The sequence below is a fragment of the Achroia grisella genome, unplaced genomic scaffold, assembly GCF_030625045.1.
Source record: "Achroia grisella isolate CSIRO2021 unplaced genomic scaffold, CSIRO_AGI_Agris_v1 utg807, whole genome shotgun sequence".
In the NCBI taxonomy this organism is placed as follows: Eukaryota; Metazoa; Arthropoda; class Insecta; order Lepidoptera; family Pyralidae; genus Achroia; species Achroia grisella.
In genome coordinates this window covers 1,880,449-2,024,627 of record NW_026713028.1, presented here as the reverse complement: position 1 = coordinate 2,024,627, position 144,179 = coordinate 1,880,449, and the positions used below count along the sequence as shown (strand labels likewise).

Here is a 144,179-nt window from a genome sequence, read left to right as displayed (position 1 = left end):
CAACTAATGTTTTGTCACGTAACTTCAGTTAATGGCGGCCTGCTATATGATATCAGATGCTGGTTGTTTAGGTTTGGGAAACGCTGTATAAAGTTACCACCACAGTCATTTATTTAATTGGAACATGTATAGAAAAGAAAAATACAAATATACAATATCTTGTTATTATTATAACCGTAAAAGTTTTTGAGTACGGACTACGGATGGATAGATGGCTGGATGGATGTTTGTTACTATTTCACGGAAAAAGTACTGAACGGATTTTGATGAAACCTTGCAGTATTATGGGTTATACAACAGAATAGAATAACACATAGGCTATAACTTTCATGCGTTAAAACCGCTGGCACATATATATATAGGTATATATACATAGACACAATAGACTAATTCTCTAATCAATAAATCAAAAACAATAAAATTAACTCTATTATGTGCATTATTCGAATATAGACACAGAGCATAAATAAATAATTAACTTTATTATTATTCTTATCTTATAACATGTTACCTAATAGACGACTAATGGAAAGATTGAAATACGTTTATTTGAATAAATATATATAGTTATATAAACAAATATTAGTTACCATTTTTATCTACTATGACCTCTTTTTCTAACCTATAAATTTAATTGTAAAAAAGAACCAAAACACTGTAATATTTAAGGAGTTTGTTATAGATTTTAGTTTCTATGAATACGAGGGTAGATTTCTAATGAAGATCTTTGACGAGCGATACTTAAGGAATGCATTAATTAAAGTTAGAGTAGACCCCGCCTTCAAGCCAATGCGCCATAGATCCCTTCAGTGTTACCTATAGGGTGCAACCCCTGGGATGATGGATCCGATAGATTGAGAAAGCAGGGGGATTCAGCAGTTAACGTATATCTTACTGTGTGTTTATTATATAATTTTATAATAATAATTTTATTTATTTCTTTTCACAAACAATAGCAACAAATACATGTAGTGTTTCAAGATAATAAGTTTATTATCCAAATTACTATATGACTATAGCTATACGGATATACTATATATATATATATATAGATTGTATATATAGTTTGTATCGGTCTGGGTGTTTTCTATGTATAATATGTATTTAAAAAAAATCTATGTATATGTATCAGTTATCTTAAAAATGTAAAGTAATAATAAAATTATTTAAAAGTTGATTGTATCACGGTCTTGCTGTTTTCTATGTGATAATATGTATTTTAAAAAAAATGTAATGACTATTCAAAAGTGCTTATATAAGTTTATTTGAATAAATGATTTTCTATTTATCTAGTACCCATAACACAAGCTTTAGCTAGCTTAACTTGGGTCTAGATGGCGCTGTGTGAATTGTCCTGAGATTATTATTATTATGATATTTTTGTATTCTTTGGTATTATGGTGTATGTATTGACATAAAATTACTTTTACAATCAACTGTTGTGAGAGACTGGTATCTAAAATAGATATAACCCGTAATACCGATCACCAGAATATTATTATGTATATTATAAATAGGTGTTTATTAACTTTCGTGATTTAAACTAAATTCGTACATTGTTATTCATAAAAAATCTAATTAATTTAGTTCAGTTTTAAAGGGTTACTGAGTAACTAAAATGAATAGACGCGTGTGAGATTTTTAAATAGAAAAGATGTTATTAGTTTTTTTAATCTCATACATATTTATTGACTTTAGTGTACATGTACACGTAATTATAAAAACAAATATTTCATTTTTATTCAATACATAATATAATATAAAATACAATTTTAGATTTTAATAGTCACGGTTGTCGATATATCTACTGCTAATAATACTAAACTGTTAATTTAAAATTATCAATAATGACTATTATTTTAATTGTAATTCGTTGTAAATGTCATTTGTCTTCTAAAATATGGCATACTTACCTACAATCATATTATTTTAGAACATAATTACTCAAATATAGAATTAAGATAATATAACTGTTATTTAACTTGAATAAAACTTTAAGAACACAACGAAAAAATACTTTTATTACAGTAACACACAAAAACGAACAATCGAATTTTAAAAATACAAAACAAAAATTTAAGACCAATACTGCACAGAGTATAACATAAAAAAACAGATAAATAAGATAAAGCTATCTGCCACTGTATAAATACTATAGATTAAAAATGAATGACACAATATTTAATAAACAATATACAACAATAACACTTTGGTTGGGCAATAGAAATAGAAATAATCTTTACTCATATAAAATTAATATGAGCACTTTGAATATACATATATTTTTTATTCTACTATTCATTTGGAACACAGACTCACCAGAATAAGAATGAGCAACAAACTTACTTTCAATTAATGTTAAGTGCATGATAATACATAACATCCTCAAATAGGTACTTAAATTTATATTATCTACCTACTTAGATGTATAGTGTATTCTCTAAACAACTAAAATCTTCCAAAGCTCACATAAATACAAACAAACACATCTCACAGAGAACTAAGGGGACAAATGACCCAATTTCCTTGAGTGTTCTAGCGACCATTGGATAACCTTCATTCGCCCGTGAAGGGTCCCCGCGACCCTACCACGCAAATCCGACTAGGCCAACAGTTTTGCTCAAACCGTTAGCTTAAGTTGGCCTACTTGTGAAAAAATGCGGAAAATCGCTCTTGACTTACTGAAATGCTTTTGTGAAGTAAACTTATTAGGTGAACACTAAACGGGACTAACATTCCCTTTATGGTATAGGTAAAATGTTAGCCGAAATTGAGGGGTTATCTATTTTGCATTTAATTTTGGTAGCAGCGTGAGAGAAGAGAACAGTCATTTTTATTAAAATAAACTTAACATATGTACAAATTGTTTAATAGTCAAATTTTTATATTCTACCATTCATTCAGAAAAACAAGCACGAAACTAACTTTAAATAAATATAATGGTACAGCATTACATTTTAAGGATTTCGTGTGAATACAAACTGCTTAAATGAATGAAATAATTAATACAGATACAAACTGAGAGGAGATTGTTGGTAATGGGGTCGAAACCAATGGCTTTCCTAATAATGTAATTTCCGAGAATAACTAACTAGCAAGAAACTTTAATGTTATCCTAAAACAAATACATTAAAAAGATTACATACGGTACTATAAGTACATTAAATATATATTTAAAAGAAATTAAATTAAATTTATTAAACGTTATCTAAATGGGCGTCACATTATTTTACAACTATACTGACTGATATATTTTGCCACTTAATGGCAAATATTAATTTTGAACAAATTTCAATTATTTGTAGCATAAGTATTTGGCACGTATATGAAAATCAAATGTACCATAACAGCATTTTCCATTAGTAAAAGAAATCCTTTATCTATAAAACTCTCATCAACTCTCTTTCTCTCAACTCGTATCTTTAATTTCAATATAAAATTATTAAATGGTAATTAAATCGCAATTGTATATATACAAGTATTCAAGACCCTACGTAAACGAAACCTCTAATCATAGTTACTACATACTAAAGTGTGATAAGCAGTATATTTGCGAATGTTAATTAATTTACAGACTATATGAGAACTTTTAATGCTTCACCTGTATGAAGGTTATTAATTTAATTCAGTCGGGTTCAATCTGACCGCAGTACCTTCTCGGGTCAAGGGTCTCGAGCCCTAAAGAATGGCAGCAATCTTGTGGTAATTCTACCCCGCCACCCGACGCCCAAAAACTATCACCCTTCTATGGACAGCGTGGGAGACACAATAATACCCAAGTAATTCTATCAGGGTTGCCAGACTTACAAGGATCGTTGTATCAGTACGAAATTTTTAATCTTTGGTACGAGGTACTAGAATATCTATACAAAATATTGTACGAGATTTTAACCTCCGGTAATTTATGAGAGAATAATCCCGTCCAAAAAATAACAAGTATTGAGGTTTGATCAAATTACTCTAACCTAATAAAAGTTCTTGCTGTGATATAAATCCATGACTATATAAAAATGTATGGTTAATTTGAAGTAGGCATACATACTAAAAAGTCTATGTAACGTCGCAATAACTATCACGAGATTCTAGAGTACATGGGTATGAAGAGTATTTTAAGGGAGAGAGTTTTAAGGGTTGGCAACCCTGTACTCTAATTGCGCATCTACGTGTCTGTATATTTGTAAATAAGATTCTACAAATTGTTGATTATTCAATTTGTATTAAAGATGAAAGATATAGTTATTTAGATACAATTTTTTTCCAAAGACGTAAGAATAAAAAAATGTTATATAGTTTAAATAACGAACATTACCGCATCACATACAACAAAAAATTTTTTTATTAATCTATATAACATTTTATTATTATTACGTCTTTAGAAGAAGACGGCAGCTTTATATTTGATTAATTCTAATTTTCTCTCCTACAATCCAGAAATTAATATATATACAACAATAAAAAAGAATTAATCAAATAGGTTCAACCGTTCTGTACTGATACGCTTATTAAGTGTAGATTTATTACGGAAACATATTTTAAATAGTTTTTTATTAAAAAAAATAATACATCCTTCTAAATGTGTGTCCTAGAGAAGCGTCCATTGGTTAATTTTTACGCACATAAAATTAATTTATACAATAATAATTATGATTGATAAATACCTGTACTGTAGTACTTGTGGACACAGCTACAACGTTGTAAAACAGACTCGCATATGGTTAATTTAGCTTATAATTGTAGTACGTATTTAATACATAATATTTGCTATTGGAACAACAAACTAGTTCCCATGTTGAGTCCATACAACCCATTATATTCTGAGTTCGCGGTTAGCGTATAGCCAAGCAAACTATTACTTTCGAACTTTCCCTTAGGCTCGCTACACACAGTGTAATATTAAGTCTGCCTTATTATAACTGATAGAATAGCGAATCATTAACATTATCCATGTTATTAAGTCTGATTACCATTCTCATTTCTTTGTATTTGACGGCCAAGTTGTTACTGTTCAACAAACTATCTTAATTTATTTATTTCATCACAAATCTAAACGTAAAATATATGACAGCAACAATATTATTACAAAAATTGTAAGAAACTGGATCCTAACCTAGATCGAAGATTTGTATCTTAGGTCCCCATTTGAGATACATTTGTATTGAGTTTGGTTTGTATTGCTCTGAGTTATATACTATACTGAGAATATTAGTGATTGCACATTTACATACAACTGACCTATACAGTAAAGCTTGTACGATTACAAGCTTAGTTTGGAACCAGATGACGTTGTATATGTCATTTGTGTAAGATTATTTATTGATTTTAATACGGCAATAGTAACCTATCGTAAAATATACATATCTACGAGTTATAATAGGACACGAGTTCCAGATAGAAGTTTGTTTATCTATTGCCTGTTTTTTCCACTGCAAGAAAAGTTGCGATTGCGGTGGGTTGTTGGTTTTTTCATGAAAATACATACATATATAATTACTACATTAGAATATAAATATTAATACATTATATTATAAAGATTATTTATTATATTTAGTTCGTTTTATCTCTATTTATACCTTTCATCCAAAAGCCAATAACTTTACTACTAAGCTAATGCATTAGATGTTTATATAGATTTGTCAATGTCAACAATATTCCACCATCATTTCTTAGTGATTACATAATAAAATTAAATGCCTTCACCGAAAACATTTAGCCCACATAAAATTAAATAGGTAATCCAACAGAACGGACGTTTTAAAACGTCCTCCAAGTAAACGTACCGAATTCAAAACAATTTACGGGGCGCACTTCAATTTAAAGTTGTAAAGAGGCACCTCATCAGCAACTGAGAAGGACACCGTGGACAAAGACCGCTCCGAGACCGAAACGGCCCGAATTTAAATCCTACCCGCAGCTGCTGACTAGAACGGACCTTAGAAACAAACAAATCGTCCCTCCCACAGACCCCCACTCCCCCACGCGGCCCCCGGGGGGCGAACACGAATGGCCGCCTTATACGACCACATCTTACAGGCCCCAATTCCTACTTCCTTTCCATTACACAGCCAGCGCTGACTAAACATAATCGTCGAACTTCCTTACGACTCTACCCTTCCGGGAAACTGCTCATGACGTTCCACTGGACAATAACAAACTTTAAAGTCAACACATAGGGTCGAGTTCGGTTTACTATACCAATAATCAACTATCGATACCGACTGGTCGAATTTAAAACTAACATGAATAGATTCAACGTCGAATTTCGTTCGGCGACGGCGAGATATCCAATTTTCCTCGAACGACCGCTGAAGCACCCGAGTTAAGAACGTGGACATGCAAGTTACGCTGTTAACGGCGTACATTTGAATAGCTGTCGCAGTAGAAACTTATTTGGTGGACTGTTACGTGTTCTTATACAAAAGATGGAGGCAGCGGGGGGAGGGTCATGATAAATGGCATGATATTAATACTCGGGTCGGTGATATAGTATAGTTTTATGATCTTAGTTGGGACGCAATATAAATCTGCTTTTCCGGCCGAGTGCTCTTGTATAGTATTATTTTAGTTTAGTGTTGCTACTTGAATTCTAATAGATTTATATATGCAGACAATGAAACACTCGACGGTTTCAGCAAACAATTCTCAGTGGGAAACTCCACACTCGACAAACTACACTAGTCTGTACACGACTTCAACATAAAAATGTGTTCATATATGAAACAAAAGACAAATTAGTAATATTTCTATTATGGTGGCAATTAATATGAATAGTAAAAATAAATAGTAATTTTCAAAACTTCAAAAGAAATTCTAAATATTAATACGAACGAATCTGTTAGGTAGTTAGAAATCGCCGAGACAGACAAACGAAAAGAGCGTCTGTTTTTAATATTAATTATAGACAACTAGCTGTTATGCCTAATATATCCTTAATAATCCCTAGTACAAAATATTTTCACGTTAAATATCATTGATATCAATTCTATCATTCAGCCGTTTAAATATTTATTAGTGAAAAGATATTAAACAGCAGACTGAAAAAGATATTATACTGACACATTTTCGCATTTATAATACAAGTTATTTCCTGCGGCTATGGGTCTCATTTTTTAGATATAAGATGCCTACGTGCGTTTTCAAGATAAATTCCATCTTAACGTCAAAATCCATTCAAGCATTTAACAGACAGACAGAGTAGTTTGTGTAATAATTCTTTATTGATTAAATGTATTTTATTTACTGGCTGTGCCCTCGGTTTCACCCGCGTTAAATTTACATTAAAGTTACGCGTAAAGTTTCATTAAAATCACTAGTTTTTGCGTGAAAGAGTAACAACCATCCATACTCACAAACTTCCGCGTTTATAATATTAGTAAGATACCTACCTAAGTGTTCGAAATATCACATTCCTTCATCCGCGCAATTTTCGTAAAAAGAGGTCCAAAATTTTGATTCACGTATTAATGAGGCTATAAAAAAATATAAATAAAGAAGTTCAATCTTCTACATTATTTAATAATAGTATGAGTTGTGTGTATATATGTACTCCTTACATACAATTCGTATTAACTTGACGGCGCCGTAGTATATTATTAGAGCCGGCAATAATCCAGTGAACAGTTTGGCATGCCTTATCTTTTACAGCTGAATAATATTCATAAAGCGGCGTCCACGTCGCTGGCAAGATTTTATTGCAGCGCCGTATAAACTAGTGAGCAGGGGTTCAACACATTCGGCTACTATCTTAATCGCTTTTAAAGTTGACAAATAAATATAAGTTACTTCCAAATATTATTTACATTTGAGAGAGTTTGCATAAATTATCTTAGTGTAGTAAATATATTTTATAATCCGGATGTTATGTAATTACTTTATGTAAAGCCGAAATCTTATTTTATTCTGACTTTATTATTAGGTTGTTTTCGAAAGGTAACAACAACATCTTAAATATAGCAATGATTTCGTATATTATTCGTTATTTCGTAGATTTTCTATACATTTTTATTAATATACAAATTGACTGAAAGTTATGAGCACCCAGACTTAAGTATAGGACTTAGTCTGGGTGCTCATAACTTGACAAATATTAATATATCTATTCATATATCACTTTAAATATGAAAATTTGCAAGAACTAAATGAAAACTTAAGGTAATGGTAGTACCAAAAATGTTGCGGACCCCTAGTATTGATCGTAGACACAGAGGAAGAACGTAGTACGCTTTCTACTCAGCGATTAAGTGTAATTGCTCTAAAATTTATCACTTACTGGTCCACAGATGTATAGGTGTACGTGTAAGTAAGTACACCCACTGGAATTTATGTTGCGTACTTCTGTCACCTAACACTATACTAGAAATAAGGAATTTCTAGTAGTATTAGATATCACAAAACTGTTTTACGAATATACTAGCTTTCCGCTCCGGCTTCGCAAGGGTAAACATGTTTTATACATATAAATCTTCCCCTTGAATCTATTACTAAAAACTTAATTAAAATTCGTTGTGAAGGTTAAAAGATATAAACGCATTAACGACTTTATTTCTTACTATGTACCTAAAGATAATGTTTTCGAGATGTTTTATTATGGATAATGAAGGAATTGTGCACCCTGGGCTAAAAGTATACGCTGGCTATGTCCGTGTAGAATATATATATAAATAGTAATATTATATATACAATTTTTTTTTATGATTGTTTTAAGTTCGTTTGCCCTAAATAGACTTGCACCTAGTAATCCTGGTATGGACCCTATACCAGGGTAGTTAACCTTAAGATAGTTATATTATGTTATCTGTGATATGGTTAAACTAAATGGTTAAAACTATGAAATAAAACGCTATAAAAATAAAATAAAACTTATAAAATTATACTTTATTCCTACATCCAGTTCTCATGTCTCTACAAAGTATAAAAATAAATATATATTATAGTATTGTAATAATATTACCCCTTTTTTAACCCGGCACAACCCGTTACTGGTCCAAGTGACCCGCCGGTCGCGGATACGACCCGCTCGACCTCTAACCTCTACGGTCAGATCATTCCAATTATGCGTTACTTTTCTCACGATATCAACCATAGAAAAAAATAAAACGTGAAATAAAATGTAATATTAACTGATAAAAAAAAACAGTATTGATATAAAAAAATTGCTAGCATTTACCCGCGACTTCAACTGCTTTTTTGAGATAAGGTATAGAATATATCCCTACAGCTATCCAAGGAATGCCGGAATAACATCGATCTTCACAATTGATTTTGTTAAGATTCGTTCAATAGACTAGTCGTAATATTATAAACGCGTTAAGTACGCATATATTTATTTTATTAATATTTCAAATTACATTAAAATCTCTTTTGACATTTAGTCTTGAAAAAGTATTAAGCAGACAAAAAGACATTCTTTCACATTTATAACGTTAGTATGGACAGTAGTAAGTTTAATAAAATTGCTAAACATAAATCTTTGTTACATTTAACAAATTACTTTAAAACACATATAGGTACTTAATGTCGACCATAATCCTAAAATAATAAATCGAGTTAAGATTTGCCGCCACCTCGTATGTCGTCTATTTAATTTAATGAAGTACATTACATTCATAATAATAATTTGAGATTTAATATTAAAAAACAAAAGAATAATAGAATATAATAGAACATTCTTTATTCAAATAAACTTACATTTAGCACTTTTGAATAGCCATACTTATTTTTTTAATCAACTCTATTTTATTAATCAACTCTTATTCGGAAAACTGTTCTGTTTCAAATTAAGAACGAGCAAGAATTGTTTTCAACTTATGCAATTTATGTATAACCTCATTAAAAAAAAAAAACTTAGTAAAATTTCGTTATATCCTTTAATTCCGTGTACATAATATTTTTATTATTTATACTTTCAAACAAGTTCTAAAACCGTTTTTACTAAGTATTTAGTAAAAACGGTTGTACAGATGCATCTTAACCAGTTCGTCTGACCGTTAAGTTGTTTTACAACTATGAAGATGTATTAAAAATATGTGTGACCTCAGGTCACCAAACACAACGATGTATTGTGTACACTTTCTCACGAAAGATACAGCATCCCTTTTTAGGGTTGCCCGTGTAATAACAGTATTCAAAGGAAATTTAAGATAATATTTTATTATTTTTAGGTGTGATAGAATGTTTTTTTTTTTTGTAAATACATAATAATTCAAATTCGAAGATCATTTATTGATATAGAACATTTTAGCCGCTTATGAACGTCACATTGTTTATATTATAATTTTTCCCTATCGTAATATCTCATATATACAAAAAACACCAAGACCAATACAATCAATCATTTTCATGAACACAAACGTTAGCATCATGTAAGAAATCGAATCTATGTATATGTGTGTTATATAATTTAATACCTTAAGTATACTGTGTTCCTATATAAAATAGTCAAATTACTGAATATGGAACCGATTAATTTTCGTATATTTTATAAGAATGAGAAGTCCTTCTAATTCTTATAAAATTCTAGTGACTAACCTAATATTGCAAGCTGTCATCTGACAGACTGTACTATGTTTACCATCCCTGTTGTATTAAAAAAAACCTCATTAAAACAACATAGTGTATACTACTGAATTGCTAATATATGAAATGATATTTCCACGAAACACAAATGAGCTTGGGTATATCAACAAAACTATTGGTAACTTTGATAAGTTATGGCCTAATCTATAATTTATTACCCTACATGAGCCTATAATCTGTATGTTGAATATTCTACATATGTACAACATAAATTGTTAACATACATATAATTATAATACATGCGCAATATATTATAATGTAGGTAAGCCGCAGCGATAAGACAAAAGGGAGGTAGGGGGTTGAAACAAAATGTTCACGGGGGGTTGAGCCGTACGTGAAGACAGTGTGTGAAGACGTCCCCGCGCGTATATAGAGCTGTAATAACCGTCTTTGAATAAAATAAAGTATTATATATCTATCTTCGCTCGGCTGTACATGTATTAGACATGTAAATCTGTTCAGATAAACAGTGCAATAAAATCCGTTGCGTAGTTTAAAAGATCTAAGCGATCAGACAGCGGTAGCGACTTCATTTTATGTATGTATATCCTATTACATTTAAAAACAGGAAAGTCAGAATAAGTAGATAGATGTTTGCTACTCTTTAAAAAAAACACTAGCTAGATTGTATTGAAATTTTATACACAGTTTAATACACTTTTTATGGGAATACACGCAGGCACAGTGTATAAAAGCTAGTATATATATTTTGAACTGTCTCATACATACTCAATACTCATTCCAACACTACACATGCATAAAACATTATATATCCGTAATACACTCACACTTATCCTCACACTCATTCTGTTCATTAGAAAAAAAATAATGTTAATATTCCAAAACAGAGATATAAACATAATCGACCCAATCTGTTACAGCAATGAATATCTATTACACAAAGTACAATTTGTGTACTGAGAGCTAACTCACTTTAGCACTCCTAAATCTTAGGGTTCTACATGCTATTAATTATGTAAATGCTACTTAATTATTATCTTATCTGTGCTTTTATTATTACACTAATTTTGACTTTCTTTGTTACAGGTTGGAAGATGAAGGTAATAGAAAACATTTCAGCATCTCAAATTTTAATACATCGGAAGAACTGAAAATAATCATGATGGATACCTATTATTATTACAGTCAGAAGATTAAACTAACGATAGACGCCTTTTAACTTCGCATCTAAGATTTCATTTCAAATGAAGTTATGAAGATTTGAACTATCTGTCATTGAAATTCGAAGATTCACTGCCGCAGCATCTTTCAGTACCACATATAAAATTATAACAAGAAATTTAAACCGCTATGATAATAAAAAAACAGAAAAATTATCAAATGTGATTAAAAAAATTTAATATAATTGGAAGCGGTATTAGCAGCTCTATGGAATACCCTCGGGGTCCGTACGGGCAGAGTCCGGGCGACTTTCGTGAGGGTGAAAACAGTTTGAAAGTCGGGTCGGTATTGATCGAGTGTCTTGCGTCCCCCTCCGCGCCCGGCACCCCCCGCGCGTCCACCACTCGCCCCCTGGTAAGGAGCGCCCAATTCTGAGGATCTACTCGTCTTTAATATATCTACCATTACATATTATACATACAATATGTTGTATAATATGTATGAAGTTTTATACTGGATGATTTTTTATTCATATAATTGGAATCAAAAAGAAACGTTGACTGAGTTCCTACTTCAAAAATGTTTCCATATAAAAAGTCGTCTCGTATGAAACAAACAATTACTTGTGTGTTTAATATATTTTAATATGTACTTTTGCTCTACACTTGCTTTGTGCGAATTCTCTAACAAAAATAGTTATTTGAGTTAATAATGTAATAAGCAATTATCTCGGATAACAGTGTAAAATAAGAGTTTTGTCGAACTATAACTATGTTATAATGATTTTTAATCTGTCTTTGCTTATCTATCTTCCCCCACTATATCTGTAGATAATAACATAAACAAGTTTATCCCCACATAGAGGTAGATAGATAGATATAATGATTAATATTCATTCATCTGGCGACAAAAACAGCTTCAACGAAATCTAAATCGTTCGAATAAATTTCTTATATTCTATTTATATTCTTTTCAATTCATTTCTGTTCAATCAAATTGATACTAAGTGATATTGAGTGCTTATTTATTTAACTTTAGCGACTTTAGAAACATTATTTAATGCATCGTACCAAATTTTAAGCTTCATCATGCATTACATTTTTTTAAAATTAACTTTCTAAGATGTAATCCTTTATTATTTACATTATAGCCCTTAAAATCTTACATTTAACATGACGTGAAAGGGCCCAAAATGAAATTCTACATCCGTTAAAGCAAAATTATATCTATATACATAAACAGCACTACTGAACTGACTCTATGGTCTAGATTCCTTTGCCTGTCTATATGGTAAATATGAAAAAAAAACAACGAGCTCTATATATACTAAAAGAGATTTATGAATAAATTATATTATATTATAACCAATTTTGAAAAGCACTGTTCAAGGAAACCGCGATATCCAAATACCAGAAATAACTATATTATGTCGGTCGTTAGGCACTCGTATAATAAAAATAATAACATAATTATTAAAATATAGAATTCAAAATAGGTATCTGCTTTATTATTATTTGGAATCGATTATTCTGGAAATTATTTTAAAAACCTATGTCCAAATTTAACTGTAAATTTAATAATAATTAAAACTTCTTCTTTTTAGAAATAATTTAAAAGCGTTCAACATACTCATTCTAAAGTTTTGATTACACTGACAAATTTACATTAATCAGCGATAAAGTTACTGTATAGTATGTGGGGTCAAAAAGAAAAAACATTTAAAACACTAGTCCAAAATAATAAATTGTTCTTATTAAGTCATTACCTAATGATATTTGTATACTCACAGTAATTCAACTTCCCCAAATTCCTTCGCGTTTCCCTAAAAATCATGGTTTGAAAAAATCCCCACCCATAAAGAAATATTTGTACTAGTACCTATCATTAAAATAACCATTGCCCGTTTTTTTTAGCTTACTCTTGTATTTTTGTTTTTTTATTCTGCAAGTCCGCATTGATATATAAAGATGTATAAATTTTATTATGTTCTTAAAAATGTATAAAACAAAGCATGCAACTTCATAAAGGTATTAAATACTAAATCTATTTTTGATCATATATCTAATAATTTGTATATCTGGCGTAATATATATGTAGCATAGTAGATGCCACATGAACGTAATTAGAATGAACTTAAACTCTACACGGTTAGATAAAAAAATTACTTTATGTATGCGGCAGATAACTAGTTCATTATTTAAACAGTACATAGAATTGTCTTCTGGTAAAAATTATAAATTAAGACTATATAATTTTTTTAACAGTTAAATTATAGAATTTTCTCATCTTTTATGGTTTAAAGAAAATACTATAAGTGAGTAGATACATATATATGTGGCGCAATATAAGCGCGTGGAAGGTAAAAATTTTTTACTCTATTTTCAGAGAAAACAGAATTCACTATTACTTGTTTTTTAAATACCTAACAGTTATACCTCAATTTTCTCCGATCGGGAAAAACGTCAACGAATAGATATATGAATATCATAGTTTTACCTACCCTCATCATTAGAATTGTATTTAATTCAATACAAAAAAATAATACACTTCAAAAGTTATAAAGTACCTATACATATATTTATTACTTTTGTCATCGATTAGTATGGACAGTATTTAGATATTCTAATTGTACAAAAGAAAAAACACTAAGTGTTAAGTATAATCTGTGTAGGACAATTCGATGATTTTACTGACTTAGTCACGATTTATGTTATATGTATATATTCAAAGCTTAATCTCACCTAAGTCATAAGGTGAATATGCATGCCACATAATGATAGCACTACAGACGTCACGATCTCATTCAACAACAGCTATACTACTTAATACGGCTGGTAGTACGTTAAAATAAATGAACTACTCACCAATCCTTAGCGATATACAGCAATAGAAAAACAATACAGAATAGAATTGAATAGAAAATCATTTATTGAAATAAACTTAATTTTGAGCACTTTTGAATAGCCGACAATTTTTTTTTAATCTACCGTTTATTCGGAAAGCTGTCTCATCACAAGAAGAATAAGCAAGAAACTTGTGTGTTACACAGAAAAAATATTATATCAAAAATTGGATTTAAAAAACATGATTCGTAATAGAAAAAGAACTATAAAAGGAAATCTGTCGCTAACACCAGTCTTACGTTATCATTGCAGAGGACTAAGATGTCATATCTCTTATCCTTTTCACATTTCACAGTCATCCATAATATATAGTGTAATATAATGTGATATAGTGTAATAACTCCCTCATGCCAAAAATTCCTCGACCTCGCTCATGACATTAGGTAGTATAGTCTCGGAGCCAGCCACCCGATACTTTCGCCCGTTCTCGTCTTACGCACTCCACTTGATTAATGTGTGTGCTAACGTTAATCACCACTCGAGATAACTCTGATAACCGCTCGTTTGTCGGCATAACACGCCATTATAAGGACAAGAAAATTCATTACATTTCTCTCTTCTCGTTTATGGTATAGAATTTCGAGATGAAATTTTCCGAAGCTATAATCCATTTTCTTAGATACCTACTCCTGATAGTAATTATTTATAAACATTCGATTATTGTTATTTTAGAACTCTATTTATATTATGACATAAACATAACTTTACTCTAGTATAACTCTATATATATACTATTAACTCATGGTTGATTAGTAAAACAATAAAAATAATAACCAGAGCATAAGTTTGTACCGTAAACAGAAAAAAGAAGTAGATGATCTGTGGTAGCATACGCATCGAATTTGCGACCATCGGGAGCAAGGAGGCGTGCTAAACCGTTAAACCATAAATGAAATGCAACGCAAAAAGGTTTTGCAAACAAAATATCTCTTCCTCTTAAATATTTATATCTTAAATATTTCATCCTTTGGAAAGTATACACTTTATCCTGAGGACCTCAAATCATCGCTCCTAAGTCATAACCTTAAATTATTGTCCCTGACGCGTCTAAGTAGCGAACATTGAAAAAAGGCGAGCACAATAGATCTATATAGGTCGCAGTGCTAGGTCAAAACATCTGATGCCCAAACTCAATAAAAAAAACCATTAGACCACCGAGGCCGTCAGTAAACAACGCCTCAAGCTATTAAATCCGCCATATTACGTTTAACCTTTTCTATTACGTGCGTTAAAGTTGAATAAATAAATAAATATGTCGATAATTTAATGAAATTACCGGATATTAAAAAAAATATTGGTTGTAGTTTGTTATTGTAAAAATTACTAAATGTATGGAAGTCACTAAAATATATTTTTTTACTGTCGTTGTACTATAGATGTATAGTAATGCAAACACTAGTATACCTACGTAAATTTTGAATATATGCTCTGAAAAATTTATATAAAACCTAAAAACAAATATTCTAAAATAAAATCGTACAATTAAACAAATCGGTATCGCAGGTACAGCACTACCCCGCTGGCAACATTATTTGAAAATTTAACATTTCCACCTGTCAATTTGGTTTACGGGATTAAAAAACGGACTATAGATACCACTTGCTATAAGATTAAATATATAACTTATATATAACCTTGTTTGCTATCTTTTCTTACTTACTTACTTTCTGCATTACATGATACACATTTTTACTAAAAATTAAATCGTATATCAAAAGTTATTCTTGAAATCGTAATTGTCAACAGATCTCCCTCCCTCGATTTAATATTAATCTTAAGTGTCTATATGTGTATTGTCCTACTAACTAATATTAATAATACTTATTTCACACAACACCCTTTAGTCCCAAGCTAAGCTTGTGTTTTGAGTAGTAGCCAACTAATATAAAACTTGAGCTATTTATTTGTAATACATACATAATATACATACAAAACACCCAGACCGATAGAAACAACCATACCCATCAATACAAAGTGTTCAAACCGTGCGAGAAATCGTTCCCCTAAAGTTTGTCCTATTAATAATGAAAACCTTACTAATTATAGTTTGTTATCACTCAGGTCTTTATTTATAATGTATCAATCTCAATCTGAATGAAATTGTCAAACCTTAAGCAAATTAAAAAAGCTACATAATTCTACTCTAACTATGACGTTGCCGAAATCACTGAACAAAATTAGTGGCAACTATTTAAAATTAAGAATTATCCTAATTTTTAAAGACATGACTGTATGGTTATAATCCCTTTACCTTTTCAATTAGATAAACAGTACATAAGAAAACAAATATGGCATGATATTGGCGAGTAAGCAAAATTAAAAATTAAAATATCTTTCTCTGACATACTATAAATAATATCGCTATAATAACTATTTAATTATATTTGTTGCAAACTCTTTGCTCGTTCTTTTTGTTCCAATTTTTAATGTATTTTCTTTACAGTTTTTAGAACTGTCTTTTTTGCACTGTTACTGTTTCTACCTTCATTATTTATTATTAACTATTTACCATTTTCTATCCATTGCCTGATTAATATCTCGCATACAGTTCATTCATTCTATCGCCCACAATATTTTTTATAGATGTTGTCATAAAACACGCGACTGAGTAATTAGACACCTACAATTATAATTAACTTACACACCCTTCTAAGTAATTATATCAAATTATTCTGAGAGACAGCGGGAGGCTCTTCCCATGTAGCGAGCCTGCCGTGATTTCAAATTATAAGCGAAATATCAAATTCTTTCACATCTCTATAATTTCAACTGTTTTGAATTCCTCTGGTCTTTAGTTCTTTAGTAGTGAGGATATTTATTTTTATACACTTACAAATCAATTATTATTATGTGTTTACACTGTTTTATATTTCAGAACTTTTGTTTAATGAAGGTAAAAAAATAGTGAAGTTACTCAGTTCGAATGATTTTATTTATGTGTCTTACCTCAAAATTTTGTCTTAAAATAAATAGCTTTTGGTATTCATTATTTGAAATAAAAATAAATAGTCCCTATTTTCAAATGAGTGATATAGAAATATAAAAATTAATTTGTATTTTAAAATGAAACCAGCTGAAATATAATATGGGTTTCATTGGCAATTATGGTCCTAGAATAGACCAATCAACTTTAAAAAATACACACTTAACATGAAAATTATAAATTAAAAACTGTTTTATAACAATCAAATTATAAAAAATCTCCAATAAATTGTAGCTAAGAACCTCGATCAGTTCAGCTTTCAAACAAAAGAATCCGCATTGTAATCGGTCCAATCATTTAGAAGCTACGATGCCACAGACATACACATAGATGTTTCAACTTATAAACATCGTTATTGCGTCGCCGGTTAATAATAAATATACATCTATTATATCTAAAACTGTATATATAATTAAATACGTAGTGAACATGATAGTGCGCGCCAAACCTTACAATCCTGTAATTAACAATTCGAAACCTCGCGTTCCGTACCCTTTTTGCGAGGCTTCACATCCAAATAGTCGCCAAACGGTTCCATTACACCGAATAATTAATGGACATCCTACAAAGTGGGCATTAAGACGGGGGGTTGGATCGATAGGGTGTCCACACTTAAGGCTCCTTGCGGGTGGCTCGAGTTTCGTGGCCGCGTTTGCGAGGGAGTTTCTTCTTTCGTTCCTTAACCCCCCGTTACCCGTCCCTCGGTTTACCAACCAGTTAATACTGAACTTCGGCATTTTATTACGCGTCCTCGATATCGTCTAATTGTAAACACCCGCGGGGAGGGGGAGAGTTCAACAATGATTGGTTGTGTTTCTATCTTCTGCCGTTCCTTAGTGGGTTGAGTTGGGTCGGGGTCTGCTGTGTGTGTGTGTGTGGGTTTCTCAACTTTAAGACTGTTAGTGGGGTCGCAATCAGAGATACGTAGATACCTACAGCTTTTCATTAGAGTTGATGGCTATCGTTGCGTGTTTTGTTTGATTGCGGCCATCCGTTTGTTTTGTTCCGTGGTTTTGTCCCCACTATTGGTAATTAATACACAGTTGTCCATTTCGTTACTTATTGCAATATCTTATTTAGCAATGAAAAATTTTTATGAATTAAAAATATATATTCATTTTGAACGTGTAAATTTAATAAATACAAAAAGCGACATAATGTAAAGAAATGTACCTTAATATGAAGATCATAAGGTAATCGATATGTACTTATTTACAAATCAAACAAAATTATATTAAATTTCTTATTCACAATTTTATAAATGTGTCATTCAATGAATTATGGTAAGTATAATAGTCTCAATGTTCTAAATATCTTCCTTTATCTTACCATCAACTGATGAATTATTATGATACCAGAAGTTAAAGCAACCTACGAAGAGTACCACAACATCGTAACAAATTAGTAATATAACTGGGTCTCTTTTATCTGCATTTAGCCTCTCCTCTCGGCCGTTGTACGTGTATAACAAATCAGTACTAAATTAATAATTGCCAGTGTAAATCTCGTTTCTTTAATAACGTATCTTTGGACTCTTTTATCCGCATTTAGCCTCCCCTCTGGGCCGTCTTACGTGTATTATAAATTAGTGCTAAATTAATAATTGCCAGTGTAAATCTCGTTTCTTTAATAACGTATCTTTGGACTCTTTTATCCGCATTTAGCCTCCCCTCTGGGCCGTCTTACGTGTATAATAAATTAGTACTAAATTAATAATTGCTAGTGTAAATGTCGTTTCTTTATTACGTATCTTTGGACTCTTTTATCAGCATTTAGCCTCTCCTCTCGTTTCTTTAATAAATTAGTAAATTAATAATTGGAAATCTCTTTTATGTTTTATCCGCATTTAGCCTCCCCTCTGGGCCGTCTTACGTGTATAATAAATTAGTACTAAATTAATAATTGCCAGTGTAAATCTCGTTTCTTTAATAACGTATCTTTGGACTGTTTTATCCGCATTTAGCCTCCCCTCTGGGCCGTCTTACGTGTATAATAAATTAGTACTAAATTAATAATTGCCAGTGTAAATCTCGTTTCTTTAATAACGTATCTTTGGACTCTTTTATCCGCATTTAGCCTCCCCTCTGGGCCGTCTTACGTGTATTATAAATTAGTGCTAAATTAATAATTGCCAATTAAATCTCGTTTCTTTAATGAAATCTCGTTTCTTTAATAACGTATCTTTGGACTCTTTTATCCGCATTTAGCCTCCCCTCTGGGCCGTCTTACGTGTATAATAAATTAGTACTAAATTAATAATTGCCAGTGTAAATCTCGTTTCTTTAATAACGTATCGTTGGACTCTTTTATACGCATTTAGCCTCCCGTCTGGGCCGTCTTACCTGTATAACAAATTAGTACTAAATTAATAATAGCTAGTGTAAATCTCGTTTCTTTAATAACATATCATTGGACTCTTTTATCCACATTTAGCCTCTCCTCTCGGCCGTTGTACGTGTATAACAAATTAGTACTAAATTAATAATTGCCAGTGTAAATCTTGTTTCTTTAGTAACGTATCTTTGGACTCTTTTATCCGCATTTAGCCTCCCCTCTGGGCCGTCTTACGTGTATAATAAATTAGTACTAAATTAATAATTGCCAGTGTAAATCTCGTTTCTTTAAAAACGTATCTTTGGACTCTTTTATCCGCATTTAGCCTCCCCTCTGGGCCGTCTTACGTGTATAATAAATTAGTACTAAATTAATAATTGCTAGTGTAAATGTCGTTTCTTTATTACGTATCTTTGGACTCTTTTATCTGCATTTAGCCTCTCCTCTCGGCCGTTGTACGTGTATAAAAAATCAGTACTAAATTAATAATTGCCAGTGTAAATCTCGTTTCTTTAAAAACGTATCTTTGGACTCTTTTATCCGCATTTAGCCTCCCCGCTGGGCCGTCTTACGTGTATAATAAATTAGTACTAAATTAATAATTGCCAATGTAAATCTCGTGTCTTTAATAACGTATCTTTGGACTCTTTTATCCGAATTTAGTTTCTCTGTGCCGTGGTATGTATGTAATAAATTAGTACTAAATTAATAATTGTTAGTGTAAATCTCGTTTCTTTAATAACATATATTTGGACTCTTTTATCTGCAATTAGTATCTTCTCTGGGTCGTACGTGTATAACAAATTAATAATTGCTTGTATAAATCTCGTTTCTTTAATAAAATATCCTTAAGAAACATGTCACAACATGTATTTTAGTGTATACAGTAGCTAAGTACGCTGTCGTTTACTGGTTAATTCATTAAAATTCCGTTCTCGTCCATTGCACTTCTTTAATTCCGCGCCTAGACATGTAAAATGCGACACGTGATCCGGACACTGGTTTAAAAGCGAATGAAATTATTAAAATACAGCAGACAGATGCAATTATGCAATTAGCTCAGTCTACGGCGGTGCACTTTTTGAAGCAAGTTTATTCACAAAAGGAGGTTTTATTATCGACCTTATTTTAAAGGGTTTCCGTAACAAGAACTCTAGTTCAGATTAAAAAAAAAAAATTCTTACCATGTTCGGTCTCGAATGCGTTACTTTGAATGAAATTGCGCGCCAAATCTTGAAATTTTTTTTTATTATAAAAAACATATTTCGGTCTCTATTAGTGTTTACGTTAGATACATGACTTTTTTTTCTATAAAAGTTTACGTTCTGGTTTCGTTCGCAAATATATTAATTTTAACGAAATTACGCGCCAAGATCGATATTTAATATTCTAAAAATTTACAATCGGAACTCTTTTACAAAAAAGTTTCTAATCAGATTTGCATCACAAAATATTTTTATTGTGAAACTATGATACCAATATTTTTAAAACAGCATATTTACAGGCAAATTTATAATTACATACTCAAGTGCAAACAAACTCAAGTGTAACCCAAATTACAAAGCAAAACTATCCGATTTCTTCTTATTTAAATTTACATAAATTCAATTTTGATTTTATTCTACTAAGGGCGGTACCGATTCTTATAAAACGTAGTATTAATTGATATGTTTAATTTTTATAACGTAATAAGATGCGATATAGGTTCCATGGCATGAGATATACTGAAACATGAAGCAATAGTATGCAGAATTTTATTTGTTTAATTTCTAGATAATTTCAATGAACACGAGCGCCAAATTCGATATTTAGGTAATTGTTAAAAAGTTTTAATTTCGATCAGTATTAACTTATATAAATTTCCTATTGGATTTAATTTATACAAGTACATTAAGCTATGAATGGTTTGTAACTTTATATAATACCTACACCTATACAATTTAATATTTTTCAAAAATAGTTAGAACGTACTCTATAATAAGATATAGCTCTGATCTAATTATTTATACCATGAATTATGTAAATAAATAGTTGTCCATTGTCATTTAGAACATAATAAATGAAAATATCCTAATTCATTATTTCGGTGAGCAATTAAACAAATTTCGGAATAGGAATAAATAATTAGTAGTATATATGTCTTCTAAAAAAAATTGACAAGTTAAAAATAGTCCTTAAGTAGAAACATGCGCTTTGGACCCATAACCTATTAGATAATGAGGCTATAATTGAATAAAATACCTACTAATATACTAATGTCATATCCTAAAATCTATAGCAAAGTGTGATACTGTTAACACAAATAACTCCAACGTTATATGAAAAACCAAAAATAAATCTCCCTTGCGACAAGTTTACAAGTACAAAAAATACAGACGCTCTAACTGACTCACTCACACATGCGACATTCGAGCACTTTAAGTTAGTAGATGTTTAGAAGTATGGAAAAATAATATACTTAAGTATAATATTTAGAAACGTATATGTATGCGTTCCTTCTAACACAGGGTTGATACTTGAATCTGAAAAAAAAAACAAAATTATTCTATTTTTAAATCAACCAATAAATTTAATGTGTAGGTATTCACAGAAGTTGTATGAAATCTTTAATTACAGAAGTGTTAATTTAGTTTACTATTATTTATACTATTGTTTATTTAAAAAACAAACGTTTGATATATCTCAAATTCAATTCAGGCAGATGTAGTTGAGATGATATTGTATTCTTTTTTCTTGGCTTGATTTTCGAACCTAATTTTCAGAATGCAACTGTCAAAACAATATTATATAATATATAAACTTTCCCCAAAATAATTTTACTTACTTTAATAAGAAATTTTGGTTAGTTATAAAAAAACATGCTACTTTGTTCTTATGTTTTTAATTATTATTGATTAGGACCAGGTAACCTGCAAATAATAACTAAAGTAATATTTTAAAAAGTAAATTTTATTAAAACATGTTTTTTTAACATGAAAAAATCTTCTATAAGACAATCTCCCCTGCCAGAAGAATGGCGAAGGAAGATTCTTACTCACTAAAAATTCACATGGTATTCGAGCCACCGATACCGGACTCACGCAGATACACAACTCAACACAATGTTAAATGAACAAAGTTTATATATTTTTTCGTTAAAACTACTCTTTTAGGTACCTAAACACACATACACACAGACACACACACACTTGAATTATAAACTGATTAAAAACTTATGTAATATGTATTAACAATTGGAGTATTTCCCTATCCAGCTGCTATATTTTTACCGTCTTAGTTATTAAGTCCGTTAAACCTATTTGACAATTGTAAGTACTTACAACAAAACAGTACTGTTTTGTCCTATCCTGTTATTGTAATTTCGTCACTTGAGAAAAGGGGTTGTTATACAACACTGTTCATTCATTCATAATTTAGGAGCCCGAGGTTGTCGGAGCTCTTGCCACTTCCCACGATCTTCCGTCATGTTCTTTAAATGTTAATACGACTCCACTCCATTTTTATTCTTAATTTGGTTGATTTAACCGTGTCATAATCTTTGCCTCCCCATGTTTTTTTTATAAATAGAGTACCTACTATAGCTAAACTAAATTTGTCATAGGTTTTAGGTATAAGTGAATTAGTGATTTCATATTTAGTGTTTACTAGTGGTCGCCCAATGGTCATAATTCGACCACAATTAATTTAAATTGTAAGTTTTAAAAATATTAAGGTTCTATTTTCCAAGACTTCTATATGTGTCTGTGTCAAATACATAGTAGAGTGTGTATGTTATTTTTATTAGTTTAATATATTTCTTGTACATAACAAAAACAAAATTGCGTTCTGCACTCCTTCCCTATCTGAAGTTTTTGCTTTACCTATTAATATAATGATTATTTTATTATAGGTATGAAGTTCATTTCAAGTATATCTATATAAATTTGTACATAACTTTTTGCAACTTAAAGAAAACATTTTTACTTAACACTATAAAAAAATTATAATCCGCGACCACAGTGCACAGCCCTATACTTTTAAATTTTATACCTCGAATGCTAAAGCAAGCAGAAAAAGATTTTAATAAAATTGTCTTCCCTCTCGGGCGATAATGTTCTCGCGTAACTTTATTTTTCACTTAGTTCTAACTAGCGACTCTACCCGACTTTGCACGTATACACTGTATTTGACGGAGGCAATAATTATATGCTTACATGAATTATATATACATATTACTTTAACAGAAGAAATTTCCAAAATGACATTGCTCTTGTTTGCCATTCCACTTGCATAAACAGAAAAAAAAGTTTTATTTTTTAATTTTTACAAGCGACATAAATACCTACTCAAACAAACAAATATATCCTCTTTATTGTATTAGCATAGACAAATTGTTCATTATAACCGGTAGAGGAATAGAGTAAGTCATTAAGCATAAAGTCCAGCCCATAGACAAAACGCGTAAATAAATAAAATAATAGGTATCTGTGCCATTGACTACCTGCCCCGCGACTTTGATTGCATCGTATTTGTTATATTTGTAGTTTAAAATATTTAGAAGAAATATGAGTCAATTTACTGAAATATATCAAAAAGGGAAGAAATAAAAATATACTAGAAGAGATCTCCAAAATAAAATTTAAACATAAATTTACCATGTTTTTATTAAGTATAACCACGAAAAATATAGGCGAAGACTATCGTATCGTCAACCAATAGAATGATCTCTATAATGCAACAGTAAAAATCGCAATAAAATTGGTAAAGTTGAGTGTGAGAAAACCGTGCGCAAACTATTTTATTACTTTATTTATTTATTTATCCTGCGCAAAAATAATGTACATACAGATTCTCTATCCATTGGGTAGAAACAGAAAGCAACTAAAAACTATTTTATTACTTTAGTAATACAATTAGGTACTAAACTAACACACGTATTTTATTGAATAATATTAATGTATTGACACGGCTCGTCAAAATAAAATCGAAATTATTAGTATGAAGACAGGGATAAAAAAATAAATGACTCCATAATTCAATTTCTAGTACATTCTACGTAATCTATTCGAAAAGGCGTTAGCAAAGCATTTGTATAAATTAATTACGATTGTATGCCCGACTATAGGTAGCGGAGTATTGCACCAAACAATTGACAGGCGTGCCCCAAATTCCCCAACCGCCGCACTTCTAATAAAGAAATACCAAATTGTCGCAAGCAGTGACGCAACGCTATGAAAATCTCCAAGTGCCCCGCGCGAAATCGTAAACGGACGAGCGGGTTGAATACAAAACAGCGGCCCCCACTCACCCCACACTTGCCCCTCCAACTTGCCCCACCCCACCCATCTTTAGGCCCTTCTTCCTTAATGTGTAACAAAGACACCCCTCTTACGCTTCAATGTATTTGTGTAGTTTTACCAACACGCTTGTGTGCGTTTAGTTTCGTCACTATATACGGTGTAGGCATGTGTGCGTAATAGTTCATAGTTTCAAATATTTCATATTAAATTTCAGGCCTCTATCAATATAAAGTTGAGCGTGTTGGGTTATCTTTTGTGTAGATACAATAGTGTAATAAAACTATTTTAGAGCGATTTCTCTTCGACGATTTATACTGAATCATTAATTCGTGGGAACTAGATATAAGTAGGTACGTATCTACTTATTTTTTCGATAGGTATAAGTGAAAAATTTAAAGCGAAACATAAGTGTAAATAGCGTAGTGATTATTTGCTTAATATCTAGAATAACAAACATAATAAAGAAAATAATTCCAATTTTAAATTCTATTTAGTGCTTAGATAGGTAAACTCGTACGGTATCCAATAAGAAAAAGCTTTCACACAAATTGGCGGGAAACAGTTGCTTAATGGCGGCAAGAAAAGCCAAAGTGGTATCGCGGCGCCACTTTGTGTAGAAAAGTGTGAAAAGTTTTTCAACACCCCACTTTCGCCCACACTTGCTTTACTCGCCTCCCGCGCTCGCGTCTCGACGATTTAAATATAGAATGCATATTTTCATTTTTTAATCTTACAAGTTCGTCCTCGCTTCCTATTAGCATAATATCTAAATTTAAAAATAAAATATCTTTTATTATACTGTAATAGAAGTGAATATTCCTTTCTGAGTTGACAGTCTCATTTCTTTTGGATATTACTTCCATTTGTACTATCATTTTAATTATAATGTATATTTTTTAAATTTTATTACAAATTTTACTATCAAATAAGATAATATTAGAAATTTTTCATATATTTAATTATTTCCATCAAATAACTAGCGACCTAAATTTGCTAGTACTGTATATCAAAATTTATGAAAAATACATATATGTGCCTTGTTAATAGCTCATAATAATGTACATTATTATACGATATTAGTACATTTCTATAACATATTTATTGAAATAATTATATTCTTTTTGAGTTCAGACTTTCGTGATTGTGCGTGGGTTTTAATATATACAAAGACTTTCTTATTTAAACTGTTATATTCTATTATTAGAAAAGATTACGAGCTGTTACTGAACTGACTCAACAGAAAAACATCATAGACAGCGTAACCCAAAGACAATAGACATTACGTATTTATCTATTTTAGGGCTTTGAATTATTAGTGCGACGTATAGTCTGTGGTGTACATATCTGTAAAAAGAGAAAATCAGATCTCAAAAGCCTATATAACTTGGTATATAAATTTGCCTTCGTGAATAAAAGCAAATACTCTCTATGTACGTATCTACGGAAATATATAAAAAAATTATGCATCTATTGTTACATAAAAAAAATTAATTAGTCGTTTATTCAGCGTTATTGTTATTCTAATTGAACCTTTTGGCTTTGGATTGTGTATACTAAAGGTGTTCGCGAAATACCAGCCCGAGGGTTCCTCTCTGATTTATGTCCATCTTCCGTCGTCCTGCATCATTATGCTAATATGCTAATACGCTTCTATTAAAAGGGATACCTAATGTTAATTTTCATTCATACGTACAGCTACATGAATAAAATAATATGTACTATTATAATATTTTTTTACAATTTCATTTGAAAAGAATCGGACCATAGTAACCGTCTTGTAAATTCAATTCAACTGAAAGGACAGCAGATTTGATTTAACATAAGAGTCTGAAATAGACATAATTATAATATAACATATAAAATAAACTTGTGAAAATAAGGGTTACATTTGAAAATTAGTTTCTATATATGGAAAGATAAAAACTTACTAAGGCGTTATAAGAAAATATATTGGTATTCTAATACCTAATTTGTGACTTATAATAATATTTAATGAAACTACTGTTGTAACGTACAGAGATAATTATTTTTTTTTTGCTTAAATACCTATTTACTGTTAGAAAAAGTAAGATCGTATAAATTGAATTAAATAGAAAATTTTAATATTACTACTTGACTAATTTAGTTACAACATCACAATTTAAGTTATAAAGTCAAGTGAAACATTATACATATTAAAAGTAAAGACACATGAAGGGCTGTACAGTCAAATGACCAATCATAGAAAAGATAGATAGAAAATAAATAAGTCAACCAAATTCGAAACAAAACAGAAATTACATCTAGAATCATTCTCATTTCTATGATTGTTTGACAATATTTGCCAAATAAATATACTTTTTTTTTAATGGAATAACAATCATTTTTTGCGACCCTTAATAATTTATCTAAATTACAATTTTTATTAACTACACACTACCAAATATACCATAGTACAAAATTAATTTCTTAATCATCAGCTAGGGCGACGTTAGTCGTGTGGAATACAATGTATACTGAGTCACAGATAATTTAAATATTTAGCTAGATGAAAATACTTTTAAACGAACGATTTATAAATTTTCTGTCATCAACAAACGAAGAGAAAAATCAATTCTGTCTTCTTTATAGATTATAATATACTTAGTATAGACTAAATATATTACTCTGAAATTTCATTGATATAAAAATATATCATTATTTCAATAGTTTACCTTAATTAAGAAACGAATTAATAATTCTTTCTACAAATACTTAAAACACAACTGTAGACTACTTTTTTTCTATCAATTTAACCCGCTAAACGTTGACTAATACGGTCTAATTTATAATAAGGGACCAGTAACCACATTAGTGTTTAGCAGGTCATGGCTGCCCAGATAAAGCCTAAAATGCTACCATAATGAAAAGCCGGTGTTCAACTTATTTGCAACACAAAATGAACCTTATGCACTTAAATTTAAAAGTATATCTATCCTTTATGGACGAATGACGTAAATTTGTCGAGGTATTTTGGACAGGTCCGTTCGGTAATTTTCTTTAGAACGCTCCGATGGCGCGAAAAATTGCGTTTTTCAAAGGAATAGCTGTTCGCAGAGCTATGGAAGATTGACTGCCACCTCTTGAAATAAACTCGAAAACAACTGGGTAATGCTAATTGGTTCAAAGTTAAATGTTACTCTAAATGTTAGAGAAGTTCCTGTCGGAATATCTAAGTGATATTCTTGCGAGCATTATAAAACTTAATTAATTAAGTAACAACTTTAAAGAAAAAAATATATTGAAATTTAGTATTGATTCTACTGTATCTATCTGCAACAAACACTCTACTCAATCAAGCTATCGCTTTGTGTTTAAAAGACGATTTCATTATTTCAAATATCAAAAGGATAACAAGTGTAACGACTGATATTAAAACAGAATATAAATAAATTGTTCATGCAATAAACATATAAATTGTACATACATATGTCACCATCTAACGTTGAGTAGTGAGAGACTTTTAACTATAACTACGTGACAATAGATGTCGTAACAAAAAAGTTAGTACCAAAACTGATCACATGAAGCGCTAGTGAGCTCGCACTAGCGACATCTGTTATTGGGTAGAAACCACTACACCTTGTAGAAATTTATTTAAATAAAAATGCAATAAGTATTACAAATGTTACCAAGCGCAAACCCATTAATAAATAAAAAAAATTAATGAAACGTAAAAATGCATTTAACTAAATCGCTGTTAAAATTAATCCAAAAAGCCTATCTATCCAAATACCCATAAACAAGGTAATACATGTCCCATTTTTTTAAAAAAGGTTACTAATAATAAAAATGTAAATTATATTAATCTTTTTTTTTAATAATGCTTTATTCATGACCATGAATACAAGTCCTTCAGTCGAATACATTTTTATAATAATGCCTAAGTGTTGCCTCATACTTAAATAGGTTATTTTAATTTAGAATATAAATCAACCAAGTAAACTGAATTTTATAATCCCTAGCTAACAGTTTACAGTATGTTTCGACTAAGCAAAAGGAACTAAAGATAGATGCGTTCAATTTACTAGTTTCATGTATATGCTACATGGTACAAACCTGTTGAATGAATCCTGACTTTTTTAGTTTTATCTACGACTTTACACTTATAATATACCTAGTTAAATTTAATTCTACGGTTTTATTATTTTTTTAAATAAATACAACTATTTATATAGACACATATAGATAGTTATATTTCCTATTGTCAAATTAAATAACGTTAAGTTTTATAAAAAGTATAATATTATACTTTTACCTCGTTTCAATAGACAAAAATGGAGTATAATGACTGATTTCAATGACAAACAGACGGACACAGCTGCCGGACCGGTCCGCGTAGCACGTCCGAGGGAGATCTCGGTGAACAAGTTTCAAATAAATCGATTAAATAATAATTCTAATATTACGAGTAGTATGCCGCGGATTTACATACGTTAATTTAGTTAAAAGACTTAAGAAAAGATATACAGTATATAAATAACTTATGGAAGATTAGAGCCTCCTGGAACTGTAATTTTATGCTTAAAAGAGACTTCAATAACTAGATAGAATTAAGCAGAAATTTGTGTCTCTTAAAACATTTTCTGAATTTTGAATCTATCTGAAATTACAGATTATAAGATTATAAGCCTGACATCTTTGTTCTAAGGAATGACAACCCATGAGTGCTATCACGGGTGGACCATGATAAAGTGATGTTTGGATGCTGTTCATGTATATAGGTGACGGTTACTTTAATGCCGTTCCAATAGAACTTAAATTGAAAAATTTAATTTAGATTATGTTTTGTACAATTGCAATAATTTAGAAGAAAATTATACATTGGAGTTAAATAATCTAGAATTTACATTTAAATCTTCTCAATTAAAAATGTCTACTGAACTAGGATATGATTAAAAATTTATAATAAACATTACAAAATAATGTAAGTACTATAATATATTATTAATAACCTACTGTCGCGACAGTTTCGAAAAAAGTTTTGAGGATAATAAATTTCTACGACTGTACATGTACTCTAATTTAAGTCGAAAATTTATTAGAGACACTAAATACATACTATAATATAATACCGGCACATGTCTTTCTGTGCATATCTACGACATTGTTATGTGGCAAAATTCGAACTTGTTTTAAAAAAACTTTTTATTATAATATATATTAGAATCTTGAATGGTACATAATAATTAATTTGTTCTACGTTTCAATCGTACTTTTATATGGATGAAATATGAGGAAGGAAAACATCAGATAACTTAGTTACTACGATATAATATTTTTATATAATTTGTATATAGACAAAAGATCGGTTCTAGTTAGACATTGGAAAACATTAGTCAATGGAAATTTGTAGAGATCAACTTTAAAATACATTACTTAATAAGGGTCTTATGTATACAAAGTTATATTAATATAAAATTTATGCCTATTATATAACAACATCCAAATTCTCAATCTGACAGACAACGCTAAGAACGAGCACTAAATAATAATAAAGAAAGCACTAATAAAGAATCACGGTATTGAACAAAGAAGTTAGTGTATGAATATATTCATTATGATTATTAAATTAAATTCTGCTTCAAATATCTAACCCCATTTGTCACCTTTCTGCCCTTGTCCTATGATGTAAATATGTTTACATAAATCCTCACAATATTACACACCAGCTATTCATGACTTCGTCTATTTTTTTAAATAAATGACCGTCCACTTGATAGAGTCGTTTTAGATTTTCACGTCAAATATAATTCATAAAAAAACTATCCGAAATGCTAATAAAATATGTAATATTATCTTATCTGTCTAAAATAACCGTATTGAACTATGTAATGCCACACACGAGCCAACTTGGGTCCAGTTGCATATTTCATCTAATAATATTGTTGAACAGGTAAATTGGCAAATAAGTAAAAAAAACCTTTTTATTGTTATTACAACCTAAAACTTTTATTATTGTTATTAGTATTATCGCATTCTTTTAAAAATTATAGTTAGTATTTCATTTCACTAGGCTCACTCGTAATTATGAAAAAAAAATTACGACACTCAATGTCTATTGTAAAAACACGTTTCTCTATAATATTTATTTTATTTAGTAATATAATGACTGTCTGTTGCCAAGTCAGAGATAAAAAAAAATCGTTCAGATGTTTTGTAGTACAAAATTAACAAACGGACATATAAATTGACAGAGTCTCGCATTCATATTATTAGTATTTTCAAAGTATACATAATCTGCCACCTGCCGTCAACCCTCTGGGAATATCTCACTCAATTGAATTTCTTTTATATTAAAAGTAGTAAAACAAGCTCCAATACGCGGTGTATCTAAGCCCTATCTGAGCCGTATTGGTACATCATATCTATCTATCTATACCAATCTAAATGTTGCACCGAACCAAGTAACAGAGTTGTTTTAACACGAACGTATCTAAAATATTGACACCCACAAAAGGACAAACACACTGACAACGAAGAAAACAATAAAAATATACCAGTAGAGTACATGTATCGACAAAACTCTTATAAAATCCATATAATTATTTATAAGCACTTTAGTTTTAAGTATTTCTTCATTTTGTTTGTATCAAATGCAAAATTGTGATAAACTGTAATCTAATTGCAGGCTAATTGTATTTATTTAAGGCTCAATACTGATTTTTTGTTTCGCTAATATTTCATGTAATGGATAAAATAAATGGTTTGGAATAAAATTGTGTTGTAATTTTTGAGATCTATATACCGAACTGGACGGTAGGGAAAAAAATAAAATTATAATGTAAAAATTTGACGTTCATAAGCGGCTAAAATGTCCTACATGAATAAATGATTTTTGAATTTGAATTTGAATTTGAATTTGAATTGAGAATGAATGATTTCAGTGGAAAATAGTGTCTCACTATCAACTGTAACCGTGATCAGCATCAACAACATCGCTGAATGTACTCTTCATGGTTTTCCAAACACTCCATTCCTGGAAACTAGAAAAGAGATATAAAACAAACCTACTAACTTAGTAATTTACTACTGTGTCTATCTTCAAACAAAAACAGAAATAGAGCACCGTCTCCAGCAGAGTAAGTACAAAAACATTGACATCATATCCAACCATAGAATAATTGCAACAAACTTAAAATGAAACAAATACGGTAGTATAATAAATTCAATTCAATTAATCATTCACACAAACTGTCGACACTTACAGACATCATGCTAATTAATGTTAACAGTTATCATGTGAAGCCCATGGACTTATGGGTTGCCATTTGGGATGACAAAGATGCGTCCCTACCCTGTAATTTCACTGCCGTATCTCACCAAAACATATCCTGCGAGGCAAACTGCTTGGCGACTAAAATAGGTGAGACAGATATACTGACGCGAACAACTTTCGTCAAAGTATCCCTAAATGTAGTGTTAAATTTCGAACGTCATTTTCGATGGCAGTTGATAAATAATATAATTTTCTTAAAAAAAGGACGTTAATAACTCAAGAAAAACGGGACCAATCTGTAAGTATACTCGAAAGAAAGAAAATGTATTTGAAATGCATTTTTATTTAATCTGTTTATAAGAGATTCAGAACCTCCTCCCCCTTTTTTGGAGTCGGTTACAAACGTATAACACTTCTCCTATGGACGGTACCTGTTGAGCGCGCGCTATCTTTTTATTCCTCACTCACGGCTTGCGCACCAAAAATCAAATAAATCAAAATAACCGATCGGCGAACAAAAGCTCATTCACATTTTTAAACCGGTTTTACTCTTTTTAATACGGTATGAAACCGCGGCACAGCATCCGCGGCATCTGTACACGCTTTGTGCTATATTCAAAAGACAATATTGATAACCGGTTTCGATTATGTTCTTAAACGCTATTTAGGTCAGCAACGGACATTTTCGCTCCAAATTTTTAGTTTCCATTTGAGTTTTGATAGTGATGGTTTGAAATTGTGTTCATAGTTTACTAAAGTAGAATTAATACAAGGTATTTTAATATGTAGGTGAGTAAATATTGAATAATTTATACATATACCTACTTCTTTATCAGTTTTTTTTTAAAGAAATCCGTGGTTAAGCAATTTAGGACACCGCCTTACTTTGGCTGGTATCGGATTCGATTCCTCGCACGGTACAAACATTTATATTCACAAGTATGATTATTTGTATTGGTCTGGGTGTTGATAATATGTATTTACAAAAGGTATATAAATATTTATATTCGACATCACAGAAGACCGAAGAGCTGGCAGCTACCTTGGACAAAGAATTAGTCTAGCTATTCAAAGAGGGAACGCTGCCAGTATCTTCGGAACGTTGCCTAAAGGGACCCTTTTAATAATATATTTTAGTCATTATATAATATTTTTTAAGCTTTTTAATTTTAGGTTCTTGGTTGTACAATTAGGTTATGTAAAAAAAGGCTTTACGTAGATTACTAACATATAGGTTTCAGGTAGCTTACACATAGCGTACATTTATTATTTTGTCAAGAATTGTCAAACTAGCTATTAACCAGTGTTGTATAATTGAGTAGTTTATAGTTTTTCAGTACACATAATATGTGTTTGCAGGAGTATGATTATTTGAATTGCTCTGGGTGTTTTCTTATAATATGTATGTAGATACCTATTTACATTTTATACTTTCTAATAGAATGAACGGGAAAGTTTGTGCATGTGGATGGATGGATGTTTGTTACTCTTTCGTGCAAAAACTACTGAATGGATTTTGATAAAGCTTTACAGTATAAGCTATATTAGCTTATACATGAGAATAATACATTGTTTGTAACTTAAAAAGATAAGTAAATTGGGCGAAATATAAAATATAAATATCTAGTACATGTGATGCATACGAAGGTACGCGAGTAGGTTAGTGGTATATAAGTATTTGTATCAGTTTTTAGTACACATAACACGTGATCTGCTTAGCTTGTAACTAGATGGCGCTATATGTATTGTCCAGAGTTATTGTTATTAATGTAAAGGCATGTAATGCAATTACTAAATTTACTTTCATATAAAAGTAGGGTAAACAGCACTAATATTTATATCTCATACCTACATCTAATATACGGAAGGAGAAATAATTGGTAGTATTAGACAGTAAACTTGTAGTCCCATGGTTAGCTATCTACTATGTCTAGTGGTCAATTCCTAGTGAATACATCACGAATTTTTCTTCACTGGTAACCCGCTACCGTACGCTGTTAGTGCTGGATGGAAACCATCGTGGTCAATTTCTGGCGAATTTTTCTCCACTGGTAACCCACTAGCGTACGCATTTAGCGCTCGAGTGCATACCATTCTATCGTCGATTAAAAAAAATATTTAAAATTCGAATAGGTACACAATCATCTGGGTATTGAATAACTACATACAGCCATTGGAGTATTGATTTTAACATCCCCTTTTTCCTATTATTATTTTTTTACATAACAAAGAAGAAACTAAGGAGGAGTTTTGCAAGGGCCGCGCGCCCCCTCGCCGTTGCGTATGTGTGTGTATATGTACGATAGTGTAAAATTACGTTTGTGTGCAACTCGGAGACGATCGACGGTCTCCGAGTGAAATAAGGGGAGTGATTTGTAGTTAGTACGCGTAGTCTTAAGCCGATCTTTTAGTAACAATTTTTATAATAAAAATCACGGGATATTACTACGTTTTATACCACGTTATATTATTAAGGTCTCGATATTTCGGCAGTGTTTCAACCGTCATCATCAAGGATAAACTTTAATAGAAGTATGTAGAAGGTAAATACAATATTTTTTGAGCAGACAGATTCGTCTACCTTCACACATCTTCGTTTGTTACTACTATTGAAATAAATAATTAAACCAGTCCCCACAAGCAGCACCCGTGCACGAGTATGACGAATTAGACAGCCATCATTGCCCGGCCCACCACGCCGCCACAACTGAGATGTTTCTATCATGTCCTAGAGAGTGAAAGGAGATTGACAGTAATGTAAATTGTTGGTTCATTGCTAGTAATGAACCATGGGAGGACGACTTCGACGTGACCTCCATGGAATTCGCTACATTGCTCTGAAATACCTGGCTTCATGCTCATCCAATGTTACCCCACCCTCGTTTACCGTCAGCACAATTACCGTTAACATTATTCCATATTCATCCCTTTAAAAAAATATCACAAGTAATTCAGGAGGCAGCGTTAGGTTAGGCACCGTGCCACGTTAAATTGACATACCCAGTCAAAATGTGCGGCCATGTCATATATGGCGATTACCACATCGATAATTGACAATGGCTTTGAGGACCTAGAGATAATAGTCGAGATAGAATTGTTATTATATTTAGTTGGATATTATTATTTATCATCATCACTACATAGTACAAAACAAAGTTGCTGTCGCTGTCTGTTCGTCATAATGCATACATTTTTTAAGCATTAAATCTTACTACGCAACGGATTTTGAAGCGGTTTTTTATTAATATATAGAGTGATTCAAGAGGATGATTTATATATATAATACATGTACACTCATGCGAAGCCGGGGCGAGTAGCTAGTCTATTTATATAAGTTTATTGCACATATTAACACCATACCGTATTGCGGTGTGTCACGTATACTTTTAAATTATTTATTTTTTGTTACAAGATTTGGGTTATTTATCGTTGATTCATCATATCAGCTATTTTATACCTATAGCATTATGACCTTCGGAAATCTATAGTGCACGTTTAGGTTTCGCTACTTCGGGTGTAAGTAGCGAAACCTACTACCAGGAACAAAAATTATACGTCTAATAGAAATAATCTTTATTCAAATAAACTTAATATAAACACTTTTAATTAGTCATATTTTTTTATTCTACATATCACTCATTCGTAACACAGACTCATCACTAAAAGAATGAGCAAGAAACTTACGAGTTGCTCTTTTAAATAAATGTTGTTCAAAATTACAATTTTAAGAGTTTTGTGAATACATATTGCCAAATAGCAAAGTTGATATAAATAAATAGTTACTTGTGTAACAAAATGAATCTGTCATAGTTACCAGACTAGACCTATCCCTACAAGCAGCACCCGTTCACGAGTATAATGGTAATAAATATATATACATACAGATATTTGTAGTAATAAAAAACACAATTTATATACTGTTTTAAACAGTTGTTTACAATTGTATAGACTACAAAAACGTACCTAATATTTACTATATCATAGTTTTAATATTCCATTTCGTTAAGATTCCGTGACTAGACACAGCGCGGAAATATCGTGAGCTCATAATTGTACTTGTTAAATATAATCTACAATATAATGTGTACAATTTTTTTAGTTTATAACACCCAATAGCCATATTATTTGCTTTTGCCTCCTGTTAAAACATATCCACGGCACTTAACCTGTACATACTCATAGACTTGTTACAGGCTCCATAAACACAAACTTGCACATCGATAGCATTCACGAAGTCTCCACCTAACGAACTGGAAAATAACTCTTTAACTTCAAGTGGAAGTGTACGAGCATACATTTTCAGATGAGTTGTCCTCTTAACCGATTATGGGCACTCATACATTTAGTTTAAATATTTTTTTACTTTCGAATACTGAATTGTGAAATTGTGATTTTATAGTTTTGATTTTTTTGCCACAGCTCAACTTTGTAGAAAGTTGACTGAGTACTTCTGTGTTATCCATTTTAATCAGTCACAAAACATCTTTACCATTGGAAGTTGAAATATGGGACTGAAAGTACATGGTACTGAGGCATAACGTAGTACTCTGGAAAGACGACACATGACGAGATGTCCCTGATACTGTTCATATATAATACATTTTTTTTTAACTATTCTCGTATTGTTGGCTGCAGCTGGCCTTTACAGCTTCATCGATAGATGGCAAGTGCAGATGGCACTCCAAATCCGCGGAAGGACTTATGGAGCAGCTGCAGTCAACTCCTGCTTGACGGATACGACTTTAGTCTGAGGTCACCGTTAGATGTTCGAACCATCGTAACTTCGATCCCTGTTTGAATTGGACGGAATGAAGGTATACATAGGCAATGGTTATCATTTGTGGGCTGTTCGCTAATTTCTCATTCCTGTCAAAAATGAAATATTCATATTGTCACCACCTAAGGGACACAATTACCTAAGTACTCCAAAGTAATTCTATCAGCACTACTTACAATTCATTAAGGCCAGTAAGAAAATTTAAAATTTTATACTAAGCACTGCACAAACCGCCACCCGACACCCCTCCTCGACACGACTCCTTATGTTTTACTACTGTCGTTTAGTGCCTATATAAGATCCATACTATAATATACATTTCGTCAGTTCACTCTTACCTTTAATAAACATCATCTCAACCTATGAAATCTTATTAACCGCAACATTAATATTAATCCTAAATTATTTAGTTACATAATTTTAATACATGTAATACGTAAGCTATTATAATATAATAGTAGTTATTAGCTTATCTACGTATTTTGTATTATGTATGTATGTAAGTACGGTGAAGCTGCAAAGGCCAGCTGCGGCCAACAGCATTAGAGTAGTATGAAAAAAAAACATAGTATTAGCTTGATGTTGTATTTTCTACTAGTAAACCGTAGATGGTACAGAAATTAATAGAGAAAATAACTTAACTAAGAGAAAAACTACTTTTTGATCTGTGATTTATCTAATTTCCTTAGTTCTCTATTACCGCGTACACAAGTATCAAGAAGCTTGAACCGCTCTATAAGAAAGAAGGGGCCGAAGAAAGCATCTCTTAGCCTCTCCCCTCCTTGCACACACACACAAACCAATCGTTTGTTTGTGTTTAAAAAATATTTGACACAAAAATATACATGTAGATTGAGCTATTGATAGATTCATTAGACGCATTTCTTTGATACGGCCTAGCTTTTAGCGAACGAAGCTTACCATCTTACATTTACAGTTTGCATTGAAAATAACAAACGACTTTAAACCTTAATATTATGCTAGTAATTCATATGAAAAATTTACAGGACTGAATAATTATGTGTGCGTAGATGTAATTGCGTCTTGGTCGGATTTTTTACCCCTTTTTGCAAGGGCTGGTAACCCCAGTCAGTGATTTCGTTTGATGTGCACACGTCTTGTAAGATGAATGGAGGGTGCAATGAATTTTTGAATATTGTATACCTACGTATAAAACTGCTTCTATATGCAAAAGATAGATGTATTTATGGAAGTAAGTTGAAATAGAAGGGTTTTAAGCAATTTAACTTAAAAAAATTGTTAATGTTACGACTTGTATGAAACACCTTTCCTAGAAATTATTTACTTTTTAAACGTCAATATAGGAATAAACTGAAGACCTTATTGATGAAAATGTAAAAGTAATAGACATTCTCAGTGTAATTAACACCACAGAATAACTTACGATTCCCTTGTTTATTTCTCTGATGCGTTGCACTTTTTAATTCCTATAATAATAACCCAGAAAAAATCACACAGAGCTATTTAGTCCCAAATTAGCAGAGCTTGTGTTATAGGGTCTAAATAACTGATATAAATACATAGGTATGTTTTTACGTACATGGAAAACACCCAGACTAATAGATAAAATCGTACTCATGAACACATTTGCATCGTGTCGGGAATAGAACCCTCGACCATAGGAAAGTCAATCGTTGTTGGTTGTACTAGCCGTCCGAAGCCGTCAGTTATGCCTAAGTTATTTTTAAGTAACTGGATAATAACAAACCTCCTCCTTTTTTGGAATTGGTTAAAAAATGGATTAATTTAGATTATTCTTTTTACAGTCAATTGAATTTACTGATTGTTAGTGAGTGACATAATTAATCATATAATTGGTAGACAGTAAATTAATCCTGAGAGATCACGAACATATCTGGCCAAAACGTGGCCATCTTAAATGTTGAGTTCATCGACTGTTAGAGGCATTGTCAACATCGACTGTTGACAATGCCTCTAACTCCCCCATCCGGCGTAATAGTCGTAACAAAATCTTAAAATTATTTATTTCAACTACATAATATCGAAAGTTTCAGACCATTACTCTTTGTTAACAATGTCTCTATTGTATAAATAAACGTATAAAACTATAATAAAGGGTGTATCCATAACAGATCGATTTCAATATTTGAATTTGATAAACCACAGCCCTTTGGAATGTGGGGGAGAACTCATAGTTTAGACAGATAAATCAAAATATATCCCTACACTCCTGTGTACATAACTGTCCTTATTTGTAATGCATTGAACATTCTTTATAATGGTTTTATAAGTGATTTATTTTCGACATTATGAATAAATAAAAAAATGCTATTGCGATTTTATTAATGTAGAATGGATTCGACGCTCACTAAGAGAAACTTTTGATTCCTCACTGGAGTTAGCTCAGGGAAGCACCTTATTCATCCATTGAATAAACATTTGTTATTTAACTTTTATTTGTATAAGACTTGTTATTATACGCCAATTTCATTGTTTCTTTAGCATAATACAATATATAATATATAAATATCTATTAATATAGAAAGATCCTTTCAGACGGTTAGTTGTAAAAAAGTAACAAACAAATTGATACAAAGTCTTGGACATCTATACATGTAAATAAAATTGCACTGTCTGTTTGTAATAACTGTTTTTTACTACATGCATATGAATATAAATACGGTACCTACATCAAAGTAACATTTTTACAATTTTTGTCTGTCTGTCGGTCTGTTTGTTCCGGCTAATCTCTGAAATGGCTGGACCGATTTTGACGGGACTATTTTTGGCAAGTAGCTGATGTAATAAGGAGTAACTTAGGCTACTTTTATTTTAGAAAAATAAAGTTAAATTCCACGCGGACGAAGTGGCGGGAATAGTTAGTTTAAAATATTAGTATTTATTTTTCTATTATTACATAATTTGAGAGCGTTTAACCGCATCACTTAACATCTCACCTCAAGTTAAGTGATGTGATACAGTCTAAGCACTCTAACTCGCGTCTAAATACATGCAAGCTCAAATATTATGGATAATATTAAAGTATAAACATCAAGTAACTTATTATAACCAGAATTAAACGTTCCGTTATACAACTATTACCTACCATTATTGCAGTATAAACGTGCATCTACATTGAGAACTATGTCTCGACATGAGCACCCTATTCACGTATCAGCGGATTTATGAAACGATGCGTATAATGAATCTATCTGCCGCAGTCTGCTATTGAAGTCGCCCCCGTCTGCGACCTGCTGAGACGCTCTACTTAAACACTGGACAGCAGCGAACGACAGGTGGCGCAAGCGATGTGAGGTAGCAGATTAGATTTAGTTATAAGAGGTAGGTATAATAATAGAGGTTATATATCAGTTTTCGTCTGGTGAAACGATTAAACTCATATGCGACAAACGGTATTCGAATGTATAGTCACTAGCACTTGATATTTGAATGTTAAGATTACATATTATATATTATACATATAATAATAAGTAGAGTAATTGTACAAAGTCTAGAAACTATATGTTGCTTGTTTTTTCTCGCGAACAATGTGTACATATCTAGAGTTTGTCTGTATATCTATGTATGCTATCAGACCCGGACACGCGTTGCTGTGGCTAAGGATCTTGAATAAAATAATATTGCGACTATAAATTGAGATGTAAGCTATCCTATCTTTCAATTTGGATCAAATTGCACACAATGTGCAAATCAAATTTGCAATTATTTCAGTAGTTTAGGAGTCCATTGCGGACAGACAATGTGATACGTATTTTTTATATATTTAGATATATAAAACTAACGTTAAAAGTAGTCTATACGCTCCATAATTCGAAATGCCTTCCTAATCATACGTTAAGTAGTATAGATGTGAAAATATAACAAACATGGAAACTCGCTCTCCCACTTACAATATTAGTTCGAATTCTTAACATACTAGTCAGCCTACTTAATATCATGTATATTTAGAGTTTCTATTGTATTATTAATAACAGGGTGCAAAATTTAATAAAAATATCGCGACATTCTCTTATAACTTACAGCACCACCACTCTGTGTCCAGTCCACCTACTTGGCAACTGATAAGTGTACGACTGTTTGCGTGGGTTGAAACAACGTGATCCTATATATAATACGATATACTTACCTTTATGTTTATATATATATATATTATTATTATATATATATATATATATATATATATTATTATTATTATTGACTTCTGCAACACATTTTTTTTTTCATTATTACACGACCTAAGTATTTTTAGAATGTGCATTCATATTAAACCTACCTACTTTAAACTTAAAACTCTCTACTCTCTAAAAATATTACGCAGAATTATCTTGTATTGGTTATTATACTATATTGACATCTCAGGATAATTCACACAGTGCCATCTGGTCCCAACCTAAGCCGAGCTTGTGTTATGGTACATTGTATTAAAAAAATATGGCTACTTTTTTTAAATACATATTATATATAGAAAACACTCAGATCGATATAAACATACTCATCAATACAAACGTTTGTACTAATTGGAAGTATGGCGGTGTGCTAAACCACTAGAACTAAACATAAGTTCAAATCTGATTAAGACTAGGAAAATCTTCGTAAGACGATTTATATTTCTGACTTGTGTAGAAAACACAGATAAAAAAAACAAATAACCTACCTATGGAATTTATCTATTTATTAAAATCATTAGGATAACTATTTATCTAATAAGCAGGAAATCTTGTTAGATAAGTCGATATGAGATTTATCTAACAAGATTTCCTGCTTCATCTCGACTTGGGAGAGTTCAGACGAACTGAAATTACAGGTGAAGCGTAGTTTCCTGCGGAAGCGCGCCAACCCTCGGGCCGCGGGGCCCGCCCCCGCCCGCCGCACGGCGACTTACATTTATGTACCCTAATTGAAGGCCATCAGGTCTTATGCCTGATATTCTAGTTATATGAATGTGTGTGTATGTATATATATACATACATATATATGTGTGTGTGTAATAACAGGATGATTATTTTATAGAACTCCTTTTATTTATATTTACTATGATACATGAAAACCTAACTATATGGCAGTCTACGAGGAAGAGAGCGATGCCCATCCTTTTTCCATTCATTCCTTTCTCCATCCATTCACTCTTTCGTTTCTATCCATTTGCTCCTCTGTTTCCATTCATTCATACTCATTCGTTCCCATTCGTTCATAGCATTTCAAATCCTACAACTGGCCATCCTGCATTGGAGCCTGACCTCAGGGTCCGTCTTTCACTCTACAATTCTTCTAAACACACTCTTTACATACACACCTACTACACACTAAAGCAAAATATAGAATGAAAATACAACTAAACACCTTAAATTAAAACATGACCCTTCTTATAACATAGTTACACAACTTTAACATATTACACAGTACAAAAAATAATAATAATACACAAAGAAAAAAAAAATACAACTGGTACAGTACCTATACTCCTATAATCAAATACAATATAAACTAAGTACTAAAATAACAATCAAATAATCCTTTATCTTCACCATAAGCTAATATATTGCCTCACAAGGTCAGCCATCAACTTAATTTGAAAATTACAATAATTTGGTAAGTAAATGAGTTTCAAGAACTAACCTCTGGCCACCTCTTCATATAGTCTGCTGAAGTGGACGTCCTCATAGGTCCCTCAGAAGCAATATCGACCTTCAGTACATCATAGCGGTCTCTGCCATTGACTTTAACAACTTTATAAGGTCCTAAATACCTTTGCTTTAATTTCATATTAGTAAAATTGTTTCTCTTGATTACTACATAGTCACCAATATTATGTTTAAGGCTTTCCTTGCGTTTTTTGTTATAATTTCGCCGATTTTCATCTTGTACTTTTAAAATTTGTATCTTAGCCTGTTCTCTCGTTTCTTCTAGTAATAAACTAAAAATATTTAAATCCTCTTTTTGTTTCATTTTTACACCCACCATTAACTCATAAGGACTGGTTCCTATACTTCTTTGATAAGTACTATTTAGAGCCCTTTGAACTCTACTCACATGCTTATACCACTGACTTTTATCCTCTATGCACAGTTTGGTTAAAAGTTTAATTAAGACTGACACCAAAGTACGATGAATCCTTTCTACCTGCCCATTTCCTCTGGGTACTCCAGTGGTGATAACAATATGTTGGATATTCTCATCTTTACAATAGTCATCAAACTCCTTGCTAGTAAAAGCCGTTCCTCTATCTGATATAATTCGTTCTGTGTTTCCAAAAGTCTGCTGATGAATAAGTAACTTACTTAATGTCTCCTTAGTAGTAGTTGTCTTCACTGGAAAGAGCCAAACAAACTTTGTAAATGCGTCTACAATTGTTAAAATATAATTATACAATTTTGAAGTCTCTGAGAGTGGTCCTATGTGATCAATAGGCAATGTACTAAGTGGGATAATGCCCTTCTCTATGGAATTAAGAAAACCTTCTTGTTTTCCTTCTTTCTTCGTTGCCAACAAACATGGTACGACCAAGGAAGTTATCTATTTTAGAAGATAAATCTTTTATATAATAATCTACATTTAACATTTCTAACATCTTTTTCTTGCCAAATGACCATTCATGAATTGTTTTAATAATTTCCATTTCAATCCCTTGGGAATAAGTATTTGTCCTTGATCACCCTTTATATAATTCCATTCTGTTCATAATAATCTTTGTAATAATTATATCTGAAATTTTATACCCTCATCTAGTTCCTGTGCTCTCCTGATTTGATCATGTAACCCTCTGGTAACAACAGTAACATAAGGATTGCGGCTAAGAGCATCAACATGCCGCATCTGATTCCCTTTTCTATGCTCCACCTATAATCATACTCTTGTAATAACAATACCCATCTTGCAACTCTAGTTGATAAATCCTTCTTTTAATGTCATTTCAAATGCTAAGCAATCAGTAACAATCTTAAATTTTATGCCAAAAATATTTCCTGAATTTTTTAACACCCTCTATTATGGCAATGCCTCCAGCTCATAACTTGTGTATTTCTGCTCTGCATCTGAATTTTAAGTACACAGGGTGTAAACTCCCATCATTAGAATCCTTTTGAAATAATATTGCTGAATAAGCCATGATAGATGCATCTGTATGCAATTCGGTATCGAGTCCTGGGTTATATAATTTTAATACTGGATTTTCAGACAACAACTTCTTTAACAATTTGAATGCAATCTCCTGTTTTTCACTGAAAATAAAATCATTATTCTTCTTTAATAAGTCTGTTATATAGAAGCATACCCTTCAATAAATTTTCTAAAATAGGATGTCAATACAATGAAACTTTGAATCTGTTTTAATTTGTAATATTTAAAACTGCTTCAACTTTGTCTCTACACGTTTTATTTCTCCATTTTCAATTTCATAACCAAGATATTCCACCTTTTTAGTCAATAAGTCACTTTTTCTCCAATTTATATGTAATCCATATTCAGAAGCTAATTTTAAAACTCTCGTAATGTTATGGCTTCATCATATGTGTTTGATAATATTATTAAGTCGTCAATAAAAATTAATAGAAACCCCTTTGCTATAAGCTCTCTGAAAATAATAGTGATAAAACGTGTGAAATAATTCGGACATATGGACAAACCAAAAGGTGCTTTTAAACTCATATTGACCATTCTGTGTCACAAAAGATGTATACTTTGTACAGTTACTATTTATTTTGAGATTAAAAAAAGCGTCTTTGAGATCCAATTTACTAAAAATCGTGTATCCAGAAAGCTTATCTAAATGATCTTCAATGATTGGTAGAGGAAACTCATCCCTAACAATTTTTTATTTATTTTAATCAACACAGACTCTTATACTACCATCTTTTTTTGCTAACTAATACTAATGGGCTTGCATACTCTGAAAAGCTAGGAATAATACCATTTTGTAACCACTCACCAATTTGTTTATCAACTGCTTCTTGTTCCTTATAGGCTAGTCTACGCGGCCGCTGTGCCACCGGCACATCGTCGTTCAGGATAATCTGCATTTCAAATGGTGCCTCCTTGGTTTGTAAGGGCTTATATTGATCCACTATAAGCTGAGCTGTCTCCATAATCTGAGGATTTGGTACATAACTAACCGGTTTGTCATCTGTAAACAAACAATGCACATTCCTCGAAACTACATTTACCACACCTTTATCGAAAATAACTACCGCATTTTCCAAAAATGGTTGACCTAGGATCACTTTGTAAGGCATTGCATTTGTTGGTACAATATAAAACAATAATTCAAAATAACAATCATCAATTTTTAGTACTGTTTGAAATTTTCCTATAGAGTAAACAGTCGACAATCCCAGTCCGTGCAACACTATCTTTTCTTTATTATAGGCACTCACATTTAGTTCGAAAAATACATCTGCCGACACCAGATTTACGTCACTCCCCGAATCAATTAAACATTCGATTATTACGCCATTTATCTCCAATGTTTTGATTGAACTATTTCGCTTCGTATTCATGACGGTTTCAAATTGACAGTTCCCGAGCGAATGACATCTGTCACCACTGTCAACATTGCTGCCACTACGCACGTCGCCATTTTCTATGTTCGCGTCTATGTTCACACCGTTCACACACATTGATCGTCGTTCCGGTCGGTCTTCCGCTCCCGTCGTAGGTGAAGTGATTGAGATGCACTTATTATCATTCCCAATCGTATTTGAATTTCTTTCGACAAATGCAGCTCTGCAGTTCGACGAAATATGGCCGTATGAATGACATTTGTAACACTTAACTCCTTTCGAACATGTTGTCGCAATATGACCATTTTCACCACATTTGTAGCATTTTCTGCTGTCTCTGTAATGTTCTTTCGTTACTATGGGTTTTCTTTCCCTTGTAGTTACGTACATCTTTTTCTTCATGGATTCGTATATCACTAATTTTTCTTTTAACGAGGCATAGGTAGTGACCCCGTACAACATGACCTTGTTTATCTCATCATCTATAATACCGTCTGTTATGTACTGAATAACACAATAATCAGGTAACTTGCCGCGCTTGCCCAACTCCTTCATTATTAGCATATATTCATCATAACAACTTTCGTTTTTTCCTTTTTTCCTGTTGGATAAGATTTCGTGCAGCTCTTTCAAATTTATGCTATCAGGAAACTCCTTCATAATAGCACATTTTAAGTCGTCATAAGTTTTGAATGGTTTCTCCGACTTTAACCATAGTAATGCGTTTCCGGCTAACGATCTCCTCGCCAAAATTAATTGCTGTGTAGCACTCCAACCAAATATTTCCGCGTTCTCTTCTATCTCCTGCGCCCACCTCGCCGCCGTTATAGTCTTATCGGTCCCATTGAATACCGGTAAAGTTTCAACTGGATGCCACGCCGCCTCGCGAAATGCACGTTCCATCTTATTTTCGTCTTTAGACATTCTTTTTGTAATTTAATATAATCTTTAAATACGACGTGTCCACCTCGTCATTCGTATTCTTCGTCCGCGTCACCGTCTGTACCGCGCCGCAATTCGGGTACTTCCGTCTTCCATAAAAATCCGTTAACATCCAAGTAATCTTTGATCCTCTATCCCGGGCGAGCCCCCAAAATTGTGGGAATGAGGATTCGCGAATAACAGGATGATTATTTTATAGAACTCCTTTTATTTAAATTACAAAAAAAAACATTTACTATGATACATGAAACGACCTAACTATATGGCAGTCTACGAGGAAGAGAGCGATGCCCATCCTCTTTTTCCATTCATTCCTTTCTCCATCCATTCACTCTTTCGTTTCTATCCATTTGCTCCTCTGTTTCCATTCATTCATACTCATTCGTTCCCATTCGTTCATACCGCCAAGTTTCAAATCCTACATGTATGTTAATAATGGCTGTCAATAAATATTTTTCTTTCTTTCTTGGTTACGGCCACTGATTAGACTATTTGCTGTTTATAAATTTGCAATAGCATATGCTAATGGTCCCTAATTTGAATTTAAAATTAAACCATATTTTATAAACATAAAATAAGTTGAGTTGAGTTTATTGTTAGTTCTTCTTAGCTCGACCTGATAGAAGATTTTCACATACATCATTGACTCTTATAGAGTCGATGATAGACCTACATGAATAAAAATATTTTGATTTGATACTGACGATATATTTAAATTGAAGCCAATTCTTCCAGATATAATATCACCGGGGTAAATAATATTATAACATAGATCACTATTGAAATTCAGTTTCGCAATTAATGTAAATAGAGCCTATTAGACAAATCAGTCAAATATAAATATTTAAATAGTTTTCGATTTCGACAAGATTTAAACTGAAGACCTTTTTGGTTTAAGTTGGTAAGGGTAATGAGCGCATTAAAAAATTGTAACAAAGAGTTAAAAAAAAATGCAGAAAAATATAAATCTCTTATTTTAGGTAAGTAGAATATTTTGTGTAACAATAACAACATAGATTCAACAAGATTCGAACTCAAGACTTGTGCGACTAAAGTAATGGTAATAAAAGACACGGCACAAGTTAATGAAAATTTCACCCAAAAACATAAATCTCTTAAAGTGGCTCACATTTTCGCGGACGACGCCTCTCGATTGGCGCATTTCGAATATTCCGACTCTCATTTCAATGTACGGAGACCTTTATTTGGGTAAGTACGAAGTACGATCTTATGTGGCAGAAACATAGATCACCATTGAAATCCGGTTTCCCAATGAATATAGAATGAACTTGTAAGACAAATTAGTCCTCATGTACCGGGCACGACGGTCGACCATCGGAGACGATCACAGAGAACCCTTGAGAGTTGTACACCATTGTCATTTCAAATTATACATGGTTTATTCTTTCAACGGACTTCTTATTTTATATAAACGAACATAATTGAATAAATATTGTTTTTTTTTTTGTTATCTTTATTTATTTAGAAACTTAGTATCAAAATAGTCAGATTATTAGATCCGTCATAATAAGTATTACTATATTATCTGTGGTCACAGCTCCTAAATTTAATACATTACATTTATATTGCATCTAAACTACTCCAAAGACAAATATTCCTGATTTAAACTTTCATCCACAAATTTATAAATTAAGACAATATAGATTGAGGTTCCGATATTAAAAAAAATCTAGCACGTGGTAAAAATTTATGGTAACGAAACTGCAGTTTACAGTTACTATCATAGATAATTACAAAAATATTGCATTCAGCTTTTATATAAGATCCATAAACTCTAAATGAAATATTACAATGAAGTGTATTGTAAATTTGTAATATTTAATTTCGATGAATTAGAGTTTATAGATCCCAAGGTATCCCGTGGATTTAGGATGGAGATCGTACATATGCAAATATTATGTAAATCTTTCGGGAGATATAAATAGATCTCGTAATGTTATTAAAACCCTATTAAAATCATGGTTTAGAAGTAACCGGACAAATATACAGTAAAATCTTAATCTAATATATATAACTCAAAGGTGACTGACATAGTGATTTTCAGTGATTTGAAATTTGGCATGCAGGTAGATGTTATGACGTAGGTATCCGCTAAGAAAGGATTTTGATAGATTCTACCCTCAAGGGGATAAAATAGGGGGTGAAAGTTTGTATGAAACTTTGTCAATTTTAAACCGATCGGACTGAGACTTTGGATGCATAAAACTACTATGACGTAGGCATCCCCTAAGAAAGTATTTTGATAAATTCCACCCCTAAGGGGATAAGTTAACGCGAGCGAAGCCGTGAGAAAAGCTAGTATATATATAAAAGGAGACCCATACAGTTATGTATTATTTAAAAAAAAGTAACATTGTCCTCTCCTTTCTATTTCCTGTCTGAGATTCTCACTAATTATTATCAGAAGATCGTTGTAGGGTGAAATGACCGGCGCACCACGTGACCGTCCTTTTGTTATTCCATAAATTATTTATAGATAGAACTGTCAGCCGCCAACTACACACCTCACTCAATTAATACGCATCTAAAATAAAACTTACCACGAAACAAAACAGTCCATTTTCCTATAATTTTATTGTGTAACATAAAATTTGTATTTAGAATTAGTCGTTCGAGATGTATAGACAAATGTTGCCAGTATTATTTTATTTACATTCAGACGAGACTATTATATTTTTAATTTTGTATTTGTTGCAGGCCAGTAATATATGTATCTGCATGGTGACTAATACTGTGATAATGGAATTTAATGTAAATAATAATATAATAATACCCCTCAATTCTGTCAACGCATCCATCACATCTTGTTCCAAGGTAAGTTTGTGTTATGGGTACTAGACAACTGATATAAATTACATATTAAACAATAAAACACCCAGACCAATACATATTTTATACCGTCCGAGAAATAGAAGCCGCGACGGAAGTGAAGCGGTGTACTAGCCGCTAGACCCAGAGGCCGATTAATTAACTTCAAATATATTACTGAAGATCTATGTTATTGGCCATTGTATTTTTTTTTTAATGTATAGCAATATTCTAGCTTGTTAAACTAATTTCAAAATTACAATGAAATAAATTACATTGTTATGAATTTGTAGTTTACTATTTCTACTGTAACCTGCTTTTTCTCAAATGTTATAACAATAACGCTGGACTTACAAAATTATTACAGCCAAGTAATAATAAAAAGCCAACACAGCAACTTTAGCGAATCAACGAGTTTCGCTAAGAGGGGTCGCAAAAAAAAACACCCCAACCTCAAATTTGCGCAATGAAACGAAAGCTGAGCGATACAAATTCGCAAATCCAACGGTTATAAATAGCGACCCCATAATACTCCCCTTCGACGTTTGAAAGGAAAAATTCAAAATGGCCGACGTGCGTCTTGTCTTTATCTTTTTCTTATGTAAATGACGTCGTGAAATATTGGACGTTTAATGAGGTTAAGAACTTTCCCGCCAACAGCGGCGCCATAGCCCTCTGCATTGTCTTTTGCTTCTTTTATGACACGCTTTATTTTTTTTTATATTTGTAAAAATACGCGTGTGGAAAACTAAGCCGCCAAATGTAAAAAATTAAAAATATAAATTTGACGTGCCTTCATCTGGCTTAAAAAATCTGAATAGGTATCTGTGCATAAATTGACACTCCTATTAAAGAAAACTAATCTAAGTTACACTATAATATTTTAACTGTATAATTTACGATTTTTGTAACATAACCGATGTACAGTTATGACAAAAATTATGCTTATCTTAATACAGGATAGAATAAATTAAAATATATCTCATAATAAAAATGAACTCATACAGAAAATTAAAAGTAATTTATCACTTTATTTTTATAAAATCTTCTGAGTCACCAGTGCCCTCTTAAAAATAATAGGTAACGTAATAATCACTACTTTTATTTTAATTATTATACTTAGATTAACACAAAAAATATTAAATAATATATTTAATTGAATAATACAACTCTTACAAATAGTAATATTTTGGATAAAAGGAGTAAAAAAATAAGAATCACATACATGCTATGTAGAAACTGCATGCACCCACGTCTCTTGCCAAACCTCTGCCAAATTTATTGCCAACCGGAAGTCTTCGCTACTTCCCGCGTCACAATGGCTGGATCCGTTTCCGGCATACACTTGAAAGGGGAATACATTAAGAACTTCCTTAAACTTAATTAATTATCAAAAGTATACATACAACATTCTCATACTACAATGTCTGTTTACCGTTGTTTAGTATACAATAAGTAACTATAGAATACAAAAGAGGAGAATTGAATTAATAGTTATTTAAAAGAAAATGTAGTAAATATTACCATTTATGTATCACCTACAACGTTCAAGTTTATAATATTAAAAAAAAAAAAATATTTGGAAACATTTCGAAAAACATATTTTTTAGGAACATGAAGGTCTCTATGAATATTTAATCAATTACGAAAAAAAATACAACAAAATATATATATTATAATACATAAATTTTATATGATGTACCGCATTTAAAATACTTATTCCGCGGACATATGCAGAATCTGTGAATCATAAATTATTTTTCTTAATTCACAGATACCACATAATTATGTTATTTTGTTTTCTTATAATTCTGGATACTTCACACAGTGTTATCTAGTCCCAAGTTAATCAGAGCCTATGTCGTAGTAGTAGAAATGCTTTTAGATGCTTAGATCACTACAAATAATCATATTCATGAATACAAATGTTTGCATTGTGCGAGGAATTTAACCCGCGACCAGCGGAAGGAAAGCGATGTGATAAACCACTACACCATCGAGGCCGTCATCTGCAAGAAATATATATACATAAAAATGCCACAGTGTTTAGGAATATTTATTTAATGTGATGTTTATTCAAAAGTGCTTCAATGTGAGTTTATTTGAATAAATGATTTTCTATTCTTTCTATTATATTCTTCTTAACACTCGAAGAAGCTGCTCTGTGAAGCTTAAATCTATTACTACATTATTAAAAAAGACTTGTAAACATATAACAACCACAATGTTCAAAAGTATCTTTACATACAAAGATATTAAATTACAATCTCGAGAATTGATTCACTCTACCTCCTAGTCTGTGAATGTTATTATAATTATCACAATGATTAAATACCAAATAAGCTACCTCCAAGTATTACCTAAGGCAAATACTTCAAGTTTGCGATTTATATCGACACAAGCTTAGTTTGTTGAAACAATACCGCTTATGGCGGCGCATTGTCTGCTAAGACAAACTATAAATCTACTGTTTCAAACTATTGTAGATATTCAATAAATCGACAAGTTGCCAACTTGCCAAAGACCGGACTTACGGGCCAAGAAAGTATACAACTCGCTTACCGACCACTAGTTTTCATAGTGACGTTCACATCGCCTCGCAAATGTTATATCGATATTGAAAATATATTATTATTAGCTGACTCACGCAACTTCGTATGCATTACACTTACTTAACATTATTTTACCAAATATACATAATATCTTTTTAAATTATAGGCTATATGTTATTCTGATCAAATACGTGATATAGTAACAAACATCCATCCATACATCCATACTTATAAATTTTCGCGTTTATAATATTAGTAAGGTTCCTAACCTAACCTAATCTTAGTAATGTTATAAATGTATGCCTGATACTGCCGCAATATTTATGTAGTGCATCAGGCATGTTCATTTTTAAATGACTTTTATGCCATGGTTAGAAAAAAACAGTTTTTTTATGAGAATGCGCTATAGCCGCAACAAAATTCTGAAAACATTGATGAAAAAATGCAATTTACTAATGATATGACATTTTGTTTACTTGTTAAGCAGAGGTCTAATGATTTGTAACCACTGTAATTGTAGTATATTAGAAAAATTATAACAAATGAGCTGTAATAAAAATTATTATTATTAAGAACAGGTCACATCACTATAGAGCGTCGCGCACTTTGTTTGGGTCGAGTCTGGAGCGTTTAAGCTGAAACAGTAGCTCTCCTACCTGAGAAGGCACAACTTGTTCTGACCGATGGACGCTTTCAAAGTATAGATATGATAATGCCCACTTTTCATATAGATTACTGGTCTCTACCCGCGACTATGTTCGCGTGATCGTAATTTACAGGCCATAAAAAGCTACATATATTCTTTAGTAGATAAGGTTAGTAGTTGCTGTTTAGTATATAGTAGCCGGTCTACTATATACTAAACAGCACTATAGACATCTGTTTGTTACTGTTACCTATTATCCTGTAAATTAATTGCCTTCGCAACATTTTTTATCATTAAATAGCATTTGGTATTAAGAATATATGTAGCTTTTTATGGCCTGTAAATTACTATTAATAGTAGAAGTAATTTTTTATTACATATAATTTTAATTAAAATTAATAATTATGATATTATAATTAATTAATATTATTAATATTAAAACAAATAAATATAATTAGTCGAAATTGTTAAAATTTAAGTTGTTTAAATAAAGAATTTTCTATTCTCTATTCTATATTAATATATTATATAATATTGATATATAACTACAATATTTCAGTTTCAACTACATATTTCTACTTGTGGACCGTTATTCAGCACGCTAACATAAGCCAGGCCCCGCAGGCCCGTCCGCTGACCAGCCTAAACACCCAAGTATTAATAACTTTAAACTATTATAAAGTCTTCTCAACTTGCCTGCGATAACTTGTACAGGTGCCGCTCCACTCTATATGAACACCCGACGTTTCTTATTGGACTACATAACTCAATTATTGTGTTTCAAAGTGTAAGAACGTATAGTAACATTTTATATCAATCAATTGTTTTCGGTGTTGTGTCGTAGGAAAAATATTTTAGTAAATATAGGAAAACTTGCTGCTACAGAAGAACGCGAGGGGTCCTTTTGTCTCCTATTTTACACCCTTTTAGATGATGCTTTGCTATAAAATTAACTCCCCATGATAAAACTATCATTCATATTAAATTTCATTCATTTCTATTTGGTCGTAAAAGGATAATAAATAGACAACCAAACACAATATTTGTTGTCAATTTTATTTAAACAAAATGTACTATTACTATGTAACAATCTGTTATTACTAAGCCAATGGTTTTTGTTATAAGGTTATATTGTACTCTATATACCTACCTACCTACTGTACCTACTGTATATAACTCACATACATATATATAATTCATAAACCGGTGTTTCTTATTAAACAAGATATATTACTGAATATTTGCGACTGTAAACTTATATGAAACTATGAAAATATTTACTATAATTTTTATCTTTGATCGCATAAGCATCTCTTCCAGACAACCTTTGAGTAGAGAGAGAAGACCGAAAGTGATAGGTGACTCAAGAATGAACTAGAGAAATAAAAAAAGTCATGGTAATCTTAAATGCAATAGATATCTTTTTTTATACTACGATGATAGCAATAACGCATACGGCCCATCTGTTGGTAAACGGTTAGCTATATCTCAGAAGAAATTTAATCAAGAGACTACAGCATGGGAATTTTCAAGAAGGGTATATTAAGGTTTCTTAAAGGACGGCAACGCGCACGTGACACCCCTGGTGATTCAGTCGTCCAAAGGCTACGGTAACCGTTTACCATCAGATGAGCCTTATGCTTGTTTGCCATCTACATGGTATAAAAAATGGTTATTTGTAATCGTAGTTATATCTATATCAATTTTGAAATAATTGTATTGCTTCTGTTTTTATTACCAGAATTTATTTACAAATAATGATTATTTCCAGACATCCAATTTCCATTCAAACTGACCCAAGCGAATTTAACTATTGATATACTTGTACTAAAAGCTTTCCAGCCATCTTCTTGTTAGCGAAACTAAATAGGCAAATGAGCAATATTCCGGTCGAGAAGGGACATAGATTCCTAATCAAAGATGCGGGCTGAGAGAATCTTAGCAAATTATTAGGGGAACTTCCCTTGGGACGTTTAGGGTTGTCGAAACATGTATCTGTTCAAAAACTCTTAATATGTAATATTATGTTATCTGTGATTACAATAAAGATATATAATAATACATATAAAGTTTATTTTTCTATATTCTCTCATCAAAAATATAAAACTAAATTCTATCTATGTCACCTTACTGTCTCTACTGTCTCTACATATTTATACAATTATAAATTGTTTTACTACTTATTTCCACAACAGTATCCCGAAGGTATTTATTTATAAAAATAATAGAATTTCACGTTTTTTCTCAACGTTGTAAAAAAAACTTGTAGTAAAACCTCGTTTTGCACTATGTGTAGACCTTTGCCAAGCAGAAGAGGATACGCTACTATACATCCTATGTGATTGTATTCCACTAAAACGAAATATCTCCTTTGGAAAATATACACTTTATAAAGAGGCGATAGAAACCATCGCTCATAAAGAATATCCTTTAATTGGATGGCGAACTTTGAAAAGGGCGAGCACAATGGATCTATACAGGTCGCAGTGTTACAGGTCTTATCACCTAACATTATCCCAGAACCCGTAATAACAAAAAAATTAGATGCATAAATAAATAGTTGAATTATCAACATGATTGTACAACCCTTACCAAGGCGCTCGCCATAACGGCGTCTTGAGTGACCGCTAAATGTCCCTCAAAGGCTCGTACGCCTCTACTCTCTTGTATGCACAGAATCATACCCGCTGTCTACCCCACTAGTACGTAATGAATTGATTTAACCCTTTTATATGTAACTACATATTTAGTTTCTAATTAGAAGCCATCATCTCATTCCAATATTGTTAACTTTGATGATTGCAATAATATTACTATTCAGTCTTTATTGTGTTTGTAAGCGGCAGAATATTTAGTAAAATAAGTATATGGTAATAATCATTTAAAGGATAACTTATTTTTTCTCCCTGAATCAAATTAATATTACTTACCATAAAAAACTTTCTACAATGTCGTCTTTGCTTTATTTCCGACAACAATTCTAGCAACAGGTTTGGTTGATTTACTTAAAAAAAAAAGGTTAGGTATACCAGTTTTTTCTTTTTAATTGATGATATTGGAATAGTGTTACTCCTTGGATTCGAGGATATGCCTCTGACAGTGTACCCGTGAAGGATGATAAGATGAATATGAAGTCAAATCTGTAGCCCATCATAGTACAAGAAGTTTCAAGTGGAGACCTAGTGGAGGTCGACCTGTAATAAAAATTGCTAGGGATAGAGTCACTATACTCTATTACTTGGTACAATGTCTGACAACGTGTTACTACGGGGTTCACAATTTATCTTGGGTCGAAACTATATATACATATTTTTACTTTTCCGTAAAATGAAATTTGAACACGTAGTAAATTACAGTAAACTAATAATTTTATTATTTTTACATATTATAAATACCTTATAGACATACATAGGAATTAATATTATAATACTAATATATTGAAATTGTCACTGTGGTCACGGCACTGACTACAGCAATCTGCTGTAGCGCCAGTGAACCACCCCCTTCAGCCAGTACCTAATCCTTCTTCATGAAGGTGGATAGCATGTTGGTGAGAAACCAAACGCCTTCAAACTCGCGTTGTGATTCGACTCCAGGTCCGTCACCCTCAGTGTCAGGTTATTTCTGGTCCGTATATAGTCGACAATGTCCTGCTCCTACCTCACACTAGGCGACACCTAGTGTGAAGTAGCTAAACTTAATACGAAGTAGCGACATCTATAGTCTCATAGTTATACTAAACGCTTAACGCCATCTGTCGTAGAATGGATACTCGTATGATAAACTTTATGAATACCATAAATTACGAAATACGAAGTTTATACTTTTATTTTGTCTTAGATTAATATAAAATTACAAAATACATTATTATTTTAATGCATATGTAAACTTTTTAACATTACATTTCCTCTCACCTGTGATACTGGCATATAATATTCTAATTTAATAAAAAAACTTAATAAATTGATTTTGTGACGTTTTTAGATTTTTATATGATGTAGTATATTCAACAATTGTTATACATTATAATGATTAAACGAAGATTAATACGATTTGTAAGCGTTCAAACATTTTATTTATACAAATATAAATATCCCAACTAACGTTGTTCTCTCTGCCGGACTAGGCATTGCTTGCTTATTAATCAAAAATATATAAATTAATTAATATAATATAATGTCATACGAGAAATGACCCATTCATTGCCGGCCTCGATGGTCCAGCGGTTTAGCACACCGGTTTTCTTCCGATGGTCACCGGATCAATTCCTTGCATGGCACAAACATGAGTATGTTTGTTTGTATCGGTGTGGATATTTTCTATGTATATTATGTATGTATTCACAAAAAAATCTAATCTATTTATATCAGATGTCTAGTACCCATAACACAAGCTCTGCTTATCGTGGGACAAGATACCGTAATATTCACCTATTTATTCTACCTCGTAAGTAAATAACTATAATATATAATTTTGCCTAATTTACATAATATTTACATAATACATTACCCCTTTGTTTTAGATATCACTAAGCAAATTACTGACGTCACAACAACCGAATAGCATTCCACGAAGTTGTACAATAACATCGGTTAAAAATGTAACGTAAGTTTCCGTAACGTTAAAATCAACATCATTTTTCCATACCACAGATAATTACATAATACTACAGACATAATATTACATAATAAAATGTTATCTGTGTCCATACTAATAAATAAAACGGCTTCGGTGGTGTAGCGGTTTAACACACCGCCTTACTTCGCGATGGTCGCGGGTTCGATCTCGCACACGGTACCAATATTTTTATTCATATGTTTGTATTGGTATGGACGTTCTCTATTTGCATACTAGATGATAATAGAATGGTGCACTTGCCTGTGCTTACAGTATATATTGGCAGGGTACGAGTGGAGGATGATGAGTATGAGTTTAGGTCAATTAAACCATCCTAGCAATTTCACCAGAAACTTATCACGAAGGTTTCCAGGGGAAACCGCGTATATTGGATTTATATACTGAACTGGACGGTGGGAAAAAATTAAAAGTATAATGTAAATAAATTTACGTTCATAAGCGGCTAATATGTCCTACATGAATAAATTATTTTTGAATTTTGAATCTTTTTGAATTTTATAACCCTGTCATGTCAATATACCATACATTGCCAACTATGGGTCCCTTTCCCCCAAATTAATTAATATAGTTCAATGATTGAAACATTTAGTATAGGTACTTTTATTAGTTACGATTTTCAGATGTGTACGAGGATACCATTTGCCGTACCAAAAATACCTTCTGAAACACGCCATTCACACTAACATTCGATTGCAAGCTGTGGAGACTGTGAAGGCGCCCACATTTCCAGATTCGGTCACAACCGGCGATGTGAAGTAAGTTCTTAATTTCATTTCCATCAGGTGAAATATAAATAGGGTTACCATTCCACTTAAATAAAAAAAAATTAATACGTCTTTCTATCTTCTAGATTAATAAAAAAACAAGGCGACGCCGTGACTATGGACGAAGTTGTATTAGAAATAGAAACAGACAAGACCGCACTTCCGGTGATGTCGCCAGGCAGTGGAACAATAGTCAAGATGCTTGTAAAAGATGGAGATGCAGTTAAATCACAACAAGTACTTTTTGAGGTATTTAAAGTGTTTTCAATGAAATTGAAATTATATTTTGTCCTTGTGAATTAAATGACTATCAAAAACATAGTATGTGATCGTCCATAGTCTTGCTTTTATCTTACGCCACTACCCACCAACAGACCCAAATCTTCTGATCATCACCCATACAATTCTTTTAACAGAATGACGGGGCAAAGGGCCTGATTTCAACCTTACTAAAAGGATTGTTAGTAATGTGAACTAATTACTCTATCGCAAGCAATATACCAAATAAGGTTGACCTCCACGCGGTTTAACCTGGAATCCATCGTGATCGATTCCTGTTCAGTTTGTCACGATGGGACAACTGACCAGACCTCGTCCTCATCATATCGTTCTCCACTGGTGCACTGCCAGCGTAAACCATAAAAAAAAATCTCATGCTAGCAAATCCACTGGATATTTCTGGTATGTCTTATGGTAAATTTGGCAAGAAATATATCGCAACTTTAATTATAAAGTGCATTAACTATAAAAAAATATACGTGATATCAACTCTAAAGCTATAACTTTAAAGTTGATAACCCATAATTTTGTTCCGGTATTAGTGCAGTTTATTATTAAGCATGTGATATAATATACCTAAAGAATCATATACCAACGACTAGGTACAAAGTCAAATAAGTGTATGATTACTAACTGATATGAGTAGGACCCTAAGCTTAACGAATAGAATAGAATAGAATAGAAAATCATTTATTCAAATAAACTTAATTTAAGCACTTTTGAATAGTCATAACAATTTGTTTTTTATCTACCACTCGTTCGGAAAGCTGTCTCATCACAAGAAGAACGAGCAAGAAACTTGTGTGTTGCTCTTTTAAATAATCCTTGTAAGTTTACATTTACAAGTCGAAACGTGTGAATACAAACTACCAACAAGCACTAATTTTTGGGTCAAATATAAATATGCAATAAGATTAAATCAGTCGTAGTGATAAGAGCAGACCAGTCCCTACAAGCAGCACTCGTTCACGAGTATGACGGATGAGCCAGCCATCACTGCGCTCGACCATATTTTAGGGAGCCCATTGACCCGGCCCACCACGCCGCCACATGTCTGGACATTTTAGTGAGCATGACTACTCATTCCACACGACCACGTCACAGCTATAAAAATTACTATATGGTAGTTACAGTATTCGCACTTTACATAAGGATGCATGCGGCAATCAATACAAAAGCCGCTACGCTATCATATATCAAGAAAGCAGTATGAAAATTAAAATTATAACGTTGTCCGCAAATAAACTTATTCTTGCTATATATTGCTATCATCTATAAATTCATCTATCTTATAATAGGCTTTTTTACATAACATTTGTTTAATATAAGATTTGAATTGCCTCTCTGTAAGATTTAGCGTAGACTCTGGCAGTTTATTATAGAATCTTACGCAATTACCATAAAATGAATTACTAACTTTGTGTAGACGGCATTTAGGTAAAATTAGCTTATTTTTATTGCGTAAGTTTCTACTTGTACAGTCTTTAAGTTTCTTGAAACTATCTAAGTTTTCCTTGTATACATAATATTTTCATAAATGTACTGTGAGGCAACGGTGAGGATATTTGATTGTTTAAAGCATTGACGTAATGACTCTCTAGAACCCATACCATAAATAGAACGTTATCTCTCTTTTGTAAAATAAATATAGTATTTATATCAGTGATGTTTACCCCATAGCAGTATGCCATATGACATAATGCTATGGAAATAACTAAAATATACAAGTGCATCCCACGTCTGTTAATTGCCTTAGAGAGTAATTGCTAGCAGCAGAACTAAGTCTGCTGGCTAATTTTGAAATATGGGAACCCCATTGTAACTAGTCCACTGTTATTCCTAAAAAAACTGTATCATTAACAAAATTTACTATTTCATCATTAAGCAATAGCTGCGTATTTACTTGTTTTACATTAGGCAGCGTGAATTTAATGCACTTAGTTTTGTTGGAGTTCAATAATAGATTATTACATGTGAACCAATTTAGTATAGCAGAGATAGCATATTTACATCGTCTAATTGATTACATTGGCGACCAATTTTAAACACTAACGAAGTATCATCCGCAAATAACACTATATCTGCAACTTTCTCCACCATGTAGGGAAGGTCATTTATATAAAGTAAAAAGAGAAACGGGCCTAATATTGAACCTTGAGGAACGCCCATTTTTATATTAGTTCCCTTAGACTTTACACCATCAATATCTTCAGTTTGCACCCTGTCCTCTAGATAAGTTTTCATTAGACTTAGGTCATTATCTCTAATACCATAATGTTTGAGCTTACAAAAGTGTTTCATGATCTACGCAATCAAACGCCTTCGACAAGTCACAAAAAACGCCGAGAGCATCCGTGAGTTTTCCCATGATTCGAATATATGTGTAATAAGCGCTACGCCTGCATCAGTAGTAGACTTGCCGGCAGTGAAACCATATTGCTGACTGTGAAGCAGTCCGTTATCCCTGAAGTATTTTAACATTTGGTTAAACATATCTTTTCAAATACTTTACTTAGAACTGGCAAAATAGAAATTGGTCTATAGTTGCTAGCTCAAATCTATCTCCAGATTTAAAGAGGAATTAATTTGCTAAATTTCATTACACACAGCTTATCAACTGGGAAAATAGTAGCTAGATAAGGAGCAACGATCTATGAATGTACTAACTACTTTAACTGACATGTCCCAGAGATCGCTCAACTTTTGAATTTAACTGTTTGAATATTTTTACACACCGAAAAGGGCTGACATGCCATCGAAAATTTAAATGTTAAAGGTGAGGGCTGACATTAGCAGTAATGTTTTTGCTCGAATTGACATGGCGAAGATGTAATATCAATCGGAATATTAGCAAAAAAATCTTGAAAAATATGAACTATATCTTTTGTACGGTTATTAACATTGTCATAATTTAATGAGAATTGATTGGGTTTTTCAGACCGTCCAGTTTTTTGTTTATAATTCAGATGGTCTTAATTTTGTCAAAACTGATTAATTTGTTTATTTATAAAATTAGATTTAGCTGCAATACAAACTTGTTTGAAAATTTTAAGCTTTCTCACATAAGTTGTAAATTTGTCATCAAATCTATATTTTTTTTGATCATATAAATCAAATAAAATGTTTCTACTTTTAAGTATTCCTACTGTTGCCCATTCTGTAAATTTAGATTTAACACAATATTCTCTTTTCTTGAAAATATTCTGGTATTCTTTTGAAAAAAGACTAATTAACTTGGTGTAAAGAATATCAGGATTATTAAGACTGACAGATTGTAACTCTAAGTCTAATTTATATTTAACTGTGCTTTTGTATTTATTAATATTGTAAGCATTTATTTGTCTTTTTGATCTTTTATTATTGGTATTTTTTTTAGTCTGATTACTAAACTCCAACTTGACCACAGTGATCCGAAGGAAGTTTATTTATTATTAATTTTTCAATATACTCACAGTTACAAAAAACATTGTCAAGACAAGTAGCATCTCGTAGCGGTTACACGAGTTGGTTCCTGAAAGACATTACTCAAATTAAAAGACTGAAATAAACTAATAATTTTTGTACATGTGGGTGTATCACAAAGAATATCAACGTTAAAATCACCACACACAATGATTTTTTTACTGCTATTAAATACTTTTTTTAATATATCCAGATCACCTCTTCAAATATTATAATCACTATTAGGGCCTATAAACACATATAAGTATATAATTATCTAGTTCTATACATGAGATTTCTGTACAACACTCAATAGAAAGTCTAACAATGTCAGCACGTTCTTTTACTTTTCATATTATTTCTTGCAATTATCAGACCCACCTCTGTTAATGATCTTCTCTTGAAGGTATCGAGCAACATTATAATTATTTAAACTGAACATCATATTGCTTTGTGTGTTCTACCGATTATACAACGGACTGTGTCAATATTGTATTTTTCCAAAAATAATTGATAATTAATTCACTACGGCCAACTTTGTATGTTCTGATGAACAATTATCGACATTCTAATTGCTTTCCCACACGTCTTTGGAACTGCAGTCAAATTACTTATATCACTATTTAAACAAAAATTTCATAGAATTATTTGTTATGTCACAGATTGTTATATTGAACTTTACCGAGGTTTTCTCACGATATTATACAGCTTGGGGTTTTTATTCAAGAAGATTTAGAAAGATACATTGTATCTTTTGTCAAATAAAAATCACTAATAAAACTATTGGTGTCAAAAAATTCAAAACGTCCATAGGCTACATGTCAATGTATTTAATAAATCATCAGATGGGCCGTGTGCTTGTTTGCCACCATAGTAGTATAAAAAAAAACAATCTTATATACATTCAATTGTAACAAACATTGAACTACCTTTAATTATATCCTGTCAATTTAATTAATATAATTCAAAAATTGAAACAACTTGATTATACTTTTATTAGATTTAATTTTGTTATTTTCAGATGTGTACGAGGAATTTAATACATTTGATGTACCAAAAACCCAAAATTACAGCCTTTCTGTCAAAAACACCATTGTGCCATTCACAAATCTAACATTTATTGCAAGCTGAATTATTATTTGGAGTTGAATGATGACAATGTTTAGTTAATGACCTACATTTCAGCATTGTATTTACTGTCACAAATCATCCATTGCTAAAATATGCGATTTGTTTTTGTGAGATAGTAAGTTCTTTAAATCATGAAGCATTTCCATCATTTGAAATATAAACATGTCATATAACTTTTGGCATTCCACTTAATTATTAAAAAAAATCATGCAATTTTAAATAAACGTCTTTCTATATTTTTGATTAATATAAAAACAAGGTCTTAGTCATAAACTTTTTTAATTTTAAATATTTTTTTTAATTTATGGACTCAACATACATATGTTATTATTAATAGAAACAATCAAGACTGGCTGGCTGCATGGAACTGATGTCGCCAGGCAACGGAACAATAGTCAAGATGCTTATAAAAGATGGAGATGCAGTTAAATCACAACAAGTACTTTTTGAGGTATTTAAAGTGTTTTCAATGAAATTGAAATGAAATTTTGTCCTTGTGAATTAAATGACTATCAAAAACATTCAGATTTTAATTGTGTATTTTTATTTATCGTCTTGCTTTCATCTTACTCTCTTCTACTCCACCACTAGAACTTGCCAGATCTTTGATGCAAGTTCTTGTACCCATGCATCTCTTTTAACAGAATAACGGGTAGATAGTGACATTATTTCAATATAAATGTTAAAAGGATTGTTAGTAATGTGAACTATTTACTCTATCGCAAGCAATATACCAAATACAGCAGCTGAACCTCCATACAGGTTTAAAATGTGAATAAATCGTGATAGATATTATTCAGTTATATTTGATGGGATAATCTAAATAAACGTTTTAACTCAATCGAAATAAATGTAGATAAACTGGTGCACTGCCAGCGTAAATTATAAAAAAAAGTCTAAAAAGCTAGCAAAAATCCACTGGATATTTCTGGTATGTCTTATGATAAATTTCAATATAATATATTAACTTTAATTATAAATATTAACTATGAAAAAAATTATGAGTTTCGTGATATCAACTCTAAAGCAAAATAAGTTTGAATAAAAATTTTGTTCCGGTATTACAGTGCAGTTTCTTATTAAGCATTTTTGATATGATATACACTAAAACAATCATATACCAACGACTAATAACAATATTGAAATTATAATATTTGTATGATAAACAATTAAAATTTATTTATTATTACGGCCAGCTGAAAATGACAATTGTCGTCGGTGTTGCCAGTCGAAGAAAAAAACGTGTCTTGTTATTAAAGATCTTGTTTCATTTTACGCCCAATCTATTAGGTGGATGTAACAGGTGTGGCGCCTGCCATGGCTGCTACACCTGCAGCAACACCAGCACTCTCCAAGCCAGCGACTGCTACTCCTGCCCCCGCAATTGCCGCAGCCAAAACAACCCCCGCCGCTAAACCCACCCCAGTTGCAGCAAAACCCGCTGCTAAAGCTGCTGCTAAAAAACCAACTGGACCCACTGTAAGCTTCATTCATTGGCGTTTCTAATTTTTTCTTTGTCTGTCTTAATATTATTATTATTTGTTATATTTTAAAGGTATGTATGAAATACTAGCGGATCAACGTATTTTCACTCCATTAAAATCAGTCTTAATGTTAGAAATTCAGAATTATGCCTGTCTGTTATTTGCTTTGAATAACTAAACGGCTAAACGGATTTTCAGCCGTTTAGTTATGCAAAGTAGAAAAGACATAAACATTCAATCAATCAGGCCTTTGACTGCCGTTTAGGTCTTTCTAATAAAATTTAATGTAATGAAAAGGAGGTCTCACAGGCAATCTATATATAAACACCACTTACCATAAGCTGAGGCACATTAGGATCTTACAAAACACTTCGAAGAAGAATACATGGTGTCCTCAAATTATAATGAAACGGCGGTCTTAATTTAAATACATACAAAGGATACCTTACTAATATTAGAAACGCGAAAGTTTATAAGAATGGACCATGAAGTGATGGATATTTGTTACTCTTTAACGCAAAAACTACTGAACGGATTTTGATGAAACTTTATAGTAATATAGCTTATACATCAGCATAACACGTAAAATATAAATTTCATGCGGGTGAAGATAATTTATCATATAGCTAACTATTAGTGTTAGCACTTGATTGAGTAAATTTATAATATTTACTGGAAAGAGACTGAAAGATTAAAAATACTTATATTTTTTATTATTTAGCTCGCTGCAGAAAAAATCGGTGATCCAACAAAGACAATTTCTGGTACTCGCACTCAACATCCTGTGCCCATGAACAAAATGAGGAAACGTATCTCAGAACGATTGAAGGAGGCTCAGAACACCACAGCAATGTTGACCACGTTCAACGAATGTGATATGACGTAAGTTCTTTACGATACTCAATCAATTATTGTCACTTAAAGTGAATAATGTAATACCTTTAAATCTTTAACAGATTTTATTCTAGTTGGTAGTTTGTTTTCATCTAAAGTTATTTGAGTTAGTTAGGCTGGCCAACTTTTTTCTCTCTTCTTCTTAGATGAATCAACATTCAAATGTAGTAGTAGGATCATGAAACGATTACTATTAATGACTGATTAAGTTTAATAATACTCATTATTTCTTAAATGTTACCTACAATACAAAAATAAACAAACATATACTATACCTTGAATAAAAAATTAAACAGGAGTCTATTATTCGTCATTAAGAATTTAATAGGTATTTAAGAAAACTGTAATTCATCAACTAAAGAGCACTACATATTTTTTATCTTGTAGTAAAGTATGTTGAACATAATTTCATGGCAATTTTTTTATTTAATGCTATTACATAATCAATATTCTTGATAAACAGAAAACTAATAGCATTCCGGAAAGCGAATTTGGAAACTTTCACGAAGAAATACGGAGTGAAATTGTCATTCATGTCACCGTTCCTGAAAGCGGCTGCCAACGCTCTGATGGACCAGCCCGTAATTAACGGCGTCATCATCGGAGACGATATTATTTACAGGCAAATCTTACTAATATTACAAACGCGGACGTTTGTGAGTGTCGATGATTGATGATACGTGATGATTTGAATGGGATCCTCAAGATATATATATATATAATAAAACGAGGCTCTTGATTGAAATACAAAGGATATCTTTATAATATTATAAACGCGAAAGTTTGTAAGAGTGGTTTCACGCGTTTCTCTTCTTTTCGCGGATGGATGGTGATAATAGTTGTTAGTCTTTCATGCAAAAACTACTGAATGAATATTAATGAAAGTATACAATAATATAACTTATACATCAGAATAATACATAGGCTATAAATTTCACGCGGGTGAGATCGCGAGCACAGCTAATATCTCAATATGTACATATAGTACATAAAGACGTTTTACGGTCTCGGTGGTCCAGCAGTTTATAAATCTGAAGTTATCTTCCGATAGTCGCGAGTAAATTCTCGCACGCTACACGTTTTATATTCTTGGTTATGATAGTTTAGATGAAACTAAAGTATATTGCATAGTCTACCTCAGGTGAATATCGAACTATATATCAAATCGAACGAATATCGATCAAAATTGAACTCGTAATCTTTCATTTTAATTCGGGTTAGTAAACCACTAGGCCTATAATGAATGAGCATATGAATAATGTTGACAGAGATTACGTGGACATCTCAGTGGCAGTGGCAACTCCTAAAGGACTGGTGGTGCCCGTTGTGAGGAACGTCGAGTCAATGGATTATCCGCGAATAGAACTGGCGTTGAGTTTGCTTGCCGAGAAAGCGAAAAGCGGTAAGAAGTGGTAGTAACTTCAACTGTACCTAAGACCATATGTAAAATACGATTACATACCTATTTTATATTATATATCTACTGTACTTTTTTATGTTACTGAAATAGCAAACAAGCTGACGATTCGGATAATGGTAAGTGGTAACTATGCCTATATTCATAAACAGCACCAGAGTCATCGCGTCAGCATGTGTGTAGTATTATTTACTGGTACATTATTTTTACTTGCTCATTCTTCTTTTGGTGAGACAGATTTCTAAATAAGTGGTCTATTGAAAAATGCTCAAATTTAAGTTTATTTGAATAAAGAATTTCTATTCTGTTCTACTCTTTTATATGGTAGTTTAGGAATAAGATACTTCAGAAGAGTATTTCCAAAGATGTACTACATGAATTAGTTTGCAGGTTCTTTGTTCATGAATTCATGTGATAAAAGAACTCTTGCTAAAGAGAATCAAAAAAATGTTTGGTTTAAAAATAAAAACATATCTACGTATATATATGTGATCCTAGAGCCTTTGTCTGACTAGAGTCAGAAGGGAATGAATTAGTTTATAAGGAAGATTAGAACTAAGTACGGAGACTACCTCTGTAATATGATGTTAGTTATAAGGAATTTAGGATAAATTCGTATTTATTGTCCAATATGCAGGTAAATTGACACCAGCAGATATGCAAGGTGGTACGTTCACCATCAGCAACGGAGGAGTCTTCGGCTCGCTACTCTCAATGCCCATCATCAATCTGCCACAGTCCGCCATTTTGGGAATGCACGCCATATTCCAAAGGCCAGTTGCTATACAGGGCAAGGTTAATAAATTTATGGTCTTTACTATATTTTTTTAAACGTCTTTCGGAGTTTTCAGGTCCTATGTGGACCTGAAAACTTCTTTTAACCTAAAGTTGTCGTTATATTTAACACTAATGTCCGCACATTCACTTACTTCTTCTGCAGTGACGAACTATTTTCATTATCAATTTAGATATTTATAACAGAAGGTTTATAATATACTGTTATCCCAGATGGGAAGTTGTTAGAAATATCGATGTCATGCTGGACGCATGACAAACACATTTCGTAGGTGTAGGTGAATGCAACTTGCTCTACCGCCGTCTCTCTGACTATTTATTGTTTGGTTTGTTATAAATACTTCATTCAATTGAAGAGTCATTCAAAAATATAAATCGTCATTATTTTTTAATTGTTGGCCATACTTGAACTTACCTCTTAAGGGTTTACTTTGCCTTTTCAGTTCTATTTTCAAACCACTCAGGAACCATTGAAAGATACACAGAAAATTTAGTAATTTGCATTTGTTTCAGGTGGAAATTAGGCCGATGATGTATCTGGCTTTGTCGTACGACCACAGACTGATCGACGGTCGTGAAGCTGTGTTCTTCTTGAAGAAAATCAAGTCAGGCGTAGAAGACCCGACTTCAATACTGGCTGGTGTATAAAGAGATAGACAACTCGCAGAGACATCGAAGTGTACGAACGAACTGATCAATGGACTGGGTCCATATATGGAGTTTTTTAAAAGAAAAGTAGATAGAGAAATTATAGGATTAACTTCTACCTTTATCTTTGTAATATGGGTTATATTCTACATATAAAGTACATATAGTTACACATATAGTTTAGTAAATACCAACAGACAGGATATTTTTTTATAAACTATTAAACTTTTGGCCACGCACAACCACATTGTGGAATCACCTTCCAGCAGTGTTATTTCCGAACCAATACGATTTTGTAACCTTGAAAGAATAAGTTTATTCCTTACTAAAAGGCCGACAACGCACTTGCCATCACCCTGGTTTTGCGGGTGTTCATTGGTGGCGGTAATCGCTTACCATCAAGTGAGCCGCAAGCTCGTTTGTTCCATATGCTATATTTAATTAAATAAATGTATAAGCTGTTTCACCTAAGAATTGGTACCAACAGCATTATGTAATTAATTAACCTATCTATTCACGCATGTAACGCTGTTTAGTAGGAATTCTCTATTACAACGCATTAAGATCAATATGAAATTTCCTATAAAATATTTTAGCATTAAAATCAATGAGTTTGGAAATTTCTATGAACCATTACAAAGTTCTACTTACAAGCTAAATGATAACCTACATAGTTCGCAATTAGGAAACGAACCCTGCATAATTGCGATCATAACTTTTCATCACTTTATAATGAGAATTATTAATAACTACGGTAGGTATATGTATGAATTACAATTACGTAACTTGTGTCAGCAGAAAGCATTAGCTACAAAGTAAACGGAAACATGAACCGATGTGTCCATATAAAACCTGCTTACAAATCAAATATGCCGCATAGATACTTCCCACGTCGAAAAAATACGTTTGTACATTTATTGTTACAGCCATAATTATAAACATATTGTAATGTAAATGTATCTATTTATTTTTATAAATATAAAAAAATATGATAATTGTTTTTATTTAAAGTAGTATATCTTAATTAATATGTGACATCCTTTACATTCACGTACCTATATAATGTATAAAAAAAGCATATCGGCCACGGTTATTGCTCGTGAACTTGTTCGCCATTCCAAGTATACCTCAATATGAGTCATGTCTTTTTTAAGTATCCATAAAAAAGAAATGACTCATCAAGAAATAATGTAAACAGATTATACATATAAATAGAATAATGGAATCGCGAAACCACCTATACCGCGATATCCTAAAACATCAAACAATACAAAAACGCGTTATACCTAGTTCTATAAATATATGCTAAACTTAGAGTTGTAAAAAGCCAGCAGCTAAGTCTTCAAGCTTTTTCAGTTAAAAAGTGGCGGTAAATTACAATTTACAGACACAATACCTATTTATTGATTCGCACTAACGATACGCTATTAAAAAAATAATTAACATAGTAGGTACGTAACATCGACACTATGCTACTAATGATTTTGAAGATGCTTATGTTTAAGAAAATAAAAATAATAGACACAAAACAATGAAATAACATATTTTGTCGTTTATATAATGTCTTATATTTTTATAATCGGTATACGATACGAAATAGAATCATAGCGTATTCAATAGGTTTTGTTAATATTGCTATATTAAGAAAATAGATAAAAAACGGCAACACTGACTAAACTATAAAACAAAATTCTCAAAAAATTGGTCACTTAGCTATCTATTAAAAAAAATATATTTAATAATTATTATTTACTTTATTTCTGCAAATATTATATTCATTTCCATTAATTTATTTAAAATGACAAATTCATTGTTTTTTTAATCTAGTAATTATGTGGTACCATTTAAGTTAATAATCATTAAGATTAATCTCGTATCTTTAATTTGTTGCAATTAATAATTACTACACTAACAACAGTTACCTACTACATAGTAATAAAATTAACTACCTATATGAAATTGTAAATACAACGGAACGCAGCCGTATAATATTTTATATTTTTGTTACATAGCAACCCAAACAAAGTTAATGTCAAAAATTGTCAAACAAATTATGTATATTTTTGTTCGCCTTGGATAACGCGACATTAAGTAAATACAAAAATATTATTGTATATTTTCAGTCTGAACTGATGTGCATTGCATAAGAATATCACTGTGAATATTTAATAAACGTTAATTCTCGTATATTATGTGCTAATATTGCTACAATGAGACGAGGTCATCCAGGCATTGGTGGATGGCGGAATGAAAATACAAGGCATTTCAGACCCAGAAGCGGCGGGACACCGCATTATAGGCCCCCTGCGACTTATGGCCTACTAGATTTGCCTAGGTAACTACTTTTATAATTATCTTCCATGTGATATGTATCCAATACACAGTTCGCGCCTAATTCGTTGATGAAAATAAAATGTTTTAAAAGCAATTAAACCTAGTTATTAGTTATTATCAAAGTTGTAAATAATTATAATCGTAGTTATTAGTAAATATATTTTAATTATTGTCTATGATATTTTAACTCTTTATTGTTTTTATTAATATATATATATATATATATATATATATATATATATATATATATGTTTTTATTTATTTCCACAACAACAACCTTAAATATCATTATAAAATACCGTTGAGACTTTGTCGCTGCAGTTATTACAAGTATATAAAGTAAATAATGTATTTTATAACATTTGTACATTTTTTAAGTTCTCAAGTATATCTCATGAATCCATATTATAAATTAAATCTAGATAAGACATTTAGGTTAAGTTTTTTAAAAACTTTTTTTGTGTTGATATGTCAGTATTAATAAATACTTATATTTTAATTGTAAATGATTGTATTGTATACTTTAATAATATTGATTCATAATTATTTTAGAAAAATTGTATATTCAAAAGTGCTCGTATTAAGTTTCTTTGAATAGAGATTATTTATTTTTCATATTTAAATGATTTCATATTGTCATTTCATGACTAAATTAGTACAAGTACTGTATGACAATGTTACAAATATTAAAAATTATATATTTTTAGATGTTTGTAATTTATAAAATCTACTTGACCTAAGTAAGTAGAAGAACCATACATTAGAAGTAATTTGATTACCATAGATTAAATTATTTATTTGTAAGAATGCAGCTAATATAAAAGTAATGTGTGTGATGTGTGTATTTTGTTTAACTTAAAATATCTTCTATAATCAAAGTAACTATAAAAAAAAATCTAATAATTTCAGGTTCCCACCACCCACGCCCAGACCACATAGATCTGTTACACCTTTTAGCATTCAACCTGGATCATTAAATAACCAATATAGATATGATATTCATAAGAGAAATAAATATAAAGATAATCGTCAAAATAATCAAAGGGATAATGTTCAACTTGATCAAAGGTCTAACCACCCTCATCATCAACAACATATGAGACACAATGATAGCTCAACCCTTTCAACACCTTATGAATTTAATAATCTCTATGAGAATCAACCAATTAATAACTATGTTAATAATAGGGGAGATGTAGACCACAGACAATATGGAATTAACCATACTTGTCAAGATCCTTATAAACAGAACAGAGTTTTCCCTTGGACTAACCCTTCTAATAACATCAATGTGAATTATGATGATAACAGAGGTCAATATAACAATAGACAATTGGTAAGGCAGGAAAGTATTGATGGAAATAAGTTACCTTTGTCAGAATATACAGGCCATAGACCACCAGCTTCAGACCATTATGATGGAAAACCTAGTTCTGATATAGATAACTCAAACAGTTTTAGCCATTCTGTTGATGACACTATAGACATTGTAAGGAAACGACTCATGAATCGTAATGAACCTCATCAAGAAAATCCAATAAAACCAAATAACCAGACACCTCAAAGTACACAGCTTGGAGATAATACCACTCTTGATTATCATACTGAACAAGATCCACCTGCAAAGAAAAGAATACAAAGGCAACGATCAACAGATTCTAGGAAATGTGAAAAAATAAAAGATAAAATTGTTCATCAACTTTTTAAAATGGATAAAGATAGAATACATAAACTAATGGATGACCCAAGTTCATCAACAAAATTTGAATATGCTATAAGCAGCCTAATAACTGAATCACAGATCAGTTTAAATCGCCACATGAGGTCTGTTGCTGAACAGTCACTTTGTAGTTCCAGTGATTTCATTAACAATGACACTGTATATGAAGACACTTTCATGAAACAGATGCAATGTATATTAGAGCCTCAAGACACAATTTTTCTTGAAGATATTAAGCCATTAGTAATGGCAGAGTTAAGTAAAGTACTTCAATTAGATAACGAAGATCAGAGATTTGATATTTCGGCAGATCAAGGCAATTATCCATCTCAGGATTTCAATCCAAATTGTGAACAATATTATAATAATTCACTTACATATGATAACATGTATCAGGATAATAATTATGAAAAGAGAAATCAACAGTCTACTTTCGATAAGTTGCCAGATACAAAAATTAAGATTGACACAGATACCAGCAATGACTACAATCAAATTAGAGCTAATTCATCCAACCCTCTTTTCGAAAGAAGACGTCACAGAAGGAGTAATGACCATGAGAAAAATAAATTAAATATTGTTAATCAAAGGTCATCTAGAAGAAGTATGGATGAAAAAGGGTCTAATGAAAATATCCTAACTAATGATGCACCTGTACCAAATAATACTAGAAGAAGTATTGACAGCAAGCCATGTAATGACAATCATATTAAAAGTGAATTTCCAATTTTTCAAACAAACACTGAACTATTTTCAGGTGATGATGATACATTTGCTGAATTAGATCAACAGTATCATGTTGCTGTTGATCCAAATTTTATTGAAAGTTATGATAACCTAAGTCCGCCTCGATCACATGAGCCTAATGTGTCATCTGAAATTAACTGTCAAACTCCAGACAAAAGTATAAAAGAAAAAATTGATAGTCCGTCACAAAGTATTGAAAGTACACCAATAAAACAACCATCCTGTATAAAGAAGGATTTTAAGACAGAATGTCAAATTAAAAAAGAGATAATGACTACACCTATTAAAACCACTGATACCAATGAAAATATAGCAGTACAAAATGATAATTTAAAACAAGAACATACACCGCAACAAAAAAAATTGGAAGGGGAACTTGGAAAATCAGAAAACACAGGTACATTGATTAAATCATCTACTCCAACAACATCAAGGAAAAGATCATTGGATCAGAAACCTTCTCATCGTAAAGAAAAACGTAAAAAAAGTGATTCCAGTCTCCTTGATGCCAACAAACAGATTTTGAATAAAAACATAATCATAAATGTAAATGATTGTGCTGCTAAGAAAACAGAAAAATGTAAAGAAGCCAAGTCTATTTTTAATTTATTTTTCTCTAAAGATGAACACAATAAAGAGTCATTAAAGGAATCTAAAAAATCTGAATCCATAGATAAACATTATTCTGATAAATATGTAAAAAGAAAGGAAGAGCCTAAAACGTCAAAATCAATACAAAATGAAAATAAGAAAAAACATCATACTAATTCATCCAACTCTTCTAACATAAGTCCAAAATCAGTTACTGATACAACAAATACCAAACACACAAGCCAAACCACAAAATCTGATTCTAAGGTTAAATTAAAACATATTGATATGTTTGTTGAACAACCACGAAAAATTAGTGTACACCAAGCACATAGAAATACAACTACATTACCACCTACAACTGTACCTGAAAAATCTATAGAGACAAATAAAATAAAAGTTCATACAAATAATAAAGTTACAAAATCTGCATCTGCAAAAGCACATGGATTAAAAAAACTAGTCTCAAAAGAGACGCAAACTGTTGTTAGTAAAGCTTGCACTACCAGGTTTTGTCAAACAGAAAGAAAGAAAACGTTTGCAAAAGCAATACAAACTGAGCCTGTTATTTTTGATAAATCCAGACCCAAAGCAACTGATGCTTTTGAAAGAATGAAGGAAATTGATTTAGAAATACAAGTTTTGTTACAAGAAAAGTTCAAGTTATATAACTCATTGGAATCTAGAGATCCATCACAGAATGTTATGCAGACACTAGGTATGACTGTCGTAAACATGAGTCCTTCGGAAGAAGACAAAGATACTGACGCACATGACAATGCTAGTCTTTCTGAGGACACCATTGTCGATGATTTTACTAACATACCAGTAGAGGAGTTAGAACAAATTGCCTTAGAATCTGTTCGGGTAGCTCAGATTGAACCAATAAAAGTTGGGAAAAGAAGTCGACGTCAAAAAAAATTAGCACCAGATATAATATCAACAAGTAATAAGAGGTATGTCAAAAAAATAAAAACACCAAACATATCATTGATAGAACAGATTATCACAGATGATAGACCTTTGGAAGATATAATATCATTGGATGACTTAGAGAGTGTACCTTCCAAGTCTAGAAAAAAAACATTAAAACAAAGAAATTGCAATGTGCCTAAGAAAAAAGTGACAAAAAAAGTTGGAACTTCAAAATCAGCATGCAATACTCAATTGAAGTTAAAAGAATGTTCTGTGGTCTTAGTTAATGTTGATGTTAGTAAGTATTTAAGTAATATGATAGAAGAACCTAACCATAATGGAGAGTTAGTGCATAAGGTGGATCTCTCTGATGTTGAATCCATTGTTGTAAAAGATGAGGTGAAGATTGAGGTTGACAATAAAGAAAAAACCAATATTATTGAAGATATTAATGACGACTTACACTTTGATATGTTGGATGTGTCAGAAGATATAGTCATTGGCGATAATTGTGAATTCAAGTCAACTGAGGGTAAAGATACAACTAACAGGATAGTTGACGCAATAAATGAAGAGATAATACTGGACAACAGTCAGTCCTCAATGGAAGAAGCTACTAACCCCGATGGTGCACAGGAAGAGAATGAATGCAAAATGTATGATTACTCTACAGATGAGAATTTGCAACGTGACTCTTTACTAGTTACTGGAAATGCAGATGCCATATTGGCAATAGAAGTAAGTATATTGTTTTGTAACCTCTTAGCGCCACATGTATATTTTGTTTGCCTCAAAACAGCTAACTGCAACTATAAAAAATGTAGATACTAGATGCTCTGAATCACGAAAATATCATCAATTTCAATATCATGCATGTAGTAAAAAACGGTTATTTCAATATTACAAACAGACTCTATTTTCTATTTTATTTATACATATAGATAATTGTTTGCATTTGTCTGGCTGTTTTCTATGTATATTATGTGTGTATTTAAAAAAAAGTACCTTAGTAACAGTTGTCTAGAACCCATATCACAAATTGCATAGCCTGGGACTACAAGGCATGTTAATTGCCCAGAGATATTATTATTATTGATATGTACTCATGTATTTACTTTTTGCTAAAAATTATCCAAATCTAACCTAACTTTTGTTTCAACAGTGCATCGACAAAAACTTTTTGGCAGCTGGACTGGATGGCAATGTGTACTACTTCGGTGGTGATGGACAGCTCATCTCCACACTACGAGGGTCCAATTTAGCAGTCACGTGTCTCACGATTGTCAAAGATAAATATGAGACCACAGTATATACTGGATCGTTGGATTCTAGAATACGTTATTATGATTTGGAGGTAATAAAAACTATTTTATTAAATTTACAAACAATTTTAACATCTTTTGTGATTAAATAATTCATTTTATACAACACCAAAACTGTATCCAAACTTTTTTTAATGTACAAATTATTTAAATCTCTTCTGTTATTAAAAAATTAATGTGACAACAAAACTAATTAAATTTAATAACAAACATGGTTACTTTACGTTCTGATTCTCAAGTTCTGATTTCATCATCTGATGAGAAAGACAGAAATTAGGCAGTTCGTTGGGACTGATCTCGTTATTTTTTTATGGCTCACTAGCTGCACCCGCGACTTCGTCCGTGTTGAATTTAACTTTATTTTTCTAAAATAAAAGTAACCCAACTTACTCCTTACTACATTAGATACCTGCCAATAAAAGTCCCGTCAAAATCAGCCATTTCAGAGATTAGCCGGAAAAAACAGACAAAAATTCTAAAAAAAGTTATTTTGGTGTATGTACCGTATTTATATTCATATGCAAGTAGTAACGGTTATTTCAATATTACAAACAGATACTCCAATTTTATTTATATGTATAGATTGTGTTTTTAATGGATAATAATGGAATGGTGCACATGACTGCGCTAACGGTTTATGCTAGGCACCAGAAAATAAGGTTAGTCAGCCCATTGTGGCAAATACACAATCAATTGGTTTTATCAGGATAGATTCCAGTGGGAACCGCGTGGATGTCACCCTGACATAGCACATTGCTAATTATGCTGTTATTAGTCTACATTACTAACATTTCCCTTCCCCTATGGTTTCCCCGGTTATGGAATGGTATACCCACTCCATGTAACAGGGTACATTTTTGAGATTTGAATAGCCACTAGTCACCATTACTATAACAATCTCCTTTTACAATTTCTACTATTATAATAATCTTTGTCCAACACAATAAATGTTTTTAACAATTGAAACATGACCTATGAATTTTTTATTGATTTAAAACCAGTAGCTTTTGAGTTATCCCTACTAATGCGATTTATACATTGTTTTCATGGCATGAACGCTATATTATTTATTTTTCAGACTGGTCTAGAGAAGGGACCGGAATGTAATGTACTTAGTCCTATACAAACAATGGACAGAGCGTGGGACACTATATTCGTTGGGACAAGAACAGGATTTGTTCTACAATTTGAGTGTAAGGTTAGTTGAAATCTTCTTAATCATTTCATTACAAATGTATTCTTGTTTATATTCTTTGCTAGCTACTCGCCCCGGCTTCACCAAAGTGTACATGTATTATACATATAAACCTTCCCCTTGAATCACTCTATCCATTACAAAAAACTGCTTCAAAATCCGTTGCATAGTTTTAAAGATTTAAGTATACATAGAGATGGACAGACAGCGAGAGCGACTTTGTTTTGTACATTGTAACGATGATTACAAGTAAAAAATTATTACTTTTTACAATATAATTGTAATGTATATATTATATGTAAATAGTAATGTACATAATATTTAGCAAATACATTTAGTACCTGATTTTACTAATAATAATATAGGAAAATCAGAATGAAGTTAAATCTGTCAATTTGTGTGTTAAGATTACATATGAAATAGATTTATTTAGCTTACAGTGCTACAGGTCTAAAGTATCTGACAATAATTCAAACCACTCTATAAAAAAAGAAATATTACATATGAAATTTTTATAAGCTAAGGAAAACTAAGAATAATTTTATTTATGTCTATTTTTCAATATCACAGTTACTATTTAAAGATTTATTTATTAATAAAATAATAAATAGAATCTACAAAAAAACGCGCACAATATAACTTCTTAGCTTCTTCCAATGACCGTCTTCCGTTGGCCGTCATACCTGAGCTTACTCTCCATTTGTGCATAATATTGCACTTGCACGCAATCCATTCATATTTTTATTAGGCAGCTCTCACTTTACATTAAAGTTCTTATTATGGATATTCGTCAATACATAATCCACGCTTTTTTTACATTATTAGATAATTAAATACATTTACATAAAATGTATCCTCAAATGGACACAAAAATTAATTAAAATAAATTAACATCCTATTTATAATACAAGAATACATGTACATTTTTATTGAATATAATATTATTGCTTAGGTCATGTAAGATTTTATTATATGTAATATACCTATATGTTAAATGATGATTTATATTTCAGAACAATATGTTGATACCAGTGAGTACAGTGAAATTCTCAGAGCAATCGATTCTCGCATTGAGGGCGATGAAGGAAGGCCCCCGGAAGGTACTGTTAGTGGCGGCTCGGTCTGAAGACGTAACGATAAAAGATGCACAGACTGGACTACTGCTGCGTACTCTGGTTGGACCCAAGATGACAGTGTACACACTGCTTTATGAAGATGGAAAAGTTTACTGTGGAACGAGCAGTCATCAGATACATGTGTTTGATTATGCTGTAAGTATTTTATTGAATTGGGTGATATTTTGCGGATTGTCATTTCGTTACTTAATGATTTAATACTACTTTGTTTCATTACACTACCTAACCATCATTAGCATGTGCTAATGTGAAATGAATAAGACCCATGTGAGATCAGAACCTTACTTACCTTACCTACCCTATTAGTGATCAAATTCCGACCATTATTAGATCTACACCCATATCGTCATCAGGCAATGAATAGTATTTGGATATAGTTGGGAAGCCTAGTGGTGACTAGTCGCCGCTAGTCATGTCGTTAATCGTTTTATTTCAATTGTAAATTCATTTGAATAAGTAAAAAACGAACAAAACATTTGTACAGACGCGAAGTTATTATGCGATTATTACTCGAAGGGTCAACTAGTATGTAACACATTTAAACGTAACGATACATCTATTCCTGATTTTTATATTTTATCATAATTTCAGAGTGGAACACACGCGAGCGTCCACGAAGGTGGTAAGGGCGCGGTCTGTCTGCGCGCGAGCGGCGGGCTACTGTTCGCGGGGTGCTACGACGGTTGCGTGTATGTTTATCGCGAGGGCGAACCACAGCCCCTCGCACAACTCCGCGGACCCAGCCTTATGCTGCTCTCTCTGGCGGTCGTCGATACCAAGGTTAGATTTCTGAATATTTTTTTTTTATTTAATTTAAAACTTCAAGGACAATTTACACATGGCATCTAGTACCGAGCTAAGTAGAGATTGTATTATGTCTACTGGAAAGCTGATAAAATTACTTAAATACAAGTATATTGTACATAGAATTGTAACGTATTTTTATACGTATTTAAATATTGTAAACATAAGGTATATTTACATATATTTAAATATTAAGATTTACCTGCTCTAGTAAAGCTGAAGTGACTTCCACTCAGCTTACACACTGCATCATATATAATTATAAATACATAAAGAAACTCACAGCACTGATTTTCAGTGGGTCCATTATAAGACTTCTTATGTATCTTCATATCATTTTTTATAAAGTCCCATTCAACCATTTAGTCATGAAATAGTTATAAACGAACACACTTTTAAGTTTATTATATTAGTATGAATTGAGTCTAATAAAATATGTATTGTTTTACAGATCATCGCTGGATACAAAGACAGAAGTTTGTACATATGGAAAATTCCACTCAGCATCGTGCAAGAAATGATTTTATAAATGTCTACCTTTTTTGTAGATTAAATCTCACCATATATTAACTACTAATAATATAAACCCACTTATTTTTTAGTTTTTATTATGTACATAATAAAATATTTTAGATGTTGTATACTTTTATTATTGTATACCTTTTGTTTTTGTTTGTGTGTATGGAATTTTATACAACATACGCCATTGTTAATTTTATATATTGCTTGCTGTTTTACTGAATACGCTGTTCACGCTAGCAAAGCACCAATGGAGAATGTTTGAAAGAGTCGAGTCAATTAGTCTGACATGAGTTTTTTTTTAAGGATGATAATGGAATGGTGCACCCGCCTGCGCTAACGGTTTACGCTGGCCCCGCCAGCGTAAACCGAACCAGTGGAAGATGATAAGATGAACATGAGGTCAGGTCTGTTAGCCCATCGTGACAAATTCACTAAGAATTTATCACGATGGTTTCCAGGGGGAACCGCGTGGACATGGTACATTGCTAGTAATGGGTTATTAAGTCCACATTACTAACAATCCCCTTTCCCAACAATCTGACATGAGTACATTACTAGTAAAACTACTATTCTCAATAGCTCACATATTTCTGGTAAAGGAAACACGATTAATTATTCTTAACCCAAAGACAGCTGTGACAAGATATTCTCATCGAAGAGTTGTAAATTTAAATTCATGTTAGTAGTATCGTTAATAATACGCCTATAGTCAACCTACTAGCTGCCTCAGGAAAGTCGTGAAAATAATATACGGTATTGTATCCTATAAGAAAAATTATTGTCACAGAATAAATATTAATAATACTTTTAAATATTTATTCTGGTACTATTCACAACGTAAATAAGCGTCTAAAATCAAAACGCAATAAATTGTTACAGTTATCGAAGACTACTAGCTACAACAGTTATGTGCTGCAGTGTGTTCAAAGAGAAAAGTTAAATATATAATGAATCTACTCTAAGAAATAATTAAAAAATATTTTGTGGAAGAACGCATCAAATTTCTGCCAAGTGGCACTCCTATCGTAGAACAGTTTTCACCTGGGTTACCAGATTGTAAAATAAGATACAGAAACTGTATAATTTCGGAGCCATTGGTATTCCTTTTATATCATAAATTTTTGTGTATAATTATACACAAAACCAAAATAGATCCTCATAATTTCATAAATCAGTAGATATTTAAATTTTGTTAAATTGAAAATTTATTTCTGGAACACGTAGCTAAAACTAATCAAAATATAGTTATTATATTTGTTTAGATTTTATTTTTATATTATGGCTAATTTTTATCAAAACCTAAGAGTAAAAAAACAATTAATTATAAATAACGCTTATAGACATCACTTTTTGAAGGACTAAAAAGTAGTTAGCAGCTGGCAGCCCAGGTTTTGACATATCAAAACTACTACGTCAGTGTGGGTGTTTCGTTCGGCGGCCATTATTCTACGTATAATTAAAATTTACCTATTTATTGCTAAACGAAACAAAGACCTTAACTATTTCTAATACATTCTGTAAATTTATAGTTTTGGTACAGTTACAATTATAGTACAAAATGAATCCTGAATAGTGAGTATATTTTGTTTTGTGTGGTGATTTTTATGAAACAGGAACAATATCCTTTCTTTTTTGTTCGTTCATTAACTTCGGTTTAGATAATCTCTATGTAGACTTAATTAAGATTACCTATTTAATATTATAGAATTTGGGCAATAATGAATTAACGAAGAGGAATGTGTGACTCATTTTTGCACGGTACTAACCAAACGTTAGGGCAGGATTGAAAACGTAATCGTACGCACTACGATTGGCGCATAATTGTACCGTGATTGTATCACAGGTGTTGCTCATACTTCCTAGTTTGCGAACTCTGAAGACAGTACATTAGCGTCGTCCTTATTTACGATGATACGCCTACTTCCACTGATATACCTACCTTTTTATTATTTACACGTGTTATTATATGTATATACATAGTTACATTGTACATATTTTATTGTCCCTTTCCAAATGTTCACTTATTGTTCAATAATTGTTTGTTTCACTTTTCTAGCGACTATTTGTTTAAACTGCTCCTTATTGGAGACTCTGGTGTTGGCAAGTCATGTCTCCTGCTCCGATTCGCTGATGACACTTACACAGAGAGCTACATAAGTACCATTGGTGTGGATTTTAAAATTAGAACAGTAGAATTAGATGGCAAGACAATAAAATTACAAATATGGGACACAGCAGGCCAGGAGCGGTTTAGAACAATAACCTCATCATACTACAGAGGAGCACACGGAATTATCATTGTTTATGATTGCACAGACCAGGTTAGTACCTACAACCAATATAAGGATAGAAATACAAAGGAATTTTATACTTCTTCCTGCTTTATTTACTTTATTATTGTTAAGTGTACATATAATGAAGGCTTTTTTTGTAGACTAACAACAATTATAAACGAGTAACTTGTTAGTTAACAAGTTAGCTGTCACCTGTGACCTGTGTTACTTTTTTAGATATAATTGGTCTATGTAAGTCCTCATGAAACAATCTATTTTTATGTCAAATTTCATCAAGATTGATCAATCATGAACATGTAACAGACAAACAGACACATTCATATTTAAAATAAATAACCCTGTATAATTCACACAGTGCTATTTAGTGCCAAGCTAAGGAGAGCTTGTGTTATGGTTGCTAGACAACTGATATTACTTAAATACATACATAATGCATTGTTGACTTGGGTACCTCAGTCTCATATATTTCAGCCGCCAAAAAGCTTGCCTTTTAAGCTGTGCTTTGGTTGAAACAGGAATAATGCAGTTATATTATAGTAAATATATATACATACATATTACCACTTACTATCAGATAGGTCATTAGTTTGATTGCCAACCATGTTATATATATTAGTGATCCTGTGGTTGAATTTTGACCATAATTAATTTAAATTAGTAAACTTCTATTGTCAAAGACTATGTACAAATATTATTAAAGAATACAATAATAATCTAATCACAATTTGACCACAGACTTTAAAAATAAACAAAATAGTATGTATATATATGTATGTGTCAAATACATACATGTGTATATACATACGTTATAATTAACATTGTGACACGAGAATTTTGTATATAGGTAATACATACTCCTCTGAATTGATCTTGAAATGATTTTTTTTATACATATTCAATAGGTCTGAGAATCGGCTACTATGTTTAATTAGCATTATATCCAACCCTAAATTTTCACCCTTCTAGCAACCTATTTTACATAACGATTTTAATTTATATAGCAAAACTACGTTTGCAGTGACAGCTAGTTAATATATAAACATCCGTCATGACTGTAATCCCAGAAGCTTTGTCAACTGTCTATTTTGTAATGAACGTGAACACTCAACATGTCCACATTTCGCTGAGTATATTTGACTTCAATGTGGCAGAAGAGTAGCACACCGCCGTATCTCGTAGTATACTTTGTGAATGGAGAATTCAGTCTATTATCTTTTATCAGATATTTATAGCTTTACTGTTATGAAAACAGCTAACGTAAAATTTTGAATTCAGCTGTCTTTAGTGGACTGTATTTACGACAATTGGATTTGAGCAAGATTGATAATTTGGAAGGCACACACCTTGTACTGCGAGGATTGCCGGTTCGGTTTCAGCAAGGCTTCCCAGAACTCCGGGCTTGTCCGAACTTACCTTTGAACGGGTTACCTGTTTACCGCCAAAACCGACAATAGGTGCTTTCCAGTATCAACTTGCGTTCCTTTATTATTTCGTTAAGAATATTTAGTTAAGAAATCTATATAAAATAATTTAGTTAAGAAATCTATATAAAATATCGACAATTACGACAATTACGACAGCGATCATCAGAACACTTTTTTCGACAACGACAAAAGGCGAAACGACTCCCACCCTCGTATATCTCTTTTTATTTTTTTACTTTTTTTTATTATTTACGGCATTGGATATCGCGATAATGTTGCCGTGCGTATTATTGTGAATAGTGAACATTCCGCCCACCTAAATGCAACGTATTTAAAGCGACATAAACAAAAATTAAATGTGACAACAAAATAAAAACTATGGATCCTAATATTGATTGACATATTTTTAAACTAATTTTAACTAACTAGTGCGGGAAAAGAAAAACAATAATAACAAACAAAAAAAAGAATTACACATTTTAATTAGCCATAGGTAAAGGACAAATTTTAACAACTGGTCGTTTGTATTGACCAGTCGCAGTTTTAACTGTCACTATACAAACACCATCAATTCCTTGTAAAGCGACAATGCGACCCATATTCCATTTTAAACCCACTCGATTGTTCATTTATGATTAGTACTAATGTGCCAATAGTTATATTAGATGTAATTTTTTATTATTGTTCCATTTAGTTCTTTGATTAAGTGTATGAATATATTCATTGATAACGGCGCCAAATTTCCTATATTTTCTGAACTAACTTCCATCGCTGGAGAACGCTAATAGATTGATTAGTAATATTCTCTTCTGGAAGGGACGACAAGGGTTCTAATGTCAGAAAGTGACCTGGTGTCAAAACCGACAGATCATTAGCGTCACAGCTAATAGGCGATAGAAGATGAGAATTCAACATAGATTCTATTTGTGTTAAAACTGTACAAATTCTTCAAAGGTTAATCTTTGAAGACCAATAACTCGAGCTAGATGAGTTTTCACCGATTTTATACCCGCTTTGCTAACCCATTAAAGTGTGGACTACAGGAGGGCATTAACGAGAAAACTTCTATTTCTGTTACCTTTTTCATAAAGGAAACAAGATAATTGCTAACCCCAACGACAAGATTTCTCCCCTGATCCGACACAATATGGCTACAACGATGTTCGCGCGATAAACCGCTTCAACACAGCTAAAAAGTTCAGAAAAAATTCCGACGCCAACTCGATGTGGATAGCTTTTGTGGCAGAATAAATAAAAAACAAATGTAACCTTTATACGTTTTTACGCCACGACCTAAACCTAATGCAATATCAAAAATTGTAATCAACCACAACGTTCGAAAAGGGTTTTATCTGATTAACACGATATGTAGCAGATTTTCCATAAGAGAGTTGGAGCTGATTGAGTCTACACTAAAACAATTTACACAATTAGCGATCACAGAACGAATCGCTCTCTTCGGCGACAAAATCCAAAAACTTTGCGCGAGAATATTAAGGAAGTAAGATACACCAGGGTATAAATCTCTGGTGACAATCTTCAATTATAAGTTGTGTGAGACGATGATTGCGAGGTAATAGAAGGGATGTTTGATTTTATATAATCTACTTTTAATTTTGTTAAATTGTCCGCCCATACGAAACCCGCATCATCCAGAAATGGCGACAACTTACGAATTATTATATTTGGGTAGATTTTATTTTCCTAATCATATCAATTTCCTTAGAAAATGTATGTAACTGCAATTAATTAATCAAAAACATTAAAGATTTGTTTATTTCTAAAAAGACAATAAAGGACCAACAAAAATTTTATCAAAATTGTTTTTCGAGCGGCCATTATGAAGGAATCGAAAATTGTAAACGACAATACACGTTTCAACTTTGATAACGACGAGAATCTATTTATTAAGCAGTCAATAAAATGGACTTCAGAAGAAGTCCTGAAGTGAGTAATCTTCTGCTCTGTTTGCACATCAGCAGAAGATGGAATTAATGTAGACTCCGGCCAGTTTTCGTCTGGTTCCGAAAGCCATTTAGGTCCATTCCACCAATTCCCATTTTTATAGCTCAGCTTGGATAAATGCCATTGATCCGACATCCGCAGGATGTAAAATAGGTTTGACATGTCGCCAACAATCAGGAGAGATAAGTTCCTGAATGTGACTAACTCTATTAGCAACAAATGTATGCCATCTGGACGGGCAGGATTTTATCCACGACAAAGCAACACTAGAGTCAGACCAAGCAACGATATCTTTTATTTCACACAGAGGTTTTAAAGCATTTAACACCGAACTCATTAAATCTGCTAACAAAACTATTCTATGATAACGATAATTTACGAAGTGGTGCGACCTTAGTTTTTGCACAACAAAATTCAACAGAATAATGACCATTTGTATCGACAGACCGACAGTAAAAACAGCACAATATCCACGTTCTGAAGCATCACAGAATCCATGGAGTTGTACGGAGACGAAAGAACCTATCATACGACGGGTAATTGAAATAGACGACAAAGACGAAAGTTGTGATTTAAATTTCGACCACTGCTTAGCTATTTCCAGGGGTACATCGCTGTCCCAAGAAACACCTGAAGTCCAGAGTAATTGCATAAGAAACTTAGCATAAAATGTTACAGGACCGAGAAACCCAACGGATCATAAATACGCGCAATATCTGATAGTATGACACGTTTCGTGAGCCGCCTTCTTCAAATTCAGCAACCCTAAAAGTAAAACAATCTACATTTGGTATCCACAAAAGCCCTAAAATTTTAAGTGTGATATCCGAAGTCTCTTCGAAGCTCTTAAATTCCTCTGAATACAAATCAGATGAATCGAGATCATTCAAGAAAGCTTTATAATTCACACAGTGCTATTTAGTGCCAAGCTAAGGAGAGCTTGTGTTATGGTTGCTAGACAACTGATATTACTTAAATACATACATAATGCATTGTTGACTTGGGTACCTCAGTCTCATATATTTCAGCCGCCAAAAAGCTTGCCTTTTAAGCTGTGCTTTGGTTGAAACAGGAATAATGCAGTTATATTATAGTAAATATATATACATACATATTACCACTTACTATCAGATAGGTCATTAGTTTGATTGCCAACCATGTTATATATATTAGTGATCCTGTGGTTGAATTTTGACCATAATTAATTTAAATTAGTAAACTTCTATTGTCAAAGACTATGTACAAATATTATTAAAGAATACAATAATAATCTAATCACAATTTGACCACAGACTTTAAAAATAAACAAAATAGTATGTATATATATGTATGTGTCAAATACATACATGTGTATATACATACATACATAGTGTGTGATGTTTTTTGTATTGATTTAGTGTATATTTTATTAATATTTTTTTTTCACATTAGCATTCTGCACTCATCTCAATAAACTATAAGTATTATAAATTTCTTATGTCTTAAAGCTAACCTCATCATTTTTATTAATAATTCATTATGTCTAAGATCGTCAGACATAACATGACGTTGTAATGACTCATCAACGCTACAAGGAATCAATTTTTATCCATATCACTAAGTTTTTTTTGTTATTTATTAGCATCCATTCCCTCGTTACTCACTGACACACATAGCTTAATTTTCAATTTTGGTTTTATCAAAAATGCTACTTCATTCTTCCTTTATTTATCCAAGTATCCTTCAATACGTCACAATGTTATAATTAACATTGTGACACGAGAATTTTGTATATAGGTAATACATACTCCTCTGAATTGATCTTGAAATGATTTTTTTTATACATATTCAATAGGTCTGAGAATCGGCTACTATGTTTAATTAGCATTATATCCAACCCTAAATTTTCACCCTTCTAGCAACCTATTTTACATAACGATTTTAATTTATATAGCAAAACTACGTTTGCAGTGACAGCTAGTTAATATATAAACATCCGTCATGACTGTAATCCCAGAAGCTTTGTCAACTGTCTATTTTGTAATGAACGTGAACACTCAACATGTCCACATTTCGCTGAGTATATTTGACTTCAATGTGGCAGAAGAGTAGCACACCGCCGTATCTCGTAGTATACTTTGTGAATGGAGAATTCAGTCTATTATCTTTTATCAGATATTTATAGCTTTACCAATTGGCAATATATATTTATTGTATACTATGTAAATTTGAAATTTATGACCCTACGAAGTTGAACTTATTTTTTCGTTGTTTTAAAATGTATTTAATATGGCAACAACAGGGGCATACAACTTATGAAAATGAATTGATAGTTATAGTTTCTAGCTTACAAACAATATACAAACGTAAACTTCAGTAAGAGACTTCAAAAATAATTAATTTCTAAATATTTTCCATTCCATTCCATCTAAACCTCATTGTTGGTCGCAGAACTTGTATTAGACAACTGATAGTTACGTAAGTAGTACGTAATATATAGAATAGAATACACGAACCCACGACAATCTGAAAGTGAAGCGGTGTGCTAAACCCCCAGACCAAAGAGGTCGTCATATTTATATAACTACCGATCCTCTCTAGCAAAACTTCAACATTCATTCAACAAATTATTTTTTGTCGCTAATAATGATTTGTTAATAAAGTATTTAAAAAAGTTAATTGTCTTTTGAGTTTATACGAATATATCCTGTTTGTAATATTAATTTAGATTGTGACAACATACGCGATATAATATAATTAAGAAAATTAATGTAAACCACACCAAACACCAAGTATTCATTTTTTTTACAAAGTTATGTCGCGAGATTTGTTGTGGCGAACAAAACCAAACAACGGAGACGATACGTTCTGTACAATATCTACACGTGCGTAAGCGTCACTACATCAGTCTTTGTTGTTTACAGTACTACCTCTTATTCGCGACTTCATACAACTTCTTTGTTTATAAACTGATTGGTACAAAACAAACACTAAACTTTAACTGAAGCTTACCATTATACATTCGGGAGAACCGCATTCAAATCGTTTAAGCAATTACAAGGAGATAAAAAATTTAACAATCATTGTTTTATGTACCATTGCTAGATAATATCTCCCAATATTTTCCATTTTCAGATGCGTTTGATTTTTATTGTGTTGTACTTGTAGCTGACTCGTCTAACGTTACGTCATATATTAATTAATTAATCTATTCATCTATACATATAAATAAAATTGGAGTGTCTTTTTGTAATATTGAAATATTTTTTATATAATTGAAATAACCGTCTTTTACTACATGCATATGAATATAAATACGGTACATACACCAAAATATCATTTTTTCCAATTTTTGTCTGTCTGTCTGTCGGTCTGTTTGTTGCGGCTAATCTCTGAAATAGTTGGTCCGATTTTGACGGGACTTTTTTTGGCAAATAGCTGATGTAATAAGGAGTAACTCAAGCTACTTTTATTTTAGAAAACATCTTTCATTTTAGAGAAATAAAATTACATTCCACGCGGACGAAGTCGCGGGATCAGCTAGTATTATTATATAAATCATTTCTGGTTAGGATCTGCTTTATCACCTAGTGGTTTTAAAAATAGCCTATGAATAATTTTCAAACCTACCAAATATACACAAATTACATATGAATCGGTCAAGCCGTTTCGGTAGAGATTGATAAGAAACACAGTAATACAGGATTTTATGCACGTGCATGCATTACAGTAACAAAGACGGATAACAACGTCTAGTTACGTGAAGCTATGATAATTAGGTAACGGTCATTAACTCTTAAGAGTTAAGGCTTTAATAATATGGTTAATTTTCAGATACGGTTTAACATTCCGATTATACGGTACTATATTCAGTATACATGCATTAGAGTTATTATAGCATATTCTAGTGTACATCAATACTAATTTTAGAAAGAGGTTATATAAGTTTGTATGTTTGTTTGTTCAGGGTAATCTCCGATTATGCTGATCATTTACCCATTTATTTATGGTCGGCGTAATATGCTTTTCTCTTGCATTCATCCCTGTTCGCAGTCATCTCGTTATTAACTTTTTATCATATCATCTTTCACACAGTCCATCCATCTCTTTTACGGCCTTCCTCTGCCCTTATAACTATACACATTAATATGTAACACCTTCCTTAAAATATTATCGTCATTCCTACACATTAGGAATTAGTACGGATTGTTACACCTACGAAGCTAAAATATGTGTCAGTGGAACAGAACGGCATCAATATCTCCCACTGATTGTCGCGATAAGCGCGCTCATACAAAATATTACAAATAGACAGACATGCATTTGCTATTTACTATTTATTTGAATAGAGAAAACTTAATGGTTAAAATTTTTGATAGAACCATAATAGTAAGATTAGTCATTTTTACTTTGTTTCCTTAACATTACTATTGCAAATTAAAAAAATTAAGTATAATTATAAATGTGCATACGCATTAATGATAATTATAATCAAATAATTCAGTGTAATTATATTGGTGTGTAGACACCTGTGGACCATCAAATTCTTTACCATTCCAATTACAAAATAAATTACTAGATCTCTATGACTGTATAGTAAAATATTGTTTGTTATATTTGTTCTTTATTGAACTGTAATAAAATCCATACAAATAGAAATAAATCTAGAATATTCAAGTATAATACTTAGCGTTACATATACACATACGCAAACATATTTATCAGTATTCCAATTTACATTACATTACATTACAATAGTATGAAAATTATATTACAATAAGTAGGAAGATCAATAATTAACTCTTTCAAAAATATTAATGTACTTTTTGATAAATATGCCTACATAATAAGTGATAATATTGCCTTTGCCTTTATTTCCAGGACTCGTTCAGCAACGTGAAGCAGTGGCTGGAGGAGATAGACCGCTACGCGTGCGACAACGTAAACAAGTTGCTGGTAGGCAACAAGTGCGATCTCACCACTAAGAAAGTGGTTGACTACACAACGGCCAATGTGAGTAGTATTCAAATATTTAGATCAGTGATTCTCAACCACTGCCCCATTGTACTTTTGTGTGTCGCGAAAGTAGCGCTAATTTTTATATCATAATTATTAACTTGTAAATAGTCCTTTAATAAACGTACTGTTTTTAATTTTTATAGTAGATATTATTTTATTTCACTCATTTAAAATTATTATCATAAACCTACCTACCCTGGTATCGGACTAAGGCCTAGGCAACCTAGACACGTTCCTAGGGCCCATAAGTTTAAAACTACCAAACTCAAAGTATGTGTTATGACTGAAAAACGGCTCCAGAATTACAATGTTGCCTAGATCCCGTTTTAGTTTTAGTCCGCCATTGCCTATAATTAATGAAATAGTAACTAAATAATATACGCCCAATTAATCGCACTTTAACACACGACCCATTCCAGCAATACGCCGAGCAACTGGGCATACCGTTCCTGGAGACGTCGGCGAAGAACTCGACGAACGTGGAGCAAGCGTTCATGACGATGGCGGCGGAGATCAAGGCGCGCGTGGGGCCGCCGTCGGCGGGGGCGGCGCCCGCGGGCGCGTCCGTGCGGATCGACCCCGGCCGCCCCATCGACACCGGCAAGTCCTCGTGCTGCTGAACGGCTCCCCGCGCCGCGCCGCCATCGGTACGTACACACACCACACCCAATGCAATAATGGATTACTCTAATTACAAATTTGGGAAAATCTACTCTAAATATTTATTATTAAAGTCTAATTCCTATTTTTTTTTTAATTTTGTTTTATTCCTGTATTGTACACTTGATGCTCCGATAACTACGTTACACTGTATTTTTTGGATGGGTACGCCTGTAGACCTATGTGTTTCAGCCGCCAAGCAGCTCTGTTTGTAAGGTTAAATCATATAAGGCAATGAAATTACAGGATTAGAGGCATAACATACTAGTTTTCCAGAATGGCAAAGAATTACGGGCGCCATGTGTTGCTATGGTAACAGTTACTTCTTACTGTTTTAAGGTATCCAGTATCTGGTATAGGTATCAGCCCTAAGTTTTCGAATTACCTTGTTTTAGATAGACTAATATCGCGTCCTAACTACTCGCATGTTCTAAAAAAGGTAATTCGAAACGAAAAGATGTTTCTAATTATCTTTTTTAGGTGATTAGGTCCAGGACCATGGTGATGAGTTTCTTTTTACACATTATATTTTTTGTACCCTATGAATCAGAAAAAAGGCATATAACTTTGTTGACGTTGTTTGTTGACACTTTGTTAAGAGGCGATGTAGCACACAAATCATACCTCCCTATTCTCGTCCTGAACGAAAGAAGAAAGACGTGTATAAATCCACAGAGTGTGACATAAAAGTAGATAATTTTTATGGAATCATATTTAGATTGTCGTTCACACGAGATAAAAAGATTTAATAATGTTATTATTATGTAAATATCGTTTTAACAGATTACAACACTAATTACAGGCCGGCGGCATCACGCAAGGGAAGTGGGCGTCCACCACACCCTCAACAAAATCGCAATTACCACAAAACGTTTCGAAACGCATCATTATAATAATATTAAAAGTAAATAGTACGATGGGGCGGACGCTCCGTCTCGTCGCTCGTAAGCTAACTTCTGTTAAGTTGCCACAGTCCGAACCATTGTTGGAACAAGGTGAAATGGATGGGTGTATGTTTATACATGTTTATATATAATGAATATCGTAGGTTAATTTTGTGCTGTTTCTATAAAACGTTAGCAAGTTACACCTTGACAACGGCATAGGTAATTGTATGAAAGGTAAATTCACACGTGTTTTTGTATCGTATATAACAACTCTGGAACGAGACATATAATCGTGCTCGTTGGAGTTTTTTAGCTAAACTATTATTGTTACGCTGGCACACTCCTATACATTGTATTGTCTAATTTTATATTCTGTGTACGCATGAGGTTTTTATGGAATCCCCCTCGCTAAGAATCAAAACTTTGCACGTACAGTCATCAAGTATTATTGCTTTTAACTACTATAATATGTATTCGATAACTTAGAAAAGGATTTAATACAAATTAAAATTAATATATGTACTGACATTTTACTTTCAATGTTATTATTCCAAAATTGTTCAATAATTGTGTACAGTGTGTGTGTAAATAAGAAATTCTTGTATTTGAATCAAGTGCTCTTAATTTCGAGTACTTGGAATATGCTATCTGCATACTGTGGCTAATACCCACATGGAAATATGTAATTTAATTTTATAATTTTTTTGTGGGCAACATGTTACTATATGCCCATAATTTTGATGTAAATTATATCATTACCAATACTGTATTTTTCGACGTTATGATTCTTAGCCACGCGGTATTTAAATATAAATAGAGTATCAATTCTAGAGTCAGAACTAGGACATAAATAATTGTAAAAATCGTACAAGTAAACCTTCCATGGAGTTTAGTTTTTAGTTAATCAATGAATGACTTGTGACGACGTATATGAGATTAAAAAGCAATGCACTAAATGTAATAAATATCGTGGGATGTTACACTATGTGACGCGGTGTAGAGTAGTGTGCTAGCACTCACGTTAAGATAGAATTTACCGTTCTAGGAATATTTTTATCCGTTCCATCTCGTAGGCTATTATTTTTATTCCAGCTTATGTTATAATTTTCGTCACTTGAGGTACTAATTTCAATATGCACTGGGTGTTATTATTCTATACATATATTACTAGAATTAACGTGAAGCGAACTGGGGTTGTGCTGTGTTGAAAATTTTGTGTTAGAACTTTTTTATTTAATGACGCTCTTGTCGCAGTTTTTAACACAAAATTGTAGATATAGCAAATGGGCCTTAGAGAATTTAGACAGATATTATTATATTAACATATGTAGCCATTCGATTAAAAGCAAGCGGGAATATAGTATTAATTAAGGGTGTATTCACATCGAATGTACACTCGGCTGTCGGATTTGAGCAAGTGTTACACGTCACCGATATTCCATTATATATATATATATTAAACATCTCTTCCGTAAAAATCTGACTATTTTAAGTGCTCATATTCGATGGCTGACTCTACGTTTAGTGTGAACGCGGCCTAAAATAGATTCATATTATAACTATATCACAGCAATTATGTGATAATTTTATTTTTTAACAACGCTACAATATTACATATATCGTCGTATAAATTTAATTCTATTTTCAACTTAGACTAAAATTAATTGATATAAAATTTATCCACTTATATATTTCTTAACGGTATTTGTAATATTGAAGCTTTAGAATTATTTATAAATTGTCAAACTACAACTTATGTATGTCGTTATTTTTATACTATTACGTCAGAGTTAAGTTTACTTAAATCAATACCGCTAACCCACTGTAATTCTGTATTGAGGGTTTCTTAGAAATTAAAACAGTATGCTATACAAGGATGTTTCATTTTAAAAAACCTTACAATATTCTAAATAGCCCTTACATTCATATTTAAGGAAAAACAAATATAAAATTCCGAGGACGAGATGCTGTATACATATATTTAAATATATGTTATGTTAATGAAGGAGGACTGGTAGTAATAGGGTGTATAGTAGAATTAACGATGGTTTTTTGGGGACATAAACCATTGTGGTCAATTCCAAATGAATTAGCCACGCTGACTGTAACTGAAGTTTTGATACGATATTTTGACGCAATATCGTTTACTTTCCTGACTAAAGATGACGGTAATTGTAAACGATTATTAAGAGCAGACAGAACTATCTACCCACTTTCTTAGTAGTATGATAGAGACCAATTCACTTCACATTCATTCAAAGCTTATTTGTTTTTTCTAAAGAATTAAACTGCCATAAACAAGTATTTTCAAAATGGATTTGGCCGGACCTATAAGTACCTAAGTATCTTATATTTATTTTATTTCTGATGAAATTTATTATACTAAGAATATTTATACCACAAGTAAAAGTACAATGACGACAATGAATAATTTTAATATTATTTTCAAATTCAATCGAATTGACAAAGACAGTCAATTTGTTGTAATGTATAATAATATCTTAGGACAATTTACACAAACCTAAACTGAGCTCGCCTTAGCGTACTAGGTAACTAATATACATACATGGATACATTTTCTTTGTAAATGCGCACATATTATACATACAACACTGAGATCGTCATGTCATATCAATAATACTCATGAATGAAATGTTCGTACCGCGGATCGGCCCTGCTACCATCGGAAGTATGAATGAAATCAGAATGATGATCCATTATCAGCAACAACATCTCATCATATATTCATAATCGTGACAGAGTCCATGTAGATTTAGCGGGCATTGTAGAAATTCTGGACACAACACGGGCAACTTGTCTGCAATTATTAATAAGAGACATCTCATTATCACAATGTAAATCTCCATGAAATGATTGACGTTTACTGATTCTGTAACGTTAAAGTTTACAATAAGCTGTACCATATCGGTACTCCATGCGGTTTTTCTTGGTAACTATCGTGTTCAAAAAGACTACAATAAACCAACTGACCTTTTTTATGGGGGGGAAATGTTGAAAAAAAAGGTGAGGTGTGGGTGAATTCCATCCAACGTGATTTGTCGGCGGTGGTGCGAGAGCGCTTTCGCAATCGTCTGCGTTCTCCAATGACAGTGCCGTTTTGGTATGGCCGCGGGGACCGTTTCGCAGACGGTTCCGTTCCTCAGAGCACTTCCTGTGAACTTAGGATGCCCCCACATTCGCCGATCTGAGGGTACCTTCAAAAGAGTTGACTGACCTGACTTTCTGACATTCTCATGCTATAATGTTCCACCAGAGTACCACTAGTATATAGCTACTGTTAGTGTAGTCAAGATCACTGTTGCACTATTATCCTCAAAAAAAAAACATTTATTGTGCAGATGACATAAATAAGTACTTATGTATCTATACCTAAAACTTACCCATAGCATAAGCACAGCCACAGCAGTACCCGTGTATGATAGCTTCGTCGTCCTCGCAGCTCCTTGGTGGGCAGCCATTACACCAAATACCAACTCCTAGCCAGGGCAAGTTCCCTGTATCGAAAATTCGCAACATGATATTTTAACACCGCAGAACATGTGGTGAGTTCGAGTGTTTTATTTTAAGAGTACTTTTTAATTATTTTAAATAGAATATCATTGCATTTTGTAACACGCAGCGTAAAGACTTGATAAAAATTACTTAATTTATATAATAGAAAACCACCTCGACTCTTTTTAATTTTTTAGCATTTAGTTAATGTATAAAACATTGGGAGTAAGGAGAATTACTAGCAATTTAGGTTGATCTCTACGCGGTCGTCCCTGGAAACCGTCTTGATTGATTTCTAGTTAATTCGCACTGTGCGTTCAATAGTTTCGTACTTATCCTAGCATCTCGTCACTATACTATGTATTGACATTCGTTATTGAAAAAATTAAATAGATTTTATTATTGTAGGTACATAATATAGAAAACACCCAAACAAAAATATAATTAAAGATTGAACCCGCAAACCAAGGCCGTTTTCAAAGATTTGAAAATATCCTATAGAGAAAGGTTTGGTGAATAAGTTTAAATACTCACAACGAGATGCTTTTCTGACTCCATTCAATTCCGTATCCTTAAATGGTCCCAAAAACAAACCTGATGTGGTGCGATTTAAAACAATAAATAACAGTAAACTACCAAACAACCGTGTCATAGCGTACATTTTATGAAATGTCCCATGACTACACTGTCCATGGTTATTTATTATGTAGTCCCATTATCACTGACTAAACTTGAAACAATTTCAACTAATTGGATATAGGTCAGTGCCATTAGATAAAAATATATCCAGAAGAAAAGTACCTATGTTCATTAAACATAACCATCTTACTAATATTATAAACGCGGGAATTTTTTAGTGTGGATGGATAGATGGATGTTTGTTACTTTTACGCAAAAACTAATAAATAGATTTTCATAACAGTTTTTACATCAGAATAACACATAGGCTATGAATTTCGGCTAAAGTAATGAGATTAAGATTCCCACGCAGACGAATTTTCTATCTCTACCTCTGGTCTATGCTAATGTTCTCTGAATGGCAAAAAAATGGCTTCCAGTATAGATCTTTACACATTGATAAATGTTACTGGACAAAACACCTTATTTTAAGTGATAATTAGTAGGTAATTAATATAAAAACAAATACAGTTTTCCATAACATTTATTATTACATCAATACGGTACAACACCAATACAAATTGTATTAAATTACAAACGTAATTATTTCATTAAACAGTACTATATTTTTTTATTTCACAATTAACAAAATAGAGCAAACATCGTAACTTGCTAAATAAAATAAAATATAATAAATGTAAATTAATAAAGAGATCAAATTATATCACAGTTACATTAATTATGTTTATAACAAAAATATACCTGTATATAAGTTTTCCTGTGACTAGATTAATGCGATTAAATAAATATTAAACTACTAAATATTAACTTATCAAAGCGTTATGTAATTTGTTATATTATATAAGGTATTATTTGTTCACTTAATTTGATTTCTCAGATTCCCGCACTTATAATTATAACGTCACGAGATCTTACTGTTCACCGGACTACATCAAAGCAAAAAGAAAGAAAATTCTTTGGCCAAAGAATTTAAATTTAATTAAAAGGGCCTATAATTCACACCATACAACACTAAGATCCTCACGCCCATATTTTAAGTACTTAAAATATGGGCGTGATACATATTATTTTCCCTTTTGTTATTAATGAAAATCAAGCAAAAATCTAAAGAGTGTTACACAAAGAAGTAAATACATAAATAGTGAAAATACATAGTGCTTTTTATACCGTATTTTAGACTATTTGGTCACTATCAAACTAACGCAATAGACGAAAATTATAAATATAAATGTCCCTGGTCCGTGCAGGTTTGAGATATATTACGTTATAAAGGTTTGTATAAAATATTTGGCACTGGATACCTACCTAATGCACATTTTAAGAAGTGCCATTTAACTTTGGCAGACTTACACTATTTGTTTATGAATTTTAAACATCTTAATTACTCCGTAATACTTATTATAATCAGAGAGCCCTATTTGTACTTATCATTTTTTTTTGTGTAATTCGAATAAGTGACAGATGGTAATATTTTTTAACTACTCTAATGCTGTTGGGCGCAGCTGACCTTTACAGCTTCACTGGATTTTAGGAGGCGAGTGCAGATGGCACTCAGAGGGTATTTATGGAACAGCCGAAGGTCAACTTCTGCAGACTTTAGTCTGAGGGCATCGCTAAGGGTTCGAACCTCGGCTCAGGCCATCGTAATTTCTATCCCCGTGTGAATTTGATGGGGGATCGATCGGAAGGAACAGATGGTACTCTGCGCTTATATACATGAATAGTACTGCTGCGGATATCATATTATCAAGTGACGCCATAGCAGTGTTGCTATTCCTAATACCTCTCACTGTAATTTCATTGCCTGCTTTATCTCAACTTTCACCTGAAACACAGTTTAGAAAGCAACCTGGCTGCTGAAATAGGTGACTCTGAGGATGTTCCTCTTGATGATCCCAGATTAATATCAGATAGTACAACATTTTTAACACTAAATTTTAATTTTTCTTTGGCACTAAATTAACTCTCTTATTAATATTAATGTGATTAATATAGTGTACATTATTTTATTCTTTGGCACTATGTAAATTAAGTCTCTTATTATGATTAATCCGATTAATATTGTGTACATTGTCCGATTACTATGTGCATTTGTGTATACTTAACCTAATATCAATATACCTATTATATGTAAAATGAAAAATGAGCTGAGTATTTGCACTATATTTATATGTTATCACAATATGGGTACATACCCATACTATATTAACCCATTTTTACCACCCTCCCTCGGTGACCATGATAATATGTTAATTTGCATGTAGCAATTCATAAATACCACTTTATAAATTTAAAATTAACAAAAATTGTCTGTTTAATACAAAAAAGATTTCCCCATTTCCCCCTGCCTATTTTAAGGAAGATACCTATACTGTGAATGCAGTATGGGTAAGATTCTTTAAAATATTTTTCTAGGGTATCATATATTTGTTTTAATCAGTCAACTATCATTTGGCACATTTATACATTTTAAAATCAACAAATACTACTGTGGGCACACTTTAATATTACCCACTGAGGTATATAAAGGTGACACCAAACTGTCTGCTATTTTAATATAAGATATCGGGGGGGAAGGGAATTGTTAGTAATGTAGACTTTTGAGCCCATTGCTAGCAATGAACCACATCGGGTTGTCCTCCACGCGGTTCCCCCTGGAAACCATCGTCATAAATACCTGGTGAATATGTCGTGATGAGCTAACTGACCTGACCTCCATGCTCATCTTATCATTCTCCACTGGTGCCCCGTCAGCGTAAACCTTTAGCGTAGGCGGGTACACCATTCCATTGTCTTCCATAAAAAATAATATATTAATATATATATATATTTTTATATTGGATTCAATCCTGTCCAATTCGATATTCTTATGTACATAATATTGTTTCCTATACAACTTGAATATCGTAACAATGTAAAAATTAGGGTTGTGGGAACATAATCGGTTATTATTCAATAAAAAATATTTACCTATATTTTCATCTAAGTGAATTAAAAAACACATTTGTTTTAAAAAAAAAGAGCAAGTGGGAAATAAAGAATGAACACATCTATAGGCAAAACCTCTCAGTAATTGGATTTCTGAAAAATAATGGATTATAGAAATATTATCATTGAATAAAAATTTATAGAATATTACCAACAAAAATAAAAGAATAATTAAAAATATTTTTTTATACAGAATGTCACGTACCTAGTAGTAAAAATTGGGACAAATCGCTTAAAATTGGAATATTTGGCCACACTAATCATCATTCATAATTTAAGAGCCGCGCTCTAGTCGTTGGAGCTCTTGCCATTTTCCATGACTTTCCATCAATATCTTTAGTTGTTCTGTTATTGGTATACTGTAACTTGTGTGGAATGAAATAGGGATATCTACCTCGAACGCGATCTAATATTTTTATATGTTATTATCACCGTTCAACAGAAATTGATGTCAAATTATATGGAATAATATAATTAGTAAAATATATAGAATTGAAAATGAAAATTAGATAGGTTAAATATGTAATTATGTTACACTAAATCTGTTATTATATATTATTCGACATAAATTTCTCTTGAAAGTGATAATCTTTACATAGTACAAAACACAGTCGCCGCCGCTGTCTATTCGTTTATATCTTTTAAATTACGGTTTTAATGCTGTGCAGTAATACATGCGTGTATTATTATATGCAAGCATAACATGTTGAGAAATTCCAATATTTGTAATGCATCCATAAGAAGCCGAGGCGAGTCGATAATATAATAATATGGAGTGTCAGTTCTTACTTAGAGGTAAATAACTAAATTTCATTCTACACATGACAACTAATCATGATCCGTTGATGATATTACAAGTAGTTATAATAATTTTACACAGAAGCCCTCTCGATGAGATCCGGTGTGAGTGAAGCTCGGGACAGCAGACGATGGGGCCTCACAGGCGCCGCCAGCAGCGCTCCACCTTCGCATTGCTTGTTACCAAGACAGTTGCAGGAACACACCTGCAAAGTTACCTTAGTCAGACATCACATTTGAATTTATATATAGTACCTACCCGCACAACTTCGTCTGCGTATCTTTCTTTTAATACACATTTATTATTTATTCCACAGATTTTATTTTCAAAGACACATTTAGAAATTATGAAAAATTCTATAATTATGTCTTTATATTTTAGTCCGCCATTTTGCAATAAAATAGTTCTAAAGCACGCACGATTGAAGGACGAGGGAATACGCGAACTTGCGCCACGCAGTCTTTCTTGTTCTCTTTGTCTACATGTCTCTTTCCCGCTTTTCGGTCTCTACTCTACGGTACTCTGTTAGCTACTCTAATTCTGTTGGCCGCAGCTAGTCTTTACAGCTTCATCAGACGATAGGGGCGAATGCAGATAGCATTCCAAACCCACGAAAAGACTTATGGAGCGGCTAAATGCCAACAACTCCCGCCTGACGGATTCGACTTTAGTCTTAGGGCACCGCTAGGTTCGAACCTTGGCTCAAGCCGTCGTAATTTCGATTCCCGTTAGAATTAGACGGGATATCGATCCGAGAGTCGTCTCTTTCCCGCGTGAAAGCCCAAGTGGAAGAGCTCCACGCGCGATAGGGTAAGTCGTAAATACGAGTAAAGTCAACTAATTATATACGGTGAGGATATCCGTTTGCGGCAAGGATTAAGCCAGATTAAGATTAATTACAGTGGGACGAGGCTGAGAGGAGACGACGAGGCAGATACTCACAGATGCTTGGTCGTCGTGGTCGCGGCGCGCATCTAATGGCAGCAGCGTACGGGAGCCGTCTTTCTCTTCGTCGCGCGCGTTTTCCTCCGCTTGCCTACGCATTATTAAAAAAGATGAACACCTCTATAGGCAAAAGCGCTCAGTCAATATATTTTACAACATATTTTAGCAACGTACACTTTATATGTAAAATTAATAAAATCATCGTAAGTTTGTTCTTATAGGTAAGATCCAATAATTATTTAATTTTACGTGTAAATAACGGCCGCGTCAAATTATACAATCAAGGTACATTTACAATAATACAAAATTATCTGAGTGGACATATATAAAAATACTTGGGAATGAGAAATATATAAATGTGTTCTGTACCGAAATAATTATAAAAAGCGGACTTTCTCACTAACTTAGACGACTAAGCAGTTTTATTGTAAGCTATATTATTTTTGGTTTGGAATCATGACACTTTAGTTCTCAAGAGTGGCAACAAATGTGGGGAAGCCATAGACATCATCCAACGTCGTGATTCCCGCGGTTTATATATAGGCGAATGTCCCCACTTACCATCAAGTAAACAGTTTGCTTGTCACCATTTAATTATAATATACAAATTATTAGAAATAATATAATGAATATTCATAATATTAATAATGCGAAAAGTCCTCGTGAAATGTCTTATATGATAATATAATAGTGCACCCGGCTACGCTGGCGGGGCACCAGTGGAAGATTATAGGATGAGCATGAGGTCATGTCAGTTAGCCTAAATTCACTATAAATTTATTACGATAGTTTAAAGAGGTCAAACTAATATGGGACATTGCTAGCAATGGGGTTATTAGTCCATATTACTAATAATCCCCTCCCCCCCTCTCGAGAAGTTTTCATAAAATGAAATCAAATTGAAATTATAATGAAATCTACTTACATAGTCATGAACCTGAGTACAAGCAAGTTAATGCTAGCTGCTACCACTGCTAATCCGAAGAGGATGAACACTAGACTTAGTGCGACGTACCCCGGCTTACTGGTCAGTGCTTGATCATTCTGAAATCATTCAAAATATTAGACTTATTAACTTTTTTATCGAAACATACAAACATCTACATTTTAAATATGGAACATACTGAAGCGCTCTGTAGGAATTAAGGCACATTTTAACTAATATAGCCATGTTTCAACTAGCAATATGTTAGGTCGACCTACACGTGGTAAATCCTGGAAACCATCGTGGGTTTTACTGATCTAATTTCATCCTTATCTTACCATCCACCGCTAGTACCCCGCCAGCCTATACCTTTAAAGCACCCGTGAACAATCCTATATTCATCCATTTTTTTAAAATATGTTACAATAACTTCATAAATATTGGGTATCGAAAGTTCTACAAACGTAATTCTCATTTCAAATAAAGAGCAACTCTACAGACAACACAATAAAGTTTAATATAGCATTTTACTTATTTAAAAATGTGTTTGCGGAAAGTACCTGCAAAGCAACATAGTCACCAAATCCAATGGTAGTCAAAGTGACGAAGCAATAGTAGAAGCTGTCGAAATAACTCCAGCCCTCGTAACGAGAAAATACAGCTGCACCTGTAATATTTTATTAAAAACTGATTATTTTTATTTAAATGCTAAATGTTATCCGCGAAATCGTCCCCGTAGAATTATTAAAATCAATAAAATTTATAAACTAAAACTAACCTAAGACATTAACTAATCGCGAGTGAAAGTCCCGTCAAAATCGGTCCAGCCGTTTCAGTTTTTAGCAATAACAAACAGAGGAACAGAAAACATTCTTTTTTCATGAAAGTCAACTTAAAGCTATTTACATATAAGGTAGGATACTCTAGTTACTCCTCCTATTTGAATAAAATTAAATCAATCCCCTTTCCCCCTGTAAGTGACGGTTACCACTTACCATCAGGTGGGCTGTCAATTTGTTAGTTATTCCTATTAGAAAATAAATTACCAGTCGTTATAATGATAGAGGACAGCATTCCAGTTGCAAACATCAGGTTCATCTCAGTGGCTTCAGTAGTCTCACAACGGAGGTAACACTTGGCCCGTCGTATTACCACCGATGCGAACTTGTTCAATCGTTCACCTATACTTTGAAACATCACTAGACCCAAGGGGATGCCCACCTGCAATAATTATTGTACTTCAGTAAAAAAAATGGTTATAAAGTATAGAAGTTACGTAATTGTAATATAAATGATATTATAATATACTATCGAGTGATTTATGCTATGTATTATGTTAATAGCCTCTGTGGACTAACGGTTTAGCACACTGCTTTACTTCCGATTGACATGGGTTCAATAACTCGCATGGTTGTACCATGTGAGATATCGAACCCATGTCAATTTCTATTCATGAGTATGACTTTATGTATCAGTTCATATTAGTTTGCCATAGTTATATAATATTTATTTTCAGCACTTCTTTTCGTAATCAGTCATTAAAAAGTTGAGATTAATTAATACATATTTAATTTATAATTACCATTAATTATGTGTTTGTGTTTAGAAAATTCATCACTTGTTAAAACTTATCTAAAATTGTTTATAGATTGCTTACTAACATAATATGTAATTAATTTTTATACTCAAACAAAGATACTTACCATTGCGTATGCCATACAAAATGCTTTTCCTCCAACAGTGACTGGAGTAGAGTGTCCATAGCCAATCATGGCAAGGACAACAGTTGCAAAATAGAATGCTCCCGCAAACTTCCACTGAGGGCCAGCTTTATGTGGCTTGTTCTCTATTATAACGATCTCTATCATGTGGTAATCTTCTGGAGTTATATTGTACTTTCGAACGAGGCCATTTTTCATGTCTGAGGATTATATAATTTGCTATTTGTAATATTTATTTACAAAATTAATCATTACTATTCAATATAATTAATCATTACTATTAAAGATAATTGAAAAACTACTTTAATTAAACTTTATATAATAATATATTTATCTAAATCTGTGAGACAGGCCTATATTTTTTTATATCAAAGTAGTGTTTTCTTACTATAAAGCAAACAAAAAGAAAACTTTGTTTTTTGTTAAGTCATTAGAAAAGAGTGATATAATTCCATAATTGTTATTCCAAACACTCAGACAAAGGTGTAACATGGCTTGTAATTTATAGTTTAAAGGAATTCTAATGTGGGAACTATTTGAATATATTTAATTTATTTACTACTTGCCATCTCTACACCTATGCATGTTTTGAATTCAAATTACAATAGATTTTTTGTGTACTAATTAAAAACAAACCATATCTAAAAATTAAAGAAAGATTGCTGTAACACAGCTTAACTTTAATTTAGAGTAGTTAAAAATAAGCATTTAATTTATTGTAAATAATATCAACAGTGGTTTTAGGGTGCAATTTCAATTACCTGTTAAAACCTCCCATCTCTTACTCTCTGTGTCAGATTCTAAAGCATCAAACACTGCAGCCCCGATCAGCAAATATGTGAATGTACACACAACCAAAGAAAGAGTACGGACATTTTGTCGCTTCATCCCTGCAGCTCTTTACTAGTAATTTATAGGAAATTATAGTCTGTTTAACACATTTCAAATATGTGTTCTGTGGACAGACATTGAAATATATTTTCTGAAAAAAAAAAATATAATCTGAATGCTTACTATTTTCCTAAATATTTTATTATATTTATTACTATTGATGTTGTTATTGTTTTCCTAGTAGATTTCCATTTTCTTAATTATATTTACTAACACTTCCTGATAATTTTAAATAAAATGATGTCAGAATAGTATAAGTTATTTGTAAATAATAATACAGTAATAAATATACTCAATGAAGCATGTAATTATTCTATATATTATTTATAAAATATATTACTTTTTCATCTGTAATTGATCCATTTTATTGTTATATTATAATACACTATTTATTAAACAGCGCTTTCCACTATGTATATAAACAACAAATTTTTATACTTAAATAATTTAAACGCAAAGGTGTATATAAATTAAGCCATATTGTACACAAACAAACCGAAGCCTTTTCTAAAATTAAAAATATATACAGCCACAAATTTTGGGTTGTTTTATAGTTTTTGCGAATAGTTCAGTATGTAAACATTCATTTATGGATTTTTTAAATTTCACCTAGCTCTCGCTAGGGTTGTCAATAACATATCGATATATCTTCAATTTATTTTTTCATGAAGTCGATTTAAAAATATCAAATATTGACAACAATTTAAAAGTGTAATTTTAATTTATCTACCAAACTATTTCCCTTTATTAATAGATTATTGGTGGACCGACGATCTGGTCAAGATCGCTGGAAGGCATTGGATGCGAGCAGTAAAAAATATTTAGCAAAGTTTTGATTCCGATCGTCGTGGAGTAAATCTTATAGGGGATAAAACGGGTATATGATCAATATATAATTATTATTAATATATAATATTCATTCTAGCAAAATACATCTTCCCAAATTATAAAAAAAGGGCTGCGATGATGATGATGAATAGATTATTGTTTTTTATTATTAGAAATATTATATTAGACATGTGGCACAAAAGTCTGCATTACGGAATTTGCTTAATAATACCACAATAATACTATACATCACCGCTTAAGTCATTTTTCAGACATAAAGTATAGGTAATTGTTTGTTTATTATAATTATAGTAAAAAACATTTAGGAAAGTTTTGATTCACATATGATATGAATTTATTCATTAATACTAATCATTAGAATAATCCCTGATTTAATTGTAAATCAGTTATAGAATCGAATTACAATTTGATAAAACGGGTATAAATTGCAACATTGATCAATATATAATTATTATTAATATATAATATTCATTCTAGCAAAATATCTTCATCATCACCAAACTATAAAAAAAGAAATATTTTTTACATGTCGATATAGTTCACATATTCTTTTGGATAGACTAGTTGAACTAATTCATGCATGTTCTGAAATAAACGTAGCAAAAAATTGCATTCTTACTTTTAAATGTGCTATAAAATATTAGGAAACAAAACATTGTTACTATTTCCATTCTTTCATTTTACAAAACAAGAGTTTCCATGTGTATAGAATAGATATTTGAATAAAATACATTACATTTGATATTTCTGAACAGAAACAAGTGTAGCTAATGTCACATTGCAGACAGCTGACACGGTTGTCAAAATTGTAAAAAATTATATGTCAATTCTTAATAGTGGAATGTGTTCCATTATGTGGAATTTGCGCTTTGGATCGTAAATTCACACTGTTCGCAGATTTTTTTATTAAACCTGTTCACCTAGTAGTGACACTTCATAGAAGCTTTGTAGTCTACAACTTTCTGTAACTTGTTCAGATGCTAACCGGTTACACAAAATAATGGAATAAGACTAATTCAATTCGGGTTCAATAAGTTCTTTTTATACGTGTAATATCAATTAATAAATTAAAATAAAATAATTCAAGGACGTATCCATAAGTTCCTTCAGTGGTGTAACAATGAAAATCATTTGCAATAAAGCCAACCCACCTTTAGGTATAATATTTTGATTTCTACAGGTTATTTCACGTTGCATCAGGTTTCATGAAGGTGCTTAAAATAGCCGAATGTATTGTATTTTGCAGGTGGTTTGCTAGCTGTTAATTACTATCGATCTCTTGGAAATACCATCGAAATATCCTGGGGCAATGACTCGACTGTTACTCTGCCAAAATCATCTAAACCTGTGCCATATGGAACAAGCAATGACTTGATAAGAATACTAGAGAATGCCTTCAATAAATCTGCTGGTCTACTCCAGAAAGTGACAATGAATCATTGGCTGTCATTCAGTCTGATTCTAGATGATGAGATCTCTAAATCTGTGGACTATTTAGACAAAACTCTGGGCCCATTGACCTATTTAGTAGGGGAATCATTATCTGTGTCTGATTTGGCAGTATTTAGCATATTATATGGTGAGTGAAACATATATAGTAAATCACAAAACATTTAATTAACTATATTGGGATAATGAGGAAAGATTTGTATACATTATTTATTGTTTATATATAAATTAAACACAAAAAATAGATTAATAATAAAAAAAATCTTTTAACCTGTTTATAGTTCTAATATTATAGAGTCATATATACTATATTTCACAACCATGTCATGGGACATCTAAATATACATAGATTGAAGTTTTGCTTTATATTGTTTATCATTTGAGTTAAGTAATTCAAATTTACCCTTTAATATATAAATGTCTACATTTATATGTGAGGTATTTTAAATTAAATTAAATTTATTTATTACTTATATATTTATGCTAGTTTTGGTGGTCTAGTGGTTTAATACACCACTTTACTATCTGATGATTGCAGGTTCAATTCCTTGCATGGTACAAACATTTATGTTCTTGAGTTTATTGTTTGTATCAGTCTGAGTGTTTTCTATGTATAATATCTATTTATGTGCAAAAAGAAATGTATAATGTCTTCAATCAATTCAATCTTTAATGTATATTGTATTATATCAGTTGGTTAGTACCCATAACACAAGTTCTGCTTACATAGATTGCACTAGGGACTAGATGTCACTGTGTAAATTGTCTTGAGATATTATTATTATATTTATTTTCGATTATGTGAGTTATCTTTATTTACCTTAATCATATTTTACTTTACAGTATCTGCTAAATTTAAAGAACTTAGAAATACAAACCCCCCTAATAATATAATTCGTTGGATGAAATTAATCCAGGCGCAACCACCAATTGCTGAAGCATTAAAGGAGATACCATCTGAAGTTATTGAGAATTTATCTAAAGCTTCAACAAGGTTTGTCTCTATTTTTATTCAGTTGAAAAAATTAAGAATTTTTATTTTTTGTTTTGAAATACACCTTCATAACTCTAGCATTTATATATAGCGACCATGTGAAATATGATGTTTACAATTAAAGTCAGTTTATTATTGAATTAAAGTAGTAGTTTTTTATAGTATGTGGTAATTTATGAATAGTTTTTTTTTTAATAAATTTTACACTTTATGTTTAACCAGTATGCAGTAAGCCATCTAAGATGCTGTTTGTAATGATTTGTAAGTGTTGCCGTGTAATACTATGCAGAGCCAAGTAAAAATTGTATTACATAATATTATTTTAGGAGATCACCATCAGCTAATCCAGAAACTGGTGCTCGACAGGAGGGCAAGTTTGTTGAGCTGCCACATGCTGAGATGGGGAAGGTTGTTGTACGATTCCCACCTGAAGCATCTGGGTGAGCGGCTTTGATATCTTTAGCCAATTAAAAAAGATTTTATGGTATATAAATCACAGACAATGATCTCATTACCATGTCTATTACAACCTAGTTGAGATGTCGAATGAGGTAAATACCTTTATTTACCATAAAATGATTCCTGTTAAGCCTTAGTTAATAAAATTAATCATGCCTACTACATAAATATTTAACAATGCTCCTTTTTTTTTTTCTTTCTTTCTGATGATGCCGTCTTGTGGCAAGTAGAGTTAACTATGCAAATGAAGCTGTGAACGTAGCGTTAATAAATATTATTTCTGTGATAGGTATCTTCACATTGGGCATGCAAAGGCAGCTTTACTGAATCAATATTACCAGCAAGCATTCCAAGGAAAGCTTGTCATGAGATTTGATGACACTAATCCTGCTAAAGAGAATGCTGAATTTGAGAAGGTAAGCTTATTTTATTCATCATAATGTTATAACAATATACTTTCGCAATTGTTAGTCAAGCGGTAGATTAAAAAACATGTAATGACTATTCAAAAGTGCTTCAATATAAGTTTATTTGAATAAATGATTTCCTATTCTATTCTATTCTTGTTATCCTATGTGTGTACTCAATGTAAAATTTAAAGTATTTATTCCGATCTAAACTCATGATCTTTAAGGTGTAAGGGGGGCAACCCACTAAGTCATGACACTATTATAATATAACATGAATCTTATTCCCGTGGTAATCTGTATATCTAATATAAATGTTTAACTGATTCATATACCTGTTTTTGATATTGAAATTTTTTGACTTATTCTTTGGGGCTCTATTCTATATTTGAAAAAGGCAACAAGCGATGGTTACTGCTTAACATCAGGTGCGTCGTCAATTTGTATGCCATCCCAATTACTAAAAAAAATACAATAACTGCTGCAGGTAATTTTAGAAGATGTGGAAATGTTGGAGATCAAGCCAGACTTGTTCACACATACGTCACAATACTTCGACCTTATGCTGCAATACTGCGAGAAGTTGATCAAGGAAGGGAAAGCGTTCGTAGATGACACGCCCGCTGAGCAGATGAAGAATGAGAGAGAACAGAAGATAGACAGCAAAAATAAGAGCAATTGTATGTATAGTTTTTTTGTTACATGATATATTTAGTTAATAATAATGGCATGTATTATATAACCACCACACTGATATACATAACCATATTTAACAACATATTCCATGAAAATTTCAGGCTAATTCATACAGCCATTTTTATGTGAAACTTTTATACATATACAGATAAATGATTCTGTCGTCATCACGTATATACATATGGATTCCTCATTACCTGAATATTATCAAATTCGTTTCGGTACTCTAGTTTTTAAAACTAAATGCATGATGTTTATTAATTTTATCATCAGCTGATCAGCTGGCTAGCACGATGTCTTGTGTTTTCAAAGAGTTCCATTGAACTGTCTACCTTCAGTATTCATAATCGTATGTTGATTGATAATGATGACGAAACCGCAATAAAGCAATTTAACCCACCAACAATTCATTTCGGTTATTTCCGTGATACTAAAGAATTTATTATTAATATTGATAATTGTCAATTACTAGTTGTTCTTTAATTTTATTGTTAATATAATAATCTGTTATAAAGATAAAAGGGCATGCCAAAGCTGTTTACAAAGTGATCCAAACGTAAAATCAAATCTTACTAACTAACTTTATAATGTTTTACACAAGTACATAGTCATAATTTGCAATCAAATCACAGCGCGAGAATTGAACCCGAGACATTATTATATAGCAAGGCCATGTGTCATACAACCAAAGCACACTTATCGCATATTAAATCATAAATATTCGCATTGTGTCTATACATAAATATACAAAAAAAAAACTGGTTATCCACTTTGAATTTATGTTAACGAAGTTAAAAATATATTTTTCTCTTGTATGCAGTTTTTCATTGACAATAAAATGTTGATTTAAATCACCAGCGGTAGCTAAAAACCTGCAATTATGGGAGGAAATGAAGAAAGGCTCCGACATAGGCATACAGTGTTGTGTACGCGCTAAGATCGACATGCAGTCTGCAAATGGCTGCCTGCGAGACCCCACCATCTACAGATGCAAGCCTGAGACGCACCCGCGAACCGGCACACAGTACAAGTATGTATTATATATTATTTTATTTAACTGGAATGACATACAAGGTGGGTCACCTGACAGTAAGTTGCTGACACTGATACTGGTCTGCGCCTCCCAGGGGGTGAAGGTTTGAACCTCGGGGCTCCGATATCAATCCCGGGGTAAGTAGATTAAATAGCTCTCTTCGGGTGGGGTACTTAAAAAGTAACTTAAGCTAGGAAGATAAATTGATAAAAAATAGAAATAATTCTTTTTTTTGAGATTTTATACTTTTTGTTTTTAGGTCTATTTGTTTTTTTATTATTCTTTTTTAGTAAGCGGCAACTATAGCCTATATACACTATATAGGCAGCACTTCTGACATCATGTCGGTGTGTACCCTGTAACACGTTGTTATTCCGAAGGTCTAATATATCACGGTACAATATATTTTTTGTAATAATTTCATATACATACTTAATTACTACTGTTTTGGACATTCTAACTAGTACTATTAACTTGATATATATTTATAATATGTTTATATATTTATAATATATAAATATATATAATGTATATGATTGCATAAATAAATAATTTCACAGCTAAATCTATCCTTTTAAATTTTTCCGAAATAAAGACGTTAAAGAGCTCAGTCGTTATAGTTAGTAGTACATCCTACTAATATTATAAATGTAAAAGTTTGGCAGAATTATTATTCGTTACTTTTTCACCCAATAACTACTGGAACCGAAATGCAAATTGGTACAAAAATAGATTGTAATCTAGATTACATAGTATACTTTTTACCAGAATTCATGAGTTCCAACTGTTGCATAATAAAATTATTGTTTGGTACAGAGTATACCCGACGTACGACTTCGCATGTCCGATCGTAGACTCTGTGGAGGGCGTGACCCATGTTCTTCGCACCATGGAGTACCACGATCGTGATCCGCAGTTCTACTGGTTTATCGACGCGCTCGGATTACGGAAGCCTTACATTTGGGAGTACAGCAGGTATGTTCAAGAAATGTTATATTAAGAATTCTTAAGGGTCGACAACCTGACGACCCTAGTGTTTCAGAGACCCTAGTGTTATATACACATTGTAGCTATAAGTAATAATCCAATTTTTTATGTAACTGAAATGGTAAACACGCTGATGGCCAGCACCACAGATATCATATCATTATATCTGACTTCTACGCCATACGGCGAAAACGAATAACTTCCTGATTAGGTAGAGTGCGGACTAGTTACAACAGTATTCTAAAGAAATGTACTTTTTTATTATACAGTAAGGCATACACTTTCAGGAGAGAGTTGTTGCCCTCTACTGGCCCTTCCTCTGGGTTACCATGGATTCTGTTTATAACTATACCCTCTTTAGAATTCGAATCTTTGAAAACGTTAATTTTTAATTTTTGTTTTCAGATTGAGTATGACAAATACTGTATTATCCAAGAGAAAGTTGACTTGGTTCGTGGAGCAAGGTTTAGTCGATGGGTGGTAAGCGCTATATATATTTATGTTGATTCTAGCATTTAAATTTACTTTGTACCTCTTTTTACGAAAAATATACGAAAGGAGTATGAAATTTTATTATTCCAGTCCACCAACTCAAGTTGCTCAACGCGCTATGGCAAGGCTTTGCTCGGAGTTTCTCTAAGGTATCAAATCCGAAACGATGTAATTCGGCAGAGAACTAAGGTCAGGCTCTTCGTATTTGCAACTTGAAGTGTCACTAGACTGGTCATATCTGCCGCAGAACTGAGACTGCGAATTGGCAACCGTAGTGTAGGATGTTCCATAACTAGATGGAGCGACGCATGTTAAGGTTGCTTATAATAAGTGGTAGAGAAGGGCTGAAGATCGTGCCCAGTGACTTGCATTGGGAGAGGCCTATCTTCATATGCAGTGGACATCACTGGGCTGATGATATATGTGATTGGCATGAACCCTCTAATAACTCCATTTAGGATAATACTCGTTAAGGTGTATATACGTGCCTGATTATTGTGCAGGGACGACCCGCGCATGCCAACCGTGCGCGGTGTATTGCGGCGCGGGATGTCGGTGGAAGCGCTGCGGCAGTTCATCCGCGCGCAGGGCTCCAGCCGCTCCGTCGTCTTCATGGAGTGGGACAAGATCTGGGCCACCAACAAGAAGGTACGACCGAATAGTTCTTGCATCAGTCACACAGGTTGTTCCACCTTTGTGACTGGAGCGAGACCACACCTATTATTAAGAAACTGAATAATTGTGCTATATATACTGAACTGAACTGCACTGTATATGTTTATACAAGTACTGAATATGTTTATATTCACAAGAGGGCCCGCAAAAAGTAAAAAATAATACAATATTTATAAATAGAATGGTGGACTCCCGTTGGTTGCGAGTTCAATTCCTCGCATGATTTATTACACATAATTCAGTCTAATTTTCTGTATTACTAGTTTGATATACTATACTATAGAATTAAGTAGTCATAGATTATAATTTATACAATTCGTTCCCTTACGAGGGAAATCGCTGAATAAAACTAGTAACTAAAATAAATGCTTTTACCATTTTAGGTCATCGATCCCATCGCGCCTCGGTATACTGCCTTAGAGTCGAATCCAGTACCAGTGAATCTAAAAGGCGTATCATCAGACACTAGTCTCACAGTGGCCCTCCATCCTAAGAATCCTGAAGTAGGCTCCAAAAAAATATGGGTCTCGAAACGGCTGCTTATAGACCAAGCGGACGCTAAGACGCTAAAAGAAGGAGAAAACGCAACCTTTATTAATTACGGCAACATATTGATTGATAAAATACACAAGTGAGTGTAAATCTAATAATAATATTTTCTACAATAATTAAGAAATATTTTTTCTTTAGTAAATATGTAGGTGCTGATACTAAGCACAACATTAGGCTTTCGTTTTATCTTATTTTTCTTTTGGCAGAACACCAGATGGAACTGTAACTAGCATTGATGGAACCCCAAATCTCGATAATAAGGATTACAAGAAAACGCTGAAACTAACGTGGTTAGCGGAGACCTCAAATTCACCTACTGTTGAGGTGTACTGCGTTTATTTCGACCATATTATATCGAAGCCTTTACTGGGCAAGGATGAGGATTTCAAGCAGTTTATTGGACATCAGACTAGGGTAAGTTGTTTTGTTGTTTGGGCTATTCCTAGGATTGGTGATCTATTTTTATTAGTGCATGATAATGGAATGTTGCACCCGCCTTCGTTAAAGGTTTACGATGACGGGGCACAGGTCAGTTAGCCCATCGTGAGAAATTCACCAGGAAATTATGATGATTTCCAAGTGAGCCGCGTGGAAGTCAACATGGTAAATTGCTAGTGGTGGGGTACGGTGATCTATTGGGATCGCGATTTTAGAGTTCGCTACCTAAAGTCTTGAGGCATAAAGATATTCTTAAGAGCGATGTTTTACATCCTCGGGTTAGTGTATACTTTCCAAAGGAGTTATTTGCATGAGTATAGCCCACTCATTATGTGTAGTGGCGTTTCTTCTTCAACTTGGCAAAATTTGTAAATGTTTATTAATTATATGTTTAAGTTTTGTGTGTTTATTTAATTTGCAGTGTCCAGTCAAAATACATATATTGTTTTTACTCTATAGGACCAGTCTTAATGTATTGATTAGAGTACCCTGTTCCTAGGGATACAAATTAATAAAATTTAAATGTCTGTTTGTATTTTCAAATTATCAGCTTTTTATTAAATATGAAAGTATATAAAAAACAGTTGATACTGCATTAAAAAAATATTTATGAAATGAAATAATATATTCGTATTATCGAAAATTCAGTGGTTGTTCAAACATTTTTTAGTGGGAAATACCAATGTTGGGTGAGCCGGAACTCCTCAAGTTGAAGGTGGGCGACGTGATACAACTGCAGCGGCGCGGCTTCTTCCGCGTGGACGTGAGCCCCTCCCCCCCGTCGCCACACACCGCCCGCGCGGCCCCGCTCGTGTTGTTCCACATTCCTGATGGACACACCAAGGACATGCCCGGACAGGTTAGTGCATTTTTTGTGTCTACCCTTATATGTCAACACTCGGCACCCTTCCATTTGTTTACGTCTCCACATAACTTAGATTTAAGTGAAGTGTAAAATCCGCCCATGTTACGACACCGCGTAGCGTTATTAATGAGCCATGTTACTTGTCAATGTAGTTACTTGTTATTCCACCGGTATACCTACCTACATTCTGCAGGAAACAAATTAATAAATTAGCGACACCTCATCACATCATACACACTACAGTGGTTATGTGATAATATCACGTTACATATTGATAACACAGGAAATAAGGGAGGGGGGCATTGTTGTTAGTTATTTAGAAGTGGATTTTTCAATATTGAATTAATATTTAAATTTTTTAGTTAATCCAAAATTGTAAATAGTGTGCGATATAAATGACCGTGGTAAACCTCATGCGTTGCCTTTCCTAATGACTAATGTGTCATGGAGGGTATGGAGATGCTATGATTTTATTAAACTGCTACATCTCATCCTTCAAACTAAGACACAGCTTACAAAATAATCTGACTTTGTACAAAGTCTACTTTGGTTGGAATTCTGAAATGCTTTTTGCAGTAACTTCGGATACTTATTATCAGTTTTAATGTCATTTTGCAGCCCTTCAAAAGCCCCTTACTACTGTTACATTGATAGGGAAGTCGAGTCTAATTGAAATCAATTGTCAACATTTGTCTATGATTATTCTGTAAAATTGTAAAACTGACTGTTACATATCTTATATAAGATTCTGACACAGTTATCGGCTTCCCTATGAAGTTCTTAATGTTGCTATTTAAATATATTCTGCGACTGATTTCTACACTGAAGATAATAGTAATGTAAATAAAACAGTCGAAAATAAATTAACTAATTTTATTTTAACATAAAGAGTATTTTTATTTCTATACATAAAAAAACAAGATTGGCTATTTGCCAACAACTAATTATAACGAATTATAATATTTGAAAGTTTTAATACTTATTTATGTCAATCAATATTGTAAATAATAACATTTAAACTATGAAACTTAACACCCTATTAGGAACAATATTTTTAAAATAACAACATAAGCATAATTAAATGTATAGTAATAAAAATGGTAATTCCCAACAAAAATAGTGATACCGACGTAAATTACTAAGAAATAAAAAGGGGTTTGTAGAAATAGACCAACTCAATGGGCATTCTCTTGTAAGGGGTTCATATGTATTTTGTAAACTTCTGAAACAAGTGTTAGTAACATTTGTTCCAGAAGTTTACAGAATAAATTGAGCAATGTTAATTCTTTCTCTTTTTCGTCACAGTGATAGTGAATATTCCCAGTATCTTGTAAGTATGCTTTGTAAATAGAAGATTCTGCAATGCTGCTTTTTATAAATGTAAATATATGCTTTCTCTGAAAACTAAATACACCAAGAAATTGTATGTTTTGTTTATAAATTTTCATTAATATTACATTTAAATTCAGAAATAATTTATCGCGAACACCTAAACTGTGGAACAAGCAAATCAAGGTTTTCTCTACAGACTACAAGTGTGGGGTTTTTGTGTGAAATTACAGGCATAACATAATCCTCTGGAATAGCAACATATGAGTTGTACTATGGGTGTCATGTCATAACTTGATATTCTCTTTATAATATTAAAATAAAATAGGATCGCATTAATATATTAATAAGCTGATTATCACATCCACTTCGGACTTTAATATATTACCTTATCTAATATACATGTGTGCTCTGTAAAACATGTCACTAAAATGGTGATCTTAAAATACTGTATCATAATAATCAATAATGATCTCTCGATTAACATTCGTCGAGATAAAATTTTGTTATTATCTGAATCGAAAATACTCTATATTGAAGTTACATAATTTTAATATTTGTTTGAATGATCTAGATGTTCTGTAGGCTATGATCTTATATCTGAACTTACATTTATTATTGTCGTTAACATTATGCTGTTGGCTCTTGTTTAGCTTTGTTATTTTTTTAATTGTAAACACTGGACGGGATCTGTTTGCTTGTATGTTAATATATTAATTTGTAAATGTACAACATACATTAATATTTCATTTCCTTGTATAACTTGTTACGTATTTAAAATCTAGTTATCCAAATATACCATCAATATTTAGCCTGGAAATTTTCCCATCCGAATTTGTATGGTTTTTAATTTGTTTACATTTTGTATATGTTTTTGCAGATAACATCTCTTTTTCTGGACTATGCATTACTTAACAAATCATTGTCTGTAATACAAGTAGAAATATTTTCTTCTAGGTCTACTTATAATAATGTTGCATTAAGAGTATTAGTTGTGGCTGCAATAGTATTTTTATTATCGATTGTTTCATTTTCATTGACTACTAAATCCATTGCTTTAATTTTTAATGTCACATCTATAAAATCTGTCAGCTTTTTATTTACAATATATATAATTTAGTAAAAGCGACAGGTCGCTTTTACAACAACATTCGCTTCGCTTTTAATACAGGTATTAATATGATTTTGAACGTCGTACTTTACTTCTTTGCTCTTCGATTCATTTTCTAGATCCTGGACCTTGTTCAATAAAATAATGCTTCTAGAATTACAATCATTCCTATGTTCTTCAAAATATCTTCTGTCAGTAATAAGGCTGGTACCTTCTACGGACGTATTTTAGTTGATAATGGTTTCGTTAATCTCAATTTGTGCATAAATAGTATATTATTTCTGTTGGCATTATTTCCGTTTGTTCCGTTACAGTTTATATCTTATTTAAGTTGTCTATGTGCAGTTATGAGCAGATAGCATACTACACATCAATAGTGTCTCGTTTTTAATAGCTATTTCCTTTCTATCTATAATTTCTTCATTGACATTTTTTTTATAATTGGGTTATTTGAATATTTTTCTCTGGATATTAACTCTTCCAAAACTGGTCTGGTTTTTTTCAGTAATATTAACCGTCCGATTCTATATTTGATAATATATACGGTTCCCACTTGTTGTCTACTGTAAGATTTATAAAAATGGCATTGTTTACTTCTACAGTTGTTGCAGTTTTTGCTAATTTCTTATTGTAATTGTGTTGATTCTTATCTAATGTTTATGTCAAACTGTCATCACTTAAATCTATAATCTTGGTTTCTTTTTTCAAACTCATTTCATTAGTAATTCTGCTTCTTTTCTAACATATGGTATTGCCATTATAATAATACTTTTGCATATAATATTAGTATTCTTAGATGTAGAACGCTACTTGTGATCTTTGGTATCATTAACAATTAACATTATATCTTTATATTTTCCGAATTTACGAATTTTTAAATGTTGATCTGAAAAAAAAAATGCAGATTTTAGGCGTTATATTGTCAGATTATTTAAAATTCTCCCTCTTTTAAAGATAGATTTGTCTTAGAATAATAGACACTAGGATATTGTCACCTTCATCTTTTTCTCATAAATACTTAATAGATACCCTATCAATGGGACATAGTAACCAGATACTTCAATGTAACACTTGCATTTAAAGTCTAGTAGTCTAGTCTTGTCTACTAAGAAACTGCAGAAACTGTGTTACCCTTACATTTTACTATTGTTATTTAGTATATGTATAACATCGATATTTTAATGTACAAATGTCGGCTAACTAATGTTACACGATCAACAGTATCTTGTTCAGTTCTTACAAAAATGTTTTTTGTAACTACAATACGAATTTATATTATTTCGTGTCAACTTACCTATTTACAATCTCTATTATATCTTCGCATTGCACGTGAAGTCAAATTAGAACTAATGCTTAGTTTTAATTTTAATCAATCTTGTCTTTAGCATTACTTTGTGTTTTCTGAAATTCATTGTCACAACTATTTAAAGTATCAACAATTTCATCAACATTTATATCGTCTAGAAAGCTGAATTCATCCTTAATTGGTTCAGATTTTCTTTCAATGTCAGTTTCTTCAAGTTCTTTAACCATATCATTCGATGATTTATAGTATATATTTATTACAACATTTATTTTCTTACTTTCATCAGGTCTAAATTCCGGTTCAAAGTCCTTCACTTTTACTGAGACATTAATGTTATTATTGCCTTTTTTATATTTATCATTGTCGACTGTTACTAATAATTTTTCAAATTTATTCATAGATAATCTGTTTTTGCGCATTTCGTACATTTTTTTCCTACAACTTTTAAATATTTCATTTTTCTGATCGTATTTTGTTCTTAAATTGATATTATTATTACTCTTATTTTTCGCATTGTATACCTTAGCAACTTGAATTACACTTTTAGAAGACTTTATTTTAGTTTCATGTGTGTCTTCAATTGGTTTCTTTAAACTTGAAGTTGATCCTTTAAGCTTTGATTTTTGTTTACTATCTCTACATGTTTTATAGTCTTTTAAAACTCTTTCCTCTTTACACTTCGTCATATATTTAACGGATGACTTAACTAATGTGCTATTTTGTTTTATTTTATCTTCAATAATGGTATTCCTTCGACTTTTATTGATTGCTTTATCTTTATTTTTAATTTTTGTTTTGATTTCTGAATTATTTATGTCAGCCCGAGATTTACGGTTTAAGGTTTTATGAAGATTAATTTCACATTTTTTCCCACCATCATATTTTTTTTTTACCGATAATTTCTCTTTATATTTCAGTTCTGAGATCTTATTTTTAGCAACAATATCATTTGTATTTTTGCTTTTATATTTACAATTTTGCGATCCTAATACTTCTTTTCTATTATTTTTTGGTATATACTGTCTTTTTGTTTTAGAATCCTCTGTGTGACTTTTATCTTTATAGCGTATTTGTTTGCCGGTTATTAAACTGTCATTTATAACTGAACTGCAAGTTTTACTTAAAGTATTTTGGTTAGTATCTATATTATCACTTAGGTTCTCTAAATTATTAGTGAACATTTTATTACTTTTATTGAAACAGTTAGAGTAATTATTTATCAAATTATTTCTAATTTTTGGTATAATACATTTTTTATTGGTATTATTATACATTTTTAAATTATTGCAATCTGTAATGACACAAGTTTTATTGCTCGCTAATAAATTTGATTCTGTATGTAAACATTTTTTTACCTTATTTTTATCATTTTGTTGTAGTGTTCCAATTTTTTTATATTTCCGTTCATTGATTTTATTTTCAGCCTTTTTGTCATTTAGGAGTTTAGTAAGCTGTTTTTTATTATCACGTTTATAATTAGGTAAGACTGTTATACGCGCAGCATCATTCTTAATATGATTTTTGGATTTTACTTCTAATTGCCCTGTGGAATTTGATTCTAAGGATGGTATAGATTCCATTACTACAATATTTTTATTTAAATTATGTATTGCTTCTGTGGCATCTTTATTTAAATCCATGTTGTCTGCAGGAAATTGCGCACTTCTATCACAATTTGTTATCACTGTATGGACACCATTTCCCAAATTGTTTTTAATTTTTGGTATAACAAACATTTTTTTAGTGTTCTGACTTTGCAACTTGGTGCCAATACTAGTTTTATTGTATGCATTTGATTTAGGCTCTATTGATGTATGAAAACTTTCTTTATAACTTGTATAAGACTCAACATTACTTTTTGTCTGAAATAAATGTGTAAAATAAAAATGTATTTTCATAGAAGAAACCAGAAAAATGATTTAAAACAATAGTCTATATGCAGCCTAGGATGCAACTATTAAATATTTTCTGTGATATCAATACACAAGATTAATACTAGTAGGAAATAGCTATTATTATCGACATTAAAAAACGAATCCAATATTTTTAAATTAATGATTTCATTATAATAAATCAGTAGCTGGTCATAACATGTACAAATGTCTCATATAGGTAGATATCTAATTACACTGACTAAGTGAATTTCTGTTTACAATGTGAGTGTGAGTTGCAAAAGTATATTGCAAATAAATTGGACAAATGTATTGTAAGCATTCCATGTAATCATCATTATGTATGTGTATATATTAATATTTATCAAAGTCTTTGTATTCAGTAATACAAAGAATGATCTTTGGGATTTTCATATCTGTTTGGCTGTGTGTTTGTGCATGCTAATCTTAATAAGGGCTTAACTGGCTGATTTAGCTGCAGTTTTCACAAATGTGTCATGATAAAAGCTTATCAGAATAATCTTAGTTCAAAAAAATATTTGTACATTACTATTTTTTATTTTACCATATTGAACAAGACTGGAAAAGGAACTTAATGTTGGTCTTTTAAAAAATAGTTGTTTCAACATATTTTTTTTACTTTGTGTATCTGTGAAATTAAGTTCACAATGTTTGTGTTTGTTTTAAAACAATTTACAAATAAAAAAAACTATTCTTATTTTAAATATCTATGGTTTTGTGCCCTAAAAATTCATGGGCTCTCAGCTATTACTTACAAAATAATAAAGAAGCAATATGTGTAGATTACATTACATTGTAGTCAAAAGAACAATTTGTATACTTCTTTATTACTAGGGTAAAAAACAGTATTAGGCTGTATATTGATTTATAAATTAGTTATTAAAGTTTATAAAATTATTTTACATTAATAGTAATTGTTTATACTCAGTCTAAGTGTCTACTTAATAATGCAGCAATTCTCACTTAAATAATGCTAAATTATAAAAATATGAATGATGCTTCCTCAAACAATATTTTTTATTATCAATTAAGTATATATTTTTTATATATAATATAGTAAGGAGAAATAATTATTGATTCATAATTTATAATTAGTTTGTGGGTTACTATAAAATAATATTCTTTAATATATAAAATAATATTTATAATATTCTATAAATGATTAAAAATTTAATGAAGATCTGAACATATCATAGTAATAATAATAATAATGAGTAGGTACTTACACAACTGTAGTAATAATATATAACTATATAATAATGAAATAACACAATTCAGTCAAGTTATTTGATAACTAGATATATGAAATATAATTTACTTACTTTTGTAACAATCTGAGTTTCCCCAATGCTCTGCATATAATTTTTTGCCCTAGTTGTACCAGCCCTACTTGCTCTATTAATTTCCATCACACTCAGAGATGTACCTATATTTTCGCCAACTGTACCTGACAGTTTGGTAACATGTTCCCTTAGGACAGTTTGGTTTGCGGCCATTTCTTTTACTGCAACCCCAGGATCTTCGTCTTCTTTATGCTTATTAACAGGAGGCCCACCGCAAAACGATATAGTTGGCACAATAACAATATTTGGGCTTTTATACGTCGAAAAATAATGGTTAGACATCCTGTAACAACAATAATAATAATAAAGATATTTTTTCAACATTACGTCAGTAATTTATTTAAACAAATACATATATTAAAAGAGCTTAATTAGTATGTGTGCGTACCTGCTTTTGTCAGCTACTTTATTAAAAATATAAATATGCTATCCGCTCGAATGCCGACTTGGCGAATACGTGAACAATACTTAGAATTGCTTAATCTACAAAAATAAATGCATACCTATTAATGGATACAATGCAAAAGGCATTTTTACAAATATTTTTATCGGTACCTAAAGTTTACGAAGTCGTTTCGTTAATGAGAAGAATATATAATAGATAAATAAAAATCGTTACAAAGAGATTAACGACTCATGGAAAATTAAGTAATGAAATGAATGACTGACATAATATGATCTAAAATTTCTACCGTAATAATACGTAATGATTGACATACTCGTACTATGTTTGACATATAGTCGAAGTGTTTCTTTTGTCTTACTTTTTTACGGTCCGTAAGAAAAAGGTAACCTGCGTATTTATTATTTATTTTTTACTTTATTGCACAGTAAAAAGTGTACAAAAGGCGAGCCTAATGCTATATGCCATTCTCTATCAGCTGACCTTTAGGTAGAAATAGAAAGCGCTGTTGGGCTGTCGAATAAACTGAAAAATAAATATATGCATTAATGCAAATGCATAAATTACACGGAAATAAATATAACTTTAATTATCTTCCCATCTTTCAAATTTTAAATTGTCCCTACTGGGTTAATACAGTTATAATTTCAAAATTAAAAAAATATTAGTTTATTGCATAATAATAATCTCAGGACAATTCACACAATTTCGTAAATACATACATATTATACATAGAAACACCCATACCGATACAAACAATCATACTCATGAATACAAATGTTTGTGCTGTACGAGGAATCAAACCCGCGACCATCGAAAGTAAGGCGGTGTGCTAACAAAAAAATTTTCTAATCTTCAAATGATATAATAATCCATAACTATCTTTCATATTATGCACTTATGCATCAGTATCATAATTACATATTATAAAACAAAGTCGCTGCCTGTCCGTCCCTATGTATGGTTAAAACTACGCAGCGGATTTTGAAGAGTGATTCAAAAGGAAGGTTTATAATTTTATATTTATATTACATGTACACGAGGGCGAAGCCGGGGAGAGTAGCTAGTTCGGCTATAATTCTTAAACAAGACCCTACTACGGAGAAATTTGAGTAGATACAAGCGTATAATTACTTATGAAAATATAATTATTCCGATCTGCAGATAGTGGAGCTCAAGCTAAGTTGTACTTTATTGTGTTTCGTCAAGCGTTACTCTTTACTTTAAGTGCCTTTTAGAATTACTTATATACTAATTCACACTTTTATATATGTATGTCTCTTACTGTTTTAACACTAAACGGCCGAAAGGATCTGAATCAAATTGACGTGAATATAGATTGTATAACAAGGCAATAAATTATATTATTTAAAAAAAAGCAGACAGTCGCGGGCAACACTATTATTTAATTATAAATGTTAGTGCCTTTGTCACGCTAATACGTCAATATTTTTTGGTATAGGGATTTACAGGTCCTGTCTAGGAAATGATTATAGACTATTTTTTTTTCGAGGTTTATAGGGGACGGGGTGAAAAGAGGGCAATGAATGGGTGTCGCCGTCATTCGATTAACTTCCAACTACAGAATTATAATAATCTTATTAATACCATAAACGCGGAAGTTTGTGAGTGTGGATGGATGGAAGAATGGATGTTTGTTACTCTTGTACGCTAAAATTACTATATATATATAATATATAAATTATGCGGGTGAAAACACGAGCACAGTTAAGAAATAGTAAAAATTGCATCGGTAACTATTTCCTATTTGAACTTTACTTGGAGGGGGGAGGGGGGTGCTATGAAGTTGTAATTATAATATGGAAGTTGATTATTGATTATAGTTTGTGCTATCAAAAATAAGTACCTAAATATTTACAATTAAATTAAAAAACACTTAAATCAATATCTCTTTTTATTGTAATAGGTATATTATTTAATATCAACGGTACTTAAAAAGTACATTATAACTTAATGAAACAAAAAACGTAACTTGAGTTACATAGCTACAGAATATTCAAATGTAGATAAGTAATATAAGTAAAACAGTGATTATTATATATAATCTTGGCTCTTATGTTCAATATTCCAATATCTGTTTAGTAAATTTGACAATATACAAAAATATAGGTATGGATAATCTTCTTAAGATATGTACCATCTTATATATCTTATATTTGGTGAATATGCAAGATTTTTCTCTAGATATTCCTTCTTAATTCAATCTGTAAGTTCTGGTATTAATATTGCTTTTCATCTGTTGGAAATACTTTAAATTTAAAGATTTTAAATATTTCACATCTGATTTCAGTTATAGTATTATATTACTTTCTTCTACTACTATGATTAATTTGTTAGATGGATCTGTGGAGATATCTTTATCCACATTAACATTTTGTTTTTCCATTAACTCTAACATATGTTTAGGCGTACTAGTGTTCAATGGCTTGCCATATAGGTGTTGTGGATCTTTTTCATTGTTTGTCTATAAAAATAAAAAAAAATAGTTATAATGCTGCTATGAAATATATTATAATAGAAACACATTCCCAATCCTAGTGTATTTCAAGAAAGTTTAATTAACTAATAAAGTTTCTCATGGCATGTAATAATAGACAAAAAGTCAAGGACAGTTTTTGCTGTGTGTTGATTCTTTCTGAAAGATCTATCTCTTCAGAAATGATTAGCACATTAATAGATTACTACATAGTCTTCTGAATTACTGAAATGACAAACAATAAATTAGAGACTTATTTCATATAGTAACTATACCACTGGTGTACAATAATATTTTATTAAATATATAAATAATTTATATTAAAAGTCTTACAAGTTCAGATTTCTCAATCAGAACATCAATTTTGTTATCTGAATCATCATTAAAATTTTCTGAACTTATATCTTCATATATGTTGTCCTTTGGTGACAAAAGTATACAATCATTTTGTAGAGGAGAAGAAGATATATTTGATAAATCATTAGATACATTCTTTGTTTGTTCTTTAACCTGAAAAATAAGTATGTAATTAAATGACTTAAATTTAACCATATGGTATAGAATTAATGGTAGACTTTTGTATGTAGTAGCTACTATAACAAATGTAATGAACACACTGCAGACAAAATGGGTACTGAAGTCATTTGCGGACATTAGACATATCTGTTCATAGTTAAAGCATAGATTAAACATATTCCTTAAATTACTATAAAATATGTATATAGTAATATATTATTATACTTATATAAGAAAATACTATACATATGATAAGTACTTACATGTTATACTAAACAAAAATGAATGTTTTTTTATTATAATATATACCTATATAAATTATTAATGTTATAAAAGCATACCAATATTATTTATACTAACTTTTTTAATAACTTTAGTTTTATTACTATTAATCTTTGCTTTTATAGTGGATTTACAACTTGGTCTCAAACAATTTGGTACCACTCTATTTACACAAAATTCTCTATTTTCAATTGGGTAATTTGCCTTGCAGTTTTTGCAATACTTCTTCTTTACTTCTGTTATTGTCTTCTCAGTTACACTAGCTTTAACATTTAATATACATCCATACTTCTGTTTCTTTATCTCAACATTTTGTGAAATGACCAAAGTATTAATTTTATTATGTATGTTCCAAGATACATGTCTCTTCGGTTTTTCTTTTTTTGCAATTGAGACCTTGATTGGCTTTGGCATCTCATCACAACCAATAATTATGACATCATTTGTCGGGCTTTCACATGTAATTGATTCCATCTTATGACTAAGTATCAAATTTTATAAGTAAGATATGATACTTGTTATATAAAACGGTATTTAACAAATTATAAATACATTTTAATACTAAAATTACCTAACTTAAGCATATAAAACAGGTACTTGTTGTATCTTTCTTTAGTCAAATTATCTATAATTGGAATTTATATATATTGTTTTCGAGTAATACTTTATTTTCCTACCGTCCTGGTACACCGATATTTGTTTACAGACTGCTTGATTTCAAAATAATGTAAAACCAGAAAAAAATATAATACTTATTTCTTTAGACGCTCGGTCACACAAGCGCCGAAAATTTGAAGGTATTCATTCACAAGAAATTTATAAAATATATCACAGTTTTTTAAGTTCGTTAACATGGTTTTACGATGTTTAATAATTTTAGCAACACAATGCTAAAATACTTATTATAATTAGTCAATTTTCTATTTAAGGTATAGCCTCTAGTTACACAATAAAAATTATTAAAAAATGCACCGAATTCTTTACTTATTTGTTTGATTCTTGAACTAACTTTTATTTAAAGTTTTGATTAAACATTTATTGTGAGATGGTAATATAAATAGACGAAAATATTGCCATCTCAAAGTAATAAATTATAACTTTATTTTTTATATAAATCTAAGTAACTGACACTGACACTTTTATTATAATGTTCCGTTCCTTCAAAACAATGTAGGTAGGTATGTACATTCGTATAATTATACGATTCTCAGTAGGGAATAAGTATTTTTAACAAATTCAGCAGTATGATTCCATGATGTGAACTTACAACAATCTTATGTTGCTACTAATAATAATAAGTAGGTACCGTAACATAGTAATTTTTAAGAAATTGTTATGTCAAAAATGTAATATAGGTACAAGAAAATAGGATTATACGACGCCATATTAAAGCCCATAATTACCTATTTTGTTATAAATCTACTGTTAGCGCCATAAAGCGCTCATTTAATTTTATACGTTCACATACCCATATATCTATCCCATTTCGTCTTGGGCGTTGACTGTATTGTTATCACGGTCGCACTGCATTTACACAACTTAAAACTATTTAATATTCTTTTATTTATGATTTATAGTAAGAAAATGCCTGATATCTATTGCATGTAGGTACCAATATTACATTTTATCTAACAAATATTATAAACGCCCATGTTTGTGAGTATGGATGGATGGATGTTTATTAATTACACTTTCTCGCAAAAACTACTGAACAGACTTTGATGAACCATTACAGTAACATAGCTTATACATCAGAATAACACATAGGCTATAATTTAAAAAGATATTATGGAAATTGGGCGTAACATGATAAATGTCAGTAAGTGTGATGCAGACGAAGTTGCGCGGATCAGCTAGTATAGTTTATTATTATTGCAGTATTATTATTTGTGTTGGGACTTATGTATGTATTTACAATATTTAGTAATATATGGTATCTATTGTATATTCCTATTTCAGTTTTTACGAATAAAAAAAAATGTTTTTATTTATTGTTTGGGACTACGGACAATCCGAGTCAAAATTTTCTAATTTATTAGGCATTTTATATTGTACATTACCTGAACTAAATATCAATTAAGTTTAATGCTGCTGTAAAATGTGTAAGTATCAAATTATTATTAGGTAGGTAATTTAATACGAGCGAAGTCATTTGTATTATATTTTTTATTACGATGTCTTCATCATGTACCTATGTAAAAATTGACACTCAAATTTTCGATGTTGGCCAAATTCGAATTCACAAAGATTAGGCATGTAATACCTAATGCCTACTATAAGACAAGTCGGTCCCGGGCACTCTTATTGATGAGTTACTTCGTAATTATTTAAATGATTACTAAGTGATTAAAATGATTTTAACTTATATTTAATTTATTAAAAAATACTACATTTTACATTACTACCTATAAATAAAAAACGAGTGACAACGTTCGATGCTAGAATGAATGCACCTACGTCAGAATAAAAATGCTTAATGGCATTATGACATTTCGGCCTCGTTCATTCCTCGGCGCGTGTTAGTTTTGCTCTTCAGCACTTTTCTATAGGGCTGTGCACTATAGAAAAGTGCTGCATATGTCACTAATATTATAAATGCGAATATTTGTGAGTAGGTATGGATTGATGTTTGTTACTCTTTCACGCAAAAACTACTCAAGGGCAAGTATTACGTAAGCACTATAGGGGGCGGGGGTCTTTTCTTTGCTTATTTTGGATGACATGGGGGTGGGGGAGTCTGTATGATGATTACGTCATCGGTCGTAATTTACTTTTTTACACGAATGGCAACCCTCACATTGTCTTTGCTAAAAAAACAATACATTAATTAAGAAATGTTTACGTAAGCATGGGTGGAGGGGGTAAGAGCTACTTTTGCTGACAAGGGGGATGGGGGTAAATAATTGTGATAAATCGCAAAAACTACTCAACCGATTTTGATGAAACTTTACAGTAACATAGCTTATACATCAGAATAACACATAGGCTATAATTTGACAAGATATTATGTAAATTAGACGATATATAATTATAAGTGTAATGTAGACGAAGTCGCGTGGGTCAGCTAGTGTAACATATGTTCTATGTTTCATTATTTTAAAAGACTATTACTTGCAGCCTAAACAAGCACAAACTGCTCAATCGAAACAATCTACGTCGGCGGTTTCTGACGTCGCCCAACTCAACGAAGATATCACGAAGCAGGGAGACTTGGTTCGATCCCTCAAGGCCGCCAAGGCTGAAAAGACCAAAGTTGACGAAGCTGTCAAGGCGTTGTTGAATCTGAAAGCCAAGTACAAGGCAGCCACTGGCCAGGTTTGTAATTAAACGTGCTGCAAAGTGTGTAGCATTTTATGCATTATCATATGGTCCGCGCCGCATCTGCGAAGTGTGCAGCATGCAAGCTCCATGACAATAGGGGCGGCAGATGAAATTCAAGCTGCAATTGTTACAAAACAATTCGCTATAGTCGAGTAGTTTAATGTATCAGTGTGATGGTGTCATCATGCCTATTGTACATATTAAAGTAAAATTTTAAATATAATAGTCTGAATGTCTCTAAAAAAGAGGAGTTATCCTGCCAATGAGTTAACATGAACTCACTTAGGAGAGGAGAGGCGAGTTTATAGTAGTGACGAGTAGTGGTATCTTCTTTATACTTCAATTCTTATTTTTATATTAGTATTCCACATTTTATTATTTAATGTTATTTAAATTGTAAAGACGGTTACGGACCAACTGATGGTAAGTGGTAACGGTCGCCTATATACATAAACAGCAACACGGACGTCATGTTAACATGTGACATCCGTGAGACCATATCATTCGTTGCCAATTGCTATTCCAGATTGAAATAACATGCTTCTCTACCTGTAATTTCACTGTTTACATTTTAAACAGAGCTTACAAAACAAACTGCAATCTTGCCTATTTCAGCCATCAAAAAGGCGAGATTGAATTACCCACACATCTGCGTGTTTTGTTTACAATTTATCTATGCTAATATGGTTTCTTATGATCACGTGTCTAAACTATAGGAATGGAAACCGGGAGTTTCTCCAGCTCCCACCAGCACGCCGGCCGCCGAAAATGCCGCGAGTTTAGATCAAGCGATCACGAAACAGGGTGATCTCGTACGCTCACTTAAAAGTGCGAAGGCCGAAAAGGGCAAAATCGATGAAGCTGTAAAGGCTTTATTGGATCTTAAATCGAAGTATAAGGCGGCTACAGGACAGGTTAGTTAGAAATCTATGGAAATACAGATTATAATTCTATAAATAATAACAGTTATAATTCTAAAAACTGTATATTTGATTGCTATAGCATATTTGTGTAAGTAGGTACAAGACGTAGTAATATTTTCTTTGAAAAAATATGTAATGTACAGATATGGGTCGTTGTGCTAAACTGTTAGACCTCGTAGGCTCTCCATTATCATTAATTAAAAGAAATGATTCAACATTCAATTATATAATATTGTTTCTTATTACCTTGTAACTGAACTACAGGATTGGAAGCCGGGAGTGTCTCCAGCACCCACCAGTGCACCGGCAGCAACAGACGCCGCGAGTATAGACCAAGCGATCACGAAACAAGGCGACCTCGTGCGATCACTCAAAAGTGCTAAGGCCGAAAAGGCCAAGATCGACGAAGCCGTAAAGGCTTTATTGGACCTAAAATCGAAGTATAAAGCCGCCACAGGACAGGTTAGTTAGATCTCTGTAAATACAGATTATAATTCCATAAATAATAACAGTTATAAGTCTAAAAATTATATATTTGATATCTATAGTATATATACACACATATATATATATATATATATATATACTATAGAGATCAAATATATAGTAGTAGGTGCAAGGCGTACTATGTTCGTATATAATATGTTCTTTGAAAAAATATGTACAGACATGGGTCGATTACGATTTAATTATATTGTTTGTAATTCTACATAATATAGTACTATATGTTTTTATTCTTAGAATATATTATAGAACAGTGGATTTTTTTATATAATTACGACACTAGTGTTCGTCGGATAGTCGAAATTCGACCATAATTCATTTAAAATATAAGTTATTTAGTTTCTATTGTCAAAAACGATATTCTTATATTTTTGTGTGTCAAATACATGGTAGTCTGTATATATTTTTTTACTGAATTAATTGTATTTTTAAAAATATATTAGCATTCTTCACTCCTCCTATAAAGGTTATATAAACTTCACACTCCTCCGTCCGCACAATTTTCTTAAAAAAGGGGTTACAATGTTTTTGTGTCATATATTAGTATAATAATTTTAAATTCAGGACTGGAAGCCGGGAGTTTCTCCAGCACCCACCAGTGCACCGGCAGCAACAGACGACGCGAGTTTAGATCAAGCGATCACGAAACAAGGCGATCTAGTGCGATCACTCAAAAGTGCTAAGGCGGAAAAGGCCAAGATCGACGAAGCCGTCAAGGCGTTATTGGACCTAACATATATAAGAATAAGGAAGTATAAGGCCGCCACTGGACAGGTCAGTTAGAAATCTATACTTACCATCTTAATCTTCAAAAAAGCTTAAATGACCTGTTACAACATCTTTTATAAAACCTATTTACATTAAAAATATTTACACAGGAATGGAAGCCAAATAATGCAACACCTGCGCAGAAAACGAACGATGGTGAAGTGGCCGGTGTGCTCTCACAAATATCAGCGCAAGGTGATAAGGTGCGCAAGTTGAAGACTGAGAAGGCAGACAAGGCTGCGGTCGACGCTGAGGTTAGTAGTGTGGATTGCGGAAAGAGCCATTTTTTTACTCACGTCGATGCTAAGGTCAGTAGCGTAGATTGCGGACAGTGTCATTTTTTACACATGTCGACGCTGAGGTTAGTAGCATAGACTGTCGACACTGTTATTTTTTACACTCGTCGACGCTGAGGTCTGTAGCGTAGATTGCGGACAGTGGTATTTCTTTTACACACGTCGATGCTGAGATCAGTAGCGTAGATTGCGGACAGTGGTATATTTATAAACACGTCGACGCTGGGATCAGTAACGTAGATTGCGGACAGTGGTATTTTTACACACACACGTCGAGGCTGAGGTCAATAACGTAGATTGCGGACAATGGTATATTTTTACACTCGTCGACGCTGAGGTCAGCATCGTTGATTGCGGATAGTGGTATTTATTTACACACGTCGACGCTGAGGTCAGTAGCGTAGTTAGCGGACAGTGGTATATTTATAAACACGTCAACGTTGACCTCAGTAAGGTAGATAGCGCAGGGTGTTATTTTTTTTACAGACATCGACGCTGAAAATTACAAATACAGCAATGTTTGATTGCTTCGGTACACTGTATATCGAAGTATAGATACATGAACATCACTATGACATTAGTCTAATCTAGTCTAGTCATTACTATAATAATATTTAGGACTAGTGTTTGGTCGAAATATGTAGGCGAGTCAGCTAGTAAATGATTCATGAACTAGTTCAGTTTACGATTGGCTAACCTATGTATGTTTTACTACCACAATTTAATATATTTTCAGGTGAAAACGCTACTGAGTCTGAAAGCACGCTACAAGACACTAACCGGTACAGACTGGACACCAAACGCTACTGCATCAGATAATAAACAGGTTTGTTACATGTCTATATTAATGTTATCGAAAGGAAAGATTTTATTTAGACCACAACGCGGTCACACCTGGAAACTATTTTTGGCTAGATTAAGAACATTGTTTTCTTTATTTAGTCAATATATATATATATATATTTCAGCTTGCGATGATCGCGAGTTCGATATCCTCGCACAAACATTTGATTCATAAATATGACCGTTTGTATTCATGAGTTATCATCATTGCTTTTATTTGGAATAGTTATTAAAATTTTATTGTTTGAAGTAATTCATACCGTTTGCTCGACTACCATACGATCACTCTTCTTGTATATCTTAAAACCATTTTACTGCCTCGATGGTTTAGCGACTTAGCACACCGCCTTACTTCCGATAGTCGGGTTTGATGCCTCGCACAGTATCAGTACTACTCATACTGTGCGAGTGAGTAGTATTCATAAGTAAAATTGTTTTTATTGGTTTGGGTGTTTCTTTCGTATAAAAATGTATTTAAGTATTTATATCAGTTAGACAACTAGGACTGGGAAATTTATAGCCTATGTTTTATTTTGAAGTTATCCAGTAAAGTTTCATCAAAATCCGTCCTGTAGTTTTGGCGTGACAGTAAGAAACATCCATCTATCTATCCATCCATACTCACAGACCTTCGCGTTTATAATATTACTAATATTATTGTTATCATTGTTTACAAGTATCATCTGCTTTTTCCTTATCCCATTTATTTAGAGTCGGCGTAAAATATAAACATATTACGCCGACTCTAAATAAATGTGATTAATCAGAGTATAATAATGGGACTAATCAGAGTTCTACAGTGTAATAAATGTTTACAGGCGACCATAGACGCGGAAGTTAAGAAACTTCTAGATCTCAAAGCGAGCTACCAAGCAGTAACGGGTACTGCGTACGCACCACCCGCCCAAGCCCGCGAAACTAAACCGAAAGAGAAGCCTAAGACGCCTAAAGTAGAGAAACCAAAGGAAAAGGTCTGTTTTATTTTATCTCATTTTATTTTATTACTTTACTTGAATTTGTTATACCAATAAGTCCGGAAGTAACAACTGCCGTCTATATACATAAACTATACAAATATATTAAAATATGAAATCAAAAAAAGATAGTATTATGTAGTACTGATATTTATTTTTCATATGTGACTTCGTTTGCACATACTTTTATCATTTCTACTTCTTATTTCAACCAGATTTTTCAGTGTAATATCATTAAGATTTGTTCAGCCGTTTCGTCGTGAAAACGTTTGTTACCTTGTTATGTTATAGGTATACCTATAACATACACATTTTATCTAAAGTATTTTATATACAGTCACCTAAACCGGCTAAAGAAGAGTCGTCATCTGGTGTGAAGAAGGTCACCAGGTTGGGTCTGGAAGCCAGTAAGGACACCAATCTACCCGAATGGTACTCCCAAGTCATTACTAAATGTAAGTGTATTTTGTTCATTTCAGATTTATGTTGTCCTTAAAGACTTAACCCTACATTACGTCACTCGAATGTCATGAATTTAATAATATTTATTGTAATTAATGTTTCAACTCCTCCCCACGTCCTGTGACAAAGTGGTCAGATTTATGATACTAACTCCGTGATTTCTGTGACGTCCAAAATTTTGCAATTTTACACCAGTATATAGCAACTTTACTTTGTCAACAAAACAATTTAAAGCTTTTGTTTATGCAGATGAAGTTAGATAAATTTTTAAGTTATTATACTACTATTTTACGTCACGTTAAATTTCGTGACGTTTCAATGAAACTGAAACAAAAAAAACAAACAGGTATTTAAAAGCAAAATCAAATGTACTAACTATACCTTATAATGGGAACTAGCGTCCCTATTGCTATAGCAAAACAGGCATAGCATATATCCTATTAAGTCTATCTCCACGCGATCTACTCTGAAAATCATCGTCATTAAAACTACTTGCCTATGCTATGATTACTATACATCTTCTGTGTTTTTTTTGTAAATATATTCATATTAGAAAATGTAAACCTATTCCGGTGTACATCCGTACACTTATATATTTTTTTATACATAAGTGTACATATTTTTCAAAAGTTTTTTTTTTGTTAATTTCCACTCATGTGCCGCCTAATTTATTTTTAATAATATTCTCTTTCCTACGGTTGTCTGGAAAAGATTGCGTTAGCGTTAAGACCGCCTTTTGTATATTTTTCTTCCTTTATTCTTAATACTTTTAAAGCATTATGAATAAAAAATTAAAATATATTTATTTATAATTTCTATTATTACAGCGGAGATGATCGACTACTATGATATATCCGGTTGCTATATCCTGCGCCCCTGGTCGTACAGCATATGGGAGGTGATTCGGAACTTCCTCAGCGCTGAATTCAAGAAACTCGGCGTCAAGGACGGATACTTTCCCATATTCGTGTCCAAAGTAAATTTAATTTAAACATTTTACTATTTCATTATTATTTCTCCAAATAATTTTATTAACTGATAAGATATTCTACGTCAAACAAGTTAATGTTTCCATAACATATTTCACAATGAAAAATAAATTATATAACTTATTTTCAGAATATAGTTATTATATATATAGGTTTTAACAATAGTAATTATTATATTCAGTAAGCAGTACACTTACTCAGCCTTTTTTTACTTGGCGAAAATTCTCCTCGAGGGCCACACCGGAGAGGTAAACGGGTATTAGCCCTATTCTTACTGGCTAAAAACCCCAATATATCAACCCCCAGATTTTCATCTAAATTTTCACCCTTCTACAACAACATAATACAACAACTTTTGCGGTGTTAGCTAGTTTCACATAAAAAATAATTTTGAACAGGCGGCGTTGGAACGCGAGAAGACGCACATAGCGGACTTCGCGCCGGAGGTGGCGTGGGTGACGCACTCGGGCTCCTCGGAGCTGGCCGAGCACATCGCCGTGCGGCCCACCTCCGAGACAGTCATGTACCCCGCGTACGCGCGCTGGATACAGAGCCATCGCGACCTGCCGCTCAAGCTCAACCAGTGGAACAACGTTGTTGTGAGTATTACACACACGACACCGTCCTCGTCGGCGAAGACGATGACGTCAACCACACCATACAGCACTATAAACTCGGCGCCTGCGCGCGCCCACATTTATTAGATACTGTTGTTTAATTAATAAATTTCATTTCGCAGAGATGGGAGTTTAAGCAGCCTCAACCGTTCCTCCGTACGCGAGAGTTCCTCTGGCAGGAGGGGCACACAGCATTCCGTACCAAAGAGGAGGCAGCTGAGGAAGTCCTACTCATACTTGGTAAGAATTGGATAAAAAATGTATTAAATAAATAAAAAAAATAAAAATGAAAAAAAATCTAACTAAGTTACAACAATTATTTAAGAGAGTAAGACGCAAGTTTCTTGCTCGTTCTTCTTATGATGAGAAAGCATTCCGAATGAGCGGTATATTGGCAAAAATATGTATGACTATTCAGAAGTGCTTAAATTTATGTTAATTGGAGTAAAGAATTATATATTCTATTCTGTTCTGCTCAGTTCTATTATTTACTCTTATTGTTAAGATCTCTACGCTCGGGTCTACGAGGAGCTACTCGCTATCCCGGTAGTGAAAGGCCGTAAGACAGAAAAGGAGAAGTTTGCTGGTGGTGACTACACCACCACAGTGGAAGCATATATACCGGCCAGCGGCAGAGCTATACAGGTACATACTAATTTTTACCTGCGTTTTTGAAAAGAATTTATCTATCTATTCACAAAACACTTAAGATTAAAAATATGATATATAAAAACAGAATTTGTATATACAGGGTGCGACTAGTCACCACTTGGGGCAAAACTTCTCGAAGATGTTCGAGATTGTATACGACGACCCCGAGACGCAGGAGAAAGCGTACGTGTATCAAAACTCTTGGGGTCTCACTACCAGAACAATAGGTATGTTGACATTTTTGGACGCCCCATTCGTATAACAAGGTCAATAACAAGGATAATGAGATCTATTCTGTGTGTGATAGAGTTTTAAACACATTACTTTTGCCAGCAACACACCGTAATTCCCCAGGAGTTGTATGGGTGCTGATATCACGATGATAGAATTTGCCAGTAAGGTATATTTAACTGGTGATGCTTGGGTGATGATATTATAATCAGATCAGCCAAACTCTTGTTTTCCCCTAGACTTTAAAAATAAAATGGAGGAGTTAAGTCTTAGTCGCATGAGGGGTGGTGCATCACGGATGTATGAGGGTTATAACGGTAGTGTTAATTATTTTAACAAGCATAAGTGGTAAGAAATAATAATTATTAAATTATTTTATTTGTGACTATTTCTACCAGGTGTGCTGGTGTTGGTGCACGGCGACGACCGAGGTCTAGTACTACCTCCTCGCGTAGCAGAAATACAAATCATAGTGGTACCATGCGGTATCACCGCGTCCAGTACCCAAGAAGAAAGAAAGAAGCTCATAGACTCATGCAAAGAGTTAGTAACCGAATTTGTATCTGCTGGCATTCGAGCGGAGGGCGATTATAGAGACAACTATTCGCCAGGTTGGAAGTTCAACCATTGGGAGCTGAAGGTAATTTTTATAAATATATATTTTGATATATGATGTAAAGGGAAGGGACGCCCTAAGAAAAGATGGATAGATTGTGTGAAAGATGATATGAATAAAAGAAGAGTATGTTTAGATATGACGACCGATAGAGAGCAGTGGAAGAGAATGACATACTGCGCCGACCCCAAATAATGGGATAAAGGCAAGGCAATGATGATGATATATTTTGATATGCATTTAGAAGTATGTAGCCATACAGTCAGTCGACAGTCAGGTCGTAGTTAATCAGGTCAATTAGTCCATCGTGGCGTATTCACCAGTAATTTATCACGCTGGTTTCCAGGCGGAACCGCGTGGAGGTCATACTGACTTGTTCCTTACATTGCGGGTAATGGAGTAATTAGTCCACATTACTAACAAGCCCCTTCTCCCCATCCTGTACCACAGGGTGTGCCGGTACGCGTGGAGCTGGGTCCTAAGGATCTGGCGCGCGGAGAACTGGTAGCGGTGCGGCGTCTTACAGGAGAGAAGATCACCATGAAGCGTGCTACCGCGGCGTCAGACCTCGTGGCGATTTTGGATAAAACCCACCAAGAAATGTTCACCAGGTAAGTAGCATAAACCTATCTCGACTTCGCATACAACATATAATGAATGACCCGCAAACCAGCGACAGGTCAATGTGACCAATTTTCTCCTGCTTGAAAACATTTAAAAATGTGGAGGTAGTTTTATTATGACGTCTAGTGAACGTCTGTTGAGGTTCCGAAAGGAGGGTCCTGCTCCTTCCTGCTGCTCCTGCTACACAAATTTTAATTTATATACATATTAGTTCTTATTTAAGAAATTTATTTTAATGGGTCTACTGCTCACTACATGAAGCTGTACAAAATCATATGAAGAATAACTTCAAAGCGTTATTTAATTCATTAATACCTCCAGTCTAGATTTGCCATTTAGTTTATTAATACCTCCACTACTAACTCTAGTTTAGGACGAGATGGCGCTGTGTGAGATGTCCAGTTAATTACTTATATTGCCATCGTCATATTAATCAAATAAACATCACCATTTTATAATGGATTTTATTTTATTTCATCACAGAGCATTGAACGATCGCAACGCACGACTGTCACTAGTGAATAAATGGGAGGATTTTACCACAGCCCTGGACAGCAAACATATACTGTTGGCTCCGTTCTGTGGTATTATATCCTGTGAGGACAAGATCAAAGCAGACAGTGAGAGGTAAGGTTCAATATAACATTTCTAATGTCACAATGTATAGCACTTGAATAAAAGACTGACTAAATAGTTTTGTTAGTTATCGGTGTTTCCATCACGAGACAGTTTTTGTTTTAGCTAGATTTATACTTGCGATCTCCCGGTCAACATCCAAGTAAAACAGGGTATAATTAAAATAAAATGTGTACAATAATGTCTATAATAATAAAGAGAAAAGCAAGAATGTATGTGCATTGTTTTTGAAATATCTGTTTTTTGTTTAGGTTTAAATTAATAATCTTTATGTTTTTAAATACAGAAAAGAAGAGGATGAAACCGAAGAAATAAAAGGACCGGCTATGGGTGCTAAATCCCTGTGCATACCATTCCTGCAGCCTCGCAATCTCACCGCCGCCGACCGCTGCATACATCCCAGCTGCGACAGAACACCACAGTTCTTCACACTGTTTGGACGTAGTTACTAATATTATTTATGAAAGAGAATTAAGAAAAAATTGTATTCATTAAATTTATTACATTTTTAAAAGTCAGTTTTATTTTTTTTATATAGATAATGAAACTTATGAAAGGTAGAAAGAACAGACAATAATTATTGTAATAGTTAATATAGTTTTAATTATAATTAAAACTACTATTAGTTAACAGATTATTAGGAAACCCTAAAATATTACATAATTTTACAAGAACAATATGCTTCTGAATGAATGCTGCTTGTAGAGGAATGGTGTGCTCTAATCACTAGGACTATTTTTTTATCTCATTATGTATTTATCATTTTGAATCTAATGAATTAGTGCTAGTTGGTAGTTTATATTCACACACTTCAACTTAGAAATGTTAAGTTACAACAATTATTTAAAAGTGCAACACACAATTTTGTTGCACATTCTTCTAGGAAAAGCTCAAATTAGTAGATTTAAAAAAAATAAGTATGACTTCATGTGCTTAAATTTAAGTTTAAAAATTTTCTATTTTATTCTACTCTGCAATTGTCAATGATAGGTCTACCTATAGACAGTGGGAAATCATAACATCCTTTTTTGATATCAAATGATATGATTCATATGACTATGTACCTCACTATTGGGTTATATTATGGTACTAGGCAGATGCAGCAGGGTGAATGGATTGTTAGTACTCCAATTGCAATAATATCCCATCGATATCCTTATGGATCTCCCTGAAAACCATGGTGGTTAACCCCTACTGAATTCACAACAATGTTTAATTGGCTCGAGTTCACATTCATACAATCATTAATCAATCATAAAAAAAGGGGAAGTAGTGAAAAGAAGAAGAGAAAAAGAAAAGAAAATTTCTTGAATATGAACACACTATAATACAGTATATTGTTTAATATCTAATGACTAAATTTCTCATTTTACAATTGTAGAAGATAATATGTGTAGTAATAATTGAATGATTTCATAATCATATAAAATATATAAGTACAAACATTTTCTTATTTACTTATGGTTTTTTATTACACTTCAGAACATATTAATTGTGACTAATAGTACTGTAATTATTGAATAACTTTTGAGGAGTGTTTAAAGTTTATATAACTATTTGTTTTAGTGCTTAGAATAGGGGGGGAGTGTTTGTTAGTAATAAGGATCATTGGCTCAATTTTAGTAATATTGTATATTACTAAAATTGAAGTCAGGTCAAGCTTCACATTGTTCCATCTGGTAACTATAGTGGTGAAATTCTTGATGTAAATGTTACAATGGGCTCAGTGCCCAGCCAGTATGTACCGTTAGCACACTGGGGTGCATCATTCCATTATCATCCATTTAAATAAATACTTAGAATTAATTTAGCTGCTACATTCACATTTTCTGAAGAACTATTGAATATTTTCTTCTAATAATTGAATCCTTTTCTTCTTTTCATTCAACAATTCCACAAACTTTCCATACAAAGTTTCTTCTAAGGATGATTTCAAATTGACAAAATCATTAAGTTCCTGTTTACATTTATCCAAGTCCTTAGTGATGTTCTCTATATTTTTGTTTTGTTCCATAATTAAAAATTTCATGTTTCTAATTTTTTCAACAAGACAATCTAACAATGAGTCCTTAGTTTCTGTCACTTCATCACGGTACATTGGTAAAGAGCCATCAATCCTAACAGCATCTTCAAATCTTTTTTTCCAACGAAAAGTTGCTATATTCTCATTAGGTTTAATTATAAAGTCATAGCTGTAGGACTTATCGAATCCCTCGAGAGCTTGCCTAAGATTTCTTTCGTATTCTACTTTATCGACATCTATATCATTCCGACAAATTTCTGCTGACGCTTTAGAGAATGTTCCAGACCAACTATTTTTCCTTTCATCAAAAATTTTCATGTGAAATAGGTCTGTTTCATTATTTTCCGTCCATTGTGTCTTTACATATAGAAATTGTGAAGTTATTTTAATTTTTGATATTAATGTATTAGAATCAATCAAGTCCATTATTTATTATTAAGTAACTGGGGGTGAGGACTATTCTAGTCCATAAACTGGCAGTGAACGTATAAGCTCCTGCGTTGTGTCTCCATATGAACTTTAGTTAATTATTATCCTATACTGATATATATTATAACTATATACTGATATATATTATAACAAAATGTAGAGTATATTGTATTTAACTCTATTTATGATCTAATTTAAAATAAAATACAATTTAAATATATTTTATAATTAATACTATCACAGACTACTAACAAACAACAGCAAAGAATATATGATACTACTACTGAAGGCGACACTCATACTGACATACGCCACAGACAGATAACTACCAGTAGTCAGGTTGCAAACCTTAAAAAATTGTGCCATTCATTCATATTGTTAAGCAGAGATATTTTAACTTTCATAATTATAGAAAACATTACTCAAATTTGGAGTATAGTACGATAATATACTTAAATTCTGAAGTAAAATATTGTCCTTTAAGGACTAGCGCACTATGTATTCGTATAAATAATAATAATCAGAGAATTCGAATGATAACCTTAACACTCGCGATAGTTTACCAATATTATTTAGTTACAAAATTCACAAAGAATTTAAATTTATACACCATTTTAAATCCATTTTAGATATTATGTATATGTATTATTATGATGGTGTTATATGTATTAGTAAGCACAGCTATAAGTGTTCACGAAACTTTAAAGATGGACAACAAAATAATACTTGAAGAAATTGTTAAGAGGACTATTACAAAATGATGCCGCTCAACTTTAGGTTTAATCGTATGGATTTACGCACACACACAGTAGTACACGCACACAGACGCAAATAACCGTGTAGCGCAATCGGTGTGGATTTAGTATGAACCATTTTGATCCTTGTAATATTTTAATTAATAATGTGATATGTTTTTACTTAACTGAGTAACATAAACTATTTATTGGATTTTTTTAAATAACGTGATTTATATTAATTATCAAAGTGCTAATAATTACCATATTTTTTTATTATATTATTCCTAGAGGGCTGAAGTCAGGATGCTGGCCGATTGTATAACTAAAAGCCAAAACCTTAAGTAATATGAGTAACAAATAATTGGGATAAGGACAGGAAGATGAAATTACTATAACATAAATGTACTAATTAATTCTTATTATATATTAATTAAATTTATTTATTAATAAATACAAGATAATTTATTATAAGAGTCGGATGCATTATTGCCATATTCTCTTGTTCTAAATATTAAACTTAGGCAAATAATTATTTTATTTATATATAATAGTTGTGTTTTCATGCCTTTGTTTCGATTTAAAGTTCCCATCCTTATATGTATATTAGGTGTGTCCGCGACGTGGTATAATGAAATTTACCAAATAAAGGAAATATATTTAGATTATAACCCAAAAAAGTTTCATTGTTTCACTTAAACAATGACGATACTTTTATACAACCTGTCATCTCCGCTTTCAATCTCTTACAACCCTTTTTCGCACTATAAAGTAGTCTATGACCTTTCTCAGGGTATACTATCTGTGTATATGTATATCTATCTATATAGACTATCTGTGTATATATATGGCAGTGAATTTACAGGGTACAGGGGAATAACACCTCAGGAATAAAACCTCACATTCTCAGGAATGGCAATGCATGGGGGATCGTCAGCTTGTTTGCCATTCTAAGTTGTATAAAAAAAGCTTCAACTGCTATCATTGCTGTTCCTGCATCATTGACGTCGCCGCAAGATTGGCTGATATTGCAGCTTCTCGTTCTTGGTTGGCCGATTCTTGATTCTTGATAAATAATTACGTGTTAATATCAAAACATTTTATAGATTATTACAAGACGCCTCATTACTTATATGCAATGAAATCACCATGAGCTATAGAGACTTTGGACAGAACCTTAAAAGACCTTAGAAACACCTCTGCTCTCATTGGCGGGATTACTTTTATACTTTTGCTGGAGATTTCTGAAAGACTCTCTGTGTCATTAAGTACGTCTCCCTTATGGACTTTAATTGAAAGTTTAAAATTACTGACAAATATGAGAGCCCATTTTTATGGAAGCACAGATAGTGATTTCCTACACTAACTGCTCAAACTTAAGGAAGGAATTCTCAAAAGCACGATCCAATCATGAAATTTAAGCCCGCCGAACATGTGCAATGGCGTCCCATTGGATATGTTGCTTACTAAAGAATTGAAAGACAATTTAATTGTAGACCATTATAACCGGTACGTTAGCTGGGCAACCAGCTCATATACCAAGAATACCGATGATTCCAAATAATCTGCCAATACAATTTTAAAGTTAAAATGTCTTCTACACATGTAATAGATCTATGTATGTTTTGATCTTAAAAAACTACGCAGATTTTGATTCGTTATTATTTAATAGACAGAATAGATAGACTCAAGAGGAAGGTTTATATATAACGTCCCAATACTGTACACGGATCTTTAAACGCGCGATAATCTATATATCCCATGTTCACGCGGGCGAAGCCACCAGCTGTAAGCTAGTCTCTAAATAAAAACATTTATAATGTTGTTGACTTATCACCCAAAGACACATAATTATTAGACTATTTGACATAACTGTACAGTAATGAAAGTCCAACGAGTATAATAACACAATGGTTGCAATTTAGAAATATCTGTATTGTGTAAAATAAAATAAAGTAAATTGGATAAAATATCTGTAAACATTAAGGAATATAATTTATATATAATTTGGTAATTTATTTACAATCCACATTACATACTAGATGATATAACACAAGACAAATGTACGTAAAAATAATAATGGTATTTTTATAAACAATAACCCTATTTTAATTTAGAAAAAACTACAAAATAAACATAAAGTAAAATTCGTTTACATTTTCTTACATTTTTCTCTCAGATAAGCAGTTTTTTTTAAAAATACTAAAATGGTTTTTTTTATTTTTAACAATTAATTGCCATTAGGTGACGAAATACCATGCTCTTGTGCTTTTCATAGTGCAGCAGGGTAGGTAGGTTTTATCTGTAGCATAACTGTACTTTTGTCTTGGCATGCTAAAATAAATATTATATATATATTAAACAACAACTTTAAATTAATATTCGTAGAAATATAAGTATGTATTAGCAAAATTAATTAAATATTACTTAAATTATCAAAATTGTTTAGTCGCACTATAGTAATGTTCACTGACAAATGTTTACGAATGTCTTATCGTAGCGGTGTCGTAAAAAATAGCATAGGTCCTACCTCGACGAGCGCTAGCGCAGCACTGAGAATTTACTTTTGGCGCAACAGAATTTATACAACTTTAAATTATTATTATTGTTTATTTTTTTCTTAGAAACTTATATATTTTTTTTATATTTCTAATTTACAAGTATATTAACTTTATTATTATGTTTTTTTTATGCAAAAATTTCGTTGTATTTATGAGAAAATTAGAAATGATTATGGCAAAGTTTTGTTGAAATTTCGGGTTTAATTATGATCAATTTTTTAGATATTTAAGTTGAAAATAAAAAAAAGGACGATGCTGTCTGAATTTATAAAGTAATTATCAAGTTTTAGTAAAGATATCATATCAATTTATGTTTGTTTATTAATGAACGACGACCCCAAACTTCTGTCTCTTAGCGTTTTTGAATAAATTATTTTAGAAATTAGGAAGACTAATAAAGAGAAAATTAACATTTCAAAGATGTAGTTTTTAAGATAAGATATCTATCTATATAATTCAGGAATCAAAATGTATATCCGACTCTTAATTTCTTAGAACCAGAACCCCAAAGACCCCGCTTTTACGCCAAAAAATGTGAAAGGCCTCTTAAGAAATAATAGGTTCTAAATATGTAAATATGGCATTATGGATACAGGAGAATACTACGGCTCTCCTATTTAAATATTGGGTCGCTACTGAGACCCCAGATAAAAACAAGCTAAAGTTGATTGTAAATGTAACAAAGTAATCATTATTATCATAACAATAAAGTCCATATTTATTTTTACACAAAATATTTATCTTTTTTGAGCAAATCGAAGTTATTAAAATTCGTGCCCTCTATATTCGACGATTTTTGTACATAAAAGATTCAGAAAATTAAATTCAAGTTTAAATGTTCAAAATTATTTTTATATTCGATGCTTATGCTTTTAAACTTGCACTTCATACTACTCAATTTAATATGACTACACATCGATTAAATTTGGTTTATTGTGTAGAGGAGACGAGTTCAATTACATAGGTAGGAAACCTTCTATGACTACAGAGTTTTCTACTCTCCTTCTCCAATAGAAAAATCCACTTCTCAGTTCATAACGATAATCATTCCTTTCTTGTGATAAATATTGTTTGATACTAGTGTAATAGTCGTAAGGAAGCTAACTACGAGCTCTTTATAGCAGGCCTTAAACAGAACTGCCCTGCTAAGGGTACTATGAGCTCCTTATAGCAGGCCTGCTACAGGATTGTTTCTTATTCGGTCATAATAGCCTTCCAGACATATGTAAATTTAGGACTTTTCCATCTAACCCACAGAATAATAGAAAAAATATTTATATG

The 144,179-nt window shown here is 32.0% G+C and overlaps 9 protein-coding genes across 11 annotated transcripts; 4 read left to right on the top strand and 5 right to left on the bottom strand.

Moving 5' to 3' along the window:
• Window positions 1–44,705: 44,705 nt before the first annotated feature.
• Window positions 44,706–46,629, bottom strand: LOC131851740 (uncharacterized). Its single transcript, XM_059202284.1, has 2 exons — window positions 45,135–46,629; window positions 44,706–44,780 (listed from the first exon to the last, which is right to left on the bottom strand). Exons 1-2 carry the CDS (start codon window positions 46,627–46,629, stop codon window positions 44,770–44,772), a joined length of 1,506 nt encoding a protein of 501 aa, XP_059058267.1. The 3' UTR covers window positions 44,706–44,769.
• Window positions 46,630–47,704: 1,075 nt separating this feature from the next.
• Window positions 47,705–68,324, top strand: LOC131851739 (dihydrolipoyllysine-residue succinyltransferase component of 2-oxoglutarate dehydrogenase complex, mitochondrial-like). The gene is made up of 11 exons (XM_059202283.1): window positions 47,705–47,836; window positions 49,366–49,482; window positions 57,197–57,279; window positions 57,933–58,067; window positions 58,163–58,325; window positions 64,218–64,406; window positions 65,133–65,293; window positions 65,769–65,927; window positions 66,574–66,707; window positions 67,360–67,517; window positions 68,031–68,324. The coding sequence occupies exons 1-11, from the start codon at window positions 47,705–47,707 to the stop codon at window positions 68,163–68,165; spliced, it is 1,566 nt and encodes a 521-aa protein (XP_059058266.1). The 3' UTR covers window positions 68,166–68,324.
• A 1,894-nt stretch (window positions 68,325–70,218) lies between these two features.
• Window positions 70,219–79,568, top strand: LOC131851789 (uncharacterized). The gene is made up of 7 exons (XM_059202342.1): window positions 70,219–70,500; window positions 71,409–75,210; window positions 75,635–75,826; window positions 76,873–76,992; window positions 78,003–78,260; window positions 78,717–78,905; window positions 79,381–79,568. The coding sequence occupies exons 1-7, from the start codon at window positions 70,376–70,378 to the stop codon at window positions 79,456–79,458; spliced, it is 4,764 nt and encodes a 1,587-aa protein (XP_059058325.1). The 5' UTR covers window positions 70,219–70,375; the 3' UTR covers window positions 79,459–79,568.
• Window positions 79,569–80,843: 1,275 nt separating this feature from the next.
• LOC131851790 (ras-related protein Rab-1A) lies at window positions 80,844–93,553 on the top strand. 2 transcript variants are annotated; one of them, XM_059202343.1, is made up of 5 exons: window positions 80,844–81,023; window positions 81,508–81,772; window positions 89,995–90,126; window positions 90,552–90,779; window positions 91,595–93,553. In XM_059202343.1, the coding sequence occupies exons 1-4, from the start codon at window positions 81,010–81,012 to the stop codon at window positions 90,750–90,752; spliced, it is 612 nt and encodes a 203-aa protein (XP_059058326.1). In that variant the 5' UTR covers window positions 80,844–81,009; the 3' UTR covers window positions 90,753–90,779; window positions 91,595–93,553. The 2 variants fall into 2 exon arrangements, with proteins under 2 accessions (XP_059058326.1, XP_059058327.1); XM_059202344.1 differs by having other exon boundaries at window positions 91,576–93,553.
• An 846-nt stretch (window positions 93,554–94,399) lies between these two features.
• Window positions 94,400–95,853, bottom strand: LOC131851738 (uncharacterized). The gene is made up of 3 exons (XM_059202282.1): window positions 95,727–95,853; window positions 95,081–95,194; window positions 94,400–94,497 (listed from the first exon to the last, which is right to left on the bottom strand). Exons 1-3 carry the CDS (start codon window positions 95,851–95,853, stop codon window positions 94,400–94,402), a joined length of 339 nt encoding a protein of 112 aa, XP_059058265.1.
• Window positions 95,854–99,477: 3,624 nt separating this feature from the next.
• On the bottom strand, window positions 99,478–104,185 carry LOC131851763 (two pore potassium channel protein sup-9). Its single transcript, XM_059202308.1, has 7 exons — window positions 103,971–104,185; window positions 103,192–103,409; window positions 102,535–102,709; window positions 102,049–102,155; window positions 101,489–101,607; window positions 100,561–100,654; window positions 99,478–99,823 (listed from the first exon to the last, which is right to left on the bottom strand). Exons 1-7 carry the CDS (start codon window positions 104,095–104,097, stop codon window positions 99,692–99,694), a joined length of 972 nt encoding a protein of 323 aa, XP_059058291.1. The 5' UTR covers window positions 104,098–104,185; the 3' UTR covers window positions 99,478–99,691.
• A 1,678-nt stretch (window positions 104,186–105,863) lies between these two features.
• On the top strand, window positions 105,864–137,624 carry LOC131851737 (bifunctional glutamate/proline--tRNA ligase). The gene is made up of 30 exons (XM_059202281.1): window positions 105,864–106,106; window positions 106,196–106,528; window positions 107,242–107,392; window positions 107,719–107,832; window positions 108,141–108,267; window positions 108,746–108,938; window positions 109,813–109,984; window positions 110,804–110,962; window positions 111,380–111,454; window positions 111,970–112,114; window positions 112,525–112,772; window positions 112,900–113,107; window positions 113,802–113,990; window positions 127,814–128,011; window positions 128,734–128,931; window positions 129,205–129,402; window positions 130,009–130,218; window positions 130,323–130,466; window positions 131,245–131,334; window positions 132,170–132,322; window positions 132,663–132,780; window positions 133,615–133,763; window positions 134,175–134,375; window positions 134,516–134,633; window positions 134,899–135,038; window positions 135,145–135,271; window positions 135,674–135,915; window positions 136,342–136,502; window positions 136,999–137,142; window positions 137,438–137,624. The coding sequence occupies exons 1-30, from the start codon at window positions 106,070–106,072 to the stop codon at window positions 137,601–137,603; spliced, it is 4,908 nt and encodes a 1,635-aa protein (XP_059058264.1). The 5' UTR covers window positions 105,864–106,069; the 3' UTR covers window positions 137,604–137,624.
• LOC131851759 (uncharacterized) lies at window positions 123,416–125,141 on the bottom strand. Of its 2 annotated transcripts, none has more exons than XM_059202303.1 (3): window positions 124,775–125,141; window positions 124,232–124,408; window positions 123,416–123,886 (listed from the first exon to the last, which is right to left on the bottom strand). In XM_059202303.1, the coding sequence occupies exons 1-3, from the start codon at window positions 125,108–125,110 to the stop codon at window positions 123,713–123,715; spliced, it is 687 nt and encodes a 228-aa protein (XP_059058286.1). In that variant the 5' UTR covers window positions 125,111–125,141; the 3' UTR covers window positions 123,416–123,712. The 2 variants fall into 2 exon arrangements, with proteins under 2 accessions (XP_059058286.1, XP_059058287.1); XM_059202304.1 differs by lacking the exon at window positions 123,416–123,886 and adding an exon at window positions 124,034–124,123.
• A 594-nt stretch (window positions 137,625–138,218) lies between the features above and the next one.
• LOC131851764 (DNA repair protein XRCC4-like) lies at window positions 138,219–139,747 on the bottom strand. Its single transcript, XM_059202309.1, has one exon. It carries the CDS (start codon window positions 139,598–139,600, stop codon window positions 138,989–138,991), a length of 612 nt encoding a protein of 203 aa, XP_059058292.1. The 5' UTR covers window positions 139,601–139,747; the 3' UTR covers window positions 138,219–138,988.
• Window positions 139,748–144,179: the final 4,432 nt, after the last annotated feature.

Coding starts and splice junctions, on each gene's coding strand:
- LOC131851763 (XM_059202308.1), bottom strand. CDS start 104,097: ATGAAGCGACAAAATGTCCGTACTCTTTCTTTGGTTGTGTGTACATTC. Junction 102,710..103,191: donor TTTGTATGGCATACGCAATG/GTAAGTATCTTT, acceptor TAATTATTGCAG/GTGGGCATCCCCTTGGGTCT. Junction 99,824..100,560: donor ACCACGACGACCAAGCATCT/GTGAGTATCTGC, acceptor GTAACTTTGCAG/GTGTGTTCCTGCAACTGTCT.
- LOC131851737 (XM_059202281.1), top strand. CDS start 106,070: ATGAAAATCATTTGCAATAAAGCCAACCCACCTTTAG. Junction 106,529..107,241: donor AGTATTTAGCATATTATATG/GTGAGTGAAACA, acceptor TTTACTTTACAG/TATCTGCTAAATTTAAAGAA. Junction 112,773..112,899: donor TTGATTGATAAAATACACAA/GTGAGTGTAAAT, acceptor TTCTTTTGGCAG/AACACCAGATGGAACTGTAA.
- LOC131851790 (XM_059202343.1), top strand. Junction 81,773..89,994: donor TTTATGATTGCACAGACCAG/GTTAGTACCTAC, acceptor CTTTATTTCCAG/GACTCGTTCAGCAACGTGAA. Junction 90,127..90,551: donor TTGACTACACAACGGCCAAT/GTGAGTAGTATT, acceptor GACCCATTCCAG/CAATACGCCGAGCAACTGGG.
- LOC131851738 (XM_059202282.1), bottom strand. CDS start 95,853: ATGTACGCTATGACACGGTTGTTTGGTAGTTTACTGTTATTTATTGTT. Junction 95,195..95,726: donor AGTCAGAAAAGCATCTCGTT/GTGAGTATTTAA, acceptor TTTTCGATACAG/GGAACTTGCCCTGGCTAGGA. Junction 94,498..95,080: donor TGGCTGTGCTTATGCTATGG/GTAAGTTTTAGG, acceptor TAATAATTGCAG/ACAAGTTGCCCGTGTTGTGT.
- LOC131851759 (XM_059202303.1), bottom strand. CDS start 125,110: ATGCCAAAGCCAATCAAGGTCTCAATTGCAAAAAAAGAAAAACCGAAG. Junction 124,409..124,774: donor AAACTAAAGTTATTAAAAAA/GTTAGTATAAAT, acceptor CTTATTTTTCAG/GTTAAAGAACAAACAAAGAA. Junction 123,887..124,231: donor TGATTGAGAAATCTGAACTT/GTAAGACTTTTA, acceptor TTATTTTTATAG/ACAAACAATGAAAAAGATCC.
- LOC131851740 (XM_059202284.1), bottom strand. CDS start 46,629: ATGTCTAAAGACGAAAATAAGATGGAACGTGCATTTCGCGAGGCGGCG.
- LOC131851764 (XM_059202309.1), bottom strand. CDS start 139,600: ATGGACTTGATTGATTCTAATACATTAATATCAAAAATTAAAATAACT.
- LOC131851789 (XM_059202342.1), top strand. CDS start 70,376: ATGAGACGAGGTCATCCAGGCATTGGTGGATGGCGGAATGAAAATACA. Junction 75,211..75,634: donor ATGCCATATTGGCAATAGAA/GTAAGTATATTG, acceptor TTGTTTCAACAG/TGCATCGACAAAAACTTTTT. Junction 75,827..76,872: donor TACGTTATTATGATTTGGAG/GTAATAAAAACT, acceptor TTTATTTTTCAG/ACTGGTCTAGAGAAGGGACC.
- LOC131851739 (XM_059202283.1), top strand. CDS start 47,705: ATGGTAATAAAAGACACGGCACAAGTTAATGAAAATTTCACCCAAAAA. Junction 65,294..65,768: donor TTCAACGAATGTGATATGAC/GTAAGTTCTTTA, acceptor CTTGATAAACAG/AAAACTAATAGCATTCCGGA. Junction 65,928..66,573: donor GGAGACGATATTATTTACAG/GCAAATCTTACT, acceptor TAATGTTGACAG/AGATTACGTGGACATCTCAG.